Consider the following 133,055-nt stretch of genomic DNA (forward strand, 5'->3'; position numbering starts at 1 on the left):
TCTGTGTGTGGGCTTCCTATAGGCAACTACTGGTAGTTGGCCAATGTGAGAATCAGATGCTGGACTAGACGGGACACTGGCCCGATGCAGCAAAGTTCTTCTTATGTCCATTGGGGCTTATTTCAGAGTTGGCATATTTACAGATAGCATCATTAACTGCAGACTTTACCCCTTTCTTCAGCAAGGCAAGGGTCAAGTCCTGGGGGAAGTGAATTATCTCCTGACACAGCCTTAGAACCATATGGATCCTCAAGGTCTGTTTGACTCTCGCAGATGCTTGATATTTATTAGCTGTTCTGTAAATCTTCCAGCTTCTGTACACAATGCTTCTCCGTGGCCAGCTGCCAATTGCCAGCCGGAACATATCCTGCAAGCATCTGCCAAGGGTCTCTGAGTCTTTATGGGAGTAAGCACTCGTTTAAACACCATTAATAAGAACACATCTCTTTATCTATTCCTGTCAGGTGTTTCCCTGAGCAATGAGAACGTGTCTTGACTTGACACAAGTGTTTGAGGGAAGATCTCGATCCAGGGCTGAGTTGAAGGACGAGATGAGTTTCCCTGCCTCCTCATTCTGTGGCTGAATCTTACTTCACCAATTAAGACAATGTGGTTTAGTGGGTCCAGGCCAGGCTCAGAACTTCCCTTTTTAATGCTGTTTCTAAAGAACTGTATGCTGAAACCACATCGTACAATTTCCCAAATCAGAAATCTGTGTACAGAGTTGCTGAGCACACTCCCTCTCTCTTCTCTGCTTCGTTCACCCTCCCCAAACCCAACAGCGAAACGGAGGATAATAATACCACCCTGTCATACAGGGTTGTTGTAAGGATTGCGACAACTAGATAATGCACGTGAAATGCTTTGAACACTTGAAACCATTGTACAGTGGTAACTCGGGTTAAGTACTTAATTCGTTCCGGAGGTCCGTTCTTAACCTGAAACTGTCCTTAACCTGAAGCACCACTTTAGCTAATGGGGCTTCCTGCTGCCGCCCGTGCCGCCAGAGCCCGATTTGTGTTCTTATCCTGAAGCAAAGTTCTTAACCTGAAGCACTATTTATGGGTTAGCGGAGTGTGTAACCTGAAGCGTATGTAACCTGAAGCATATGTAACCCAAGGTACCACTGTACAAAGGCTGCATATTATAATGTCTGTCTGGTTCCATGCAAATTATATCAAAAATGTAAAAGGCATTTGACTTATATATCCATGCTAATTGTCTGGTGCCTGGGGAACAGCTCCTTGTTGTTATTGTCTTTACAAATCATAGCCAGGGGTGGGGAACCTTTTTTCCATTGAGGGCTGCATTCTCCCAGGAGTAATCTGTCAGGGACCAAATGCCAGCAGTGGGCAGGGCCAGTGGCAAAACTCAATGAGACCACTCCCACCCATATTTGCCACCTCATGTTCTCTCCCTCCGTGGCAGGCTGCTAGTGTAAGGACAAGTCACTCCTGATCCGAACTGGTTGGTTGCAGAGGGCTCCCCCTCATTCATCTTTCCATCACTTCATTTTAGTCTTTCCCTCTCACCCTCCCTCTGGGCTCCCCTACCTTCCAGGTGAAAATAGGCTCAGGGTACAGTCCCCCACCCCAGCCATGTAAAAGACTACCTTCTTCTTTCTTTGGAGATCACTTGTAGCCAAGTAAGATTGTCTTCCATAAACACAGTTTAAAAAGCAAATCCATAAGTGACTGTGGAGGCCAATTCTGGATCCACGCACCCTTCCACAGTGAGGGCATAAGTTTCCAGGTGGGAGTTGATCATGGTGGGGGTTTGTCAAGCGTGCCTTCCACTTAGCGCGTTTCTCCCTTTCATCCTGAGTTTGAGCACCTTCAAAGCCAAGGACACCTTTGGTAAAGGCTGTTCTCCAATTAGAGCACTCACAGGCAAGTGCTTCCCAGTTGTCGGTGTTTATACTACATTTTTTAAAGATTTGCCACGAGAGAGTCTTTGAATCTCCTTTGTTGACCACCAGCATTATGCTTACCATTTTTAAGTTCAGAATAGAGTACTTGCTTTGGAAGATGATAATCAGGCATTCAAACAACATGACTAATCCAACGAAGCTGATGTTGAAGAATCATTGCTTTGACACTGATCTTTGCTTCTTCCAGTACACTGGCATTAGTTCGCCTGTCTTCCCAAGTGATGTACAAAATGTTTCGGAGACACCGTTAATAGAATCTTTCAAGGAGTTGGAGATGGCGTTTATAAGTGGTCCATGTTTCAGAAGCATACAGTAAGGTTGGTAGTGCAATAGCTTTGTAAACAAGCATTTTGGTTTCCCTGTGAAAGTCCTCAAACACTCTGCACTTCAGTCAGGAGAAAGCTGCACTCGCAGAGCTCAGGCGATGCTGGATTTTGGCATCAATGTCTGACCTTGTGGAAAGATAACTGCCCAGGTAGGAGAGGTCACTGGCATTTTCCAATGTTGGATATGTGGCGCTGCAGAGGGGTTGTTTTGTGCTTGTTGGTGCAGCTTGTTGGGCTCCCCTGCCTTCTAGGTGAAACTAGGCTCAGGGTACAATCCCTCGCCCCCAGCCATGTAAAAGACTACCAACTCAATCTAGTGAGTAATTCTAAATACAGAGGACAGGATAAGAACACAGAACCCACCCAGTAACTACCAGAGGCTTGCCTTATTTATTTCAATGAAGGATGTTGCTCTGCCATTAAAACGACTAGGGTACAACATCTCCTCTATGTCACTGGAAAAGCGATGTAGGATTCCAAAGAGGGGTGTTTGATTCTATACATCTTCAGGGTTCCATGATTTGTAGACAGGAAAATTAATAAGGGAGGAACAGTAAAGATGCTACAGTTGCACTTGTTTCGAAATTAGATGTCTTCAATCTTCCACTCTAGTCTACACAATTAATTCATCCAATTAATCCACTCAGAGTCTTTCTGATAGTTAAATCAGAATAATATGCTCATTTCCTAAGAGCTGCCTGAGGTGCAGAAATTTGCACACATTATAAGCTTTAGTGGCATATTAAGAATGGAAAGCTTCATGGATGGGTCTGCTTTAAAAATGTCTGAAAAGGAGTCATTAACAGATTCAGAATTATAGCAACAGCCTGAAAATATATCTGCATATATCTGAAAAGCCCCAGGCTTCTATTGTGGAATTTAAGCAAAAATGGGATTTCTTCTAATTATAATGATCATCTACTCTGAAATAATTCTTGCCTGGATCTAAATCCACCCCCCCACCCCCACCCAAGAGAGGTGTTATAAAAATATCCATTGTCTTCAGTGGTATTTTGACTGAGGATTTTCATTATCTTCAAATATTTCTGTATCAGCTTCGTGCACTCTGCAGCCCTTTGCTGTGTAGATAATAAAAATGCATGTGCATTTCTACCCATGAAGTTGTGGATTTTATGTATTTGTGTTTATTGCAAAATAATGCTCCGTTCGTGTGCTGTTAAATTTCTTTGATCTTACTGGAAGTCTTCAGATTTGCCAATGCACCAGGTAGACCACTAGAGGGAGGGAAAGTTGCTTGTTTTGAAATGCATAATTATTACAGTGAGATGCTTGGCAGAGTGATGGGGCGATAAAACTTTGGGTGCCGAATAATTACATAATACCTGAAATTCTTATTGGGTTTTTTGCCTTTAAAACTTTTTTTTAAAAAATGCAAGTCACCTCTGCAGGAAAGAGAAAATTGCACCACATGCCCTCTTGCCTAGGACTCCACAAGAACAAAATAGTTACTGCAGCATGTTTACATGCATAGCCATTTGAGGGCCAGGCACATGCAAGCTCTACCGTTGTTTTAGGAAGATGAATGTTTCAAGGCTGGCACACAAATGCACGGTTCCTATGAAATCAATGCCATCTTCCCTGGGAAGCTGGCGGAGGAAAACATGATTGCTGACTCTTAATACACTATTGAGTATGTGGTACAAGGAGTGGATGACAGGAGGACAAAATGTAAACAATGGGCAGTAAAATCCTTAGAGTGGAGGCATTTTTTTTTTTAAAAAAAGGCTATCCGCGATAGCTAATAACAGCATGAGGCTCTGCAAGAAATGAAGAATGCTGTGGCATCCCTGGTGCTCCACATAAAGAGAGTTTTAAAGAGTGACAGAATGGATCAGCTGATGGGTTGATCAGCAGTTTCCTCCCCCCCCCCCCAAGTGCTCAGGATCAGGGATCAAAGGAAAGGATAGTTCTGGAGATGGGCTGATCTAGAGCTGTGACGAGATGACATTGCCTTCAAAGCTTTCCCTGAATAAGAGCATCTTGCTGATATTTCATGAGCCACAGATCAATCTTGGAGAGGGAGGAAATGGGGGTGGGGTGGGGGGAGATGGCAGTTTCGCAGCTTGGAGCAAATTGAGCAGCACACCCTCAAGCTGCTTGCTCAGAATGCTGCTTTCTGTGATCCATGACAACTCTGGGAAGGCCTCGATGATGGCTGCTAGTTTGGGAAATCAATTTTGGCACAGCTTTCTTTGTCAAGTTTAAAAATGGAATTCAGCGCACAGACCGTTCCTTGTGCTCATTCCCACCAGCACCGTACCTCAGAAAGAAACATCAAAATGAGCCAAGGGGGAGGGAACTGTCTAAATCAACCCAACATAAAAGTTCTGATTTACATTTCCTGGGTATTACATTAGAGCTAGCCTTGAGGGAAGTTCCCACCTACCCAAGCCCCTTTCATATACAGTGGTACCTCGGGTTAAGTACTTAATTCGTTCCGGAGGTCCCTTCTTAACCTGAAACTGTTCTTAACCTGAAGCACCACTTTAGCTAATGGGGCCTCCTGCTGCCACCAGAGCACGATTTCTGTTCTCATCCTGAAGCAAAGTTCTTAACCCGAGGTACTATTTCTGGGTTAGCGGAGTCTGTTACCTGAAGCGTATGTAACCTGAAGTGTATGTAACCCGAGGTACCACTGTAATACCAAGGAAGTCGTTGACACTTTGAACGGATCTCATGCAGTTAAGGGCTTCATGAGGGCTAACAAATTGAAGCTTAATCCCAGCAAGTCAGAGGCACTCCTGGTTAGGCAAGAAATGGACTCTGAAATTGCCATTGAGCTCTGTTTTGGATGGGTTAGTACTCCTCAGGTTGACAGCCTGGGTGCTCCTTCGCTTGGCTTTTACCTGGGTTGGTGTTCTTAAAACTTGGGTCCCATGTGTTACCAGACTACAACTCCCATCATCCCTGACCATTGGTTAAGCTGGTGGTGGATGATGGGAGTTGTAGTCCAACAAAACATCTGAGGGCCCACGGTTGAAGAACAGTGACCTGAATGACTACCTGAATGTGGCCCAACCTTTGAAAAGATTGCAGAAGTTTCAGCTAGTCCAGGATGTGGCTGCAAAGATGTTGCTGTGCACATGCCCATGGGATCACGTTGCAGGAATCCTGCAACTACTGCATCTTTCCATATCCCCGACCCTTTCACTAAGATCCAAAGGAAAAGCCATTCTCTGGATTCGATCTAGGACAGAAGCGCATTTGAGCGGGATTTGGAGCAGCGGTCGCTCCCAGCCCTGCCTTGAGATGCAGAGCTACTGCCTCGTCCCCAAAGGGAAGGAGAGGCAGCCCAATTATGGAACGCCTTGTCCCTAGCTGGCCCTCACCCTGATTAAAGTCCATTTTATTCCTATGTGGCAGATACTGTTTTCATTGGTGGTTTGAACTGCTGTTCCCGCCTCCTGGGCTGGTTATTTTTAAATATTGTTTTTATAACGTTTCCATTGCAAATGTTGTAAACAGCCCCCAGTGGCGCTTTTGCATCAGAAGGGAGGGAAATGAAGAGATATTCTTAAGAACATAAGCAGAGGCCGGCCAAAGGCCCGTCTAGACCAGCATCTGTGCGGGAAGGTATTGGGGGCTGAGCAGTAGAACTCTCTGCACTTGCAAATCCCAGCATTTGACAGCAGAGACAGAACTTAGCAATGATGGCTAGTAATTACTGATAGCCTTATCTTCCATGAATGTGTCTAATCCTCTTTTAAAGCCATACACTTAAAACTAGCATTGAAGAGAGTGCCTCACCTTCATCCAACTTTGAGCTCTGCCTCTCACCCAATTTAAACTGTGAACTTGCTCTGAATTGTTCATCTGCCCCCTGCCATCAGCCAGAGTTAGATGCCCAAATATCTAGAGAGCTTCTTCTGCCATAAATTTTTGACTATCAGAAAGGAATTCCTGAGGTTTAGTCAGAATCTCCTTTCTTGTAACTTGGATACATTGGTTTGAGTCCTACTCTCCAGAGCAGCAGAAAACAAGCTTGCTCCATCTTCCATGTGAAAGCCCTTGAGATATTTGAAGACGGCTATCATATCTCCTCTCTGTTTCCGCTTTTCCAGGCTAACCATACCCAGCTCCTTCAACAGGCTGTTTCCAGACCCCTTGATCATCTTGGCTGTCCTCCTCTGCACACATTCCAGCTTGTCAACATCCTTCTTAAATTGTGGTGCCCAGAACTGGACACAGTATTCCAGGTGTCGTCTGACTAAGAAGACTAGAGTGGTACTATTACTTCCCTTGATCTGGACACTATACTTCTGTTGATGCAGCCTAAAAGAACATTATACTTCTGTTGATGCAGCCTAGAACAACATTAGCTTTTTTTTTGCTGCTGCATCACACTGTTGACTCATGTTAAGCTTGTGGTATACTAAGACCCCTAGATCTTTTTCACATGTACTACTGGCAAGCCAGGCATCCCCCTTCTTACATTTCTGCAGCTGGTTCTTCCTGCCTAAGTGTTGAACACTTTAGAAGCCATGACCTTGCCCAGGCTTTTCTAGACTTTTTACAGCTTTTGTGCCACTCACATCCTGGTGTTTCCTTCCGTCCCTGGACTAGGTGCGCCACTGGCCTGATTTGGATCATGGGTCCGAGCCCCACGTTGGGGAAAACAACTTCCTTGCCTCACAGTGGGTTGAGCTAGATGGCATTTTACCCCAGTCACCCATACCTGCAGCACTTGCTGATATTGCTAAGTTTGCAGGTTCGATCCCTGTGTGTTCGTGCATATTTCCAACTTGCAGGGGGGCTGGACTTGATGACGCCTGGGGGGTCCCTTCCAACTCCTGCTGCTGGCATTTTACTAGAGTTGCCCAGACCTGTGGCGCTTGCTGATAATGCCCAGGTTGCAGGCTCGATCCCCATGGGCAGGTGTGCATATTCCTGCCTTGCGGGGTGTGTGTGTGTGTGTGCTGGACTCGATGACACCCGGGGGTTCCACTTCCAATTCCTGCTGCTGTTGATGTTTTACCAGAACTGTGGCACTTGCTGTTAATGCCCAGGTTGCAGATAACAATAATAAAAACAACAACAACAACAATAATAATACCTTTATTGTCAATGTACAACCTGTGTAAAAGTAGAGGTAAAGGGACCCCTGACCATTAGGTCCAGTCGTGGCCGACTCTGGGGTTGCAGCGCTCATCTCGCATTACTAGTCGAGGGAGCTGGCGTACAGCTTCCAGGTCATGTGGCCAGCATGACTAAGCCGCTTCTGGCGAACCAGAGCAGCGCACGGAAACGCCGTTTACCTTCCCGCTGGAGCGGTACCTATTTATCTACTTGCACTTTGACGCGCTTTCGAACTGCTAGGTTGGCAGGAGCAGGGACCGAGCAACGGGAGCTCACCCCTTTGTGGGGATTCAAACCGCCGACCTGATCGGCAAGTCCTAGGCTCTGTGGTTTAACCCACAGCACCACCCGTGTACAACCTGTGTACAATGAAATTAACTGAGGCTACCCCCCCCAAAAAAAAAACACTCAATCTCCTTGAACTCATTGCACAGGTGCAATCCGTGTGTGTGTGTGTGTGTGCATATTCCTGCCTTGTAGGTGGTTGGGCTAGAGGACCCCCGGAGGTCCCTTCCAACTCCTGCTGTTGGCATTTTACCTCGGTTGCCCAGACCTGTGGCAATTGCTGATAGTGCCAAGGTTGCAGGTTCGATCGCCGTGTGCGCGTGCGTGTGCATATTCCTACCTTGCAGGGGGGCTGAGCTGTACTCGACGACCCTGGGGGGTGGGGTCCCCCTTCCAAGCCTACGATTCTATCATTTCCCCCCTCCCTCCGCTTTAACCCGGGCCTGACCCACCCCTTACCCCCTTCTCTCGCGCGCCTCCGAGAGCCGCTGGGTCCTCCCCAGGGTCCGGGCCAGGCGGGTGATCGCGCAACGCGTTCGGCGGTGTTTGTCCGCCGGCGGCACCCTTACACCATCGGCGCCCGGCGGTGCAGGGCGGTGCTGCGGGAGTCGAAAGCGGCGCGCGGGGCGGCTGAAGGGCGGGGCGAGGCGGAGGGCGGCCTTTGGCAGCGCGCGGGGAGCCGCCGGGCGGAGCGGGCCGCGTCCGGGAGAGCGACGAGGAGTAGGCAGGCCGGCGGCGGCGGGGAGGAGGGGGGGGTCTCGGCGCCATGGCGTCGGTGAAGGTGGCTGTTCGAGTCCGGCCCATAAACCGCAGGTGAGGCAGCCAAAGCTGAGCGTGAGGAGCTTGTGCCCTCCGCCCCCTCCCCTCACGCACTCCGCCCCCCCGCTTTCGCTTTCTTTCCACGTTCTCCCCTCGTGGGTCTTCCCTCCCCCGCCCGGCCGCGACTGCCACGCGCACGCGCAGAACTTGTTCCCTCACCTGCCAGCTCCCGGGTGGGTGTGTGTCGTGGCGCAATGATGGGCTGGGGGCGACAAAACAACAAAAAAAAGAGTAATTGGTATAACGAGATTGAGAAGAGAGAACAGTTTTCCTCTTTCTTAGAATTGGAGAGTTGGGGGTCATCTAGTCCGACCCCTCTGCCAAGGCGGGGGTCATTTGCCCAATGTGCGACTCGAACCCACGACTTTGAGACTGGGAATCTCCTTGCTGTAGCGACAGACCGAGCTATGCCTTTTTTATTCGTTCCTTCTACGGAAGAGGTTCTGGCAGAGTGGCACCCACAAGGAAAACAAAGCAAGACAAGGGCACCTGCTTGAAATGCCCGTTTTCTGCGTAATAAAAGGACAAACTGCCTCCCTGCTGGATGAGATGCCGGTGTAAACCATCCTGGGATAGCTCAGTCTCAGGGCTGGGGATTCAAGCTGCACGTTGGGCAACAGCTTCCTGCCTTGCAGCGGGTTGGGCTAGATGACCCTTGGTGTCTCTTTGAACTCTGTTGTTCAAACCCTGTAAACTTTGCTGGCAGCCTCATTGCTAGGGTAGCAGAACAGTGGCATGTGCTGTCACGCCTGTTGGGGAGCCAGGTGCGAAGGAGGCTCCTGTGACTGTGGCATTTTGGGGAGTTGCTCTGACCCCCCCCCCCCCCCAGCTGCCAGAGTCTCTTCCCTGGAACTAACAAATAAAGGGCACAGGAGAATCTGTTCTCTCTCTCTCCCTCCCTTTTAAATCTGGTCGCTCTAACTTATTAGATCTGGGAAAGTATAATGTATTTTTATTTATCTACTTATTTATTCATCACCTTTATAGCCTGCCTCTCCTCAAAGGTGTTCAAGGTGGCGTACATAACGTCTCCCCATTCTATTCCCACAACAACCCTGTGAGGTAGGTTAGGCTGAGAGGCAGTGACTGGCCCAAGGTTGCCCAGTGAGTTTCATGGTTGAGTGGGGATTTGAACCCTGATCTCCCAGGGCCTTATCCAGGACTCTTAACCAGTACACCACACTTAGAATTCTGTTCATACAAGGCACTGACAAACATATTTCTGGTGTCCAAAGGGGTTAAAAACAAGAGTGTTCTATCTATTGAGGAGGTGTACACACTACATGCTTAAATGTGTATATATGTTCACACACACACCCTTTAAATAAAGCATGCCAGCTGTAAAACTCTGCCAAAGTAATTTTATGATGCTTTGTGCTGAGCTTGTGCTTTTGTATAAACTGGTGATGATTGATCGTTTTGTCCCTGGCGGCTTCTTGCAAACTCACTAAAGGTTCATGTCAGTTCTTTGGAAGGGCAGATGTCAGCCAGACATGTAGGAAGGTGGGTTTTATCACACCTCTATAGCTCTATATGTTATCTATTTGTTTCAAAGTTGTTAGGAATGTCATCTTAGCGTGGGAAGGTGCCACAACTCAGCATCTCCCTACATAGTTGTAGTTGTTCTGGGGTGAGTTTGCAAGTGACCAGTGTAGGGAATATGTTGAGCACCTACTTGTGAACAGGAGAAAATGCATTGGGGTTTCCCCCTCACATGTGTGGTTACTGAAATAATACATGAAGCTGAGGTGGAGCTAAAAGCAATTGACCCTGTTCATCATTCTGCATACATATGCCCTACACACATTGCAGGGGGTTAGACTGGATGACCCCTGGGCTCCTTTCCAATTCTAAAATTGTATGATTCTTTGTGAGTAGAACTATGTTGTTTTCCCTGTCTGACAGGATTTAGAGAAGGTAATTTAAGGGGATACAATTTCAATGAATGAAACTAGTGTGGTGAAATTTAATTTGAAAGAAGTAAGCAGTATAATGAGATTTCAGATTGAGTGTCTAAGATTGAAAAGATATCGGACAGGTAATACTTCTTCTTGGCACTAGAAAACATTCTGTCCTTAACAGTTCTGCGTGTTTAATCTGTTGGAACTCAATAACCTTATTCAAGAAGTGTGGGATCTTGTGGTTGTGGTACACATACAGTGGTGCCTCGCAAGACGAAAATAATCCGTTCTGCGATTCTCTTCGTCTAGCGGTTTTTTCGTCTTGTGAAGCAACCCTATTAGCGGCTTAGTGGATTAGCGCTATTAGCGGTTTAGCGGCTTAGCGGCTATTAAAGGCTTAGCGGCTAAAAGGCTATTAGCGGCTTAGAAAAGGGGGGGGGGAGCGAAAAAAATCGCAAGACTCGCAAGACGTTTTCGTCTTGCGAAGCAAGCCCATAGGGAAAATCGTCTTGCGAAGCAACTCAAAAACGGAAAACCTTTCGTCTAGCGGGTTTTTCGTCTTGCGAGGCATTCGTCTTGCGGGGCACCACTGTACATGCTCAACACACACAGAAGTGGTTGCATACAGTTTATAGGGATCATAACAGAGTACTTTTTAAATAATCTATAAATGTGGTACATGCATCTTTTGCTTTGAAACAAAGTAAATAAAGCTCACAGCATTTATCTTTATGTATCCTTCTTGAAAATGTGTTTTAAGTTCTTGAAAATACCCAAACAAGGATTTTCTGTAGCTGCTGATTGCAGTTTTTGGAGCATAACAGAACTCTGTTCTTGTAGCACTACTGAACAAAACACTGGCCACTGTTGGCTTATTTTATTTAAGATATTTATATACCACATGATTAATTTGCATTTCTAAGTGGTGTACATAAAAAACAATCCACAGAAAATGGGACAATAAAACAAACACTACCTTAAAATGCCTGCTGGAACAACAACAACAAAATAATGGTCATGGGCCTGAAGTTCAGCAAGGAGCTGTCTAATCTCAGCTGGGAGGGAGATCCACGGACTTTGACCCATTAGACTGAATGTACAGTTTCCAGAAGTTATGAGCCCCAAAGATCTCAGTGTTTGGGCCATGATATAAGGCAGGGGTGTCAAACTCAAATTCATCGGGGGCGGCATCAGCAGTTTGGTCACCCTCAAAGGGCTGGTTGTAACAAGTGGAGGTTTCCTGAATGCATGTAAAGTGGAGGTTTCCTGTGTAGAACGGCCGGCGCCGCTAGAGGGCAGATGTTCTCTGGCTTGTAGGCTGCCGCGCATGCGCTGAAGAGGCGGCTTTCTTGTGTAAAAAAAAAAAAAGCGAGAATAAAAGGTGAAGGCTGGCGGCCAGCGGTGGCTACACGGGCCACATGACGAGGTCTATCGGGCCGGATTCGGCCCGCGGGCCTTGTGTTTGACACCCGTGATATAAGGGATCAGGCAGTCCTTAAGATGTCCTTGACCCATGTTGTTAAGGGCCCTGTCAGTTAACACAAGAGCCTTGAACATGGCCCATGTTGTTGAAGCAGAATAGACTATGTTGTTGAACAGACAGTTGTTGAAGCAGCTCATGACTGGACAAGAAATGCCCTATCAGCCACTTTTAGATGATATTGTTTTGTTTTTGTATCCCATTCTTCCCTAGAGCGGCTAACAACATTTAAATTGTTATCCTTGGGTATAAGTGTTACCTAAGTTGCATTCCTACTCTCTGAACTCAACGCTGCTGCTTTGCGACAGAACATGATACATCTAAAAGCATGTGCTCTGAACTCAAAACAGCCTTGGGCATTTGCTGCTTTTTTCAAAGAGGGGATGTCACACAGTTTAGGGGTTCTCTGGTGCCACAACGTTGATTTATTTTCTGGGGTCTGAAAGTGCTTGCCTTTCTTGTATGTTAACTTTACTTGAGACTCAGCAACTCTGACAATCTCAGAAATATTTTCTATTACTATTGATTTCAGATTGATTAACAAAAAACAAAACCTTGGTTGATGTGTTTTTTTCTGCCCAATTTAATTGAAAAGGGGATTTTGCCAGTTTGGAGATCTTTTATTTAAAAAGTTGTTATTGGTAGCAACGGTGTTGAAGGTGAAGTATTGGTAATTTGGAGTGGAGTTGTAATTTTGGTAATACTTCTCTGAAGTTACCAGACTTTCAGGACTCGTGATTTCATGCTCTTGCCTGCTATAAACTGAAAACTGGAATGGGAGCAATTTGGTTACTATAAGTGTTAAGAGAGACTTCAGAAAATTTTGGTGATGAATACTGCATTTCTGCACAAACCAGAGTGCAGAGCTGGGTTTTCCTACCTAAGGATACTTAGCATTTATTACCATGGTCGGTAGAGATATTGAAAACATATGCCCATCTTGTAAACACATTTACATTTTCTAAGGCTGGTAGGATTAAATATTTGCTCTTCTATGGAGGTGCAGGTCAATTCTGTGTCCAGCCCCATCTGATACTCAGGCTGAGACCCTACCTGCCCGCGGATTGTCTTGCCAGAGTGGTGCATGCTCTAGTTATCTCCCGCTTGGACTACTGCAATCCGCTCTATGTGGGGCTACCTTTGAAGGTGACCCGGAAACTACAACTAATTCAGAATGTGGCAGCTAGACTGGTGACTAGGAGCGGCCACTGAGACCACATAATACCAGTCTTGAAAGACCTACATTGGCTTCCAGTACGTTTCCCGGCACAATTCAAAGTAGTGGTGCTGACCTTTAAAGCCCTAAACGGCCTCGGTCTAGTATACCTGAAGGAGCATCTCCACCCCCATCATTCCGCCCAGACACTGAGGTCAAGCTCTGAGGGCCTTCTGGCGGTTCTCTCGCTGCAAGAAGCCAAGTTACAGGGAACCAGGCAGGAGGCCTTCTCGGTAGTGGCACCCGTCCTGTGGAACGCCCTCCCACCAGATGTCAAAGAGACTTTTATAAGACATCTGAAGGCTGCCCTGTTTAGGGAAGATTTTAATATTTGATGCACTATTGCATTTTAATATTTTGTTGGAAGCTGCCTGGAGTGGCTGGAGAAACCCAGCCAGATGGGCAGGGTATAAATAACAAATTCTTCCTCCTCCTCCTCCTCCTCTTCTTCTTCTTCTTCTTCTTCTTCTTCTTCTTCTTCTGCAATAGACAGGCTACTGTCTTTTACACAAGCACCATATTCCATGGTAGTGCTTCTGAGACGTGTTCTATTTTGAGTGACTGTTGAACCCATCTGATCTCTTTTCAGCTTCAATGAAACTTGGTCCCAAGAGGACAGATTACAAAGTAGCACCAGTAGTTAATGGACCATTGTAAGATATCAGGCTGAAAATTGGAAATAAGGGCAACTGGGTGAACTAGCTAGACAGGTGCAGCGTTGAGCTCTGTTTCTGCTGCTCCTCCCTTTCGCAAGAATATGAGCAAAATTACAAACAGTTGCTAGGTTAAGCTGCTTATTCAAAGCTGAAGCTTCGTTTTGGTTAACTGCTGAATAGTCAAAACTGTCTGACTTGTGTGCAAGAAATAAAGCTTTTGTTCAGAGTTCACTGTGGTGCAGCTGGCTTTATTAGGCTTCATTGCTAGATAATATGTTGCTTTTATGATCATTCTTAAACAGAGGCGCATGGATTGTTTGGGCCATAATCACTTATCTTCACTTTCCATTCAAATTTCTTAACCACCAGTGCACAGTCAAATGACCCTCCCTTCAGCATCTCATTGAGCAGTTCAGCAGTAACAGCTTTGTGTCATAGAATCATGGAACAATAGGATTGGAAGGGACCGCGAGAATAATCTAGTCCAACCCCGTGCAATGTAGGAATCTTTCACCCGACGTGGGGCTCAAACCTATGACCCTGAGATTAAGTGTCTCATGCTCTACCGACTGAGCTATCCCTTCACCATCATAGAATTGTAAAGTTGGAAGGCACCCCAAGGGTCATCTAGTCCAACTCCCTGCATTGCAAGAAACTCAACTAAAGTGTCCGTGATGGATGGCCATCTAACCTCTGCTTAAATACCTCCAAGAAAGGAGAGTCTCCACCACCTATCGTGGGAGTCTGCTCCACTGTCAAACAGCTCTTACTGTCAGAAAGTTCTTCCCTATGTTTCGTGGAATCTCCTTTCTTGTAACTTGAATCCATTGGTTCGAGTCCTACCCTCCAGAACAGGAGAAAACAAGCTTGCACCATCTTCCATGTGACAGCCCTTGAGATATTTGACGATGGCTATCATATCTCCTCTAAGTTGCCTCTTTCCCAAGCTAAACATACCCGGCTCCCTCAACCATGTCCTCGTGGATTACTTGTTCAAACTTGCTCCGTAATTGTTGTTTCGTCTTCACTTGTATATCTTCTTTACATTTTGCATTATTATATCTGTCTGCTTTTTGTTAGTTTGTGTTTTATATATTGTGGCACGGACTCTACTGTACCTTTAATCCCCACCCCTTGATTTTTTTAATAATGGGAATTGGAAACCTTCTATCTGTTCCTGACCTATAGAACTGCTTTGAGGGTTTCTTGTGGTGTAGTGGTTAAGAGCGGTAGTCTCGTAATCTGGGGAACCGGGTTTGCATCTCCGCTCCTCCACATGCAGCTGCTGGGTGACCTTGGGCCAGTTACACTTCTTTGAAGTCTCTCAGCCCCACTCACCTCACAGAGTGTTTGTTGTAGGGGAGGAAGGGAAAGGAGATTGTTAGCCGCTTTGAGACTCCTGAAGGGGAGTGAAAGACGGGATATCAAATCCAAACTACTCCTCCTCCTCCTCCTCCTCTTCTTCTTCTTCTTTGTTTCCCCACCTCACCACCAATCAAGCTGCGCATAAATTTTATGAAATAAAATAAATTTTATAGCAACACTATAATGAGAAGGCAAGCCTTAATAGCTTTATTAACCGTGCAGTCTTAGCAGAGGAAACTCTTTTCCCTTTACTAAATTAGCCAGAATTGTTTTGCCTTCATTTTGTTGCCTTTGCAGCCTTAGAATGAAAATGATCAATCTTAACTTCACTTACCCAGGAGAAAAAGCCCCATTGAATTCAACAGGACTTCCTTCTGAGGAGACATGGTTAAGACAGTGCTGCAAGATATTACCTTATTATATGAGCTGCCAGGAAATATCCCTGAGGAATTCGCATGTCATTGCTGGTTATAAGCCAAGAAGTTGTTTTCCTTTATGGAGCTCGGTGCAACCCATGAAATTTTAGTAGGAAGGCAGTTATGGCTAGACGAGCAAGGTGTTAGATTTTACTTGTGTATGCTCTGATAAGGAGGAGGGACTGAGGCAAAGATGGGTGCTTAGGAAAGCCACTTCAAAATTGCTGATGAACTTCATCATAGGTTGGTGGCAGGTGCGCTGCTCTGGTTTCGCCAGAAGCGGCTTAGTCATGCTGGCCACGTGACCTGGAAAGCTGTCTGCGGACAAATGCCGGCTCCCTCGGCCTGTAAAGCGAGATGAGCGCCACAACCCGAGTCGTTCTTGTCTGCACTAAATTGTCAGGGGTCCCTTTACCTTTACTTTTATGCTTTCTAGTTATTGTGCTTTCTGCCTGAAAGGCAGAGACAAGACAACCCTTCCCTTGTAAGATATGCCTTCCTTGCCTAATTCAGCAACTAGGGGAAACATTAGAGTTGGATATAAAGCGAAAAAGTGACCCCCCCCCCCATGGTGCTATGGCAAGAAACTGTTCACAAAACTCCACAATGAGAAATGAAACTAGAGTTTATGGTAAAATGTATGCATTAAGGAAAATAGTAGTTTGCTGACAACAGCTATCAGATTCTCCCTATAATTGTTTCTTAATCTACTGTAATATGTTAATTTCACAGGGAGAAGGATTTGGATGCTAAATTTATTATTTCAATGGAGAAAAATAAAACAACCATTACAAATATGAAGGTGAGTGTTTTAAGCAATCATAGTAACATTTTTTTTTCTTGCTTTACTTGCTCTTTTTTTTTTTTTTTATTCTCCTCCTGGCAAACTCTGGGTTTTGTCATGATGGCTTCAGAACTTGTGATTAGTGGACCTGGATGAGTAAGTCTCCTTGCCACAAAGTGCTGGTGTAAAATTATCATTGGAAATTATTGGTTTAGAAAACTGCACAAAAGATTTTGCTGGTGCCCTAAATTGACTGGGACCTGATTTATCATATTGGATTTACTTAGTAAACGATTAAAGAAATATACCAGTTTAGTTGTACTTGCTGTAAAACAGAGCTATCCAGACTCCCAGTCCACTGTGATGAATGGGGACTGGGTGGGGTGGTGATGTAACCTTCATTAAGTCCTGCCCAGGTCTGCTGCCTTCCACCTAGTGGGGAGCTCTGCTGGCAGAGAACGCTTGATGTTTCTGCCCAAATGGCGGGTAAAAGCTACTTCTGACCCCCCCCATGGGAGGGTCCTTTGTACTTTGCCCCCCCCCCTCCTCTGTCTGGTGCAAGTGGCAAGGTTACAGCTGCAACATTCTATTAAGCTCTGATGCTTCCAGCCAGCGGTTAAGAACGCAGCATTAACCTCGTTTTTCTTGTCCAGTAGACAAAAGTATTTTAACGGAAACAACTAGGGTTGGAAATTCAAGAAAGTGTACAAAATGTGGTTCAAATATTCAAACAAATTAAAAGCTTTGCTTGAAAATTATTCCTACTGGAATATTTGTAAATATTTTTAAGATATAGTAACTTTTTAAAAATTTAAGGAAGAAAACAAATGCATTGAAAATAAGCTATGCATTTGTGCTTATTATAAATGCATAAATACAACCTAGGGATTGCATCTATCAAACTGTTGGTTACAGTGTCAAAACTATCCAACTGGGAGAGTGTTGCGTCCTTTCGTTGTGATACAAATTTTATGAAACAATGCATTTTCAGCCTGTGCCACTTTTGGAGAAGATACCTTTAGGTTGCAATATGCAGAACCTCTCCTAGGAAATGTTTTATATACACTTTCTGATTTGCTCTTATAACCTTAAACTGAAGATACTGTGTTGCAACAATAATGATAACCATGTTAAAAAATAAGCATTCTGCCTAGTAGGATATCATTCTAAACTATGTCATTCAGTTGCCAATTTCTAACATATGCTCAATAAGTGCTTATTTTATGCTTAAATCAATTTTGTTGACAAAAGCAGCTGGGACAACTGTCAGATGGGCGGCATATAAATAATAAAATTATTATTATTCTATATTGGCAGTAATAATATTGCGCTCTCAGAAGAAATGTTGGAAACTTACATAGTTATTATCTTAGGGAGCAATATGGTAATAGGCTGGCTTATTCTTATTCTTAGATACCAGAGGGAGGAACTGGAGACCTTGGAAGAGAACGGACTAAAACATTCACATATGACTTCTCCTACTTCTCAGCTGATGCAAAGAGTCCAAACTATGCATCTCAGGAAATGGTAGGCAGACAGAAACCTGTAATTCTCTTTCAGAATGAAAATATAATGTCAAAGTGCATTTTTAAAATTTATATTTAAAGTGCTTTAACCTGCCAAAAAGGCTCCCAGAATGACTCACAAATAGATTAGTGACAAAGAACTGCACATTTGGATTCCCATAGATGTTAGGGAGAGGATTTTAAACAATTTAGCTGCTAAAAACCTTTATACAGTAGATTTACCATGAAAGCTATGATATAAATTAGCATAGTAGTTTGCCATTCTCTTGCAGTTCAAGGGAGCCTGTAAAAGCAGGGCACGCAAAGAACTACACAACAAGTTTTGTAATCCTAAAGAAGTTTTGGGCTTTTGTGTCTCAAACAGCAGCACTCCAAATCATAGAATTGTAGAGTTGGAAGGGACCCTGAGGGGAATTGCAAAAACAGTTTGTGATTCCATGTGGCATGGTCAAAAAACCAGAAATGGGTCCCAGCAAAGAGATTAACCGAATCTCTGATGGAAGACCAACTATGGCTGCTGGGCTGCTTCCAGTTTGTTGAGTGATAAATTGTGAAGGTTGGATTTGGCACAGCTTTCCTGCAATATTTTTGTGTATTTATATTGGTTCAAGGGGAAAAAATACTTTTGATATATCATACTAGTTTGTTTTCTAGTAAAATGAAGTTGTAGTAAGTGGCCTTTGGAAAGAAATCCCAAGCTAATGTTCTGCAGTATCATATGTATCTTAAGGTACACCTGTGTAGACTGTTTGAGAACCCACAGAATTACTATTTTTTCATAAACACTTGAACTGATCATCTTTCACAAGCACTTCAGTAAGTGAGCAGTTTCTATAGTATGTTGTGATACTCTACTGAGGAGAACAAACTAAAACTTCTGCTTTTAATTATACTATGAAACATTGCTAGTCTCCCTCTGTTTTTATTTCCCCAGGTATTTAAGAACCTTGGCAGCGATGTCCTCAAATCTGCTTTTGAAGGTTATAATGCTTGTATTTTTGCATATGGACAGACTGGATCTGGGAAGTCATATACTATGATGGGAAATGCTGTACGTAAAGCTTCTCAGAATTCTACTTTACTTTGTAGAAATGCATGCCTTTTAAAAGTGTGCTGCTTTTCTTCTATGTATATAAGATGAGCAACATATATTCTAAATAGTTACAAGGAACCGCCATAATTTTCTAGCAGTTTTGGATTGAATAAAATAATTTAAAGGAATTTTGATGTTTAGCAAGGCCTAATTTGGTTGTGCACAGATATTGACAAGAGAATGTACAAGCCAGTTGCATTATATTTAGTTTTAGCTGGGCATGCTTAATGCAGATGTGAACATCGTGGCTCCCCCAAATTGTATACTTGGGAAGCAAAAGATGCATGCTTTCTGGCACAAAGTTTAATCTCAAACAGCATGATATAAACCTGATAAACTAATTCGTATTTGCTGATTCATGTTATTTATTTATTTTTCAATCTGCCTGAGATACACTCTCTAAACTGGGCCAGAAAGTAGTCTCCCACAAATGGAAGGAGCCCTTCCATAAACAGAAGGGGAAAGTGTACTTTTTGCCAATGTTCCCTTGCTGCACACTGCTTTGCCTTTTGTTTCAGCAACTCTGCGGAGCCCATTTTCAGGGCTCATAGGACTACAGGGATGTGTAGAGGGGAGCAGAGAACGCCCAGTTCCATGACTGGAGCTCAATTCTTATGGCTTTGAATAGTCTGTCAGTGTTTTTTTCAGATTGTGACGGCTACATTAAACAGAGTGCAGTATGACAATGGCTCTCATTGTTGCAGGGGGATCTCGGTTTAATACCTCGGATTTGTGAAGGATTATTCAACCGAATAAATGAAAAAACAAGATGGAATGAAGCCTCTTTTCGGACAGAGGTCAGGTATGCTTGTGTAGCAGTTGCATGGCTGTATACAACCAAAATTGTCTTGATTGTCTTTGCCTTCCTTTTTCTTATCCATGTCTCAGCTCATTGGGTGGTTAGTTTATTGCAGAAGTTCATAGGCCATGCTCGGGAGGAAGAGAGAACTAAACAGTTACAAAGCAAAGATTTCATATAGGACTTCAGTCTGGATTACATTACCTTTTACCCATATAGCTATTTCAATGGCCTGCTTATTATTTCTATTCCATTTAAGATCCTGCAAAGACTGTGGGTGTTACACCTAATTTCAGTGACACCAAATGTGGAAGCTGGAGGGGGAGAATTTTTTAATCCTACCCAACCTTCCCGAAGTGTTGACTAATCCTTCCTCAAATGTGCTATAAACATACTCTAGTTCTTTATCCCTTGCAATCCTGCTGCCACCCCAACATCTTATCCCCATTCACACAGAGTTAAAAAAAGCAAATATTTATATCTATCAACCTTTATTTACAGAAAATAATAAATCAGTAATAGATCAGATGAATGTCATACCGCGATCATATATTTATTTATTTATTTATATTAATTTAATACATTTCTAGACAGTCCTTTATCACAGGGAGGTTTACAACCTAAAAACAACAACAACACAACATAGTAACAAACAAAAGGCCATAGATTGTTTAATTAGCCAAAGAGGAATAGATGTGGGAAAAATGCTTCAGCAGTGTTTAACATTAAATGTGTACTGTTTCTAATGTCATCCCAGTTAGCTCTCCTAAAGGACAAGAAGTTTTTTCTCCCTGGTCAGGAACTTAGCTGGGCCAGTGCAAGGATGAACAGAGTCTCCCAGCTGTCACTCACAATCAGCTTTCAGCTTCTGGAAACATATGCTTTCTTTGGCTGGCTTGCTTCAGCTTCCCCTGAAATCCTCTTTCTGGTCAGGGACTTGAATATCAGGACACAGCCAAGAAGATGTCACACTGTTGCATCCTCACAAGTCTTCTTGCTTCCTGAGGCCAACTTTGGCTTCTGCTGTCACTCTGGCCAGAAGCTGTCTGGGAGTTTTCTCTGCACTGTCTGTCTTTAGTGATTCACCTCTTCTTCTGCTTACTGCTAGACCACATTGCTCCTGGACAATGCTGTGACTGACCTTTTATACAGTTTCAGTCAGGACCCCTCTAGCCAATAACTTTGAATTATTTCAATATCTGCCATCCCACTGGCCTATACCTAAGAGCCAATGAGACCCAATGGAATTCATAGCTGTCAACCGTCCCTTATTTGGTGGGAAACTCCTTTATCCCAGCGCTGTGTCCCACTGCTGTCCCTTATTGATGATGTCCCTTAAATTTCCCGGGTTTCAAAGGAGGCAGCTCCTCTTCCTCCCTCCCTGCCGGCCAGGGAGGAGGGAGGCTCCAACTGTGTTGCTTGGCTGCGTTGCTCACCCAATAAGGAGTCTAAGAACTACTGGGGGGTGGAGCTTGCATGCCTTGTGCCGATCAAATTGGCCACATTGCCTGGGGACTCGCCTTTGCTCAGCGCTTCCCAGCGGAGAGGTGACTGTGGTTTTCCTTGCTGCATCCCCTTTGCTGGGTTGCTGCACTGTGGGAACCACTGCTTGAGGCTTCGTTTGGCTGCTGGCTGGGCTTTCTGTCTTTGGTTCGGAGGGGCTCAGAAGTTGAACATACCTGTGCCCTATAAATCCCTTATTTTGGCTTCTGATCCCTTATTTTTGAGGCTGCTGTTCCCTTATTTTCAAATCTGTAAGTTGACAGCTATGGTGATTATCCTTTAAAATGGTATTCTACTGTGAATCATGATTAGTTTTGGCCATAGGTTGGCCACTGTGAGAACAGGATGCTAGACTTGATGGGCCTTGCTCTCTTTATGTTCTTAAATGCACATATGAAGGTTGTGCTTATGTGAGATTCATTTTAATGGATAGGCTTTTAAACTCGGACTCTCTTCTGATTAAAGTATATTTGTTTCAGTTACCTGGAAATATATAATGAACGGGTCAGAGATTTATTGAGGCGCAAGTCTACAAAAACAAATAACTTAAGAATTCGTGAGCATCCAAAAGAAGGTCCTTATGTTGAAGGTGGGAGAGCTGAATGCTTCTGTTTGTTAGACGTCCAGTTGTATTTTTAATTGTATAAATTTGTCTTTGTTGTAAATTGAAGGCCAGTGTAAACGAAGTTATAAAAGTCTACGAACCCTGTTTGGGTGTGCTAATTTGTGTGTAGCTTGTCACCAGTTACAATGAAAATTTTAAAGATTTCTGCTGGAGTGTGATGTCCTACTAATTGAGACTAATGATGGGTCTCACTTATAAATCAAAGGCACTTGTGATGGAAGAGTACTTATTAGAAGTTAATTGTCTTAATCCATCCCCTTCCAATTTATGCTATAGCTTCCTGAGAGTACACAATGTTTAGGAAGACTGCAAATTTCTCTTCAGGTTGACATTCTGTATGTTTAACGTGTCTAGCTGTATGTCTTCTGCTAAAATAAATACGGCCATTTCAAGCTTAAGGTAAAGGTACCCCTGCCCGTACGGGCCAGTCTTGACAGACTCTAGGGTTGTGCGCCCATCTCACTCAAGAGGCCGGGGGCCAGCGCTGTCCGGAGGAACTTCCGGGTCACGTGGCCAGCGTGACATCGCTGCTCTGGTGAGCCAGAGCCGCACACGGAACGCCATTTACCTTCCCGCTTGTAAGCGGTCCCTATTTATCTACTTGCACCCGGGGGTGCTTTCGAACTGCTAGGTTGGCAGGCGCTAGGACCGAACGACGGGAGCGCACTCCGCCGCGGGGATTCGAACCGCCGACCTTTCGATCGGCAAGCCCTAGGCGCTGAGGCTTTTACCCACAGCGCCACCCGCGTCCCACCATTTCAAGCTTGCCATACAGCTTCTGCACTATTTTGCAATAGAAAAAAGGGCATGATCAGTTTCCCCTTATACACTTTTCTTTAACTTCACAATCCTTAGCACTGTTTGTCAGTTGAATACATTTTAGTTATTCAAATAAGTTAAATCAATATATTTGCATATGACTAACCAATTGTCATTTTAGAAGGGAGGAAATGCTTTCTTTGAGTTAGATCATGGGTAGGTAAACTAAGGCCCGGGGGCCGGATCTGGCCCAATCACCTTCTAAATCTGGCCTGCAGATGGTCATCAGCGTGTTTTTACATGAGCAGAATGCATCCTTTTATTTAAAATGCATCTCTGGGTTATTTGTGGGGCATAGGAATTCATTCACTTCCCCCCCTTCAAAATATAGTCCGGCCCCCCACAAGGTCTGAGGGACAGTGGACCGGCCCCCTGCTGAAAATGTTTGGTGACCCCTGAGTTAGATCCACACCTGTCATGTGTAGAGTGCCATTCACGTGATGTTCCACTGGAGGAAAGCAGGTGGGAAGATGATTTTCAGATTTTTTTCTTTCCTGTACCCTGTCAAAAACTGCTCCTGTGGAAGAGGCAAAAATTCCCTCTCTCCCTTACTCCAGCAGGAACCATTGGATCAGAGTCCCTTCTGTGACATGAAGGGAGGCCTTCGGTTTGTCTGTATCCAAAACCTTACTTTCAGGTGGTTCATGAATCTATTGCAGCAAGTGCCAATTTAGAAGTACAGTGGTGCCTTGGTTATCGAGCATCTCGGAAGCAGAACGTTTTGGAACCCGAATGCCAAAAACCCGGAAGTAAATGCTTCCATTTTTGAATGCTCCTTGTAAGTCGGATGGCTTCTGCTGTGTGTTTTTAGTTTTTCTCCATTGAACCTTCAGCCAGCCCTTTGCGCCTCAGTTTTCAAACATTTCGGAAGTCAAACGGTCTTCTGGAACGGATTATGTTCGAGAACCGAGGCACCACTGTATTGCCACCTCATGGCCACCTGTGTGAGGCTTTCTCTTCTAAGATTGTCTCTACCACCAGCTGCATTTAGAAATAGTTATTTTAAAGATGCGGATAACTTTAAAAAGATGTTACCTCTTCAGTGGATTAAACACTATTAGTTGGTTAAAGGTTGCAGTCCTCATAACTGTTGGCTTGTGTTTGTGTTTTCCTCAGACTTGTCCAAACACTTAGTACAAAATTATGGTGACGTAGAAGAACTTATGGAAGCAGGAAACATAAACCGTACCACTGCTGCGACTGGAATGAACGATGTCAGCAGCCGATCCCATGCCATTTTCACCGTCAACTTCACTCAGGTACAAAAAGGAGCAGCTCACAATGAATTGTTGACATTTCTCAAATTTAGGTGCAACTCAAATTCAGCTTCAACTAAATTTGAAAAGGGACTTGAAATATGACCTTTCACTCCTTGTTGGATTAAATAGTGGAAATTTGTCATGCCCCACCTCTCAAAAAAAATATGGAAATGAGATACACATGCTTAATGCAGTATTTATAAAATGAGAAGTGCTTTGGCTGAAGCCTTTTTTAGATGTAACTCTGTTAGTCTCTAGGTTTATTTTTAAATTGTGTTTGTTTGTTTGTTTGTTTGTTTGTTTGTTTAATTGATTTATATACTGCCCTTCATCAAAAGATCTGAGGGCAGTTCACAAGACAGTTTTACTTATAATAAAAGATGTATATGTTCTGGTTATGACCACTTTGTGTTGGGGAGGGGACATGCTCTTTCTCACTTGATCCAGCACAAAAATTTTGACAGGAGAATGAGTTTTTGAAGCTCTGCTGTGATGGAGCATCTGAGAGGATCCCCCAGGTTTTTTAATTGTTGCTTTCAATTTGGCTTGCGGAGTTATACATTTGATTTAGGAGGTGGCGCTAAGGGAGGAGAAATTAATATCCCCTTCCCTTTTACTAATTCTCCACCCAACCTTCACAACTTAATTTTTTTAACTGTTATCTAGAAAAGTAGGGAGAACAAAATTGTGAATTATTTTCTCATCTTGACAGACTTGGAATGCAACTTTATTCATGGGAGTTCTCTGTGTAAACAACAATACTCCCCAGCCCCCAATGGCTGCAAATGGAAATATTTATGTTGAAAGTATTGAATTTCAAGTCATTTCACACCAGTTTCTCTGGCACTTAAGTGTCTTGGAAAAGGAAAAGGATTTCACGTGTGTAAATTACTTGTATGTATAGAAAAGAACTAGTATGCAAATGATATAGCATAGTTGTACCCTTAGTTTTTCTGTATTTCTGTTACAACTGAAAAACAGAAATAGAAACTGTTCCTCCTTTCTTCTTAGACTTCCATGTTATAGCCCAACATCTTGTTTTTCTGTAGGCAAAGTTTGATGATGAGATGCCATGTGAAACAGTTAGCAAAATACATTTGGTAGACCTTGCTGGAAGTGAGAGAGCAGATGCTACTGGAGCTACAGGTGTCAGATTAAAAGAAGGAGGAAATATTAACAAATCCCTAGTTACTCTGGGAAATGTAATTTCTGCCTTAGGTAAGTCTCTGTTTATTTTAATTTATCGACTTAATTGAGTACCAAACTTGTTATCCAGCCCTCTCTAATGGTAATGTTGCCTCCTTGTTTTGCTCTTTTACAGCTGATTTATCTCAGGATGCCTCAAACCCCCTTACAAAGAAGAAGCAAGTATTTGTGCCTTACAGGGATTCTGTTTTGACATGGCTTTTGAAAGATAGCCTAGGAGGAAACTCTAAAACAATAATGATTGCAAGTGAGTGTGTGCTGAATTACCTTAATTCCCAGTGCTTTGCCTTTTTAAAAAGGTTATCTATACATCCAATTGATTGGCATTACAAGTGACTCATTAAGCAATATTGCTGTTTGCTATTTTTAATGGGGCTGTCTTCACAACAAAGCTTGAATAATATCCTGCCGGGAGAGTGGAGAGATGAAAGCAGACTCAGTACACAGTGCCGGGCTCCTGCAGAATAATTGAATGCACTGCTTCCTCCCGGTTAGGCATCTGAGAGCACATACTCAAGGGATGTAACACTCAGCTCTTCCGCTGTGCAGATCTTGGGAAGATAAATGGTGAGATCCTGCTACCTCTATCCATCTCAAGGGAGGTGCAGTTGAAACCCATACCAGTTGTTGGACTACTTAAGAGGGGGGTTTCCCAAGCCCCCCTCTTAAGGCTTCGAGGAGGTTCCCCAAAAAGGTTAATGTGCATGCCCTACACTCAACCTTGAAGCCTGTTGCAAAAAGGGCGCTGGAGGAAGAGCATCACATGTGCTTTGGGCACTTCCACTAGTCATGAGGCCTCGCTCTCAATTCATAGGCAAGAGACAGGTCTGGGCCATCAACTTTGTGCAGTGTCTGCCTCTGGGAGTCACAAGTGAACTTGTTTCACTGTTGGAAACAAGGCAGAGAACAAACTGCCTTTGTCTTTAATAGAAATCCTCAGGCACTTTTTTTTTTAGTCTTTTAAGATGCTGCAAGACTCTTGCCATCAATTTGAGTTGAACTGATTTTATAATGAATTGATTTTAGAATGCTGTATTAGTTTACTGTTGTTAGCCGCTCTGAGCCCGGCTTTGGCTGGGGAGGGTGGGATATAAATAAAAAATTATTATTATTATTATTTGCTTGTTTAGATCAGGGGTCACCAACCTAAGGCCAGAGGGCCGGATGCGGCCCAATCGCCTTCTCAATCCGGCCCGCGGACGGTCCAGGAATCAGCGTGTTTTTACATGAGTAGAATGTCTCCTTTTATTTAAAATGCATCTCTGGGTTATTTGTGGGGCATAGGAATTCGTTCATTCCCCCCCCCCCAAATATAGTCTGGCCTACCACATGGTCTGATGGACAGTGGACCGGCCTACAGCTGAAAAACGTTGCTGACCCCTGGTTTAGATAATGTCCAAATTATGTGTATCATATTTTGCGGGACACCTTCCTTTGTCCTTAAAGAAAATTGAAATGGTGGGATATTTAATGCTACATAATGAAACTGTTCGAATCCCCGCGGCGGGGTGCGCTCCCGTTGCTCGGTCCCAGCGCCTGCCAACCTAGCAGTTCGAAAGCACCCCCGGGTGCAAGTAGATAAATAGGGACCGCTTACTAGCGGGAAGGTAACCGGCGTTTCCGTGTGCTGTGCTGGCTCGCCAGATGCAGCTTGTCACGCTGGCCACGTGACCCGGAAGTGTCTCCGGACAGCGCTGGCCCCCGGCCTCTTGAGTGAGATGGGCGCACAACCCTAGAGTCTGTCAAGACTAGCCCGTACGGGCAGGGGTACCTTTACCTTTACCTTAATGAAACTGTGAACCAAATTAATGCAGTATTTCCCCCCTAAAATGGCATCCTACTCACAACAGTGCAGCATACAGTTTGTTTTTTCTCCACCCACACAGGGTTTCTAAGATTTCTAAATTATATATGTACGTATAACCTAATTTTGGATTTACTTTCCGTAGCCATTTCACCTGCTGATGTCAATTACGGAGAAACCTTAAGCACCCTTCGCTATGCAAACCGAGCTAAAAACATAATCAACAAGCCTACCATTAACGAGGATCCAAATGTCAAGCTAATTCGTGAGCTTCGAGCTGAAATAGCCCGGCTGAAAACTCTGCTTGTCCAGGGGAATCAGGTTAGCTTTGCACTTGAGACATGAGTAGTTTCTTTGAGTGACACCGGGGCTGTCTTAAGCATATGCGGCGCGGGGTGTAAAAATCCACCCGGCGCACCGCCACCCCCCGGACAGAGCTGCTGCAGCCGGAGCTCAGTCGGATGCTGGGTGTTGGCGACAGGGAGGGGGTTACAAATCAAATAAAATGGCCAGGGACTTGGCCGAGCCAATTTCTTTGTCGCCTGCGTTGTCCTTCCTGCTCACATGCTCCGGGGACTCAGAGTGCCCGCTCGCTTTGGTCCCACAGCACCTTAAGACTTTGACGACGACTCCGCCGTCAGACGCTGGGCAGGAGGGCAGGGGGTTGGGGTGGAGAGCCGGCCGCAGCAGAAGAGCCCACCATGGTGCTTCGACCAATGGGCAGGCTCTTACCTGGACTCAACTCTCGGGCCCCGGACTCTTGGCCTAGCGCCCATAAGAGCTCGGCGCCCGGGTGCCCCGCACCCCTAGAGCCTATGTGTAAGACAGCCCTGAGTGACACCATCTGTTTCTGTATCTCAAGGATTGTTAAATACACACATGCACACACACACACACACACACAGAGAGAGAGAGAGAGAGAGAGAGAGAGAGAGAGAGAGAGAGAGAGAGAAGATAATTGGGGAGTAGGAAGAGAAGCTGGAATGCCAGGTTAGAGTGAAGAAAACAGGACAAAGCACTGTTTGGGTGCATGAAGTGAAGTCAAGGGACTGAGTGATGTAGGAGAAGCAGCACAAAGAAAATGAGTCCCCAACAGACCTGTTCTACCTGCCTTTTGCTTTGGACAGGAGCCAGAGAGTGCTTAGGAGGAGGGTGTAGAATTTGTATGGACTTTAAAGGAAGTCCGTCATTTGTGGATATTTTCAAGCTTCTTGTGTGCAAGTTTCCTGAAAGACCTAGAAACTCCCTTGACTTATATAGAAACATCTGTCTTCTGTGAGGCGCAATGCGAGAGCTGGAGAACAATCTGCAGCCAGTAACCAATGATCCTGTTTTTCAAATAAAAACAAATTGTTTTAATGATTCTTTTGAGAATCATTACTCCTAGATGACTTCCACTTAAGGCATGCTAAGACCTATTGATATATGGCTAAGGACAGTGGCCTAAAATTGCAATATACGACTGCAGTCCTATTCATGCCCCTGAGAGTAAGACTCATTGAACCCAACAAGACTGAATTCTTAAATAGAAATCAATAGTATTGCATTGTAGGCTTTCTTTTGGTTTTATATCTTTAATGTGTATTTTGTCTGCTTCACCTAGATTGCGCTTTTGGATTCCCCAACAGCCCTAAGTATGGAAGAAAAGCTTCAACAGAATGAAGCCAGAGTAAGTTTTAGTTCAAACACTTCATCTGTGTCTGAATTCTTGGCAGATTTGCTGGTTTTAAGTTATGCGTTCTGTTTTAAGATGCTTGATGTGCTGTACTTCAGTAAACATGGTTCGGGCAGCTTGTAGAATATATAAAACAATTAAAAATCCATAAATAAAATAGAATAAAAACAGGAGAGGAAAATACTTTGAATTCAAACTGCTATGTACTCATATTTGTCCCATCCAGAAATGCCTTTCTGGGGGAAAACACAAAGAAAGAAACAAAACGAACTGCTGAGCTAAAGTCACACATGTTTCCATGTACAGTAATGTAGTTTTGCTCTAATTCTTAATGTACACTCCCTTACGTTTTCTGCTTGTACTACATTTTGCTAAGTGTGTAAGTCTTTCAAAGGAATAGTTGTGAACTCAGAGAACTTAGGACACATTTCCCTCTACTTTCATTCTACCTCTACTATGGTAGTGGGGTGCCTGGTGCCTAAAGGAGTAGTTTAAATTTTAGCACCAATAGTTGCCCTTATATTGGCGCATGGCTTGCTCCCAAATCACTGCTCACAGGATTACCATCCAGCAGTAGGCCTACCAAATCTTGCTTCAGATTGACTTCCAAAGCCCTTAAACTGGGCTACTTAAAATTTGTACACAAAAATTTGGAGTCAAAGTAACCTAAATCCTGAATTGAATTCAGGGGCTTGTACAAATTATGAAAACACTTCGCGTAAGTAGATATTTGCTTCTACTATTTGTGAGGAGAGGCAAGAAGCTAAATAAGACACTGGAGCCAAATCCTTTGACCACTGGAAATGTTCTGGCTTCTGAGACTTTGCTCTCCCCTTTTTTTAAAATAAACGAAAGCTTGGATTCACAGGAAACTGAATTACAGTACAGCCAATAACTCATTTTAAGTTGCCCGTGTTCTTATGAAATCATGGGGAATACACACAGCCTTGTTCTATAGGCTCTTAAGGCTCCATGATTGCTGCTTTTTCCAGTAGGATGGGTAGAAGGGAAATAATTCAATATATTCACAAATGGGATGTTTAGCTTTTATAAAACGCATATATACTGCTTCTGCTTTTTTGATACATCATCTGAACAGACAAACTATGGTTAACATTAACAATGGTTAGTTTAAAGTATGCTCATTTCGAACTATAATGTCTAAAGTTGACTTTGGTTTAAATCAGTACATTTCCGAGCACAATTCAAAGTGTTGGTGCAGACCTTTAAAGCCCTAAACGGCCTCGGTCCTGTATACCTGAAGGAGCGTCTCCACCCCCATCATCCAGCCTGAGATCCAGCGCCGAGGGCTTTCTGGCGGTTCCCTCATTACGAGAAGTGAGGTTACAGGGAACCAGACAGAGGGCTTTCTCGGTAGTGGCGCCCACCCTATGGAACGCCCTCCCTTCAGATGTGAAGGAAATAAGCAGCTATCCTATCTTTAAAAGACATCTGAAGGCAGCCCTGTTTAGGGAAGTTTTTAATATTTAATTCTGTATTGTTTTTAACACTCAATTAAGAGCCGCCCAGAGTGGCTGGGGAAACTCAGCCAGATGGGCGGGGTATAAATAATAAATTATTATTATTATTATTATTATTATTATTATTATTATTATTATTATTAATCAGTATTTCCCAAACTTGAGTCTCCGGCTGTTTTTTTGGACTACAACTCCCATCATCCCTAGCTAGCAAGATCAGTGGTCAGGGATGATGGGGATTGTAGTCCGAAAACAGGGGGAGACCCAAGTCTGGGGGACACTGGTTTACATCAATCACAGTTAATGTTAACCACAATTCCATTTTCGGACGGTAGCCAAAAAGGGAAGTAAAACTTTCCAAATTGCTCTTAATTACAAGCCTGAGAGGAGCATAGATTTCTTCATGTCTCATTATCTAGGGTTGTTGAGCCCACAAGCTGGATTCATTCCATCAAGCCAGTTCAGGGGGCCGGCCAGCCCTAACCCCATTGCAGCACAGCTCAGAGGAGAGGTTTGCACCTTTCCACATGGCCCAGCATATGGTGATTTGAATCTCCATCACAGCACTGAACCGAGAACCCTCTTCTTTCAGCGCTGTGTGCGCATGGAGTGTGATGTGCATTTGTGGATGTCTGTCTTAGACCATGTGGCCCTCATACTTGTGGCATTTGGAGAGACAGAAGTTAGCCACTCTTGCACGAAACCAGAGTTTAAAATGACTTTTGAAAACATCGCATGAAATGTGAACGAGACAAAATGGGTTGAAAACTTAGGTTTCATGTACTCATACTCAGTTCAAAGCTGCGATCGGCTTTCGTTCCCTCCTGAATGTATCCTCATTCGCTGTATCATGCTTGCCTCTGCGTAAGGTGTGAAATGGCATTCATGGGGCAAAGACAATTCTTAAGAAATCCTGAATAAAAATCTCAACTGAGTAAAGTGGCCAATATGTCGGCTCCTGCTTCTCAGATCTATCCATTATCATTTCCCTTGGAAGCCTAACCTCTCCAAAATGTTCCTCATAGTTGCAGTCAAACTCTGATGTCCAATACTGGCAAATGTCAAAAGTTAGAGCAATTAAATAAATATCATTTCATTAACTTGTCTTTTTTTCAAAGAGGGGTGAGAAAGAAGTCAAACATATGTCTGCCTGCCTCCCTGGGAAAAATAAGATTATGTTTGCTACTAACTGTTGTGAACATAGTTCAAAATGAAAAACTTCACAATGGATGCAAAATGGAATATATTATTCATTATCTTGCAGGAATCAATCCTTACCCTGTTCAGAAATATATTTCTATGCAGGAAGTATATCGAGTGCTTTTTTATTATCTTTTGTTAACCTCATTAGTATGTTGCATGATTGATTCATGATAATTAATGCAAGCATAATGACTGGAATTTCTCCCTGTACTCTATGATAGTCTATAATTTAATGCAATAATTAATTGGTTGTATGGATTAAACTCTCTATTCCCCATGTTTCAGTAGAAAAATGAAAGCCTTTTTTCTTTTAATTGAATATACTTTTTCTTGAATATTGTAGCCTAAAAATAGAACAGAATCAGAACCACGTGTGTATGTGTTTTGCTTTTTAATGCAGGAGAACTGGGATGCAGGCATAAATGAATAAAAGTGAGCTTCTAGTTGGCTATGCTGATTTCCCTGGAGAACAGACAGGAAAAAATGTGAAAATTAAAACTTTGGTTTTTATTTGTGAATAATACTTTGGTTTATCTTGTAGGTGCAAGAGCTTACTAAAGAGTGGACCAACAAGTGGAATGAAACCCAAAATATTCTAAAAGTAAGGGTCATCTAAATGCTTCTTGATTTTCTAAATCTAAATGTTTTAAGAATGGGCTCCTGTATTTTGTGTTTATTGAATTTACTTACACTTTGTAGTGCGTAGTCTTATACAGGGTATAGTGCAACATCATGAAAGTAAAAAAGTAGATTCCATAATTCTTACTAAAAATTCTCCCTTATGAAAGAGCTTATGTTAAAAGCTTAAGAGAGAACTTGTGAGGAAGAATCTAAAGCAAACATGCAAGTTTTCAGGATATCAAATTAATAAAATCTTTAATAGTCAAGACTTTCATGCAATCTGGTTTATTCATATTTTCTGCTCAACACTTAAATAACCCAGTAATGCTTACTTATGGAAATTATTGTTTTTCAGGTAAGGAGTCTTGACTTTTCAAATGTGGCAAAAGGTTTAAATGGTGGCGCTGTGGGTTAAACCACAGAGCCTAGGACTTGCCGATCAGAAGGTCGGCGGTTCGAATCCCCATGACAGGGTGAGCTCCCGTTGCTCAGTCCCTGCTCCTGCCAACCTAGCAGTTTGAAAGCACATCAAAGTGCAAGTAGATAAATAGGTACCACTCCGGCAGGAAGGTAAACAGCGTTTCCGGGCGCTGCTCTGGTTCGCCAGAAGCGGCTTAGTCATGCTGGCCACATGACCCGGAAGCTGTCTGCAGACAAACGCCGGCTCCCTCAGCCTATAGAGCGAGATGAGCGCCGCAACCCCAGAGTCGGTCATGACTGGACCTAATGGTCAGGGTTCCCTTTACCTTTACTTTTAAAAGCTTTGAATAGGTATAGACAGATTCAAGGGATTCATTAATCTTGTCTTTGTGTGAATAACCATTCATTTAAATATGATTTACTGAACTGTAGTCCCTTTTCATATCTGGGACATACTGAACCTGCTTCCTCACTCACAGCCATTCCAACATAGTGATATTTTATAGAAACTTAAGCAGCTCACTGTTCGTATGTGTGGCGTTAACGGACTTGTCAATGACCCAAGGATATCATGCTTCAGAATAAAGTACGCAGTCTGGAATTCAGTGTTGAACTGAAAACTGCCTGGCAGATGGTGCGACAGAATGAACTGATTTGTGTAATTTCTGCCCAGATATTGAATTGGGAATTAGAATATTCACATACTTCAGAATTTTGTGAGGGTTTTTGTTTTTTTACAATATAAGGGTTTTTAAACAATGCCATCGTCTCTTACTAAAAGTAATTTCTCACTCTCGTGGTGCTGTCCCCCCCCCCCCAAGCCTTGCTTCTCTCATTTGATTTCTTTCCCTCTCCACCCAAGTTTGATGTGCCAGTCATGTGTAACTAGCTTATGTTTCATATTTTAGCTTGGATCTGTACAACATGGTTGCTTTAGGGGAAATGGAAACATCAACTAATTTATCTGCTCTACTTCACTATTGCATGCTAAAATTCTGTGTCCTGGGAAGAAGCAAACTTTAAGTGTACACCGTAAAATAGACTGCTTCTGCAGCATAAAACAGCTGGAAGAGCTGGCTTTCCAGAGCTTATATTGGCTCCCCCTGTACTTTCAATTGCAACTCAGCATTCTCTCGCTCTCCTTTTGCTCTCCTTTATATATACCTATATACCTATCTTTATATATACTTTATATACCTATCTTTATCTATATCTATTATATACCAACAAAGGTCCGTATAGTTAAAGCCATGGTTTCCCCAGTAGTGATGTATGGAAGTGAGAGCTGGACCATAAAGAAGGCTGATCGCCGAAGAATTGATGCTTTTGAATTATGGTGCTGGAGGAGACTCTTGAGAGTCCCATGGACTGCAAGAAGATCAAACTGATCCATTCTTAAGGAAATCAGCCCTGAATGCTCACAGGAAGGACAGATCGTGAAGCTGAGGCTCCAATACTTTGGCCACCTCATGAGAAGAGAAGACTCCCTGGAAAAGACCCTGATGTTGGGAAAGATTGAGGGCACAAGGAGAAGGGGACGACAGAGGACGAGATGGTTGGACAGTGTTCTCGAAGCTACAAACATGAGTCTGACCAAACTGTGGGAGGCAGTGGAAGACAGGAGTGCCTGGCGTGCTCTGGTCCATGGGGTCAAAGAGTCGGACACGACTAAACGACTAAACAACAACAACAACAACATATACCTATCTTGAAAAACTCAACCTGAGGTCTGTTTTGTACATTACAGATTGAGGGAAGTAGACAAATCTTGACATGACAAGGCACATCCTTAACCTGTTTATTTCTAATGTGACCTCCCAGCTAACATGAAATGGGAGATTTCCAAGAAAAGGAAAGCAATACCAAGAAGACGACGACGACGAAGAAGAAGAAGAAGAAGAAGAAGAAGAAGAAGAAGAAGATATTTATACTCCGCCCATCTGGCTGGGTTTCCCCAGCCACTCTGGGCAGCTCCCAACAGAAAATTAAAAGCACAATAAAATGTCAAACATTAAAAACTTCCCTAAACAGGGCTGCCTACAGATGTCTTCTAAAAGTCAGATAGTTGTTTATTTCCTTGACATCTGATGGGAGGGCGTTCCACAGGCTGGGCGCCGCTACTGAGAAGGCCCTTTGCCAGGTAAAAAAACCGACCCTCGCTGGTTCACATTTCCAGAATTAACAGTGAAGGACTGTATTGTCTTTTATTACTTTCTAATATCTATTAACAACCATTGGGCCAGTTGAGATATCACAGTGAACCATGATTTATTGTGATAGGGAGACACAATGAACCGTGGGCTTACAAACTCCTCCCTTCTCCACCATGGCTATAAGGTGATTGGAAGCTTTGGCTTCCGTTTTCAATTCTGCTGCAGTTTAGTGTGTCGTCGTGGTTAGAATGTCAGGCTAGGACTTTGGAGACCAGAGTTCAAATCCCGGCTCAGCCTTGAAGTTCACTGGATGACGTTTGGCTAGTCAGCATCCCCCAGCCTAACCTACCGGTACTTCATAGGATTGTTGTGAGAATAAAATGGAGAGTGGGGAGAACCATGTGTGCCACCTTGATTCCTGGAGGAAAGGTGAGATAGAAACATAGTAGTATAGTGTTGTGTTCAAATCCTAAACTATAGCTAAATCTTAATTATGTGCCCTGATGTGTGGGCTACAAAACACTATGAATAAGCAATGAACCATGCAAGGGGTAGGTCCATAGTTTCAGGGTTTCCAGCAATCAGAGTAGTGAGGGGTACTTGGGTGTGGGTTTCAGGACCACGGCTAGCAATTCTGTAGCTGAGCCAAGACATCCAAGTTGTTTCAGCAGTGTCCAGGAGCAGTCTTTATAGCCTGGGCTAGGTATTCATCAACTAGAGGCCCCAACCCCTGAACAAGTGCCTTCAAGGGCAAGTGCCTTCCTCTGCAGTCACTGCCTGCTTTTAGGCCCTGGGGCTTCAGGCTTTAGGGATATATCCTCAGGGTTCTCCTGTTCCTCTGAGGAGTTGGAGGGCCAGCCGTCTCAGTCTGGTGGCACAGCGATATCCTTGGGGTTCAGGAAAGGATATGTGAGCTCCAGTGACCTTAGTTCACTGGATGGGCTGGGAAGTGAGTCCATATTTTACTTGGGCTGCTGCAACTGGACTCTGCCTCATAAGACTCCTGATTGTGGGGCATGACAATAGTTTTTGCTTTAAAAAGAAGCCAGATTCATAAGCCATGGTTTGAAGTTGGATTACTTTAAGATATAGCTAATGGTTTACCATGAACACTTCTACCTGGGTTATTTTAGTTGTCCTTCATAGGAAACAAAGCATGATGTTGGGTTTAGCTACAGTTGGGTTTTGGCTGCAGATCATGCTTTGTTGGGAGTGAAACAAAACTATTACCTCTGGTTCAGACATAACACTAGACAAGGCATTGTGGTTTATTCTCTGCACAAGCAAGGAGGAGCAATGCAAGAGTGATTGGCTTATTTCATTTTCATTTCATTATGCATAGTAGGCCATGGTTTATGGCTTACCTTGAAATACAGACACGGTCAGGTCAGGATGGGTATTTTTTACGTTATGGAAGGAAGCTTAATTTATATTAAGGAGTTAAAATATGCTCCCGTGCCCTCATTTTCTGTTGTATTATATGCATGGGAATAGGGTTCATGTATGATTGGGGATTTTGAATAATTCTGGAGGACAAAATCATTTCCCACTTTACCAGCTAGAGAGAAGCCATTATAAAATAATGGAGCGATGGTGTTCTCACAAATATTTTATTTGGCAGAATTGCAGATCTCTATTACTCTATTATAGGGACACGGGTGGTGCTGTGGTCTAAACCCACAGAGCCTAGGACTTGCCGATCAGAAGGTCAGCAGTTCAAATCCCCGCAACAGGGTGAGCTCCCGTTGCTCGGTCCCTGCTCCTGCCAACCTAGCAGTTTGAAAGCACGTCAAGTGCAAGTAGATCAATAGGTACCGCTCCGGCGGGAAGGTAAACAGTGTTTCTGTGTGCTGCTCTGGTTTGCCAGAAGCGGCTTAGTCATGCTGGCCACATGACCCAGAAGCTGTACGCTATCCCTCGGCCAGTAAAGCGAGATGAGCGCCGCAACCCCAGAGTCGTCCGCGACTGGACCTAACAGTCAGGGGTCCCTTTACCTTTTATTACAGTCTGAACCTGACAGTTTAGTATAGGATCTGCTTTTGTGAGTTCTCTACGTACATACTCAAATGCCTCCCCCCCCCATGTGTATTTCTGTCTATAATCAAATTCCTTATCTGTGAAATCCAAGTAAGGTGTTGACTATCTTGGCCCAATCTGCTGTGTACCGCCTTTCCAGCTTTGTCAATGCAAAATCTAATCACCATGAAGGAAAATGTAGGAAAATTGTTCTTGTGTTCTTGGGTATGCAGGTGTGTTAGTCTCACTTCTCTTTAATGAAAGGATTGCTGCTTGGGGAATGAAGAGGGTGGTTTCTTTATTTTTCATGTTTTTGAGATCTCTGTAACTTGATCTAAAGCTCTGCCTTAGCAGTTGAATGGATTCAGCAGGCCACATTTGTCCCACGATGGTTGTAACTGTCTTGTGTTATTGACAGAAGGCTATGCTATAGTAACATTGCATATTAAAAATGGGAGAGCAGGCGTCAATTCATATGCTTGTTTATCAGATGGGTCATATAGTGTGAAATCTGTGTGAAACTTCCTGTAACCAATAAGACGTTTTTAAAAATTCAGGGTGAGCATTGAGTTGCTCAGAATGCTTCCTTGGCTGCCTTTAATAAGCTGATGCTCTGAATTATGGTTGTTGATCGCACAAAAACCTGAAGAGCTGACTGGACACCAGGGGGCGCTGGGAGCAGGGCTTGTGTTTGTATCCTTTCTCTGTCCCCAGTTTAACCCTTTGCATGTTGAACACACCACACCAATAAAACTTGAGCAATTCATTCTACCATATACCTGATCTTACAGGAAGAAGCAAATTCATTGCAAGCACTTCAAACTGAATCAGTGTTAATCAGAGGAGACGAGATGGTGTTTTTGTATATTAGTTAACCAAATGTAGCTTATTTATTCCACATGTCTACACGTGTGTGCAAAATATAAGCAAAAAATAGCAGGAAAATGCTTGGAGTCATTTAAGAAAAAATGTTTAGGATCAAATGGTGTTTCTTTTATTAAAATAACTTGATTCATTCATAAGCTTCCTTGGGAGCTTCTCCTGCTGAAAAATGTGATATAGACGCTTTGAATAAATAAATTATTTTTCAGTTCCAAGGAGCACGCCTTGTCTTCACTTCTCTTAGCTTTAATTCTTTGTGGTCAGCATGACTTTTTCTGTACAAAATTTGAATTGTGCTACCCAAGTACAATTCTCCTTAAACAATGCCTCTGGCTATCACTACCTAGTTACACAGAGCTCCCGGAATTTGATCATAATTGTTTTCAGTATTCAATCCCCACTGCCCCACATAATCTCTTTTCTCACTTTCTTAGTCATCTTCCCCAATTCTCCACCCCACCCCAAGACACACTTTATCTAATTTCCTCTTCTGATCCTTGCTCTTCTTTGCTGATTTACTATGCTTAGTCATCTGTGTCATGGTTCCCAGCCCTCCTGTCTTCACCTTAAGAAGTTCTGCATGCTTGCTTGTCCTCCCACCAGCATGCTACGGCTCTTTGTCCCTCAACAATAGTAGCAATATAACTATGACAACAATGCCAACAAGCTGGAATATAAAGCGGGGATTTAAAGCTTTAAAGCCTTCCTCCCCTCCTTCTCCAAACTTTTGTCCTGCTGCTCCCCAGTCGAAATCCATCCTTCCCACAAATATGTTCTGTGCTTACATAGGGCTTTATTGTCATTAGGTCAACTGTTTAATGCCCGGCCGAGGCTTCTGGCATTCTTCTCTGCCAAACTTTCAGATCTCTGAAAGGGCGGCTGCCTCTCAAAACGAATAAGCACAATTGTATCTTTTTTTTCCTTCTGCCGAAACCCGAGGGCAAATTCAAACGACCCTTCTGGCTTGTTGGTCACCATACCCATTGAACTGGCTGAAGTTTCGTTAAAGCGGCTTATGCTTCGCCTCCGTCCCAAAATGCCAGTTGCCAACATCCTTTCAGTCTTTTGCAAAGGTGGGTTGGTTAAGGATATGGTGCCCCATGCTCTGAGCTTGTGGCTAAGCTTAATAGATGACTTTTTCAGTACCAATTCTGTTACCCCATAAACACAACAGCCTGGCAGAATTGCTCTGCAAATTGATCCCGGTGGTTATTTTATTTTATCATTGATTCCCCCTTTGTAGCTTACTTTAGTGTTTAGAATGTTTCTGGAAAAATCCCATAGCTTCTAAAAAGTCACCAAGATTTAAAATTGCATTATTCAGCTGTGAAGAAAATATTTTGTCCTGACTGTTCAAAACTTACCTACGCTTTGTTTTCCTCACCACTAGATGTCACAGCAGATGCAGGAATATGCTTCCTCTGCATGAAGGGCTCTTTGGATATATCAAAGGGAAATGGTTTGGAATAATCTGGCTTCATGTTCTATCTAGATAGCAGTTTGAAGAATTGCAAAACATTGTTATAGGTGTAGGTTGTAACAAGATAATGTAATTCTGACTGAAGAACTTGTGAACGACTGTTCTTTGCTGCGATGTGCAATCATTTGCACAAACAGATAAAATATTAATTAGTTTTCCTTGTGACTTATTCCAAATACCATTGGTAGGTTTTGCAACAGCAGTGCTCATAACAGAAGGCCCATTTCTCCTTCTGAACTGCTTTATATGTTTTGGTAGGAAATTTCCCATGGGCAGAAATGAGACCTTCCCTCCCAATGCAAATAGCTGCTTTTGAAGAGCAATTTTTGCCCTGGGATAGAAAGGGTTCAGCTCCTCCTCTGCTATGACCTCAGTAATTATCAGCCCCCTCCCGAACTCATTTTCCTAAAGTGGATGTTAAATGCAAAGTCATATCTATCGTCACATCAAGATTTTTAAGATGAAAATTTGTCCACTGAACTCTGTTGGTATATTTTTCAGTTTTTGTTACTCTGTTCTAGCCTGTTTAGAGTTATTTCTTTGTACTGAAGTGTAATTTGATAAGTGCACTTTTACTGTTTTAATGTGTTTTAGCTCCTGTTCTGGTTACATGGGAGTTACGTGAAATTACTCTTCCAGTTGAGCCTATTACCTGCTTCCTCAGGGTGTCTCTACCCCCGCAGAGAAGGTAGTACATTTCTGAGGAATGCAGTTTGGTTACATAAAACATAATCCTCATTTGCAAGGGGGGAAAGAATTATGCCCAGGATCCTAAGCTCTCACGAGTTGGGTTGCAAGAGAGGGAGGTGAAAATTTCTTCCCCCCACCTGCAGCCATGGGAGCCTTTATGGATCTGAATCCGTAAACGAACAGAAGGGCAATTTAAGGTTCAAGCCTATATGCTTTGGTATAGAATATTTCTGTGAGCAATTCAGAAGCAAGTGCAGAATAATACAGTGGTACCTTGGTTTACAACCATAATCCGTTCCAGAGGTCCGGTTGTAAATGAAAACAGGTTGTAACCCAAGGCGTGCTTTTGCCAATGGGGCCTCCAAAAAAGGGTGGGGTTGTAATCCCCCCAAAATGGTTTGTAATCCAAAAAAAAGGGACACGCACTTCCGGGTTTGACGTGGTTGTAATCCAGAACGGTTGTAATCAAAAACGGTTGCAAACCAAGGTACCACTGTACGCCCAGGTGGGAACGTGAGTGGATCTAAACACATGGGAAAAACCCCACTAGAAATAATTCAGAAATTAGATCATTTTAACAAAAGACAAAAATCCCAATGAGAAATCCCATTTTAAACAATTCTGGCTCTCGGGCGTCAACTAGCGTTGCATGTTTCAAATGCACTCAGTGTGCGGTTTCTTTACTAATGTAGCTGAGTCCTGTAACTCTGTGTGAATGCAGCTTTGTGTGACCTTTGGCTGCCATGAACTAGTCAAGGGACTGGGGATCTTGCTGTCCTCTGCATATTCATTGGAATTATATGAGCAACATAGGTTCTGCATGCAGTTTTCAGAAGATCACTCTTCAGTCATACCAGTTTCAATGCCATGTTGGAAGGGTGGGTTTTATATTGCTCGCATGTCACTCAACATTGTCTTTTTGAGCAAGAAAGATAACAAAACAGCCAGAATCTCATAACTGCCCCCCACCCAGCTTAAGCCCACCTGCATTTTCTAGTCTTCCCTTCCCACTCCTATGTGAATGGATGCCGGTGGTGCTGTGGTCTGAACCACTGAGCCTCTTGGGCTTGCCAATCAGAAGGAGATCAGCAGTTCGAATGTGAGCAACGGGGTGAGCTCCCATAAGCTCTGTCCCAGCTTCTGCCAACCTAGCAGTTCCAAAGCACACCAGTGCAAGTAGATAAATAGGCATCACTGCGGCAGGAAGGTAAATGGCGCTTCTGTGCGCTCTGGTTTCCGTCATGGTGTTTTGTTGCGCCAGAAGCAGTTTAGTCATGCTGGTCGCATGACCTGGAAAGCTGTCTGTGGACAAACGCCAGCCACCTTAGCACCTCATAGTCACCTTTGACTGGACTTAACCGTCCAGGGGTCCTTTACCTTTACCTATGTGAACATGAAAAGCATCTTCTGTGACTTAGACAGGTGTGCTGTTTATCAAGTTCATGTGCTTTTTTGTTGTTGTTTAATCATTTAGTAGTATCCGACTCTTCGTGACCCCATGAACCAGAGCACGCCAGGCACTCCTGTCTTCCACTGCCTCCCGCAGCTTGGTCAAACTCATGTTCGTAGCTTTGAGAACACTGTCCAGCCATCTCGTCCTCTGTCATCCCCTTCTCCTTGTGCCCCCAGTCTTTATCCCCCTGAAAATCAAACCCTCTTTGAAAGACTATCAGTCAGTTTTAAAGATTCTTTAGTCCTTTTCAACAATCTGCCTTTTAACCAATGTATTGATGACGGATATTTCCTTAAATTCTGTCACCACCAAAATCCAAAAGGTGTATTGGGTATTGAAGTAACAATCTTTTAGAGAAAGATTTGCCTGTGCAAATGTTTTATTCTCTCTCTCTTTTTGCAGAGACTTGATTTTTTAGCAATGCGGACATTAATTATGCTAGTTTTTGTGATTGTGGCAATAACATTTTCTTTTTATGTGTTAACAGACGTCAATATTTGTATAGCTACGTTAGCAAACAGTTCTTGGGAGAGGCGAGTAATAAATAATGGAAAAAGTAAACTGAATTCATAAGATCTATAATAGGCCTGTAATTCCCTCTCCTCCACCACCCTAAAAGAATTCTGTCATTAATTGCACATCATTATAACTTAACTGTGCCAGTAGCTGCTCATTTGGACAGAGTTGCATGCTACATCTGCCTTTTTTTAATTGACATTTATTTTGGAGGCCTATTGATGTCTGTGTGGGCTGTTTTGGCACCACCTGTATTTTCACAGTAAGCTGCTCTCTACAGTGCTGTGTTTGTGTAATGTGGTCATCTTCTCTCTCTTCCCTCTGCTCGCTTTTTCAAAACTCACTGTGTTCTTTAATGCTCTCTCTCCCCGTACCTCTGATTGATGGGGATAGTATGACCTAACATAAGGAAAGAGAGAGAGATCTTACTAGGAAATTTCAGCTTAGCACTGTGTGTGTGTTGTGTATGCTTTTTGTGTGCGCTTTTTAACACAGGTTCTTTTAAATCACTATATTTCTTATGAATAGTCTTTGATAATTTAAAAACAGATGGCTGCCAGTAGTCAGTGGAGCAGACTTCACTTATCTGGAAGAAGCGACAATCTAGTTTCTAGAAGTTCCTTTGGAATGCCTGCCACACAATTAGACTCTAGGAGTCTTTTTTATATACAGTGGAACCTTGGTTCTCAAACTTAATACATTCCGGAAGTCCATTCGACTCCCAAAACTGTTCGAAAACCAAGGCGTGGCTTCTGACTGGCTGCAGGACCTTCCTGCACTCAAGCGGAAGCCACATCAGACGTTCAGCTTCTGAAAAATGTCCAAAAACCGGAACCCTTACATCCAGGCTTTCGGCATTCAAGAGCCAATTTGTTCATCAACTAAGCCGTTCGAGAACCAAGGTACCACTGTACATTTTTTTACTATTTGGGTAGAGGAATAAGTGAATGTCAAAAAACAAAGACAGCTTGATTCTGTTCCTAGAGGGATTTCTGGATACTGGGAGAGATTCAGCAAGCATCTATTTGCATAAGGAGATTTTTTAAAATCTCTCCTCCCACTGTAGCTCCCCTCATCCCAGTAAAATAAAATAAAGCTTAAGAAGATTGGTCGCCACATTGGAGCAGATTTTAGGGTGTGTGTGGAGAGTTGGAGGGAAGGGAGAAGGGAAACCAGTGTTGCACCCACAGATTTCCATTGTATGAGTAGGCGGACATTGTTGAATGTCACCCATGGCTTGTAACTTTAACTATATGCTGCACTGAGGTTTATAAAGTCAGTTACAGAGTTTGTACAGCATTACAGTGCACCCAAAAAACTTTTAAACAATTTTTTTAAAAACCGGCACTGCATTAGCAAGGCCCACGGAATAAGTTTCTCCTTCCTTAATGGGCATCTTATCACTTCAGTATGAATATCAAATATGTCAGAATAACTTTCTCACAACAGGTTTTGGCATTACTTTTCTTGTCACTCATACCCAGATGCTATTTAATTTTTCTCAAAAAAATCAGTATTTTGACTTAACGGAGCCTGATGGAAGGCATTGAGAATCAAGCCAATTCTCACTTATTAGACAAGCTTTCAGTAATCATCTATATAGACTTAAGAGTCTCCTGAGCAGAATGCTGTCCATGGAATGTGATGTTCATGTCTGTAATTCTCATTCTGTACCACCTGTAAAAGCAAGAAGGCTTTTATAATTGGGTTTGGATTTTTGATATCCTAGTTTTACATGATCGGGAATACTGGCTGAGTTGCAGCAGTCCTGGCTCCTGGAATGGCAAATTGGGGCAGTCTTAAATGGACAGTCAGGACAAGACCACTTTGACTGGGGCAATTGCCGGCGAATCATCACAATGCCCAAATGTGCAACATGAAAGCAAAGGCCACAACACACATACTTTTTAGGTATGCCCTTAACACAGGCATCCCCAAACGTTTTGGGACTACAACTCCCATCATCCCTAGCTAACAGAACCAGTGGTCAGGGATGATGGTATTATAGTCCCAAAACATCTGGAGAGCTGAGTTTGGGGATGCTGGCTTAACGTATCTTAAGTATATATACTCAGAAATTTAAAGTAAGATGCAAAGGATAATATCTATACGATGCAAACATCAAGGAGCCATGATGAGATGTGGTTCCTTGTTGAGTATATAGTGAAGGGCGAGATGCGGGTGGCGCTGCGGCCTAAATAACCAAGCCTCTTCGGCTTGCTGATCAGAAGGTTGGCTGTTCAAATCCACATGGCGGAGTGAGCTTCCGTTGCTCTGTCCCAGCTCCTGCCAACCTAAGCAGTTCAAAAGCATGCCAGTGCAAGTAGATAAATAGGTACCACTGTGGCGGGAAGGTAAACGGCATTTCCATGTGCTCTGGTTTCTGTCACAGTGTTCTGTGGCACCAGAAGTTGTTTGTCATGCTGGCCACATAACCCGGAAAGCTGTCGGTGGACAAAACCAGCTCCCTTGGCCTGAATGCGAGATGAGCGCCGCAACTCCATAGTCGCTTTTGACTGGATTTAACTGTCCAGGGGTCCTTTACCTTCATATAGTGAAGGAAACCTGAATTTGCAGCTGTGCAATTTTTGAAATGGCCTTCAGTTCCAGTGGCGGCCCACATATCTGTGGAATCCTAAGTGGGATTGGTGAGGAGCAGAGCAGCACCCAGAATCTTGCCACCTTTTCCTTTGTGGAAAACAGAGGCTCCTCTCCTTTCACTGCACCAGCTCCATGGTGATACAGCTGAGGGGGCTGATGGTCAAGCCCTCGGGGGATTCACATAGTTTGGGATTCAACAGATTCAAAGTAGGCCCAGTCGGGGGGCTTTCTGCCCACTGCCACCGCAGTTCCTTTCTCCCTGCCCAAGAATCACTACTTGCCATCCTAACCTCCTCCAGCCACCAACTTAGGTACAATAGAATTGTGCTTTAAGTGTGTTTGAAATTGAAGCCTAGAGGAGAACTGATTTCAGTGTCTCTTTAGGTTGAGTTTTCTATGGAGCTGCCAGTTTTTGAATTAAAAAATGAGTCCTCTGCGTAGAGTGGGAGGTGAGACCATGGCAAAGCCTTGGTGCGTCTTTGAGTGCAATCAAGAGCAGGGGGAAATCTTAGACTTAAATATTTATTACCTGTCAGAATGCAAATAAACGTTCCATCATTGTGGTTCTAATTAGCTCCTGGTTCTGCAAATGCTTTGAACATAAGAATGAGACTACTTAGTGAATTTATACCCTTCTGGAACACAGGAAGATGGGGTTTTGTTCTTTCATTATGTGCTATGTGCAGCTTCCCATTGTAAGGTACAGTGGTACCTACGGTTAAGAACTTAATTCATTCTGGAGGTCTGTTCTTAACCTGAAACTGTTCTTAACCTGAAGCACCACTTTAGCTAATGGGGCCTCCTGCTGCCGCCGCGCCGCCGCTGCACGATTTCTGTTCTCATCCTGAAGCAAAGTTCTTAATCCGAGGTTCTATTTCTGGGTTAGCGGAGTCTGTAAACTAAAGCGTATGTAACCTGAAGCGTATGTAACCCGAGGTACCACTGTAAAAGGTAATTGTGAATACAGTGGTGCCCATCATGCTCAGCTTGGAGGTTATTTTGAAACTTATTTGTATTGCATCAGTAACAGAGCACATAAAATTGGGTGGCTTAAGAAACAGTTATGGAGTTCATAGCAGGATTTGTGTGCTTGTAGAAGTACGAAAGATATCAAAATCCATAGCTATCTGACCAGCCAATTACCTATGACATTTGAGAGAGCAAGAGCACCAATTAGTTTATGGTATGGGCACACAAAATCAAACTGATAGGTTTTTAAAGGCCATTTCATCTGTCTTCGTGAAAACACTTGATCTTTTTACTTGAAACCAGCACGAGTACACCTTTTGAGTTTGCTGTGTTCTGACCTTTCGATGGCTGTTTTGTATTAGGTTTCCGAAGAGGATGGACCATATAGCTCAGTGGTAGAGCATTTCTGTTGCATGCACAGGGTTCATGCTTCAAGCCCCAGCATCTCCAGTTTGGGCTTTGAGAGACTACAGTGGATGCTTGGGTTGCGAACGTGATCCGTGCAAGATGCACATTCGCAACCTGCAGCGTTCACAACCCATAGCTGTGCGTCTGTGCACGTGCGGGTTGCAATTCAGCACTTCTGCGCATGTGCAAAGCGTGATTTATTGCTTTTGTGCAATAACCCGGTACTTCCGGGTTTTGGCAGTACGTAACCCGAAAAAATGCAACCTGAAGCATCTGTAACCCAAGGTATGACTGTACTGTCTGAAACCCTGCAAAGCTATTGCTTGTCCGTGTAAATGGCACTAAGCTAGATGTGCCAGTGGACCGACTTGGTATAAGGCAGCTTTCGACATATCTAACTCACAACTTAAGTGTGGGGCCATTGAGATCAGCTCTGATGAAAATTGAACCTTTATTTCTTGGAGAATGTTCGGTGGTAATGGCTTCATCAGTTACCTCAACAGGTAGTATAATTTCTGATCCCTGGGCAGTGAATTGTATTGAGGGGTGGCTTCATCCATGGAAGATGGAGCAAGCTTGTGGGGGGGGGGTTTCCCCCAGTTTCACAGGGGAGGATCCAAAATAACAGATCTAAATGGCAAGGAAGCAGATTCTGACTCAACAGGAACAACTTTCTGACAGGAGGAACCCTTTGGCAGTGGAATGGACTTACGCGAGAAGTGGCGGACTCTCCTTCCTTGGAAGTTTTAAAGTAGAGGTTGGATGGCCATTTGTCATGAATGGCTTCAGGGGAGATTCCTGCACTGCAAGGGGTTGGACTAGATGACCCCTGGGGTCCATTCCAATTCTATGACTGGTGGCGCTGTGGGTTAAACCACAGAGCCTAGGACTTGCCGATCAGAAGATCGGCGGTTTGAATCCCTGCGACGGGGTGAGCTCTCGTTGCTCTGTCCCTGCTCCTGCCAACCTAGCAGTTCAAAAGCACGTCAAAGTGCAAGTAGATAAATAGGTACCGCTCCGGCAGGAAGGTAAACGGCGTTTCCGTGCGCTGCTCTGGTTTGCCAGAAGTGGCTTAGTCATGCTGGCCACATGACCCAGAAGCTGTACACCGGCTCCCTCGGCCAATAAAGCGAGATGAGCGCCACAAGCCCAGAGTCGGCCACGACTGGACCTAATGGTCAGGGGTCCCTTTACCTTTACCTTTAATGTCAGTGGAAGGAACTTCAGCTCATATGAGGACCTGATCTTTACCACTGGTTTTTTTACCTGATGTAAACATGTGTTGTTTGCGGAACCAACTCTCAGTACTGCTCAAATGAGAGGTCAAAGATGTTGCTTTTCCAGCTTCTTTCATTGGGCTGAAATGTAGGTGCTCTGTGCATATCAGAACTTCAAGCATTAAGGCATTTATTTTGACATGGAGACAATTCAGTGAAATAGCTTTTGTTTTGAAGGCTGTTTGGTGACTCCCATTTCTTTTTCTTTCCCAGCTATCAGATACTGTTTTTGTCATATAGCCAGTGCACGCAAACATGTTCATGCATAATGAAGATATACACAGAAATATAAATACTCCTAGCCATGTTTTAGTGTATCCTACATTCAGTATATATTGAGAGTGGGGCTATGTACCCTTTCATGGGAGTAAGTTCCACTGAATTCAATGGGACTTCCTTCTGAATTGATGTGAATAGGCTTGTTCTATCCAACCCACTTGAAATCAGTTGAATTTAGCTATGTACTTGACAGTAGTCCCAACATTTCTCTTCCATGCCTGATTTAACATTGCAATGCCTATCATAATGAAGATATCAATATCTCACAGTATGTCAGCACGTTTTCCTGAGGCTGTTATATAGGACAGAAGACTAATTTAGTTCTGCTGTGTTCAATTATACTTCTCTCATTTTTATTTTGTGTTAATGTTATAAATTTTATCTACTTGTTTTGCTTGGAACCAATAGAATCTTCTGTTACATTACAAGAGAACTGAATAATGACTGGTAATGATAGTAAGCATACTTAAATCATTTGCAAATAACATTTATATGTGCTCAGCTGGTTTCTCTTTGTAACCTGATCACTTCTTAATCAATTGGTATTAGCTGCAAATTACCAGGTAGCCATAAACCAAACAAGCTAAATTATTGACAACAGTAGTGTTTTATAGCTTAAAAGAAACTGCTTTTGCAGCATGGATTGCAATTGCTTTCGGCTAAATCAGATTAGCATGACAATCTAGCCTGTTTTAACTTCTTAACAACTAAACAAATCAGGTATGAATCCTGCAGGAGACATTGATTTCCAGTTCTCTTTTTTCCAACTCAAGCAGATTAGTACTATTAAAAATCTGCCTCTATGAATTTTGGCTGGTTCGTCCATTTTGGCATTTTCTCCAGTTACTGCATTCATGGGAGGTTATGTTAGTTGGCTGTTCTTCATCAGCAGAAGGTTGCATGTTTTTTTTTTTTTGGGGGGGGGTTGGTCTTAAAATGAAAAAAAAAACCCACCTATTTTCTGTGTAATTATTTCACTGGCACTATCACATGGGTTTTGCACAACTTTGTTGGCCTTTTTTGAGTCACCATTGAATAATGCAAATTGCAGCAGTGCCTTGGTCACATCTAGACTGGGCTGTTGTAAGGTATTATTTACGGGAGTGCCCTGAAAGAGCATTCAGATGCTTTTTAAAAGCCTTTTACTTTTTTTGTTTTCATCTACTGTAGCAGAATGCTATTGCCAGAGTTGTATCTGGGGCCCATTATATGGCATAAAAACTGGGCTGTTTGATTGGTTAGCCTCTTTTAAAAGTAGCACCTACCACTTTAAAGGAGGCGATTTACTGAATCTCTCCTCTCTTGGCAGGAGGAGGACATGCAAATCCCTTCTCTTAAAGTAGGAATTGATTGATTGATTGATTGATTGATTGATTGATTGATTCTGTTTCTATGCCACTTTTTATTCAAATGAATCCCAAAGCAGCTTACAAACAAAAGATAAAAATAACATAATGGAACAGCATAAATTGTATAGAATACTTAACAAATCATCAGTAAAACAATCACAAATCACAAATAAAACAATTGCCATCTATGTAAAACTATTAACAAAACAACTAAAAAATAAGCCAAACATCACAGTTACACCAAAAATCATATTACAACCGTACCTTGGTTTTCAAACAGCTTAGTTCTCAAACGTTTTGGCTCCCGGATGCTGCAAACCCAGAAGTGACTTTTCTGGTTTGCGAACTATTTTTGGAAGCCGAATGTCCGACAGGACTTCCGTAGCTTCTGATTGGCTGCAGGAGCTTCCTGCAGCTAATCAGGAGCTGCGCTTTGGTTTCCGAACGTTTTGGAAGTCGAACGGACTTCCGGAACGGATTCCGTTTGACTTCCAAGGTACGACTGTATAGGATTCACAAAGTACTACAGCATTCGTATCTATAAATCAATATTAACAACTTTAACAAAATAGCAACAAGACAAACAAAGTCCTGTTGAATGTTCTTCCTTCCGCCGTGACTCAGAAACTTTCATTCTGTTCCGTGCATCAAAATACACCTGCGCATAATGCTCCTGGCAGCAACTCCCTTATGAAGGATCCTTGCAATGGAGGTGGTCAGAACAAAGACTCAGCTCAAATTGAGACTCAAAAGGGGATAATCTACAGTTTAGTGTGCAGTGCAGTCTCGGGGCCTCTCTCGGAAGAAACATTTGCGAAGAAAGTGAGATGGTTTGGTGTAAGAACTGCAGCAAGTTCTCGGGGGCTTTTTGCAACCTTTTTGGCAAGAACCGTGTTCCCATTCTGAAATGGGAACTTGTGTACTGAAAATTGAACCTGGCGCAGGACTACTGCACATTTGCTTACATTAATCTTCCAGCCAAGGAAATAATGCCCTACAGTTCTCAGGGCAGGTTTTGAATCTCAAATTAGTGTTTGTGTAATGAGTACTCAGTCCCAAGAAGTCTTAAGTTGTTGGAGGTTTAACAGTAGCAATGACCGCTGAAGGTTTTTTTTGCCATTTGGTTTATATAAAAGAAGGTTATTCTGCTAGTTTCCTGCTTTTTAATCTGCTGCAGTTTCCAAAGGCTTTTGTGGGTATTTTATAACAGAGAAGTGGTATAAAATAAATACTTAATACTTAATAATACTTAATACTTAATAAATACTTAATAATAAATAATACTTAATAATGCACCAGGATCATAGGATAGATCATTCTTTTTGTCCTTAAACAGGTAAGTGTCAAAAGCTGTAATACATTTTTTATTCATCTGTTTGCTTATTTAAAAATAACTGGGCTGTTTCTTTTCCAATAAAGAAACAGTCACATTCAATAGTAAGATCTTGTGTTGTGTAGCCTATCATCTTTCCCTTTTTTCCCCTGTCATGGTGATTTCACTCACTTTTTTCTCTTTAACTATTATGACGGTAGAATTCACATACAGAAATAAATCCAGTAAGTAGCTTTTTCCTGTTTATTTTTGCAGGAGCAAACTTTGGCACTGAGGAAAGAAGGAATTGGTGTTGTGCTAGATTCTGAGCTGCCTCACCTAATAGGCATTGATGATGATCTTCTCAGTACTGGCATCATCTTGTATCACCTGAAGGTAACTCAATATTTATTTGCCTTCCCGTTCCTAAATGGGCAATTTTAATGATAGTGTTAATTTGTTGCCTAAATAAGCTAAGCATCCATTACATCCCTGCAATAATGTGACATCAGCTGTTAGGTACTCTAATTTGTTTAGTATAAAAGTATCAGTCAGTACTGCCTGTATCTGTCCCAAGAGTCAATGACAGATGAATGGCACCCTAGTGGAGCATATTGGTTCATTCATTTTGTTGTGGCCGTGAATTGATGCTGCTTGGAAACTTTCAGGATGCTCTTTCTTGCCTGTTAAGGAGGAACAGTAATGAAAACAATATTTCCTTGATAAAAGCTCTTTAATTCATTAGCGGTTTTAGCTATTGTTGTTCTACTTATGCGGAATCATTTTATTTTTGCTCCATAGTAAATAAGTTTTACTCTTCTCTATAGGAGGGACAAACACACGTTGGCAGAGAAGATGCTGCATCAGAACAGGATATTGGTAAATGAAATACGAGGGGGCGGGGAGAACCCTGTCTGAGTTATCTTCCTAAATCATGGGGGGGGGGGGGATATTCCTCACGCTGCAGATATATCTGAAGAAGTGTGCATGCACACAAAAGCTCATACCAATAACTAATTTAGTTGGTCTCTAAGGTCCTGGGACCGCGGGTGGCGCTGTGGGTTAAACCACAGTTCCTAGGACTTGCTGATCAAAAGGTCGGCGGTTCGAATCCCCACAAGATGGGGTGAGCTCCCGTCGTTCGGTCCCAGCTCCTGCCCACCTAGCAGTTTGAAAGCACCCCTAAGTGCAAGTAGATAAATAGGGACCGCTTTCTAGTGGGAAGGTAAACGGCGTTTCCGTGTGCGGCGCTGGTGCTGGCTCGCCAGATGCAGCTTCGTCACGCTGGCCACGTGACCTGGAAGTGTCCTCAGACAGCGCCGGCTCCCGGCCTCTTGAGCGAGATGAGCGTGCAACCCTAGAGTCTGACAAGACTGGCCCTGACGGGCAGGGGTACCTTTACCTTTACTAAGGTGCTACTGGAAGGAATTTTTAAATTTTATTTTATTTTATTTTATTTATTTTGTTTCGACTACGGCAGACCAACCTACCTGCAGATACATAGTTCTCTTCACATATAGTTCTCTTAACAGTAAATGAAGCGGGCCTCAGTTTCCACTAAATAATGAATTAGTTTTATGTGTGAAGTGTTCTGTTTAAGGTACCAGAAAATACATGTAATATTTCTACAACTTGAATCTACTTTTATACAGCGATTTCATAGTGAGACCACTTAACTTTATTTGCTCCCTTTACATTATTTTTTATAGGTTGCACTAGATGCTCCTGCAGCAGAAACTAAGAATGTGTTTTTTTATCTAATTTCTCCCTTCTCCCAGCAGCCCCCAGAGCTCCCCATGTCTGTTCTGGAGGTTTGGGGGACTGTCTAGAGCAGTGTTCCCCACCCTTGGGCCTCCAGCTGTTTTTGGACTACAACTCCCATCATCCCTGACTAGCAAGACCAGTGGTCAAGGATGATGGGAATTGTAGTCCAAAAACAGCTGGAGGCCCAAGGTTGGGCAACACTGGCTCTAGAGCATTGTGGGAGATAATACAGAGGCTGCACAGGCAAGGGGATTGGCAAAACAACTTTTTGCCTACAGGAGCATCCAGTTAACAGTGTGAGAGTCTCTGCTGCATCAGGGTCCTGCCTCTTAAGAAAAAGGAGCCCTTTTGGTTGCAGCAGGAAATTCCTGGATACAACATATCTCTCTCTTTCTCTTTTGTTTGTAAACACACACACACAATGCAAAAAGATGCTTAAAAATCAGGAATCTCTTTTTCCAGCGAATAGGACGAGATTTTGAAATTGTGTATCATAAGTACCTGGGCTTATCTTCTTGTTTACTAATAGAAGAAAAATGTTTGCATTTCATAGTCCTTCATGGCCTCGATTTGGAAAGTGAGCACTGCATCTTTGAACATTTCAATGGAACAGTTAATTTAATACCACTGAGTGGAGCACAATGTTCTGTAAATGGAATTCAGATCACAGAGGCCATACAACTCAACCAAGGTATCTATACATTTCTTCTTTGCAATGAAAATCCATTGTATTTTGAGATCCCTGCTGTTCTTTTTCTATATATCAATTTCTGTTAAATATCAAACTTCTGTTTTCGTTGTGCAAATGATACAGTGATTAGAAGTACAACATACAGTATGTTTATTTAGCGTGTGTGCTCCATATGCACCATGGCATAACTAGATGCCTTCGTCTGCCCTAACTGCAATAAAACATGTCTCTCACGTATTGGTCTCTACAACCATAGCCAGAGCTCTAACTCTTTAACGTTTGACTTCACTCCCCAAAGTGCACTCCTCCATTGCCTCCAAGTCAGAGGATGCCAACAATCTCTATTTAGACACCCACCAAAACCCAACCCCACCCCCACATCCATACGTTCTAGATACTTTAGGGATCGTCAGACTGGCTTGTAATCTCCATGCAGTTCAGGTGTGGCCACTGGGCCATTCCAGAAAAAGAGGGAAATGATTGGTGGCCTGGATTGAGTTTGGGGGTGACTGTTTAATTGGACTCAGTGTTCGCACTAAAGCTGTGACTGCAATGATGCTCAGCTGTTCAATTTCATTTTCCACTACTCCCTTGAAAGAAGGGGATTACACTTCATTTTTCGCTGCCGTTCTCTCAGTACAACAGCTTCATGTAGTTGTTGAGTATTATTAAGATGAAGGGAAGAGATGGGAGCTTGCTAGACTGCTGTATTTTTGAGTGTCGCGAACAATGCCCAGGCAGTTGCTCTGGGGATTGCAAGACCTTTCATCAGTTTCTCCACTCAACTGGTTTTAAGGTGGATATACCCAAGTGACCTACAGTGCTTGAGTATTGACACCTAACAGAACGCCTTATTATTTTAAACATTTCCCCCCTTGTGTTTCTTCCCAAAGTTATTGAAGCACACTCATGAGCCTTTCTATCCTGCTCACTGTGTTTCTTTACGAGTGCTGCTAACCAGTATATCAAACTCCACTTTTGGATATACGAAATTGGGAAGGCCAAAAAAAATCTCCCCAGGCTCTTTCATATCTTCATAGGCTTACCTTTGAGAACCTGTGTTTTGGAAGAAAACTTTAGAATCTGGATTAACCAAGACAACCAACTTAAATGTAGATAGACGGCAGCAACATGTACACCAAATCACAGTTCGCAAGCTGGAAAGTCTTCATGCTAGCTTTCATTATGCATGTTTTAGCACTGTATCTTAAATAGTGTTTCATCTTACAGTCTGGAGTCACAGCACCTTTAAATACCTGCTTCAGATATTTCTGATTAGCTCCTTTTGCACTTAACAATCTACTTTCCTTTTAAAATTACCATGCATCGAAAATGTGTTAAACTCTTTGGGAGAGTTGTGGGGACTATACCGGCTTGCCTTGTAATTAGCTACCGCACCTTTGTCAAAATTAATTGAGATGGCATTAATGTGTCTTTTAAATTTAGCATAGCCAAATGCAAGAAAAGTGGAACTGGTTTTCAGTCAGTAAAATGTAGCCAAAACTAGGGGGGACCAGGAATAAATCCAAATGCTGCCCCTTAAAAAAATAAAATTAAGCTCCTAGAGTTTAATAAACCTGGGATTACCTTGTTCTCCATCCTGAAAGCAGTTATCTTGCATGGTGTTACATGTGAGATCTTGTAGAGTAAAAACCAAAGGGCATGTAGTAGCAAGTTGTCTTTTTGGGAACAGTATTCCGTATTATGTGTATGGAGGGTCACATATTTTTTCAGAAAAAGTAGCATTTGATGATGAATGTGAAGAAGGCTCATTGGCAGAGAAAAGCAAAAATGCATAAAAGTGATATCAGGTGCTTCTTTTGATTTTTATATTTCTACATGAATTTCAATAAGGACAAATGTAAGGTTCTGCCCTTAGACAGAAAGAACCAGATGCACAAATATAAGATGGGGGACACCTGGCTTACTGCAGTCCATATGAAAAGGATCTTGGGGTCTTAGTGGACCACAAGTTTAACATGAGTCAACAGTGTGATGCAGCAGCAAAAAAAGCTAATGCTATTCTAGGCTGCATCAACAGAAGTATAGTGTCCAGGTCAAGGGAAGTAATAGTAACACTGGATTCCGTCTTGGTCAGACCACACCTGCAATACTGTGTCCAGTTCTGGGCGCCACAATTTAAGTAGGATATTGACAAGCTGGAATGTGTGCAGAGGAGGGCAACCAAGATGATCAAGGGTCTAAAAACGAAGCCTGATGAAGAGCAATTGAAGGAGCTGGGTATGTTTAGTCTGGAAAAGAGGATTCAGAGAGGAGATATAATAGCCATCTTCAAATATCTCAAGGGCTGTCACATGGAGGAGGGAGCAAGCTTGTTTTCTTCTGCTCTTTAGGGTAGGAATCGAACCAGTGGATTCAAGTTACAAGAAAGGAGATTCTGACTAAACATCAAGAAGAACTTTCTGAAAGTAAGACCTGTTTGACAGTGGAACAGTCTCCCTCGGGAGATTGTGGACTCTCCTTTCTTGGAGATTTTTAAGCAGAGGTTGGCTGGCCCTCTGTCATGGATGAGATTCCTGCATTGCAGGGGGTTGGACTAGATGACCCTTGGAGTCCCTTCCGGTGCTACAATTCTATGATTCATCTTAGAGTTAGGACTTAAAATAATGAGGAATGGTTGTCATTCCATATTAGATGTAGTGTTACCTCGGGTTAAGTACTTAATTCATTCCGGAGGTCCGTTCTTAACCTGAAACTGTTCTTAACCTGAAGCACCACTTTAGCTAATGGGGGCCTCATGCTGCCGCCGTGCCGCCAGAGCACGATTTCTGTTCTCATCCTGAAGCAAAGTTCTTAACCCGAAGTAATATTTCTGGGTTAGCTGAGTCTGTCACCTGAAGCGTATGTAACCTGAAGCGTATGTAAACCGAGGTACCACTGTACTAATTTTACTAGAAAACATTGTGTAAGAACTTAGTGTACAGTCATACTTCTTGTTACATTCGGTTCAGGTTACATCTTTTCAGGTTGCGTCCCGCGGCGACCCGAAAATACTGGAAAGGATTACATCTGGGTTTTGCCACTCGTCCATGCGCAAAATGACATCATGCGCATGCGCAGAAGCAGTGAATCGCGACCTGCGCAGACGCGGGTTGCGTTCCTTTCAGGTTGCGTATGGGGCTCCAGAACAGATCCCGTTCGCAACCCGAGGTACCGCTGTACTTGGCATTGAGTAAACTACCATCTGAAGAAATGGATAGTTAATAACATGTTAAATACAGTATTCTGCTTTAGCCACCCAAAGCCTAGCTGAATAAGAGCATCTCATCCCATTCCCATTAAAAAATACTGTCTCACGCTTTATGAATCTGCAGAGGAAGCAAAACACAGCCACCAAGAATGCTTATTTGTGAGCCCATAAACATATACATGACATAGTTCCACCCCGGTGAACTTGCAGTCTAGATTTTCAACTATAAACTAATTAACATTAGTTAAAGGAAATGTCATCCAATGCAGGCAGAAGACATTTAATTTACTGGCGTGATATAGGCATGCTGATTTCTCTTCACTCTTCCTTCCTGCATAACCCCTTTTTAATCTTAAAGATGGTGAGCATGATATGTGCACTGAAATTGGCATCATTTAAAATTAACCCTAAAAAGCCATTTGAAATCAAGCGAAGAAATCCCGGTTGAGCTTCGGAAATGCTGGGTGGTTCAGATGTAACACCAGAATTTGGATTGGTGATACGCAAACAAGCTTCAACTATCTCTCCTTCTCTGTTTGATTCTTGGATTTCCTCTCCTAATTCTCTTTGCTTGCCAGCACATCCGAACCGTCCCAATTTGTCCAAAGAGGAGGATTGCAAGCTACAGTTTGAACTGGACTTGTAACCCTGGTTAGCAAGTGAAATATGGCTTGCACAAATCATTGTTTCCCTGGTTCAGATAGAGATGCAAACTTTGCGTGGAATTCAGTGTTCTGCTGTTACAAGTGTCACCATCTGCGTGGACATTGCAGTTTTGTTTTTTGGGCATTGATATACCACTCAAATCAACCACATCCTCTGAGTGCTTTACAAGCTCTGAATAGTTAAGCAGACTCGGAAATGTTGTCCAGTCAGCACCAGGACCATCTCTTTTCTCAAGATGTTAATTCTTTTTTTAGAAATCTACTTTCTTCTGTGTATCAGCAAATGTTGCGACCACATTCTATTCCTGCAAAGTCATAAGGGCTTCAGTTGCACAGTCAGTCTGCCGCCTGAGACTCCCTATATGCTTGGGGAAGCATGTGTGTGAATCTTTATAGGGCTGGAATATAAATGTGCCATTTAGAGCTGCTTTTTTGCCATTATTTCAAAACAGCTGAGCGAGTGTGCTTAAATCACTCTCTGAGCTTCTCAAAGGAAAATAGTAAATTTAACTTTCAGGGTGGCGCAAAGGATGAGAAACGCTTTGTGAAGTAACAAGCATATGAAAGAGTTAAGAGAGAAAACTGTTTTACAGTGTTAGCTGGCAGAATTGTAACCAGCTGGGACCCTTGACTATAGTTTCATAAAAATATCCCAATTGAAAGGAAGGCCAGCCTGGTTCATAGCATAAATTACGGTGATAGTATTGAAATAGCTTTGCTGCATAAAGTTTTATGAACAGTAAATCTTCTTTAAGATTAGACTGCGATAAAGTGCAGTAGGCAATGTTACCATAATTTTGAATTGAAAGAAAACACTGGATTCTGCCTTTCCAAGAGGCGGTTTGGCATAGTTTGCAAAGTATACTTGTCATGCAATCTCTATTACATTTTAATTTCCATAGTGAATTGGGCATATTATTAAAAAAAAGGGTCCTTGGATGGAAATATGCGAAGAAAATTGCTCTGAGCCATGTTGCATTGAGATTATGTTTGTTTTTTTGGCGTTTGCTTTCATCCATAAGCTGTAGTGTTGTTGTTTTTAAAATGCAATTCTGCTCTAGTTAGTGGAAATTGCTGGAAATGTTGAAGTGGCCGAAATATAAATGGATTGGTAGAATTAACCAAAGATGCTGCACTCAGTGTGTTTAACTGGCAATGAGGATTCAAGATTGAGTATTTTTGACATAGTGCAGGAAGTCTTCCAAACCAGCTCGCAAACGGTATTTGCCTCTTCATCTTTAAAAACACAAATCATGCCTCCTTTTTATCACCTCCTTTTGCCCTACTGAATTATTTAAATAGTTTTTCCAGAGCACATGGTATTTCATTATATTTGCAGAATGTGATCTAGTTTGTAGCTGGAACCTCTAGAGCACTCTTTTATCTCTCCAAGTCAAGGAAACTGTTTGAGCTGTTCCAAGAATAATTAAGGCATAACATGGAAAGATGACTCAATAGCATCTGCTTTTGTTTGGAGCAAACAGATCAAACTGAAGGGTAATGGTTGGGGCTGCACTTTTGACACCAGAGAGAGTGAAATCAAAGAAGCTGAAATCCCATGTTTCTGTTTTCTTGTAATCCCTGGGATGGTCCTAATTCTGCTCATTTTTAGAATGTCTCCCCATCTGTGTTTTCAAACTGAGAAGCCGACCGTGCTGATTTGATTGGCTCTGGAAGTAGTTGTTCAGAAACAAGCTGGTGCACTTTGTTTTGTGCCTTAGGAAAACCTCAGAACTTAGAACTGATGGTGCTGTGAGTCTCTAATCTGGAGCCAGGAAATTCATAAGGGACCCCAACAGTGTTGTTGACTACATCTTTCAGCAACTGTGACCATTGGTCATGCTGGCTGCAGCTGATGATAGCTGGAGTCCAGCTACACCAAAAAGGCTGTAGGTTCCCCATTCTGGCAATCATTAATAATAATAATAATAATAATAATAATAATAATACCTTTATTGTCAATGTACAACCTGTGTACAATGAAATTAACCGAGGTCTCCTCCTCCCCACAAACACTCAGTCTCATTGCACTCTGTGTGCTTGTCGCACAACACACCAACCCCGAAAGTCAGTTGCACTATATTATTTTCCATTCAGCAGCCTAACAGCCCACGGATAGAAACTGTTTTTTAGCCTGTTGGTACGACTGACTATACTTGTTCTTTCGCAAAACCCTGAGAAAATGGAGTCTTTGTTGGGCCTTCCTAACCACCTGAGTTATATTGTTTTTCCAAGTGAGGTCTTCACTAAGGTAAACTCCCAGGAATTTAAAGGAAGAGACTCTCTCCACACAACCCCCCCCCCCCAATATACAACGGGGTTAGTTCCCCTCTCTTCCTCCGAAAGTCCAACACCATCTCCTTTGTCTTGCTAATATTTGTTGTTGTTTAGTCGTGTCTGACTCTTCGTGACCCCATGGACCAGAGCACGCCAGGCACTTCTGTCTTCCACTGCCTCCCACAGTTTGGTCAAGCTCATGCTGGTAGCTTCGAGAACACTATCCAACCATCTGCTAATATTTAGGTGCAAGTTATTCTCTAAGCACCATGTAGATACTTTTTGAACTTCCCCCCTGTGCACTGATTCATCTCCACCATGCTACCTTTTGCCGTTGGCTGCTGGGTCAAGTCTGTCTGGGTACGAAAAGCAGCATGGAGCCAGCTGAGATGGGTCCAAGTTGTCTTGTTACACACTGCTTTCTGAACCTTGCGTGTGGGGCTTACATAGGCCTGCATGCCATTCTTCACACTCACATTTCGGTCTTGGCTAAATACAGTGGAACCTTGGTTCTCAAACCGTTTAGTTGACAAACAAATTGGCTCCTGAATGCTGAAAACCCAGAAGTAAGTGTTCCAGTTTTCGAATATTTTCGGGAGCTGAACATCCAATGTGGCTGTTGGCTATTGTTTCTGGGGCTCCTGTGCTAATTGGGAGCCGCTCCTTGGTTTTCGAACGTTTTGGGAGTCAAATTGAGTTATGAAACAGATTAAGTTCGAGAACCAAGTTTCCACTGTACTATGATTATTTGTGCTTAGTGTCTCCCCACACCTAATATTGTTCTCATCCGAAGGGTTGAGCCAGGACAAGCCTGTCCTGTTACCCTGCTTCTTTTGTTCCTTGTTCTTTATCACTTGAATGCCACATGGATGGAGGAGTAGGGCAGTTTTCTGCTCCTCGCTGTTGCTTTGGATTACATATGTGTTTGCCCATTATGGAATATGACGTCACTCTGCATTTTAATTACCAAGGTTCTCTAGAAATCCTGTCATTTAAAATTATGTTCCTAATTTAATGTGGATGTGAGAGGGGGCGTTCTCAGTGCTTTTTTTCCAGGGGGTACTCAAGGGTATGCAGTACCAGCACCTCTTTTTTTTGTTGTTAAAAGGTGCGGCACTTACTGTAACAACTTCATGGCGAGTACCGGCACCTATTTTTACAGGGGAGGAAGCACTGGGTATGCTCATATCTGAGGGAAATATTTCATGTCGTTATCCTCATCTAGACAGTTTAATTCCAAGTGGATTGCTATGACAATATATCTTTATGACTTTTAGAGGCAAGTTAACTGCATAAGGCTGCACTCTGAGCCCCACATAACTGGGAGTAAGTCCTGTGGAATCCATAGTTTCCATAGGTTCCATGATTAGGATCCCAGCCTAGCACTAAACAGCCTCGGTCCAGTATACCTGAAGGAGCGTCTCCACTCCCATCGTTCCACCCGGACACTGAGGTCCAGCTCCAAGGACCTTCTGGCAGTTCCCTTGTTGCGAAAAGCCAAGTTACAGGGAACCAGGCAGAGGGCCTTCTCAGTAGTGGCACCCGCCCTGTGGAACGCCCTCCCACCAGATGTCAAAGAGAAAAACAACTACCAGACTTTTAGAAGACATCTGAAGGCAGCACTGTTTAAGGAAGCTTTTAATGTTTGACGCACTATTGTATTTTAATATTTTGTTGGAAGCCACCCAGAGTGACTGGGGAAACCCAGCCAGAAGGGCAGGGTATAAATAGTATATTATTATTATTATTATTATTATTATTATTATTATTATTATTATTATTATTATTGCACTGCAATCCAGCTTCTCTTATGCCCAACTGGGGTGGGGGAAAGTATTATATGAGGTGGAGGTGCCCCTCTGCCAAGCCTTGCCAACCTCCACTCCCTGCTTACTCCAGATGAAAAAAGATCTTGGGGTAATTTGAGAAGAGTTTTTTCTTCTTCTGAAACTTGTTTTGATGGACATTGCATACCTGACATTTTAAAAAGGGTGCCGTGAAGATAATTCTCTTTGAAGGATTTTCTGTTTATGAATTACTATTTTTTAGAAAAAATGTTTACAGAAACAGAACATTTAAAACTGAAATGCACATGCATTTTCACCTACTTTTCTCTTTTAAAAATATGTATGAAAGTGTGTGTGTTTCATTTTATTGGAAATAATGGCAAACTTTCAGGAAAAGGGTAAGAATGTATATGACTGTGGTAACTGAAGCACTTTTTTATTCCGCTTTGATCCCTTCAAAAGGCCTTGAGGGCACGTATAAGAATAGTATTGAGAGATAATGTTTGCTGCCAATAAGTTGCTTTGACGTGTTCATAAATGGGTAGGCAAGACCCTTCTGTTCTTTATTAAATTCATTTTAAAGCAGTAGTGAAGGAGAACATAAGCTTAAGTATATTAAATTTGAAACACTGGCAGTTCTCTGCACCTAATTTTTTTGGCTCTGTTTTGCTTTTTACTTGATGGAGCAAACTAATTGGCCTAGTTTACATGTCCTGGTAAGCAAAACTGTGGCTTACAGAGATTGCTCAAATGTGCTGCCTTCGTATGCCATCTGAACACAGACTTGTTTGAAATGTTTAATGTTAGATGCGAATACGGTCTCTCTCTCTCTCTCTCTCTCTCTCTGTGTGTGTGTGTGTGTGTGTGTGTATTCAGAATCTGTACTCCCTCAAAAAAGCTACCTTAATGTGTTATATAGTCAATTGAATTATGTTTCTTTCTTGCCAGGTGCTGTAATATTACTTGGGAGAACAAATATGTTTCGTTTCAATCATCCGAAGGAAGCAGCCAAATTGAGAGAGAAAAGAAAGGTGAGTTGGGCTATTTCTTCCTATGTACCTTATTGATGCCTTTTTTGCATTAGATAGGCACGTTGCCCTAATTTGTATTACGAGATTAATGCATATTTTGTCTGGGGAAATGTGAACAGTCTTAAGGAAAATGTACCATGCTTTGATATTAGTAGTAAGTAATTATTTGATCTTCTGCTGTCTTATTAGAGTGGACTGCTTTCTTCCTTCAGTTTGTCCATGTCAGATCTTTCGAAATCTTGTGAAAACCTCTCAGCAGTTATGCTGTATAATCCAGGGTGAGTATGTTCCAAATATCAATTCCTTGTGATATCAAGTCCATGTGTGTGTTTGTGTGCGTGTGCGTAATGTCAGCCTTTGAAAAGAGCACTTTTCCTAACTAAGCTGCTGCATGTGGATGCTCGGTGTTTATCAAGCTACTTGTTAAGTAATGTTGCTTGGCATATTTGGTCCTCATTATGTAGAAGTAGACACATATCTAAACATAACTATTCACATTCTTCTCTATTGAGTCAACCTGTGTCCCTCTTTTTGAATTACAGTGGTTTTCAAGCATCTTGGAAGCCAAATGTTTCAGTTTTCAAATGCCGAAAACCCAGAAGTAATTGCTTCCGTTTTCGAACACACCTTGGAAGTCAATCGGCTTCTGCTGCGTATTTTCCAATTTTTCCAATTGAACTTGCAGCCAGCCCTTTGCGCATCGGTTTTCAAACGTTTTGGAAGTCAAACGGTCTCCCAGAACGGATTACGTTGGAGAACCGAGGTACCACTGTATTTGTGGTACCACTGTATTATGGTGCCACTGGTACCACTGTATTATGGTGGTCATAACGCAGCTGAGGAAAAGTCCAATTTTGCTTTCTGTCCTCTCTCCTCTCTTATTCCTTGTCTTCTATAAATCTCTGTGCTCATTATATTCTTGCCTTCTTTGGGACTTCTTAAAACGCAGCTTTTCATAATGGAAACAGTTGAAGTTCCCACAACAGTTTTGCGGTGCTGAACACATATTTGCAGCATATGCCATCAAAGCTGCTTTTGGGTATTGGAAGGAAGCGTCTACTAAAATAATAACGCACCAGATATGTTAAATATGATCATGCATTTGGCATTAACATGTAGCTTGGTTCACAGAAGAATGCTTCTAAGAAACTGACAAAGCAGGTGGGGCAAACAGTAGCTTGTCCCTCAGGGCTTGTCCCCAGCAATTAGCATTAAGACTACTTCTCTCTTTTGCTGTAATGGCTGATAAAGGTAAAAGGTAAAGGGACCCCTGACCCATTAGGTCCAGTCGTGGCTGACTCTGGGGTTGCGGTGCTCATCTCGCTTTATTGGCCGAGGGAGCCGGCGTACAGCTTCCCTGTCACGTGGCCAGCATGACTAAGCCGCTTCTGGCGAACCAGAGCAGCGCACAGAAACGCCATTTACTTTCCCGCCGGAGCAGTACCTATTTATCTACTTGCACTTGGACGTGCTTTCAAACTGCTAGGTTGGCAGGAGGTAATGGCTGATAGCCATTGATAAACCTGGCTTCCATGAATTTGTCTAATATCCCTTTAAACAATTACAATATAGGATTTGCTATATTGGGGGTGGGGGTTGTCCAAGCTCTTCTTTAAAGCACACCAGTTTGGAGCCTTGAAACTTTTCCTATCTGATTTTCACTGTATAGTGGTACCTTGGTTCTCAAATTTAATCCGTTCTGGAAGCCTGTTCCAAAACCAAAGCGTTCCAAAACCATGGCGCTCTTTCCCGTAGAAGGCAATGCAAAACGGATTAATCCGTTCCAGACTTTTAAAAAAAACTCCTAAAACAGCAATTTAACATGATTTTTACTATCTAACAAGAACGTTGATGTATAAAATGAAATCAATAATCAATGTACTTTACTATAAAATAAATAAGACAGTATTGTAGATGATAAAAATTTAAATTAATTTTTTTTCTTACCTACACTGATGATAGTCATTGTTGGGATGGGGGGCTTTTACCCATTTCTGCAGTCACACAATCCATCAATCAGTAGCTGAACTGGGTTGCACACAGTCACAAAAACAAATTAACTAGAAAAAAACTCAAAAACAAAAATACAAATAAAGAGCAAAAACAAAAGCACCAAACTTAATCCGTTCCGGAAGTCCATCTGAGTTCCGAAATGTTCGAAAACCAAGGCGCAGCTTTCTGATTGGCGCAGGTGCCCCAGAAACAATAGCTGACAGCTGCATCGGACGTTTGGCTTCCGAAAAACATTCGAAAACCGAAACACTTACTTCCAGGTTTTCAGCGTTTGGGAACCAAAGCATTTGAGTACCAAGGCACCACTGTAGTCATTTTATTCTTCTGCTTGTGAGCCTGTATGCAACATTGGTTTTGACATGCACTGACTTCGGAGCGACACAAGCCTAAAGTGAAAACCCAGTGTAAGCCAAGTATTTAGGGCAAAACTGACCGGATATATTAGCTCTCTACTTTGGTTAGCCCTGCAGAGAATATAGAGTATCTCAAAACAGCAAACAGCCACGCTTGAGACAAGAGAGGGCATTCTCCCTTTTAAATTACTGATGGCTGATTTCATAGAAATGCCATACATGTTAGCTTCAACACTGCAACTGTGGTTCCATGAATACTATACAGGGAGTGATTTTTAAATGTCTGAAAAGGCCCAAAGTATCTTGGAGTAATACTGTAGCTGTTTAAGTGTGGACAACGGGCCATATTAAAGGTTTGAGAGATACCCCCCCTCCAAAAAAAGAATAGTAAGTGATTCCAGGAGGTGATAGACAGCAGAAATATTTGTGATAGCGTAAGTTTATGTTACAGACTATTTTTTGCTGTTTTCTCTTTAATCTTATACCTATACATTCTTTTCTTTACTGATGACTTTATTTCTCTCTACCTCCTCTGGCAGCCTTTTCCCTATTAAAGGACCAATCTGTCTAAGGTAGAGACACTAAATTTCATTATATTGATTGCTATACCTGCATGTCCCTAACGTGTGGAAGCCGTGCTAATCGTTCAACTGTCTTACTTAATGTGGCTGTGTTTTGGTTATAAATTATATGCAATATAAAACTCACAAGTTATTGAGTATGTTAAATTATACAGTATATCAAATTATATAAAGTGTCAGTTCTAACCATTCGTCATAATTTCTATTTTAAAATTTAATGTTGCTTTTCCTTTTCCTTTGAAAAAAAAACCACAGATTAGAATTTGAGAGACAGCAACGAGAAGAACTCGAAAAATTAGAAAGTAAAAGGTAACTGATATGGACATTTGACTGTAAAGATGCATGTTGATAATTGGTAGAAAGAAGAGGAATTATATTATTTCTTTTACTGGAATATTTTATTCACACATTAAATCTTAGGGAAATGGGGAAGAAAATTTCATTTGTTAGCTTTCAGGCTTTGCAGAGTTTTCCATTAGACAAGTCTTAACATGGAAGGACAAACAAGGAAGTCCATAAAATTACCTTAGTTTTTTTGTACTGTACATATTATCAATCAAATATGAATTTTTAAAGTATGTGTTTATGCCGTAAACTTCATTGTACTTCTTCACATTCTATGCACACCTCTTTATAGTGTTAATAATGATTTTTAATGAATAACTTGTTTTAAAAACCACATAGAAGAGTCTCAGAAAATTAGAATATTAAATGAAATCAGCAAAACAAGGAATGCAAATAGAGCAATATTGGACCTCTGGACTTAATGAAGCACAGTGGACCAACACCAGCTGATGACATGGCTCCCCAAATCTCTTTTCTGATGAGAGCAGCTTTTGCATCTCATTTGGAAACCAAGGATCCAGAGTCTGGAGGACGAATGGGGAGGCACACAGTGCCAGATGCTTGAAGACCAGTGTTAAGTTTCCACAGTCTGTGTTGATTTGGGGAGCCATGTCATCAGCTGGTGTTGGTCCACTGTGCTTCATTAAGTCCAGGGTCAACGCAGCCGTCTACCAGGAGATTTTGGAGCACTTCATGCTTCCTTCCGCAGATGAGCTTTATGGGGATGCTGACTTCATTTTCCAGCAGGACTTTGGCACCTGCCCACACTGCCAAAAGTACCAAAACCTGGTTCAATGCCCATGGGATTACTGTGCTTGATTGGCCAGCAAACTCGCCTGACCTGAACCCCATAGAGAATCTATGGGGCATTGCCAAGAGAAAGATGAGAGACAAGAGACCAAGCAATGCAGAAGAGCTGAAGGCTGCTATTGAAGCATCCTGGTCTCCCATAACACCTCAGCAGTGCTACAGGCTGATAGCATCCATGCCACGCCGCATTGAGGCAGTAATTGATGCAAAAGGAGCCCAAACCAAGTACTGAGTGCATATGCATGCTTCTACTTCTCAGAGGTCCAATGTCGCTCTATTTGCAACCCTTGTTTTGCTGATTTCATTTAATATTCTAATTTTCTGAGATTCTTAATTTGGGGTTTTCATCAGCTGTATGTCATGATCATCGCAATTAGAACAAATAAAGGCTTGACATATCTTGCTTTGCATGTCATGAGTCTATCTCATATATTAGTTTCACCTTTGAAGTTGAATGACTGAAATAAATGAACTTTTCCACGATATTCTAATTTTCCGAGTTTCACCTGTACATGTCCTAGATACAAAATATTTGAAAAAATACAATCCTCCTCCTCCTCTCTCTCTCTCTCTCTCTCTCTCTTAAAAAAACTTTTAGAAAGCTGATAGAAGAAATGGAGGAAAAGCAAAAGTCTAACAAAGCTGAACTAGAAAGAATGCAGCAAGAAGTGGAGTCTCAACGTAAGGAAACGGAAATAGTTCAGCTGCAAATCCGAAAGCAAGAGGAGAATCTTAAAAGGAAAAGCTTTCATATAGAAAGCAGGATGAAAGACTTGCTGGCAGAAAAGGAGAAATTTGAAGAAGAGAGATTACGTGAGCAGCAAGAAATAGAGCTTCAAAAAAAGAAACAAGAAGAAGAATTTTTTGCTCGAGTTAAAGAAGAACTTCAGCGATTACAAGAGCTCAATCAGAATGAAAAAGCGGAGAAAATGCAGATTTTCCGAGAACTGGAAAAGCTTAAAAAGGAAAAAGAGGAGCAGTATATCAAGTTAGAATTGGAAAAAAGGAGGTTGGAAGAGGAAGAAAGGGATCAAGTATTACTGGTGGCAAACTTAGAAGAGCAGCTCAGAGACAAACAAGCCATGATACATCTGGTCAAACTAGGAGATGCGCAAAGGGCTGAAGAAGAGAAGAAGAATCTTGAAGACATCAGAGAGTCCCTCTTGCGAGTCAAAGAGGCCAGATCTGAAGGAGATGAAAACAGCGAAGAGTTAGAAAAGGCACAGTACAACTACATGGATTTCAAGAGGAGGCAGCTAGAACAGCTAACTAGTTTAGAGAGAGACTTGGTTCAGCAAAGGGATCATCTAGAAAAAGACGTAGCTGAGGAACATGAAAATCTGAATCGTTTGAAGTGTGCACACGCACAACATTTAAACCTTGAGAAAAATGATGAAATGGATGCTGCCTTGACAGTTGAAGAATGTAGCAAAATAAAATCATGTGAATACAGGCTGCAGCTTAAAGAACGGCAGCTTGTGCATCTGACAAATAACCATTTGCCAGCTTTGCTGGAAGAAAAGCAGAGAGCCTCTGAAGTTCTTGATAGAGGCCTGCAGAACTTAGACAATACTCTTTATGAAGTTGAAAAAGAAATGGAAGAAAAAGAAGACCAGCTAGCGCAGTACAGGGCAACTGCCAGCCAGCTGCAGCAGCTTCAAGAGACATTTGAATTCACTGCCAATGTAGCTCGTCAAGAAGAGAAAGTTCGGAAGAAGGAGAAAGAAATTCTAGAATCAAAGCAAAAGCAGCAGCGAGAGGCACTGGAGCAAGCGGTGGCTAAGTTGGAAAGGCGACACTCTGCTTTGCAACGTCATTCAACCATAGAAATTGAGGAGCAAAAACAGAAGCTTGCAACTCTGAACAGCAGTTGCAGCGAGCAGGCAGGCCTGCAAGCTACTCTAGAGGCAGAACAAAAAGCCTTGGAAGAAGACAGAGAACAGTAAGAACCAATTTTATCATTAATAAACACGTACTTGCAGCTTTTCAACGCCACCCAGTTTTAATACACCCAAAAGTACTAGCCACCCAAATTTATGGAAGCTGAAGGGTCCTTGTTGTGAAGGTTTTTTTCCTTTTAGCTGTAGGCGCTTCCTTTGTGCTTTCCTAGTGGTTTTCAGAGAAGCAATTACAGTGGAACCTCGGGTTACATACGCTTCAGGTTACGCTTCAGGTTACAGACTCCGCTAACCCAGAAATAGTACCTCAGGTTAAGAACTTTGCTTCAGGATGAGAACAGAAATCGTGCTCTGGCGGTGCGGCGACAGCAGGAGGCCCCGTTAGCTAAAGTGGTGCTTCAGGTTAAGAACAGTTTCAGGTTAAGAACGGACCTCCGGAACGAATTAAGTACTTAACCCGAGGTACCACTGTACAGTGGAACCTCAGTTGTCAAACGTAATCAGTACCAGAAGACCATTAGACTTCCGAAACGTTCGACAACCGAGGCACAATTGCCAGTCAGCAAATTCCTTTTAAAAAATGGAGAAACATGCCTTGGAAGCCATTCGACTTCTGAGGCGCATTCAAAAACGTAAGCATTCAATTCCGAGTTGTTGGCATTTGGGTTCTGAATTGTTCAGCTTCTGAAGCGTTCAACAACCGAGGTTCCACTGTATTGTCACAGCAACAGCAGGAAAGGGTTAAACTCACTCCCCATTTCCTAGGATTCTGCTAAGTACCACCCCAGCAGATGTTATTTGCATTTTTTCCAGAATGTTGAAGGCAAAGACCCATTAAATGCCGTGTCTAGTTTGGCCATTAAACTTGCCTCTTTGGGGGCAGATGGATGGCCGGTCTCTGAGGGGAGAAGCTGAAAACTTCTTTAAACTTCTATTGTGCCAGTGTTCTACCTTCCAGATTTTTCTGTATAGTTCCAGTTGCACGTTAAGAATTATAACCATTACACTAACAGCAGAAAAATAACAAACCCACAGACAAGCCTAACTTCAGTGCAGCAGGAGTGATAGCCTCCAAACTAATGGCAGCTGTAGATTGCTTCTTGTAGTAAGAACTTTTTTTAGTTTGTGGGGGAGATGTTAAATTCCTATTCCAGTGAATCACTGTGGGATGAAGATACAACTTTATATTTTGGTTTCGGCTCTTTTAGAGAAACCATAGGTCTAAACAAATAATCTTGCTCATTTAACATTGCAGCAGTTCCGCAGAAAGGAATGAATGATGTTTTCTTTTTCCCTCTAGTAGAAAATTTGAATTTGAATCAGCTGTGCATGTCTACATGTAGCAAGCAGCTAACTTTTGGGGTGGGTGGAGGGGAATTGTTAAAGTTCTTAAATACTTTCCAGTGCAAGTATTAGATTCAAATTTTCATAGAATCGTAGAATTCTATTCTATTCTAGGGGAGTTGGAAAGTACCCGAGTCATTTAGTACAACCCTTCAAAATGATATTTTGAGTGATCTTTAAGGCGTATCGACTGTCAGGATATGCAAGGCTGCTTACATTTGAAAGCACAGAAAGCAAATTAATTGTCTACCTAGTTGTTGTTTTTAGCATACTAGTTTTCTACTCCAGGTTTAAAAGAGGCACCCACCAATCATGGACTTTCTACTCTGTTGAACTAAGTTTGCCTTCTTCTAAAATACTTGAACATTTAAAAACATGTTTGTGTTCATTTGTTTAAATCTAATGGCATCTTTTGACTTCAGCCAGTTCCTCTGGAGACTCAATTGCTGAAATTGTTGTTGATGCTCTGAAATGAGGCAGGGTTACTCAAGTGTTGCTAATGGCCTAAGACTCATGAATCAATCTAACTTTAATGAGCTGACTAAGATATTTGCTGTGAAAATTACTAGTGTTCATTTGTTTAACTAATATATTTAAATCCTAATGAAGTTCCTTGTTGACAAATGACTACTTAGGCACATATATTGACAAAAAGAATGTTGCAGTCTAAGGAAATGCCCCTTATGGAATAACATCCTGATTTAATTTCTTCTCAAACCATATTGGCTCCATTTTTGTGTCTACCATATTAGACACAAGTATGATTGGAGGCAGTAAGCACTGTTGAAATTGGGTCCACATATGAGCAGTCTATTAGTACTCCCAGTACGTTTCCAAGCACAATTCATAGTGTGGGTGCTGACCTTTAAAGCCCTAAACGGCCTCAGTCCTGTATACCTGAAGGAGCATCTCCACCCCCATCGTTCAGCCCGGACACTGAGATCCAGCGCCGAGGGCCTTCTGGCGGTTCCCTCATTGCGAGAAGTAAGGTTACAGGGAACCAGACAGAGGGCCTTCTCGGTAGTGGCGCCCGCCCTGTGGATGTGGCGGATGTGGCGCCCGCCCTTCAGATGTGAAGGAAAGCTATCCTATCTTTAAAAGACATCTGAAGGCAGCCCTGTTCAGGGAAGTTTTTAATATTTAACGCTGTATTGTTTTTAATACTTGATTGGGAGCCGCCCAGGGTGGCTGGGGAAGCTCAGCCAGATGGGTGGGGTATAAATAATAAATTATTATTATTATTATTATTATTATTATTATTATTATTATTAGGGAGACCCCCTTACAATCCAGCTTAGTATAAGTATTCCACCCTTTCACCCACCTCCTTATTGATTGTGCCAGGGACAAGAAATAACACCCCTGTTTTTCCATAGGCTATTAGTTTCTTACCCCCAGGATAAGAATGACCTACCAGCTGAAAATTGCCTAAATTTATTTTGTCTCTATAGGCTGAAACTGAGGGGTGCGGGGTGCAGCTTTTCTTAAGGACGTTTACTGCAGCAAAGCTTTAAGAAACCCTACATCTTAAATGCATCTTAAATAATACGTGTTGAAATTTTGCCGACAGCTTGGACTTCCAAATACAGCAGTTAAAGCAGAAGATATATGAAGGCGATGGGGTTGAAAAAGGGTCCCTAGGAGCTGGAGAAGAGAGATTGTCCCATAGCAGTTCCCCTTCTAGTGTTACAAAATCGCAATCCCACTTTATTCCATTGGTAGATGACAGGTATGTATTCCTGGTTTCACCCCAACCCAACTTCTACATCTTAAAAAAAAATAAAAATCTATAATGCAATTTTCTTCAGTATTTTTAGATGGATGTCTTTTAATAGCACTGCTAAAAGAATGCTCTCATTGTAATCAGAGTATAATGGCACAGTTTTTTTGCTTTGAGGCGTTTGAAATGTTTTCCAAATAGGACTCTGAACTTTGTTTGATTTTACCTGAGGTAAGCTCATGAGTTTGGTCTCTTAAAAACAGAGCCCAGGGGCTTGCAGCGTTTTATGATTGTAGTTCCACAGCGGCTGGGAAATCTGTTTAATGCCATGTAATCAAGAGAATATAAAATATTACCCAATAGCATACAGAGAGCCAAATCTCCCCACCCCCGCAAGCACCCTTGAGGTAGGTTTTTTTTTAAAAAAACACATTATCATTGTGTGCACCGTTTTGCTCTTCCTTCTGTTGCTTTTAACCAAGACCGTGCTCTCTCTAGCAACTCCTACGATAATGCTTTCTCTTATTATAAATAAGCAAATTTCACAGTGGGAACTAGAATTACATGCTGAAAGCTGTGGAAGCAATCCTGTTGTTACTGAAGGCAACAGCAAAGCTTTCATAGATTTTTAATGGATAATTACAGCCTATGGCTGCCACTGGATGTTTTAACTTAATGGGGGAATTGGCTGTCACTAATTCTTGTCTTTACTGCAATTAGTGAGTGCAGAAAACTTAAGAGCAAGGCAAGCAATTCCTCCTGCAGTTGAAGTGACTGTACTAATGTACTACTTATTTATTGTGTAGCCTGTCCCTTCCAAAGTCTCGGGACAGGTAACAATATATTAAGACCATAAATCTGTTCATTATTAACACTTCCATCATCCTGCCCTATCTCTAACCATCAAAAGACACTTAATCTTTTTGTTCAAGGTTACCTAGGGGACAGAGCCTTAATGGTCCTTTACATGGTTGAGTAATTCTTCTCTCTGTTATTTGCAATTTTAAAAATATCTAGAATAAATGCCTTTATTGAAGAAGAAGTTCAAAGACGCCTTCAAAACATACACTATACATGTGGAGAAAATAATAATAGCCTCCTGCAGTCTGCAGAACTTTCAAAGGTGAGAAAATATAATTGGTCTGTCCCTAAGCATGAGTTTATGATCACACCGGGGAGGGGGAATGTCTCCACAAAGTTGTATTCCCCTCATATTCGCCAGTGCGTTGATAACTGCCAACTCAGAAAAGAGAGAGAAACCACACACTTTTGGCTTTTGCTTCCCTTTTTCTCGCACAATGGTTCAAGCAGCAGTAAAATGGAGTTTGAATTGCTTCTCTGAAGTGCATTTGTTTTGTACATGCAATCAGACCCACTTATTCCCCTCGATTTAATCCCTGACAACATGGTTATTGCAGCTGGTGCTAAATAATTTGTAAATGATAAATGATAAAACAAAATGTTGCAGCATTCCCCTTGTGTACATGTTTTTCCTGAACCTGTCGCTGGGAAGTGGAAGAGAGCAACGAGAAAATACAAAATAGCCTTCTACAGGAGGCTTGGAAAGGTATAGGTGTTGTTTTCTTTAAAAAAATAAATTGAGTTTTTCAGATTTTAAAAATTTACAAACAATTATCAGCCAACCAACATAGAAAAAGAATTCCGAAAAATCTCCTGAACTTCCTTCCTCCCCTTTGTGGGTTCATATATTAACCTTTTCCTCCTGCATCTTGCCTATTAATCCAAATCTGTTGTTGTTTAGTCGTTTAGTCATGTCTGACTCTTCGTGACCCCATGGACCAGAGCACACCAGGCACTCCTGTCTTCCACTGCCTCCTGCAGTTTGGTCAAACTCATGTTGGTAGCTTCAAGAGCACTGTCCAACCATCTCGTCCTCTGTCGTCCCCTTCTCCTTGTGCCCTCCATCTTTCCCAACATCAGGATCTTTTCCAGGGAGTCTTCTCATGAGGTGGCCAAAGTATTGGAGCCTCAGCTTCAGGATCTGTCCTTCCAGTGAGCACTCAGGGCTGATTTCCTTAAGAATGGATACGTTTGATCTTCTTGCAGTCCATGGGACTCCAGCACCATAATTCAAAAGCATCAATTCTTCAGCAATCAGACTTATTTATGGTCCTCCAAATCTATTAAATCTCTTTTATATCCAAAATTTAACATTAAACTACAAGTTTTATTCTAATCCTCCTGATAATTTTAATTGTTTACAATGGTTTTTACGGTAAATTATATATTTCCCCCATTCCTTATTAAAATTTTGGTCTTCCTGATTCTTCTGGTCATTTTTACCAATTCAGCATAGTCCATCAACTTTATCTGCCATTCTTCTATGGTAGGGACTCTTCTTTTTTCCATCTCTGGGCTAGTAAGGTGTGTTTTGTCAGCCTGCACTGAGTGTACCCCATCATAGATGGGGTGCTGATGCCAAGGGATTGTGTTCTCTTGCTACAGTTACAGTGTGGGAGTGAGCTTTAGGGGGATAGGCAGACTACCATGGGCTCACTTTGGTACATTTTCCATTTGCCAAATCTGAGTATTTGGACTAAATAGGCTGGCATTGCTGAGCTGGGCCATTTGTTGTCTTGATTACTTTTGTGCCGCTCTTCTGAACATTTGAACTTTGCCTGATTTCCAGGATAACGAGAAGTTTTATAACGACACTGCTCAACGCAAGTTGAAGTATGAGGTAAGTTATAGCTTGTCATCTTGAAGAAGTGCTCATCTTAAATTATGGCATGCTCTGTAATTAAATTTCTTTAACATTTTGCAGCATAATTATAATTCTGTATTCCTGCAAGATTAATAGCCAATGGAATAAGGCTTAAAATTAAAGCTTCTGCTCTGGTAAAACTTTGGTTGGTCATAGTTTGTTATTATTATATATATATTTTTGACACTGCAACAGTTTAAGCGATCTATAATTTAGAAACAATATTTATATATTTAGGTGTAAGTAATTGGTTGAATACCCTGATATCCTGCAACTTAGATTCAATCAGTCAGTCAATCACCTGCTCTGAATTCCAACCTATGTCAATGGTATGAGAGGGCACGGTCTTCTAGTCAGTTGTGCATGGCCCATATAGTCTGGAAAAATTAAAGTTCACTTTTCCAAATGATCAGTCATAATGCAGAAATACTGCATGCAAATTGTTGCAGGTGCCCAACTTTAGTTTTCACAGTAAGTTTCTTTGCTTCTGGTAATATGCTTTCCTTCCTGTTTTCTGAGCAAAAAGACATGCTTAAATAACAGCTTTTTATCAAAGCTGGTTAGGCGATTTTTATCAAAACATTTGCTTCTTTTGGGGGACTGATAATATAAATTTCAGTTTTATTTTTCAAATCGGTAGCTCTGCCATTAGGGATGTGGATCGATTCTTCAATATTTACCTCAGTGAAATGGATACTGTTCGAAATGCAAGATTATGCTAAAGGGAAATTATGGGTTGGAATGACAACTGATCCCACTGATTTAACATAGTGTCAATGCTGTTTAATCCAGAGTTGAACAAAACAATAAAATCCTCATCTGAAAATTTACATGAGAATACATTTTCGGTTAAACACAAGAAGTGCCTTTTTGTGTTTGTTTTTTTGACATTTTAAACAGAAAATGCCCCTTTATGGCTTTCTCGCTCTACCTACTAATGACAGCCAATGTTATACAAGTGAAGATACAAGAATAGCAGACATCAGTAAGCAGGACGAAAGCATAGATGCATTCAATCCTCATTGGAGAAGAGTCCCGGAGTTCTGCATGACTCAAAAAACTACAAATAAAAAAAGACAGTTAGGACAAGAATACATCCGCTGGCTGTGCAGTAATGAATGTGACTCGAATCAACCCAAAGTCATAAATAGCAAGAGAACTTGCTCCAAATATTCTGCAGATTTTCATCTTCAGGCTCATGACAGATATGGAATGATTCATTCATCAGAAAGCAAATCTGCATGCTCTCATTTCGACAGCACAGGCTTAGCTGCTACTATTTGGGGACCCAGTAGTTTGGGAGCAGAATCTGATCTTGTTGTTGACTGCCGTATTCCTCCCTCAGAACTTTTAGCCTCTGCCAAACATCAGTCCGGAGCTTGCATTTCTCTCTCTCTCAGAGAACACAGTAACCAGATCCCCCAAATTTGTGCCCAGATTCCAAACCAGCAGTTAGATGAGAGAGCTACGAATGCCAGCCAGATACGTCTCCCAGAGTCCCATGTGGGAACAAAGCAGCGTTATGGGCTGGGACATCTCTTCAGCAAATTCTCCAGTATTTACAGTGATACCAACTATCAAGCGTTTAAGAGTAGCTGGTTTTCTAAGCAGATCAAAGGTCTGGCCAGTCTGTGTGACAAAAATGAGACATGTACACAAATGGTGTCATTTGTGAAAGACTTTCCATTTATTAAAAAAATACAGTTAAATCTTCTTTTAGGTGTGAACAAGAATAGTTTCAATGATGCAAGTATCATTCCAGGAAGTCCTGTGCCAAAAGATGAAGATATGAAGTTCTTACACTCTGGCATTTCAATTGATATGTGTACAGCAGATCATTCTGAGAGATATACTTACTTTCCCAGAAGGGAAAAACTGGAAACTAGCCTTGTGCTTAAGCAAAATTTTGTGTGCTTTTCAGATGGGCTTCTGAAATTGCAGCTGTGCTCTCAGGATGAACTGTTGCAATATGTGACCTATATCTTGCCAGAAATTTGTGCCAAACCTGATGAGTTAAAAGGAATCTACTGGATTGCTGTAGGAAACCGTAACAGATCTGGACCAGAGCCTGCATGCTTGCTTTTACTTAGTTCCGTCCTGTATGCCATTACTACATCAGCCAATCCACTGGAGAGCAGTCCAGACTCTCTGGAAATTTTTCATGTTTTCCCAATTACTACATTAAGAGAAATCCAAATTGGCTATGCTGGACAGAGCATCAGACTTTTGTGTTCTAATGAAGAAAATATAATGAAAATATTTACCTTTAACAAATATTTCACACAAAGAATATGCCACGACATACTTAGCATTGTAATATCATCATCTGAGTCTGCTTACTTAAATCACCCACTCCTGAAAGGAGATCTGTTGCACCTTTCGCTTGACTGGGCTTCAGCAATCTCCGATTTGGTTTTTGAAAATGGTTTGCGTCTCTCATGCAGCTTTGAGGCCAATTTAGCTGATCTGGTGTACCTGCTCCATGGAAACATGGGAATCAACAAGCCCCCTTTAGGAGAAATTCAGATACTGCTCTATACAACAGTAAAACTAGAGGGCAAAATCCGATCACTAGTCCTTACAAATACTCATGTAGGTCTTGTAGAGGAAGATAGTATCTTCTGCCCAGTTCCTAGCCCTTTACATTCCCTAGTTGACCAATTGCAATTTGACAAAATTCAGCTGCATTGTTTGAGTGAGCTCAAGTGTATAGTTGTCCTGGAGAAAGAAAATCTAATTGAAATTGAGCTTGTATTTTCTCGTGCAGGTAAGGTTGGCTGTGATTCATTCCGCAGTTTGGCTTGCATTTCTCAGAGAGAAGCATTTACCCAACTGAGAACTGCTTCACCCTTTTGTCATGCCCAACCTAGCACTCCACCATATATCTGGAAATTGACTTTCAGTTCAAATGAAGATGCCATTAAGCTAATGCTGCATTTGACAGGACAGTAAATCTGGGTGCTTTTTAGATGTTATGTCCAAAAGAATGCAAATCAAATGTGTGTTTTCATGTAAATAATCTCTCAGATGAGACACATACTTAAGTCTTAGCAAGCAGGGCTGGGTTATGGAAATAGTCATGCAAAAATTTCAGCTCAGAGTTGCTTTACACTACATCCAAGATGTATCTGAAATTTAAACCACAGAGCCTAGGACTTGCCAATCAGAAAGTCGGCGATTCGAATCCCCACAACGGGGTGAGCTCCCGTTGCTCGGTCCTTGCTCCGGCCAACCTAGCAATTCAAAAGCACGTCAAAGTGCAAGTAGATAAATAGGTACCGCTCCAGCGGGAAGGTAAACGGCGTTTCCGTGTGCTGCTCTGGTTCGCCAGAAGTGGCTTAGTCATGCTGGCCACATGACCCAGAAGCTGTACACCGGCTCCCTCGGCCTATAAAGCGAGATGAGCGCGCAACCCCAGAGTCGGTCACGACTGGACCTAATGATCAGGGGTCCCTTTACCTTATTGGTGTTAAGCATCAGTTTTAAATATTCTTTATGGTAGGAGAGGAAGGCACTAATATCCTCATGCCCTGTTTCGGACAAAAAATATAGGAACTGAGTTTTGGGTATTTCATGTTCATGCACTTGTATCTTCAATTCGGAACACTCATATTTGGGAAGGCATGACTTTACATTGGAGATACAATGACAAACATCCGTAGATGTGGCAACTGATCTCTGTATGAACAGGGAAGATTTAATACAACACTAGCAGTCAGAAGTCATGTAAAGATTTGCTTCTCTGCCTTAATCCAAAAATGATTTAATGGAAAGCAACAGCTTGTCTGCGGGTTTAATGCTGATGCAATGATTTCTCCCTTTTGCTCCTCTTGAATAAAACTTTTGCTGCCTTCACCTTCATTGGTACATGATCTGATTGCTAGGGTGTTTTTATTTCTTGTTTCTGTGGACTGCCTTGAAACTGTCAATACATAGCTCACTTATGAGTGTGTAAATGCTGGGATAGTGTGTATATACTGAGACACAAAAATAAAATGAAAAACCACCCAATTCAGATTTCAAACATTACAATCCCCATGTGGAGATGAGTTGCCTTGACACGGAAAGTAATACGTGAAACTACCATAAGAAACAATTATGATATCTGTCCTGAAACCAGCATTTATTTAAGTATCAAAGAGAAAAGTGTTATGAAATTAATCTTCATGCTATGTCCTCAAATGACACCTTTATGCTCATTACTGCTAAATCTTTCAATAGACAGAGTCATAATATCAATAATAGCCTTAAGGAAAAGTAGGTACTGAGCTGGGTTTTCTTCTTTTAAATGGCAAGTTACCATTCTAACACAGCACAAAATTCTTGAGGGAAAACTTCATTTTGTAACTTTTTGTTGTTGCATAAATATGTGGAACTATGACAAATGTGGATACCCACATACTTTCTTTCTTGTTTTTTTTAAAACAACTACTAGGGACGTGGGTGGCGCTGTGGGTTAAACCACAGAGCCTAGGACTTGCCAATCAGAAGGTCGGCGGTTCGAATCCCCGCGACAGGGTGAGCTCCCGTTGCTCGGTCCCTGCTCCTGCCAACCTAGCAGTTCAAAAGCACGTCAGAGTGCAAGTAGATAAATAGGTACCGCTCCGGCAGAAAGGTAAACGGCGTTTCCGTGCACTGCTCTGGTTTGCCAGAAGCGGCTTTGTCATGCTGACCACATGACCCGGAAGCTGTATGCTGGCTCCCGTGGCCAATAAAGCGAGATGAGCGCTGCAATCCCAGAGTCGGCCACGACTGGACCTAATGGTCAGCGGTCCCTTTACCTTTACTACTACTGCTGCTACTACTACTACTACTTCAGTTTGTAATGGAAGTGAGACTGTTCAGTGTCTTACTGGTTTATTTTCCCTTTTATATGCTATTTTCATCCAAATTAGCATACTGCTTTATAAAAGATTGCAGGTGACATCTACAAGGCATCATGCAGTAAAGAATTTGGATTAAACTTGGATTAAAGGGCATGCTTAAATACATTGTTGGAGAGGGCCCCCTCCCCCAATTTCCCCATGCCACAATTCGCTCCCATTCAGCAAGATCCCCGGTCCTTCAGTTTTGGAGTTCTTAGAGCCAGTTCCACAGGCAGGAGGGAATAGAAGAGTCAACTTGCATCAGCCCTGTTATGTGCATTTTACTCTGAAACCAGCATCACATCTACAGGTATATGGCCCAGGAGAGAAATAAAACGAATAGAGGCCAAGGATAGCTAATTTTGGATAGAGTTATCCTAGACATCTTTGTTTAAGGAAGTCCCACCAATTCCTTGCAGTTTTGACCCAGATAAGTGTGCATATTATTGCAGCCTTACCGTGTAGAATGATAATGTACTTCCTGCCCTTCCTCTGAGGTTTGGCTTAACCCCCAACTTCCAAGTTTAGGTGTGTGGTTATCAAGAAAACAGCCTTTTTTGTGTTGGCACCCTGTTGGTGGACACATTCACATGGTGCAATTTTCTTTCTCTTAGGTACCAATTAAGTCATATATTTTTTTATTTTGTCAAGTATTTGATGTTTTACATTATCTTCCTCTTTTTGCGTTGCTTCTGTTTTTAATTTTAATGTAGGTTTTTATTTTATGTTGGCTAGTTTTTAATTTATGCTTCTGATCTCTCTAATCTTCCTTGTAAACTTTCTGAAGTTCCAAGGCTGTATTTTTAAAATGTGTGCATATGCAGCTTAATTAAATAGTATTCAAAATATGCCCAAGAGGTGGTTTGGCTTCCTCCTTCAGCATCATCCTGTCATATCAGCTCCAAAACTGAGGGAGGAGGGAGGCAATATCCCTCCCTCTTACATACATGTTCTGTGAACCGCCCTGAGATGGTGGTATTTAAATTCAAATAATAATAATGTGGGAATGCTTTGTTCTTATGCATGCTACAGTGAGGGGGGAAAGTATTTGATCCCCTGCTAAATTTGCCCATTTGCCCTCTGATGAAGAAATGACCAGTCCACAATTTTAATGGTAGGTTTATTGTAGCTGCGAGAGACAGAATAACAACAGGAAAACCCCCAGAAACCCAGAAGACAAAAGCAAGAGATTGATGTGCATTAGAATGAGTGAAATAAGTATTTGATCCCCTGTCAACTAGCCAGATGTCAGGCTACCTGGTATCTTCACCGTATGTAACGAGCTGAGATTAGAAGCACCTGCTATAAGGGAGAGGTTTTACCTGTAATCCCAGCTCGTTACAGTATCTGTGCAAAAGACACCTGTCGACAGAAGCAATAATCCAGCAGATTCCAAAGTAGCCACCATGACCAAGACCAAGGGATCAAATACAGTGGTACCTCGGGTTAAGTACTTAATTCGTTCCGGAGGTCCATTCTTAACTTGAAACTGTTCTTAACCTGAAGCATCACTTTAGCTAATGGGGCCTCCTGCTGCCGCTGTGCCACCGGAGCACGATTTCTGTTCTCATCCTGAAGCAAAGTTCTTAACCTGAAGCACTATTTCTGGGTTAGCAGAGTCTGTAACATGAAGCATATGTAACCTGAAGCATATGTAAACCGAGGTACCACTGTACTTTCCCCCCTCACTCTATGTATTTATGTGTATGGAACCCGCCCATAAAAGGATATTTATTTCCTGAGCTTTTTCCTCCCAAAATGAGGGTGTTTCTGTTCCTCAATGATAAAAACGTCAATTGCTACAGTGATCCATCAAGACACTTGACAATTTTCAAGTAGTCTGTGGGCAGGCAACGATTGGCAACCACTTCCATAGTCTTTGTGCTACCTTCTTCCCTTGCATGCAGAGAACGGGCAAAAATGGTTTGTCCTTGCCTGCAAGCCAGGGCCACAAGCCAGGTATGCAAGCAAGCACAAACCATCGTTGTTTGGTTGTTTGGATGGATTTGCAAACTATGAGCCGACACAGACTGGGAATAAAGACTTCTAATCTCTGCATATGAGGGGAGGTAGGAGCTCATAAGTTGGGGGCTATGCATGGCTCTAGCAGGGCTCATCATGTTTGATTTAGCTGGAGAAGAGTTGCCTGAATAAGTGATAAAATCCATACAAAAAAAATTCCTTCCAGTAGCACCTTAAAGACCAACTAAGTTAGTTCTTGGTATGAGCTTTCGTGTGCATGCACACTTCTTCAGATACATAAAATCCATGATAAAATCCATGTTTTCCACTCGTCCCAGAGTCTAGCTGGCTGATAGTTCTGCCCTCTCTGGTACAATCCTGCCTTCTATGAGGCCGTTCATAGACTGGCTCACACACATAGTTTGTTTTAAGGTGTGATTTAATGTGACTTCCCACCTTCGCCATAGTCTGCACTATTTCTCTGACCCTCTCACGGCACAGGTCTCTGCTGTTTTTTATCCCTCCCAGAACACCATTAAAGAGCGTGTGGTGCATCTCCCTCCAGTGTTACTCTATATAGGTTTCCTCCCGCTGCTTGTTATTTATCACTGTTTCCTTAAAAACAAACAACCTTGTCGATATAATCTTGCACGGCTGCCATACGTTCTGAGTCCATGCAGCTTTGATTTATTTTTAGAGACCCATCCTCAAGACACTACTTCTACAGAACTATCTAACCAATTCTTTTGTTGTTTGCTACGTTAACATTTCTGTGTGCTGTTATTTTGTCAAGCTTTGCTAAGCCTATGCTTGTAAGATTTTAAGGACTCCTCAAGAGTGAGGTCCGTTCTATACAGAGATGTTCTATAGGTGGTGTCAAGTAAAACCACCGAATTTGTTGTCCGTTTGATCGCTTACATTGTCTAGGGCAGCTACCCAAGTGCTATCTGGAGATAGTGAGAACTTTCAAAACCCACATGGTTTTATGATGAGAAGCACTAAAATTTGCAGGGTCAGTAAGCATAGGCCTTGATTTCATTGCTTAAACTACATCAGTTAAAGCTATTGATGCCTGTATGATTTTTTAAAGTAGTTTTTTATAATAATAGGAAGTCTTTTTTCGTAATCTTGTACAGGCTGCTACTTTCACCATATGCTGAAATATTTTAATAAATATGTTAGTGAAATCATAGAAAAACCAACTGAATGATCAGTTTTAAGGAATAGCAAGTTGCCAGCTTTCTTTAAGCTTTCCTTGATGCAGCAAAGGTTACTTTCTTTCTGATCAGAAAGGCTTGTGACTACGGATTGCACTCTGAGTTTTCCTTCTGTAAATGGAGAGGATCCACTTTGTGGAAGAGGCTGCAATCCAGCGGAGGCTCCTACTGGAGGGCAAGGAAAGTAATTTTCACCAATTCCTCCTTTCCTTTCATGACCCTGCAACATCTCCCATGTTGTTCCAGAGGTTCTCAGAACCTCTGAAGGAGATTTTCAGGAGAAAGAGGAATTGTCAGAACTTGTTTCCCCACCTCCTTCCAACAGACAGGCTTTTAAATGTGTTTCTTACGTGATCATAAATGCGGTTATAAAGTTTTATGATCTGTTTTTCATTGTGCTTAAGGTTGCAAAAAGAGTAAGCAACACTTGCAGAGATTATTTCCATTTTCCTCTCTGCCCCTGAAAGAACATTCGCAAGAGGATTACCACTTGCTTCTCATAAACCCTCCATTTAATAACAATAACAATCTTACTTTATTTTACTTTTCTGTCAGAAAACGTATTTCTGGCCTTACAGACTATTCTTCATGAAGTGATGCACGTTTTAATTTGTTCTTCCTGTTTGATATTCATTTGATAGCGAATGATCTGCCGCTCTGTTAAAACAAACCCAGATGACCTAAAGAATCCAGTTAAAATTAGTATTCCACGCTATGTCCTTTGTGGACAAGGAATGGATGAGCACTGTGAATATGAAATAAAGGTAAGAAGTTTAACTTCTTTTTAAAATGAAAGGTGTGTGTGTTAGAGTGGGAGGAGAGAGAACTACAGGGATTCACGAAGAATCTAAGCTGGATGCATTTATTATAGGAAGCTTAAAACCACGGGCACTCTCTATGGATTTTACTATTATAAAATCAGCTCTGCGTTCTGTTGTCAGTTTGCCCACTGAGCCAATAGTGCGGATGTGGCTCTCGTGCAAATCCTGTATCAATGAGTGCATTTATTCCCCATGTACAAGATGAGCCAGTCCCGATAATAATAGTTTGATGGGAGAAAATTGTCCATTGCAGGGAGCCATAGTATCTGTGTTCCTATATATGCTTCATTCATCTTAATTTTGCTATTTTCCTTTTCACCGCTTCATAACAGATATCAGTCCTCGATGAGACGTGGACAGTATTCAGGCGGTACAGTCGGTTTAGGGAAATGCATCAAACATTAAAATTAAAATACCCAGAGGTAAGTTTCTAATTAAATTATATCCACATTTGTATTCATCTTGCCTTTTCTGTTCCAGGAACGCACAATTTATTGCATTTCCACTACAAATGATCCTTTCAAGATCTGCTACCATGATTCAGTCTTTTACTTACATGTTGTTCCTTTTCCTTCTTTTGTCAGAGAAAGCGCTGGAAGGATTTTTGTGCTATCATTTACAAGGCTGTGTGTGTGTGTGTGTGTGTTTCACTATGAAGCCTACCAAAATTAACAGAAGGATTTTGTTGTTTCTTATAATATCACTGAAACAAAAGTTCAAAATAGATATTTGGGGTGTTGGTTCCTTCTGAAATTTTTGAGTTTAGAGGAATTCATGAACATACTGAATCTTTCTCTGCATTACCTTTTTACCGTTTCTCTTGTATTTTCCCAGCATTCTGTTGTAGTAGTTTTTAATTGTGAAAAATTCTATGTAATTTTCTGGAAACATGCATTTAATATATAAATACGATGATTTGCAGCATAAGGATTTGGAAACATCCTCGGTTAACAAGGAAAAAAAGTGCAGAAGAAAACCCAAGCAGTGGATCATAAAGTGCCTGTAATCCTCTTTATTCCACAGCTTCTGTTGGTTTCCTAGTAGCTGAGGAAAAACTTGAGGAGATCAGTGCAGGTCATACGATATGATAGTAGCTTTCCCCAGTCAGTGTGAGAATCTTAAAGGGGAAAGGATGGCTGCCTCCAGATGATCATTGTAGAGCTCAAGAGTGAAAAAGGGCACAATGATGCAGTTATGTCCTCTTTTTCAGGACAGGTGTTTTATCCATTAAGAACAATAGTTGCTTGGAGGTAATCTTTCTTTGGACATTTTATTCATAACTCTAGTGAAGTGAACTTCAGAGTATTAGAGGATTACTGCATGATGCTGTATTCAACTGTCTGCCTCTTCTTGTATTGGTTTATAAATCAGTTGTGCACATTCACCACGGAAATTCACAAATGTCTTCTGCTCTGGATAATCTAAAGTTACAACAGAAAGCACCTTCTCTCTTCACTACAAAATGACACCCCCCTCGCCTGCCAACAGTCTTTTAATACTGTAATTGATTGAGGTGTCTTTTTGAGTATTTGTTGTTAAATTAGTTAAGAGAAGCAGATCTTAAAGGGAAATGTGCTAATTTAACAGTACAGTGGTACCTCAGTTGTCAAATGTAATCCATTCCGGAAGACTGTTCGACTTCCAAAATGTTCAAAAACCGAGGCGTAAAGGGCAGTCGGCAAAGTCAATGGAAATAAAAGAAAAACACACAGCGAAAGCTGTTCAACTTCTGAGGCGTGTTTGAAAATGGAAGCAATTACTTCCAGGATTTCGGCATTCGAAAACCGAAACGTTCGGCTTCTGAGATGCTTAAAAACCAAAGTGCCACTGTACTTAAATTCAGTTTCTATATATGCTTCGTTGTAGAAGCTCCCGTGTTTCTGTTGTTGTGTTCCTGGGCACTGACAATTTTCTGAATCCCTGGTTTATGGTATAGAAGTACCTAGTAGTTTAAAAAGGCATACAATAAGCTTGCAACGTATGAGCTTTTAACTTCTGTGCATTCAGCTGTACACACTTGGCAAAAAAAGAACAAAGAAATGGAAAAGTGGGAAAGGCGTCCAGGAAAAAATACTTTGGCAATCCCACCTGTCACTGAACCCAGTGTGCTTTGACTATATGAATTCTGGCTTTAGGCACGTTCCCCAGTTCGTAGCCCCAACGTAAGTTGCAGGCTTATTGTATTTGCATATATTTGTAAATGAATATAATGCAGTTTAGATGTCTCTGTGAAATGGTATGCTTCTGTATGTGCCCTTACTTTTTGGTCCAACCCCATGATTACAGAGGTTTTGAGTGAGCTTTAAAATAGCACTCTTGCTATTTAAGTAAAAGAATGGTTAAAGTTCCATAAATTCAAATATCTAATGTCAAAAGGGGCGGGGGCAGAATCCCAAATCCAGTGCGCTCATTATTTTAGCAGGGCTCTTTTTCACAATCTTCTAACTCCAGATTTATATTTATTGTACATAGAGAAATGCATGCTTGCTTAATTTATGCAATGTCCTGTAGAGGTGAACTTTATAGCTCATTAGCTGTTCAGTTCTGGGCTACTGCCTCTGTATTCTTAATCTAAAGATGCATTTCATGTTTCCGCCACCACTTTTCCAAAAGAATTGTATTGAAATATTGGTTTATCATGGGAGGTAAAGTTCCAACAGTTTATTAAAAGAGAAATGCTGTCATCTTACAGTTTTGAAATTTTGCAGCATATTATTTTGTCGAGTCAGATAAACAAGTTGTTGTTGATGACCACGTGAATGCATCCAGTCAAAATGTTGGACGCGCTCACTTCGAGACTAATATGTTGGTGGTGTCAAACACTAAACATTGGGTATTAATTATGCATTTGGTATTAAATCATGCCTAAATGTCTGCTGGCATTTAGAGACTCATTATTTCCTGACCTTGTAGCATGTTAGATTAAAATGGCGCTTCACAACACGGTCCTAATGCTATAAAGAAGCAATGTGCATGTTGACTGCATAGAATCAACACTTGAGGAAAAGTGGACTGCAAATAGAAATGGATAAAATGGAGGAGGGAAGGAAATTAAGCTTTTTGTTAACCCTAAGAATACACACTGAGTCATTCTGTTGTGGTTTGTTATTTATATTTCCATACAGTAGCAAAGAGCTTATAAATATAATTTGGTTAATGAATTCCACCAATTAATAGCTGAGTACGCTCGGTTATTTTATTCTATTTATTTACAGGGCTGTACATAGTGTATATTTACCAAGCCTTCTTCTCTTCCTTAAGAAACCCTCACTGGATCTAGAAAATCGAAGCCATTATTGATTGGTCACCAGCTCCCTCCTTCTGGGGCAAGGACCTTGAATGAGTGGTCACAGACCAGAAATCCAGGCTGAAACAAATTTTCTAGATCCATTTCAAGCTGGGTTCAGGTCCAGCTTGGGTATGGAAACTGCCTCAGTTGCCCAGTGGGAAGTTCTCTGTCAGGAGAGAAACTGGAGAAGCATGTCCCTTTTAGCCCTGATCTCTCAGTGGCTTTCAATACCACAACTGTGGCATTTTTCTGGAGAGACAGGTGGGTGGCAGGGTCAGCCCAGCCATTGGGTAGGGTGAGGCCGCCGTCTCGGGGCAGAGAAGCGGTACCAATTTCCAGCAAGATCTCGTCAAGATAATGCGAGATCTTGCAGAGCATGAGAGAGCTTGCCTGAAATCAGCACCAATACCCGTGCAGCGAGGCAGGAAGTCACTTTCCATTTCTCCTCAAGTGGCAAAACAGGATGCCGAAACAAACAGAAAAGCCTCACTTTCGCTATTCCTGCACATACCTCTCAGCAGTCTGTCACAGTCTTACTCTCCTGTAAGTGCCGTGAATCTGGACCCATAACCTGTTGTTGGGATACTGCCAGGGAGACAAAGTCCATCATGGCCCCCAAGCCGGCTGCCGGACGATCCATCGATCTCCCGTAGACACGCAGTATCAGCAATTAGCGACACGAGCTCCAGAAATAGTCCCACATTCTGGAACTGATGCACACTCTTATCAGCAGATAATGCACAGCAAAAGATGCACGCAGGAGAGCATATTTACAAGTTTATTCAGCGTTGGTCAGAACAAAGAAAAAACATGACCGCCTGCTTCAGCGTTCAGGCACGAAGAGAGAGAAAACGAAAGCAAAGACACAACAGAAACCTCCTGTGCAACAGGAAATACGCAGGCTGTGACACAAACATCCTGCTCCCTTTTTAGGTGGAACGGAAATATCCTAACAGGGGGCCCCTGGGGGGTGGCATCCCTCAGTCGTGTTTCCAGGTCTACGTGGATATTGTTTTCATGAGGTGGTGCTTGGGGACTGATGTTTGGCCCCATGGAGCCTTCAGTTCAATTTTATCTCTCATACTGCTTAGCATCTATGTCAGGGAAGTGACTAATAAATTTAAATAGTAACAATAATAACAATAAAATTCCAGCTGGTACAGATTTATTTCTTGCCTTTGCTGCTTGTCTCTCAGTTCCTGATGTTGAAGATCTTCTTGACAATATTTCCCTGGTTTTGGGGTGTATTGCCGATGTTGGTGATTTGAGCTCTAAAAAGAGCAAAGATATACTCAGTGCAGAAGACCTTAGGCTTATCTGAAATTGGCTTGTTATATTTTTGGTTAATCACCTCTTTGTGCAATTTGTATAAACACAGTATAGATTTTCTAAACTTGAATACCATTAAAAATGCTTTGGAGTAAAGCAGAAATTGCACTCCCCTCCCTTTTCCCTTTCTGAAGATCTGCTACTACTCGCACCAGATTTAACTTAAAGGGAGGTTGTTTGTTTGTCTGCAGGTATATTTCTATGTGACAGCTGTTCTTTTAGACCCTGGGGCCTGCTATTAATTCTGAGAAGTCAGAAACACATCCATCTCATCAACACTAAGAATTATTGCTCTCCTTTGATGAGTTTTCATTATTAGCATTTCTCAGAGGCAATGGTGGCTGAAATTTACAGCACTGTTTGGTCTCATAAGACAAGAAGGTTTCATAAATGCTGCCAGATGTTACCCAGCTGAGCTTCTGTGCAGTGAGAAAATCGTCTTTAGAGGGGACTGTAAAATCATCTTTGGAGGGGCCTGCTAATGTGGTTATGGAGATTTTTGTTTCACATAGAAGCCAGAGTGTGAGACCCTGTCAATTTCAGGACTGTGACTGGAATACATAATGATCACACAAGTCAGAACCTAGTCAATACATTCTTATCAATTTAGTGGGGGAAGCCGACTAAAAAGCAAAGGATTGTGCAAGCATAGCCTTACAATAGTTTATGCCTCTAAGACATACAACTCTTTATATGTTCTCCTTTGATAAAATCATAAAATACCGTAAAGTTGGAAGGGAACACGAGGATCATTTAGTCCAACCCCCCTAAATATTTTGCCCAATGTGGGGCTCAAACCCACAACTGAGATTAAGAGTCTCATGCTTTACAAACTGAGCCACAAGCAAATGTTTTAAGGTATGAAGAGTGCCAGTATTGGCCCCTGCTTAAATTGTTTTGCTTTTAAAACACTCCTTGGGGCATTAAAGAAAAGAAATGGTACTTCAGCTGCGTTCAAGGTGTTAGATCACAAAAGAGCTATTCCAGGCTCTACAAAGATACTTTATTTATTTATTTATTTCTGCATTTGTTTGCATCTTTATTGGTATTTAAAAACCAATAGCGTAAAATAATTGTAGCATTTCCATTGTAAATGGAAAATATAACCTGCACTGTTGCATGTAAATACTCAACTGTCCTCTTTAGTTGGCATCCCTGAAAACTGTTTGTGTAGTGCAGTTGATTAGTGCAATTTGAACTAAATGGAGTTCAGCGTAAATTAGGTTAAGTGTAAAAATTTGGGAAGGTTTCAGTCCGTCCCCCCCCAAAAAACATTTCTCTATTATTTTGCTCAGATAAATAGTACAATCCAGATAAAGTTAAGCATTCCCTTGCTGCAGGGATGGGAGGAATTTGACCCAGATTAGAGCATGGCAGGAGGGAGGTATAACTCCTAAACTCCAGAGAAGCTATTTGCTGATCTGCTGTTCCAGTTCTGATTGGAGCACCAGCGACAGCTTTTGCAAAAAATGAAAAAATGAAAGTATTATTTGTTTGTTTGTTCGTTGAATTTATATACCGCCCTATACCCGAAGGTCTCAGGGCGGTTCACAGAACAAAATCAGAATATAAAACCATAGTATATATAATCAAAATAAAAACAACAACCTCAAAAAACCACCACATTTTAAAAGGGCACAGGATGTCAGTCAAATTGAGAGAAGAGGCACATAAACAAATAATAATATTGCACTTGAAGTAAAAAAACCCCAAAAGAAAACTCAACAGGAAGTTGAGCAGTAGCCTGTTGTACACATGCTTTTAAAAAAGTGTATTTGTAATGTACTGTGTTCTCTGGCCCTCAGTGAACAGCTGGAAGTCACGTTTAAAAAACAAAACAAAACAGATGATCGTCATCATAGATACATTAGATATACATTCAGATTGTAGTAGTTAATTCATTACTATTCTGGATGAGTATTCGGAAAGAGAAATTTATCGTTATCTAGGAAAGATTCTAAAAAAAATTGGCCACATATAGAAAAGCTATGTTCAGTTCTAGAGAACAGAGGAACCAGATGTTGGGAAGAGTCAAAGTAGTACACAGTACATAGCTGAGCTATAGAATCTTGTTGCCACAAGATGTGTTGATGGCCACCAACTTGGACAACTTTTAAAAGATTAAAAGGAAAGGCCGCCAATGGCTACAAGTCATGGTGGCCAGATTACCTCCAACATTGAAAGCAGTGTACCTAAATACCTTTTGCTGGAGTTCATGAGTAGGAGAGGGCATTTGTGCCCATGTTCTGCTCCTGGACTTCCCTACAGGTATCTGGTTGGCAACTGTGAGAACAAGATGCTGGACTATAAAGGCTGTGGGTTAGATCCAGGAAAGCTTTACAGATCCCTGGCTTGCACTCTTTGGATCCGGGGGATTCTTTCATAAACCTGAATATAGAAGAGAGCGCAAAATATGGTTTGAAGCTCAACATCAAAAAAACGAAGATCATGGCCACTGGTCCCATCACCTCCTGGCAAATAGAAGGGGAAGAGATGGAGGCAGTGAGAGATTTTACTTTCTTTGGCTCCATGATCACTGCAGATGGTGACAGCAGTCACAAAATTAAAAGATGCCTGCTTCTTGAGAGAAAAGCAATGACAAACCTAGACAGCATCTTAAAAAGCAGAGACATCACCTTGCCAACAAAGGTCTGTATAGTTAAAGCCATGGTTTTCCCAGTAGTGATGTATGGAAGTGAGAGCTGGACCATAAAGAAGGCTGATCACCGAAGAATTGATGCTTTTGGATTATGGTGCTGGAGGAGACTCTTGAGAGTCCCATGGACTGCAAGAAGAGCAAACCTATCCATTCTGAAGGAAATCAGCCCTGAGTGCTCACTGGAAGGACAGATCCTGAAGCTGAGACTCCAATACTTTGGCCACCTCATGAGAAGAGAAGACTCCCTGGAAAAGACCCTGACGTTGGGAAAGATGGAGGGCAAAAGGAGAAGGGGATGACAGAGGACAAGATGGTTGGACAGTGTTCTCGAAGCTACCAGCATGAGTTTGACCAAACTGCGGGAGGCAGTGGAAGACAGGAGTGCCTGGCGTGCTCTGGTCCATGGGGTCACGAAGAGTCGGACACGACTAAATGACTAAACAACAACAACAATATATATGTATTAGCATAGCATATCTTGAAATTCAGTGGATATAGCTGAGCATATCCTGAAGCAAAGTAAAAAGAGTGGGTGGCACTGTGGTCTAAACCACTGAGCCTCTTGGGCTTGCTGATCGGAAGGTCAGTGGTTCGAATCCGCACGGTAGGCTGAGCTCCCGTTGCTCTGTCCCAGCTCCTGCCAACCTTGCAGTTCGAAAGCACACCAGTGCAAGTAGATACTGTATTTTTCAGTGCATAAGGCAATACTTTTTGCTATTAAAAAATAGGCAAAAATTGGGTGTTGTCTTATACACAGACAGTGAATGCAGAGGGGGGACATGCGATTAATGGCAGCAGCAAGCAGGAGATTGTCAGCGGCGATTGGGTGGGTGATTGGTGGCTGCAGCAAGGCCTGTTGGCGATTGGCTGTGGCTGTGGCAATTGGGCAGGCGATTAGCAGCTGCGGCAAGTGGGCAGGTGGGCTGTTGGTGGCAGCGAGAGGGCAGACAATTGGCGGCTGCAGCAAGGTGTGCAGTCGAAAGTGGCGGGCAGGCGGATGAGCGATTGACGGAAGTGACCTCCCCCACCCCCTCCAAAAAAGCTAAACAATTTAATTTCTTAATTTTGGGTTTAAAAAAATAGGGGTCGTCTTATACATTTCACAGAAGAATACAGTAAATAGGTACCGCTGCGGCGGGCAGGTAAACGGCGTTTCCGTGCCCTCTGTTTTCCATCATGATGTTCCGTTGCGCCAGAAGCGATTTAGTCATGCTGGTCACATGACCTGGAAAGCTGTCTGTGGACAAACGCCGGCTCCCTTGGCCTGAAAGCGAGATGAGTGCTGCAACCCCATAGTCGCCTTTGACTGGACTTAACTGTCCAGGGGTCCTTTACCTTTACCTTTACCTTATCATGAAGCAAAGTAAAAAGAGCTGGGGCAGTGAACACATAAGGATAAAACTGGTATGACTTGAGGGAATAAACTTGGTTCTATGGTAAATTTATTTCTGTAAATAGCCTGTGGCTTTACTAGTCCTGATTTTTTTTGTAAGCAATTTAAAATCCAGTTAAGGCTCCATAGTGTTTATAGCACTATAAAAGGTTTGCATGAACTTCTAAATTGCACTCCACTCACTTTTTATTAGAATTCTGCGTATGAACACTACCCTAGACTACTTATAATGAACACAATGGTGAAGTCGTTTATCAAATGATGTTACTTATCATCCATGATACTACCAGTGTTTACTGCTATATCCAGCTAGGCCCCCAAAAAATTGCTTTTGGGAATGAAAGATGTCCCTAATCTGGATAAAATTTTTCTGCAGAATTTAATTTGTTTCCTTAATAACATCGGGCAGACCGATGTTAAAATAATAATGCAATAAACCATGGTGTCTAGATCTCCTCTAAAAGTCTATATGGAAGTGGGTCGGATTCTGCTCATTTTTTTCTAGCTATGGAAATCAAGCCATGCTGTCATTTTTAGTTTAATTAATGTCTACTTAGCCTATGATGAAAATATTGTACCATAATTTATAGACCAGGTATTAAGCATGATGCCATCAGGAAATGGAATTTAACAGATATAATATAAAAAAGAGAGCACCCCTACTTTTTGGGGTTGGCAAGGAGAAAGAGATCGGTTTCCATTCGGTAGGTCATAGCCAGTCATGCACTTACTTCCGTAAATTGCACGTGTGACAATAGGAAGCCCTGCATCCCATCATTGTGACCTGCCAAGACAGTACAAGCAGTTCAGGGACCTAGGCCATAAGATTTGGTGTTCTTCAAACAGAACCAAGGACAGCAAACAGACGAAAGAAACCCTTTATTTGATTGAACTGTTGTGTTTCAGAAATATGACCTGACCTGAAATAGGTGATACTCTTCTCCCTTGTAAAAAGTTTGAAAAAGGTTTTACTTTGCCTTAATTGGCTTTTTTAATCAAATGTTTGTTCAAATTATATTTCCCCTTCTGACCTGTTTTAGAGCTGCTTGCTGTAAGAAGCTATAAGCTATAAGTAAGGCAGTTTTCCCTTTCTTACCATGCCTCTTGAAAGCTCTGTAGAAATGTAGGCAAAAGCTGTTTTATCCTCAAATAAGTTACTGGAGAAATCTTCCAATGCAAGAAAGATAAGAGTTGTCAAATTTCCAAATATATAGTGCTACTTCCAACTTAAGAACTTTTTTTTTTGGCCAGTTCCTTTACTCGAGGAGTTTCAGGACTTCTCTAGAAGATGAGGCTTGAGTTACTTGTTTAAACTTCAAAAACTTTAAACTAGGACACTTTCCCCCCTTTTCATTATAAGCTCAAAAGTAAGTGAAGCAGCCCCTGACTATCTACAGAAAGAGACCACTTCTGATTTTTCTCGAATCAGACATAGAAAACCAGGACAAAGGATCAGAAGTCAGACATAGCCCTTGAAAAACTGAGAAAATCTAGGCCTGAAAATGTTAAATACCTTAATGCTTAAAGTGACATTATTTTAATATTTCTCTCTGTAGATTTGAAAAGCTAATGCACAAAAATCAAGTCATAATGAAACATTAAAAATTATTTCTGCTCGTACTCTGCTTCTCTTTTCTTTAAAAGTTCCCCCTCTCACACCCACAATCTGTACTGGGGCCACTAAAACAGATTTTCCTATACTTTGAAAATGAAAAAAAACTGGCACTGCTTTTTTATTATTTCATTTATTTATAGTTGCATTTATATCCCACCTTTCTTCCATCATCATACCTGAGGGGGATAGATAGATAGATAGATGATAGATAGATAGATAGATAGATAGATAGATAGATAGATAGATGATAGATAGATAGATGATAGACAGATGATAGATAGGTGTGTGTGTGTGTGTGTGTGTGTGTGTGTGTGTGTGTGTCTTATAATACATGTGTTCTGTGTGATGAGCTGGAGACATCAGCTGCTCCACATTGTGCCCCTGCCTCCTGAATACAATCTGTGGTACGTCTATCTATGCTGACTGCACTTCCGGTTCAAGGTGCTGACTTTTAAAGCCCTTCAAAGCATAGAATCAACACATCGTAGAAACCACCTCTGCCTATTTTGGCTGCTATCATAATTACATTCCTCAAATGGGGCCCTGCTTCATCTTTCATCAGTGCAAGGAGAAGCAAAGCCTTTATCATAATTGCCAAAGGCTGTGAACAGTCTTCCTGCGGAGTTCTAAAACCGAACTTGGTAGCTGCCTCTGGAGAAAGGCTGCAAGGAACACCTATTTCAGCTAACTGCTGTGGCTCAGTGGGTGGCACGAACAAAGCCTGACTTAGTAAAAACTGCTTTGGGGTGGGGTTTTTTTTGTTGCATTCCCCCTGCTATCTTAAATACCGTTTTGCTTGCTTGCTTGCTTGCTTGCTTGCTTGCTTGGAAGCTGTTTTGAGGCTATGTCAAAGTGGCTTAGAATTCTAGGCAGTTCTAAAAAATTGTCTCCAAAGAATGGAAGAGGGATTGTTAGGCATATCGTGTCGGATTCAACTAACTGGTCCCGCTAGCAGAAGCCCATGCAAGGGTTTACACAAGCGCAACATGACTTCTCCCCCCATGACCCTCATTGGCTCGGGTATGTGTGGTAGACCCCCCAAAACAGCACACAGGGGGAGGGGAAGCGAGGTCGCTCCATTGGGCTTAGGCTGATGAAACGTTTGTAACGTTGAATTCCTTCTCCTCATTGCTTTTTGCATTTTAAGGCCTTACTGCTGAATTCATTTACTTAAGGGTAAGTCCCACTGAACCAGGTATGTCTGACATAATATTGCACTACAAATGTTTTACAAAAGAACTGAAGAGCTCTTGTGTATACTAGATTATAACCTATGGTTTAGGTTATAACCATAGGTTATAATCTAGTACAGTGGTACCTCGGGTTACATACGCTTCAGGTTACATACGCTTCAGGTTACAGACTCCGCTAACCCAGAAATAGTGTTTCAGGTTAAGAACTTTGCTTCAGGATAAGAACAGAAATTGGGCTCCGGTGGCGCAGCAGCAGCAGGAGTCCCCATTAGCTAAAGTGCTGCTTCAGGTTAAGAACAGTTTCAGGTTAAGAACGGACCTCCGGAACGAATTAAGTACTTAGCCCGAGGTACCACTGTATACGCATGACCTCTTCAGTTCTTTTGTAAAACATTTGTAGTACAATAATATGCCAGACATACCTGGTTCAGTGGGACTTACACTTAAGTAACCTTAAGGCACAAGACTCTGTGATAGTTTGGCTGACATAGGATTGTCCTGCCCACAATTATATTAAAAATGAGTTTGAGAATGCTGTTGCCATTAATGTTGTACAAGCAAGCTACCCATATACATCCTTTCCCCTCTGTATACTATTTCATAGTTGCTAAGAACATTTCTCGGTTGATTCATTCTCTGTTGCGTCTTGCAGCTGGCTATGTTAGAATTTCCTCCCAAGAAGCTCTTTGGAAACAAAGATGAACGAGTCATCGCAGAGCGTCGGAATCACTTAGAGGTAATAGAATTTTATTTTTATTTTTTTTAAAACTACTTCCTTTAGATATATTTACACGGTTCTGTCTGCTTGACCAATAGGAACCATTTCCATGTGGTAGAAATTAAATAGCCCATTGGTAAATGGGCAATTGCGGCTGCTTCATTTGGCATGGAAGATGGCAACAGTATATCATAAAGTAATGTGGCACATAGATCAGGAATATTCTTATGGTCTTGTAAAGAAGCATCGTAGGAGTTGAAGGAAATATGTTCATTAGAGGGCTAAGGGGTTGGGATTGAGATGAGTATTTAGAACAGAGGGAAGATTTTATAGATCTTTTTGATTCTGAATTATTAACTTGCTGTTTTGGCTCACATCAAAAGTAAAGGGAGCTATATAGACCCATAAGAACGCCCCACCAAAATATGTATAAGGGAAGTAGTTTTATTAGACCACCAAAATATCACAAAACAGTATGCAAAATTTCAAGTTCTCCAGAATTCTCATTATAAAAGTGTGACCAGATGCAGATTCTGTGGCCTCAATACCAGCATTACACACACACAACACAGAGAATATTACTATATGTACTTCCCTTTAATGCATTGACTATTCATGCATGGGACAGGCACTAACTATTAACTACTGTATCTCAGAGTAAAGAAAACAAAATTCTCATAGAATCTTAGAGTTGGAAGAGTCCTGAGGGTCATCTAGTCCAACCCACAGCAATGGAGGAATCTCAGCTAAAGCATCCATGACAGATGACCATCCAACCTCTGTTTAAAAACCTCCAAGAAAGGAGAGTCCACCACCTCTCATGGGAGTCTGTTCCGCTGTCAAACAGGTCTTAGTGTCAGAAAGTTTTTTCCGAATGTTTAGTCGGAATCTCCTTTCTTGTAACTTGAAGCCATTGGTTCAAGTTCTACCTTCCAGAGCAGGAGAAAACAAGCTTTCTCCCTCTTCCATGTGACAGCCTTTGAGATATTTGAAGATGGCTATCATATCTCCTCTCAGTCTCCTCTTTTCCAGGCTAAAAATGCCCAGCTCCTCAATCAGGCTTAATTTCCAGACCCTTGATCATCTTGGTTGCCCTCCTCTGCACACATTCTAGCTTGTCAACATCCTTCATAAATTGTGGTGCCCAGCATTGGACACAGTATTCCAGGAGTGGTCTGACCAAGGCAGAATACAGTGGTACTATTACTTCCCTTGATCTGAACCCTATACTTCTGTTGATGCAACCTAGAATAGCGTACTGTACAGTCCTCTCTCAGCAGTATAAATGTCTAACCATGGTAGAGGTGCATAGCTGTCAAGCGTCCCTTATATGGCGGGACAGTCCCTTATCCCAGCGCCATGTCCCACTGCTGTCCCTTATTGATGATGTCCCTTAAATTTCCCGGGTTTCAAAGGAAGCAGCTCCTCTCCCTCCCTGCCGGCCGGGGAGGAGGGAGGCTCCAACTGTGTTGCTTGGCTGCATTGCTCACCCAATAAGGAGTCTAAGAACAACTAGGGGGGTGGAGCTTGCATGCCTTGTGCCGATCAAATCAGCCACGTTGCCTGGGGACTCGCCTTTGCTCGGCGCTTCCCAGCGGAGAGGTGATGGTGGTTTTCCTTGCTGCATCCCCTTTGCCAGGTTGCTGCACTATGGGAACCACAGCTTGAGGCTTCGTTTGGCTGCTGGCTGGGCTTTCTGCCTTTGGCTTGGAGGGGCTCAGAAGTCAAATATACCTGTGTTGGGAAAATCCCTTATTTTGACTGCTAATCCCTTATTTTTGAGGCTGCTGGTCCCTTATTTTCAAATCTGTAAGTTGACAGCTATGTAGAGGTGCAGGACCACATGGGCTTGCCACATGGGCTTGCCAACGTTATCGCATTCAGCAAGAAGATCTAAAGGAGGGTTGCATATGACCCACCAAAATCTCAGGGGGAGGGGACGACGACAACATGTGGACCCCCAGCAAATAGGCAATATATTTAGTTCCCCATCTCCCGCACATTCCCCCTGCCCTTTTACATTTCCCCCCAGCTGTTGCATATCAGCATTGGGCTTCCCCAAGTTTTCAGCAATTCGTTCTGAACTGGAGCTCCTAAGAACACCCCAAAACACATCCTTTTAAAGTGTGTTTTGCTGCTTCCAAGTGCACTATTAATAGTACCAGTCTGAAGGTGCCTGCTATGCCACAGCCAGAAGATCAACGCTCACATCGATTGCTGCCAAAGGCATCCCAGCAGGAAAACAGCACAGCAATCAGCATAATTAGGTCAGCATTCAAACAAAAAGTAGCTCTCATTGTGGACTACTTCTGAAGGCATCTCAGTGCTAGAGAGCCAGCTTAACAGCAGTCAGCAAAACACCATCCGGTTAGGAGGCACTGGTGGAAATAAAATAGAAGTGAAGCAAATTAAACTTCGGGGGGATGGGGGGGGAGCATAACTGGAAGCCAACCAAATGAACTGTGTTTACATCAAACAGCCTGGCTGGTCCCTTCATTTCACATAGAAAGTCAGTTTATTCCATAAGCAGACGATCACATTCGTCTGAGGTCAGTAGGCCAAGACAAGATTTTCTTTATGGAACTGGCTGGCAGCAGCTGAGATGCCGTCTCTGCTTGTCACCTCGAGGGATAGTGCAAAAGGCCATTAGCACCAGGTGGCTGGCTGTAAAATTTGAGTGCTGCTCCTTGATCAGGAAGCAAGGTTTGCTGGGCTTTGAAAATTGTCAACTGTAGATATCCACATGCAGCTGGGAAGCAGAGAATGACATCCCTGTCAGTAAATGTTTATTGCTTTGATGAAGGATGCTTCTCACCTAGTCAGTAGCCTAGTAGTATTGTTTGCATTCTCCTGGTAGTTTGCAAGCATCTGACTTCAGCAAATTTAATGCATATGTAGGAACAAGTTTCTGTGCAGGAGAATCCATGGTGGGATGTGAACCTCACTGAATGGTGGTTTGGTAGTTGTTATTGGAGGAAATGTGTGGATTCAGAAATAGCCCATGGTAAAACAGAGTCCCGTTAACTGGTACAGTTCTTTCATTTTTCGCTTTCTGTGAAAAGCTTTCTCTCACATCAGACTAGACTGCACAGAGCATTGAAAGGTATTTTTCCCCATATGGGAGTTAAAAGTATTTCAACGGGAAATTAAAATGAAATATAAACAATAAGATTTCTCAAAGATGAAGAAATTTTTTTTTGGTCAGAAAATAGTTAAGCAGTAATGTGTTCTGTCGCTGCTACTGTTCACAGTAGTTAGATAAGACTTTGTAGGAAAAGTTTCTAAAAGAACTCACTGAGCTAGCAAAACGATATCTGTGGTTTATCAGTCCAAATTGCAGATAGGGACTCACAGCACTCCTCTTCACAAAAAACTTCCCTGAATATAGACGTTAGGGAGAACAGTTCTTGCCTATCCTTTCCCCTGACACCCTAGTTTTCTGTATGCATGGATTTATTTATTTGGTGAGGTGGAGCATTCAGTCATGTCTGCCCCCACCTGCACTCTGAAGTGAAGGCACCTAGGCATGAGTTTGCCAGCTCAGTGAGAACTAAGCCTAAATCTCTGGCTTATTTTGTCAACTTTTAATTTAGTGGTCTATGAGGGCCTGTTGCATGGTAAAACTCTAAATTAATTGTTCAGCAGTTTAAGTACTGCAATTTAACTTTAAAGCCACCCTTGCTTAATTAAATCTGTCTTGACTGACACAGCCAAGAATTTTGTTGATTAAAGTTAATGAATAGAAGTTAATGTTGTTTATCCATTCATGCCATTTGATAACTATAAATAGGGGAAAGCTGTCATTATTTGACTGTTTTTAAAACCATGGCTGTGCGGGTGTGTGTATTTAAAGAAGGGAAAGTAAAGCATGACAAAATTTAGTATTAAAATTACTCCCCTTGAAAAGTAGCAACTTAGCCGCCGTTGGACACCTGCACCAGGTTTTTAAGATGCAGTCTTTTGGACATCACAAAATGAGCACTGAACAACTCTGCGCTTGGGATATGGCTGTGAATGTGTGTTGTTGTTGTTTAGTCATTTAGTCATGTCTGACTCTTCGTGACCCCATGGACCAGAGCATGCCAGGCACGTCTGTCTTCCACTGACTCCCACAGTTTGGTCAAAATCATGCTGGTAGCTTCAAGAACACTGTCCAACCATCTCGTCCTCTGTCGTCCCCTTCTCCTTGTGCCCTCAATCTTTCCCAACATCAGGGTCTTTTCCAGGGAGTCTTCTCTTCTCATGAGGTGGCCAAAGTATTGGAGCCTAAGCTTCACAATCTGTCCTTCCAGTGAGCACTCAGGGCTGATTTCCTTAAGAATGGAGAGGTTTGAACTTCTTGCAGTCCATGGGACTCTCAAGAGTCTCCTCCAGCACCATAATTCAAAAGCATCAATTCTTCGGCGATCAGCCTTCTTTATGGTCCAGCTTTCACTTCCATACATCACTACTGGGAAAACCATAGTTTTTACTATACGGACGTTTGTTGGCAAGGTGATGTCTCTACTTTTTAAGATGCTATCTAGGTTTGTCATTGCTTTTCTCCCAAGAAGCTGGCGTCTTTTAATTTCATGGCTGCTGTCACCATCTGCAGTGATCATGGAGCCCAAGAAAGTAAAATCTCTCACTGCCTCCATTTCTTCCCCTTCTATTTGCCAGGAGGTGATGGGACCAGTGGCCATTATCTTCAGTTTTATTGATGTTGAGCTTCAGACCATATTTTGTGCTCTCCTCTTTCACCCTCAATAAAAGGTTCTTTAATTCCTCCTCACTTTAGCTACTGTTTATAAAAGTCACACCAAATGGCTACAGCATTATGAGACAAATGGAACATGTAAATCCACATTATAACATCTTATTACATCATATATGGTACTACATATGTTTGGTTCTGCAGGATATTTCACAGCTTGTTGATAAAGATACCTTTGTTCAGCATGTGATTGTTACTGTAACCCGTCTCCAACATTTTTGTGACCCATGCAATGCTGACTTATTGCTTCATTGCACATCTAGCAGTAGTTGACTTCTGCCTGTACTGCTGATAGCCACTGCTTATCCTGCATCTGTTTGTATGGCCACCGTCACACCACAAAGTGCGGTACTGTACTGATGCAGCACACTTTGTGCCCAGTAGTTCATAAGCATAGCTTTCCGTTACTGCTGTCTCCTGTTCTCAGAAAATTAACATGCTCAGTTTAAATTAACATGCTTGTGAGTCAATTTATTGGTTGACATCACAAATTTGCTACCTTCAAAGGAAATTGCCTAGGAAATATTCTTCTTCTCCCCAAGTCTGGCTCCAGAGTGTGGAGTTCAATGTGTTCCAGAACCACAACAAAGGGCACGCTGTCAGTATTGGCTATTCCAAGCAACTCATATATTAGGGAACTTTTTTGAAACTGGCATGGTATGATTTTGAAACTGGCATGGTATGCTAGAAATCTCAACTTGGCCGTCTGGCCCAGAGCCTTTGCTTTCTTAATGGCTCATTACTTTTCCTTTGTTTTCTTAATGGCTTATCTCCTAGGCGATTGATTACCTCTTGAGGAAACTAGCCTGTCTTTAGCTTTTAGCTTTTAACATTTGCTGGGTCCGGGGATTAAGTGCCTAGCACCCACAAACTCATAACATAAACTCATAACAATAAACTTCTTTTGTCTTAATGACTTTCCACTTTCCTGTTTCCTTTTGCCCAGTTGTATTTAGTGCTAATTAACACAGCCATTTCTTGTCATTAGGTGCTTTTCAGATAAGTTATGTCTTTTTGGAATTGCATGTGCAGCTTAATGCCTGCAAAAGGGATTCAGCATATGGCCATTTATTCTTACAACACTTGCCTAAAAAACACAAGATTTGTCGGGTTTCTATACAGATACTTATGAGGTTAAAAGAAAAAGGGTGTTCCAGGTATTGTGCCTCAGTTCCGTGTTAGGTGTAAAAATAAAGCCTACAAAAATCCTGACCTTTGAAACACTAGACTTCCTGAATCTCTATCCTGGCTTTCATTTGCTGCTTACACGTCAAGATAAAGGAATAAACAAATGCCACGAATGTTGCAGTACATCAAACCGAGTTGCTTAAGGCTCTGAAGGGCATATGCTACTAGTTTTATCAGATTGAAGAGTCGAGTTATTATATAAACAGCGTCACATTGATGCCTAGCAGTAGACAGTTGTAAAAGAAGATCGTGTAATGGAGCTTGCTTGCAGAAACGAATGGAATTTCATCCTCAGGATTCAGTTCGGTGACATGCCATCATAACAAAGCACACCACAGAATGATTTTTATATGGGGAGGAGGGGAAGTAAGGCAATATTGTTTTCTACCCAGTCTCCTTCATACTTTTTGGATTATGGCCACTTCTGTAACCCAAAGATTATCAACTTGTCATTATCAGTTTGTCATTTAATAATCTGAATCATTGGGGTTTCTTCAAGCCTATTGGTCAGCCCTTTTGTATTAATCCCCGCGATGAGGTGAGCTCCCGTTGCTCAGTCCCTGCTCCTGCCAACCTAGCAGTTTGAAAGCACAACAGTGCAAGTAGATAAATAGGTACCGCTCCAGCGGGAAGGTAAATGGCGTTTCCGTGTGCTGCTCTGGTTTGCCAGAAGCAGCTTAGTCTTGCTGGCCACATAACCCGGAAGCTGTACACCGGCTCTCTCGGCCAATTAAAACGAGATGAGCGCTGCAACCCAAGAGTCGGTCACGACTGGACCTAATGGTCAGGGGTCTCTTTACCTTTACCTTAGCACTTGGATGGTTGGTTGTAGGGGTTGGCCATTCACTTTGGGCTGATCCCAGAGCTTCAGAGCTTTGTAGGTATCATATCAGCTGCCCAAACCCCAATATGTGCCTTCAAAGATGTCGCTGCTGCCTTCAGAAATCCAGTGGGGGTCAGCGCTGATTAGTAGGGATATGGTGCAGTTTTTATTCCTCCTGCCTTGGACGCTTGCCCCCTGTGTGCCTTTTAAGACACCAAGTAAGGAGACACCCAAAACTTCAGAAAACCAGGTGCAAAGAGAAGACTTGCCTGAAGCAGAACAATGCAAAGCAGCACCCCACCCTGAAGAACTGAACAGCACGTGGCATTTGCAGGAACAAACTTGCCATGGCTCTTCCTTAAATACAATCATTTAGGCAAGATGTTAATCACTGTAGTTGCTCATATGCCTTACCCTATTTTATTTATCTTCAGATAAAATGTGGGGGGAAATCCAGTCAAATCAAGGAGAAGGGGAACTCTTCTGAAAACAGTACTAAGGGAAACATTTATGTTTTTCTGGTGGGATTTTATGCAACTGTGCTCAGTTAGGAAGAGCTGTCAAAACTGCTAGTTAGATGTCAGTTGACAAAAAATTATTAAGAAAATTGTTTGTGTTTCCAGTTCCAGAGCTTTGCAAGAATTGCTTTAAGGCAGCACCTTATTATCTTGGCTTCTCCAGTTTTAGGCCAGTTTTAGGCCTGTGTTGTTACTGCTCCTCTTTTTTTTCTTTCGTTTTTGCTTCTTTGACTCAGCCAGTTTGACGTTTTAAAAGATTACTAAATTGCTCCATTTTTTCATTTTGGTCATATATTAACTTTTTTGAAACTGGCACGGTATGATTTATATGCTAGAAATCTCAACTTGGCCGCAGATGGTTTTCATTTTAGAAGAAAAGGAGGACGAAGTGACTAATATTGTGTGTTTCTGGGGGGGAAATACATTGTTTTCCAGTTTAACCTTATTTAATTTCCTTTGCTGTCAGATCAGAGCAAATTTTTCAAATGTCCTCGCCAGTCTGCGCCGAGGCTGTGGTACCTGTATAGCTTTCAAACTGTGATTTTCACATTCAGAGCTCGAGTGTATCAATAAAGCGACCACTCAGGCAAGGACGCAAGATGCACTTTGGTCTTGTCCCTTTTCAGAGCAACCTTATCAATCATCCCTCAGTTTTTGATTTCACCAAAGGAAGTTGAGGGTGATGCATGTCAAGCAGTTGGGTTAGCCGTTTGCCAGGACCACTCCAGCAAATGACATCCTGTCACTGCTGACCCAGAGATGCGTCGGAAATTCAATTCCTTTGTTGTTGTCTGCAAATGGATTTTGACAAGACTTCTTTTAACTAGTGCTCAAGAGGAAAGATGGATTTCCTTCACTAGCCAGGCATATTCTGAACTTTTCAAACAGGGCCTTAACACATCCCTAAAAAAAAAAACAGATTCACAAAACTACAAAACCCCTGTAAATTCTAGGTTCCCCCAGCAGTTTAAATAGTGTTGCTGCTGTTTTCATTTGTGGCAAAGAACATAAGCTTTATTGCTTATGTGTGCTGTAAGGAATATTAAATCCTAGGGATTCTGAATGAATTTAATGTTATATATTATATATGGGTGTAGTAGGAAGCATTATTGTAGATAATTATTGCAGCTTGAACTTTACTTGCTTGGACATTTAGTCAGTTTCGTAAGGCTCAACATAATGTGAGGTGCACTGGGAAACTCACTAAAGCAGAGATCGGTGCAAGAAACACCTGCAGATTATAATGCTACATTTTACCTGGGTGTGAAAAAGCAAGCTCTCAGCTATGCTGTTACAGACAATGGCTTCTCTCCAGTTCAGAACAACCGTTGGTAGAAATGCAGACTTTAAAGTACTGGTAGAAATAATACAGTCGTACCTTGGATCCCAAACGCCTTGCAAGTCGAACATTTTGGCTCCCGAATGCTGCAAACCCGGATGTGAGTATTCTGGTTTGCAAATGTTCTTTGGAACCCGAACATCCGACGGGGCTTCCGTGGCTTCCAATTGGCTGCAGGAGCTTCCTGCAGCCAATCAGATGCTGCGCTTTGGTTTCCGAACATTTTGGAAGTTGAATGGACTTCCGGAACGGATTCTGTTCAACTTCCAAGGTACGACTGTAATTAGTATTCTGATTCTTCTTATTGGCGGGCATGCATACTATACCTAGATTTAAATCTAGAGCTTTTCAATGTATTGCTCATGTTGTAAATACTTCGAAACATTGGTTCTTAACCAGCTAGAGATATAGGACAAAGAGTTCTCCGTTTTTTCCACACGTTCATTTTCATATGCTTCATATGTTCACATGCATGTTGTGTTTGTAAAATCTATCCAAACCCTCAATTTCCCCACCTCCTTTCATTATTCTTTGATCCTTTCTGTGAACTGGAGGCAGAAAATGAATCCAACCTCAGAGAGCTGGTTTTGTCAGTTGCAAACCCAACTTTCCTTTTCTTCAGAGTACTTTGTACCACGTAAGGTTTAAAACAGTGCAGGTATTGGAAATCACGATTTAAAAAAAGAAAACTTTTAGTTAAACTGTGCTGTTGACTTCAAAGATTTGCAATAGATTGTGAGAACAGTGCAAGTGAGCTACATTCCCTGTTAATATGTCACAACCAGAAGAGCAATTACGGCTCCTCTTTGAATTGCCCAAAGCCATTAATTTTTTTTTATAATTTTGATAACTTTAAATTAACCCAGGATTTATGCTACATACCCTGAAAACCCGAGCCCCTACGATGTGAGATGGTGCAGAAAATGTTAGAATGACATCTCTCTGCTGAAATATTGCCTATCACATGAACACCAGGCTAGAGTTAAAGAGTACAGGTCTATTAAAATAGCTTCCAATAAGGTTTTTAAATGGCTACAATATCACTCTTGCCTTAATTAACGCTTGAGCAAAGTTGCTCAGCCCAGTCAATAAAGAAGCAGGTCTGAGTTTTCGCAGGCTTACTCGTGCTTCTTTTCTCTTCCTCTCAGGGGTGTTTGAATTGGAAGTTTAAAGCTTTGAACTAAGCATAGCTCACACCGTATGGATCTGGTTTGGCTGTCTAAAGGGCATAATTATGTGGGACAAACCAAAAGGGCAGTGCTGCTGTCACCTTTTCAAATGTTGGGTCAGACGCTCTGTGCAGCAGCAGCAGCAGCTTTGAGCCTCAAATAAAAGTTTGAAACAAGTCCACGTTCGGCACTACAACCTCTTTGTAGATTGTCAACCGTCTTTGTAAGTGGATACAACGCTTTAAAAAGAAAAGTTGCCAGAAAACAAAAGAGGCAGCGCGGAAAAACTAGCAAAGCTGACGTTGCATGTCAGAGGAATTGAAGAACATCCAGCTATAGACATCCCTAATTCATTTATTGATTAACCTGATAAATCCATCCTCATTCCAAGGCGATATGGATCTTTTAAAAGAATTGTAGAGTTGGAAGAGACCACGGGGGTCCCCTGTATTGGGAAAATTTTAATATCTAATGTTTTACAATTTTTGATGTTGTAAGCCGCCCAGAGTGGCTGGGGAAACTCAGCCAGATGGGCGGGGTATAATAATACAGTGGTACCTCGAGGAGACTCTTGAGAGTCCCATGGACTGCAAGAAGATCAAACCTCTCCATTCTTAAGGAAATCAGCCCTGGGTGCTCACTGGAAGGACCTATTGTGAAGCTGAGGCTCCAATACTTTGGCCACCTCATGAGAAGAGAAGACTCCCTGGAAAAGACCCTGATGTTGGAAAAGATGGAGGGCACAAGGAGAAGGGGACGACAGAGGACGAGATGGGTGGATAGTGTTCTCAAAGCTACCAGCATGAGTTTGACCAAACTGCGGGAGGCAGTGGAAGACAGGAGTGCCTGACGTGCTCTGGTCCATGGGGTCACAAAGAGTCGGACACGACTAAATGACTAAACAACAACAATCTCGGGTTACAAACACCTCGGGTTACAAACACTTTGGGTTACAGACTCCGCTAACCCAGAAATAGTACCTCGGGTAAAAAACTTTACCTCAGGATGAGAACAGAAATCATGCAGCGGCTGCACGGCAGCAGCAGGAGGTCCCATTAGCTAAAGTGGTACCTCAGGTTAAGAACAGGTTCAGGTTAAGAACAGACCTCCAGAACAAATTAAGTTCATAACCCGAGGTATCATCATCATCATCATAGTTGTTGTCCAACCCCTTTCCCCCAAAATGGTGTTTGAACCCATGACTCTCAGATTAACCGTCTCATGCTCAACCAGCTATGCCATCCCTTCAGAACATAGGGTCCCCCCCCAAAAAAAAAAATAGGTAGTAGTATATATCCAAAGAAAATTGAGACAAAACACCGGTCTATAATATTTAAAACGTTGGTGTTGTAAATACATCTTCTGAGTAAGACATTGGTGCATTCTCCTAAGTTGTTTATAATGCTTCTTTCGAGGAGGGTGGGATAAAAATCCTTTAACTAAATAATAAATAAATCAAACTGTTATTGCAGTTTAGCCACTTTAACTCTCTACCCAGGTCTACCCATTTTTGAAATGCCCGCTGCTCAGCTGCTGCATCCAACATTTGTGTTTTCGTTGTCTTATAGAGGGAATGAGCATGAAACAGAGGAGACCTTGCTCTGCGAACTAGTCATAACTCAGGCTGACACATCTGTTCACTGATTTAAATGACTGTTTTGTCTGTTGACATTCATTTTACAGGGATTTTGTTGTGCATCTCAAAGCAAAACGTTGGTATGGTGGTTAGTACAGTCAGTAAAAAAAAAAAGACCAATAAAATAGCTTTTCGCTTTGCTTAACATTTTGAAGTATTTGCGTAATAAACCTCTGAGAACTTTAGCAGTATTTAGACACGTCAGTCATGTTTACATGGAAAAACTTCAGCTGAAGATGAAATTTCTACTTTATTGGGGAAAGCTGCTCAAAATAAATTTGATGCTCCATGTAACTCTCTGAACTGTGCATTTTTCAAAGGATACTTTAGTAAATAGATTATTTTCTCCCCTGAGTCCACAATTACAGTGTGCAGTGTCACTGGGATACAGCAAGGCTGTCATTATCCAGTCTGTTACCGAGCAAGCCTGATCCTTTTTACTGTACATAATATTTCCATCACCACTGCTTACATTTCACCTCTTCATTTACTCTCCATCATACGTTTTATGTGCATTTGGGCATTTCACATGCTTTCGTTTTCACTCAGATATTACATTGTTTTCACCAGGAGTTTGAGATACGTTTTGCATAAATTCTCCTCATGCCATGACAGTTGGTCACTTGCAATTCTTAAGGTATTATTTATAGTGAATTTTACACACTATTCGGGACTCCACAAAAAGTATCAGGGAGCAAATGCACAAATGATAGGCACATCTGTACTTTCTGGTATATCCTCTATAATCTGCCCATAGTAAAATGCCCACGTATCTGGAGCCTCTGTATCTTTCTGTAGGGCAGATTTTCAAATTCCCTCTTCAAATGTTAGAGTTACTGGATTCCTACAGTGCTCAAAGCTACCCATATCAAGGGGCCAATGATGAGAGATGAAAAATGTCCGAACTTCTCCTAAATTTAGCTATAATAAAGAGAGAACAGGTCTTGATATTGCAAAAGCTGAACTCATGGAATTGCTGGTCATTTACTGATATTTCCCAAGCACTTGTAACCCAAGCTTGAAGCATTGGAAGAGAAATGCAGGACATTATCATAGGGCCAGACTAGATGTGGTGTTTTGGGGGGGGGTTAGTGGGATCACCATAAAGATACTAGAACATTTTGAAGTGTATAAAATCCACGGGATATTGTAAAGTTGGAAGATAGGTAACTGATGGATAGTAGACATAAAAATTCTACCAATAAAAAAAAACCCTGAATGCAACTTTTACATCAATTTCTTTTAAGAAACAGTGTTCAAAATTTGCACCTTTTGCACCTGGCAATCAGCCACAAGACAAAATGAAGATGCCTGGGTGCCAGGATAGTGCCTGATATCTCCACCATCTTTGTATCTTGACTGTTTTCACACACTAACAACACATCCATTAGAATTCTATCCATGTTGTTTTATCTTCACAATCAGAACAAAATTCAAGAACTGAAAAGTCATATTGAAAAATAGTGACTTTCAAGCCATCCGGCCCTAAAATGGCAACTAGGTGTTCTGTTTCGTTGACTGTAATTGTTTAATGAGCCATTTATATCTGAGTTTCTAACACTGTTAAGAAGTACTGCAAACCTTCGTGTACTTCACATTGTTAGATATTTTGCATCTTTATATACCTCACAAAACTCAAACATTGTGACTTTTCAATACTGTATTCATTTTTACTGTATTCTTTATCTTCTGAGGTAAATGTTGTTTTAAAGTTGACAAAGCTATATTTACCTCAGAAGATAAACAATACTGTATTCTTTATCTTCTGAGGTAAATGTTGTTTTAAAGTTGACAAAGCTATATTTACCTCAGAAGATAAACAATGCAGTAAAGATGAATACAGATGGAGCTATTAAAATAAAACATGAAAAATCTCATTTTATGGCTCAGAATGTTGTTTTGACAAAGTGGCAAACACTTCTTTCATGTACATTTTTTGGTGAAGATAGCAAAAAAAAAAGAGTTAATCAAAGGATTTCTAAGGAAAAAGGCAGGTTGGGCATCCATTCCAAATATTAAACCATATTACACCCAATGTACTTGATAAAATTCATCTATATAGTGGACAATAAGTATTTACTAAGATTCTATTTAGTGATTTATATGGTTAACCAAGCAGAAGAGGAGGCCTAAGCAAGAATCGAACAGTGCGTTTTCAAAGGGCAGTAGAGATTGCCAAGACAATGATCTTTCACAAATGGAGGGCCCAAAGGAGACCAGCTAGAGATAACAGGTCTCGCAACTTCTTGAGTCATGCAGACAATGAGAAAGCAGCTTATTTTGAAAGAGAGACTCTTAACAAGTCTGAACATATCTGGCACAACTTCCTCCACCTCTTGTCAAAGGTGTGTGATTACCCAAGACAACTGTCAGAGACACTCTGAAAATATATATTCCCCTATTCCCCCTCTGTTTTTGTTAATTTAGTTAGTCTTATGTGATTTGAGCATCTAGAGGTTGAGATTCTGGGACACTGGAAATATATTTGAAGGGGTTCCAGTTTTATGGGGAAGAGAAAAATGTTGGGAAAGGAAAATATTTCACTAATTCTGGGCCACATGTTTTGGAGTATGAGTTATTGTATTGTTATATTTAAAATAATAAACAATGAGCAGAACACATTGATAAAGGATTGAAGAGAAGACCCATTTATATCGGTGGATAGGAGTCCATTGATTTCAGTGGTCTGTTAGTTGGACATATAACATGCAATAATACATTTGTTAGTAGAAAATTGGGATATGTTTAGAAGGAAGATAGATTTTTAATTGATGTTTAAGATTTTAGTCAAGATAAATAGTTTTAAAGGTTTTGTATTTCAGTTGGTATGATTCTTAATTTTCTAGTGATTTATAAAGGCTTCTTCTCTTGTAATGCTTCTCTAAGTGCAGTATTCACTGCATAACAGTTGTGATTCTGTGTTTTTCTCTTCCTCCACAGGAATACCTCAGAAATTTCTTTGCTGTGATGCTCAACTCTCCATCATCACCACTGCATGTAAACAAAGAGGGTCTGGCCCTTTCAAAACATGCTATCTGTGAGTTTTCTTCGTTCTTCAAAAAAGGTGTTTTTGACTACAGCAGCCATGGCACAAGTTAACCATTGGGAGCCTCACTTCCCAGCCGAAGAATACACTTTATCTTGTCTTCCTTGCTGCTCCATGAACTCAGCAACAAAATTGGGTTGCCATTCCTGGAAAATTTCCACCCAAACGATTGACTGTTGAAAACAGCATTTTTAATGGTTCTTCTGCCTAGTTCTGGGTTCTACTTTAGAAGTTTTCTACTTTACATTGGTCTGAGAAACAATGCAAGTTTCACACACGGTTGAGACCACTTGACGGCCAAAGGTCTTTGCACATGTTCTCTGCAATACAGAGAGATACAGCCTTCCATTACTGTTTCCAAGTTATTTTGATTATGTTTTCAGCAGGCAGACAAGCTTATTTATATCTTAAGCAGGTTTCCTGTTCCGCTTAAAAAAAATACTGGCATGATGCCTTGTTTATCTCAAGAACTGCACTTTATCTATTTGATCATAGCATTTTCTTCCGCATATTACCTTAAATTTGAATGTTTACAAAATATAATCTACCGAGAACTGGACATCATTATAATCCGAAGACTTGAGATTTTGAGTGAATCATTTGCCATTAATTCAAAAGAAAAGGAAGCAACAGCTTTTTTTGGAGGGGGGAATGAGGTCAGCTTCTTTTCACATTTTCTAATTATATGGATTGTTACTGTATATTATGTATCATATTGTGCTCACGGCTAGGCATAAAAGAAATGCAGCATGGAATCTTACTTTTTAAACTTATTTCCCCCCATAAAGGTATAACGCTATCATTGACTGATCCTTAGTTGCAAGAATAAGAATTTAGACTATTTCAATGCGCTTTAAGATTTACTCAGGGCTTATTTAGAATTGCACATGTATAGAGGCAGCAATATCCATTTTGTAGAAGTACAAATTGAAAAAAAATATTATGACCTACAATGGAGGCATGTACATACTCTGTATATAATAAAGATTTTAAAAAGCAAAACCACCGACTGTAACTATCTTCAAGGTACTGCTAAACTCATTTGTGAGCGCTCTCTTTCTCTCTGTATCTTCAAGTACAATAAAGATTCTCCATTTCATCAAAACTGAGCCTTAAAGATTTCTTAGTATTAGGCAGAAGAAGTTAATCTTGATTTTATTGTTGCAAAAGGCAGGGATTCTGTGTGTAGGATTTTCATAGACTTTTATTCCATAGCTGTATTAATGCTAATAATAGGAGTTCTGTTCAGAAGGAAATTGGGCTGTCTAAGTCAGTTTCCAGGGTAACTTCTCCCATTAGGATGGAGCTACAAAAAAAGTCAGAGTATTCTAGATTCATTTGTGAATCTAAAAGTGTGTGTAAGAGTACTGGATTGCTAGATTTCTCTTTCAAACAACCCTCTATTCACTATCCAGAATACCTCTTCTAGGCTGAACTCTACAGTCACAATGATGACGGCTGAGAATACCATATTCATCACCTCCCTAGCCTAGACTTTTGATTAGACTTTGATGCAAGCCTGTTTTCATTCCCTCCTCTCTTTTACAAGGTTGTTATTGTACTTCACCAGATCTTAACCTATTACAGTATTTGTAAGAATGGATTCCAAATATCCTTGAATTTGTCCACGGCAAGTCTGGCGTTTATATGCAAGTTGTTCATATATTGTGAGTTTGTACGAGTCTTCAATCCAACTGTAGAAGGGAGACACATTTTTATTTTTCCGATTCATCAGTATCAGTCTTTTTCCTGTGGTTAGGGCATGGAGAGTCCACTTGTATTGTCCTTTTGTAAGGTTTCATGTGCTGGGCAGGTAATTCAAGTGGATATTTTGCTCTGTAAATGTAAAGTTGTTCCATACAGATCTGTTGATGGTTTCAGTTGCCTTCTACCAAAAATCTTTCGATATAGGACAATGAAAAAACATGTTTTAGAGAAGCATTATCCCTGTTGCATATCCAACAGTTAAACACCTTAGAAGAAGAAGAGTTTGGATTTGATATCCCGCCTTTCACTCCCTTTAAGGAGTCTCAAAGCAGCTAACATTCTCCTTTCCCTTCCTCCCCTACAACAAACACTCTGTGAGGTGAGTGGTGCTGAGAGACTTCAAAGAAGTGTAACTGGCCCAAGGTCACCCAGCAGCTGCATGTGGAGGAGCGGAGACGCGAACCCGGTTCCCCAGATTACGAGACTACCGCTCTTAACCACTACACCACACTGGCTCTTAGTTAGTTAGTTAGTTAGTTAGTTAGTTAGTTAGTTAGTTAGTTAAAAAAGGTAAAGGGACCCCTGACCATTAGGTCCAGTCGTGGCCAACTCTGGGGTTGCGGCACTCATCTCACTTTATTGAGATGGGAGCCGGCGTACAGCTTCTGGGTCATGTGGCCAGCAGGACTAAGCCGCTTCTTGGCGAACCAGAGCAGCGCACGGAAACGCCGTTTACCTTCCTGCCGGAGTGGTACCTATTTATCTACTTGCACTTTGATGTACTTTCAAACTGCTAGGTTGGCAGGAGCAGGGACCGAGCAACAGGAGCTCACCCCGTCGCTGGAATTCGAACCACTGACCTTCTGATCGGCAAGTCCTAGGCTCTGTGGTTTAACCCACAGCGCCCACCCCTTTAAAAACAAACAGAATGGGGTCTGTTTTCATTTATCTGTGCTCGCTCTGTGTCTTTCTTTGTCTGTCTGCCCTCCTCTTCTCTACTGTTTCAACAACATCAAATTTCCCACATATTAGATGATCAGCCAACCACACCAGGCAAAGATCGGTTCCTGGGAAGCCCCATTCTCACCCCCTCATTCCAAGGCCAATTGGATCATATGCCAGGTGTCTATTGAAGACAATGCCTGCTGCATCTTTGAATCTCTTAATTCATTTGCTACTCCAAAAGGGGCTCTTGTGTGGAAAAACATGATGTCCATTAACAGATTCCTTTTCTAATACTCCTTATGTGATTCCTCAGGCCCACCAAGCACCTGAAACTGCCCTTGCAATGTCTCTCCTGTACATATATCTATGTACAGTGGTACCTCGGGTTACATATGCTTCAGGTTACAGACTCCACTAACCCAGAAATAGTGCTTCAGGATAAGAACAGAAATCTTGCTACGGCGGCAGCAGGAGGCCCCATTAGCTAAAGTGGTGCTTCAGGTTAAGAACAGGTTCAGGTTAAGAACAGACCTCCGGAACAAATTAAATACTTAACCCGAGGTACCACTGTACAGTTTAATGGGCAGTACCCTTAGAACCGGGACGCGGGTGGCGCTGTGGGTAAAAGCCTCCGCGCCTAGGGCTTGCCGATCGAAAGGTCGGTGGTTCGAATCCCCGCGGCGGGGTGCGCTCCCGTTGCTCGGTCCCAGCGCCTGCCAACCTAGCAGTTCGAAAGCACCCCCGGGTGAAAGTAGATAAATAGGGACCGCTTACTAGCGGGAAGGTAAACAGCGTTTCTGTGTGCTCCGCTGGCTCGCCAGATGCAGCTTTGTCACGCTGGCCACGTGACCCGGAAGTGTCTTCGGACAGCGCTGGCCCCCGGCCTCTTAAGTGAGATGGGCGCACAACCCTAGAGTCTGGCAAGACTGGCCCGTACGGGCAGGGGTACCTTTACCTTTACCCTTAGATCCATTACAGTTCACTGTAGATTAAACCAGAAAACGGGGGGGGGGGGGTTTACAACGGGGGGGGTATTCCCCACCCCCGACAGCCAAATTTACTCAGGGAAGGGAGAACAGTTGCAAGTTGCATATTATTTGCAAGTGGGACCGAAGCACACACATTATTATTGCACATCACACACACACAAAAAATCTTTAGGGTTTATATGCATACTAAATACACCCCACTTCCTTTGTATCACATGCACACTCTAATCCATTTTTAGCTTTTACTTCTCTGTCTGCTGATAAGGGAAGCCTCTTTCTCAGTGCAAGGAAGGGAAATGCAGCAATCTGGTTGTGCAGGAAGTGCCCGGGGTCTCCAGTTTTCAGGCAGCAGTGAGGAAATGCAGTGAATTAGCAATGCAGGAATAGATTTCCTTCTGTCATCACTTTATGCTGGACCAGATTTTTCAGAATCCAGCCCTGCTTCACTAAGCTTTGAAAAGTATCTGCTCTCTCTGAAGGATGGATCTGCATAATTTGCATTATTAGGACTGAATTCCTTAACGTCATCTTCCGTGTTGTGCATGCATGCACACACTGCTCCAAACCTTCCAGTGAGATTTTGGCTTTTTAAAAGAAAAAGAAAAAGGGCTACACCTATGCAGCTCCTGGAGAAATGTATTTGGCACCTATTTGCCTGTGGCTATGTTTGATCACACGAATGCCTGCTTCCCACGTACATACAGCCTCCAGCTGAATTAGGCTGACAAAAATAAACTGAGTTAGGCTATATATGAGTGGAGTTATTGTTCAGTGGTTGAATGTATATTTTAATCTTTGTTGGAAGCCGCCCAGAGTGGCTGGGGAAACCATCCAGATGGGCGGGGTACATATAATAAATTATTATTATTATTATTATTATTATTACTCTCTCTCTCTTCTTTGGCCATCACTGGTAGCCAAGTAAGATTGTCTTCCATAAACACAGTTTTAACATTGTGTCCGTAAGTGACTGTGGAGGCCAATTCTGGATCCACACGTCCTTCCACAGTGGGGACATAGGTTTCTGGGTTGGAGTTGGTCATGGTAAGGGTTTGCCAAGTGTGCCTGCCTCTTAGCACATTTCTCCCTTTCATCCTGAGTTTGAGCATCTTCAGAGTCCATGACACCTTTGGTAAAGGCTGTTCTCCAACTGGAGCGCTTACAAGCCAGTGTTTCCCAGTCGTCTGTGTTTATACTACATTTTTAAAGATTTGCCACAAGAACAATTTCAGGTTAAGTATGGACCTCCAGAACGAATTAAGTAGTTAACCTGAGGTACCACTGTAGTTGCTTTGGAATACGATAATCAGACATCCACACAACATGACAAGTCCAACGACGTTGATGTTGAAGAATCATTGCTTCGACACTGGTGATCTTTGCTTCTTCCAGTACACAGGCATTATTTTGCCTGTTTTCTCAAGTGATGTGTAAATTTTTCAGAGACACCATTGATGGAATTTTTTGAGGAGTTGGAGATGTCGTTTATAAGTGGTCCATGTTTCACAAGCATACAGTAAAGTTGGTAGTACAATAGCTTTATGAACAAACTTTGAAACTGTGTGTGTGTGTGTGTGTGTGTGTGTGTGTTTGTGTGTGATTTGGTGGTTGAACACATGCTTTGTGTATATAGTAAAATAGTGTGGCCTCCCACACTCCTTCCTCCCCATTCATGTAGTCATTTAGAGTAAGGACCTCACTTATAAAAGGAATGTGTTCTGTACTTCAATTTATGTCTCTCTCTGGACTTTGAATGTGCCTGAAAGGCTTCTCCAAAACTTGTCGTTCCTTTGCCGATTATCAGTATATGTGCACCTGATGATTTCAAGATCCAAACAACCTGAAGCTCAAGGCACAGACAACTAGATAAGAACACCGCAGGCCGAGAAATCAGCTGTGGTTGTCATTACGTATCCTCAGTGCCTGCAAATAATGAGATACCTAGGTTAGCGCTAGCAATGCAGGAGATGAGTCAGAGGAAACCACAGCGGGATTTGGCGGAAGTGCCTCAGTGCCGTCAACACACAATGACATCCTGCTCCAGACTTCATAATTTCACTTAGCACTTTCCTATGCACAATAGAAGGTAAGCCTCTACCTTCCCTTTGACAGTATAATGCAACGTATCTCTTGCCTCCAGCCTTAGCACTGTGGCACCACAGCACTAAGACTGGAGACAAGCCTGTATCAAAGAGCAGGAAGATTGTTGTTTAGTCGTTTAGTCGTGTCCGACTCTTCGTGACCCCATGGACCAGAGGATGCCAGGCACTCCTGTCTTCCACTGCCTCCCGCAGTTTGGTCAAACTCATGTTGGTAGCTTCAAGAACACTGTCCAACCATCTCGTCCTCTGTCGTCCCCTTCTCCTTGTGCCCTCCACCTTTCCCAACATCAGGGTCTTTTCCAGGGAGTCTTCGCTTCTCATGAGGTGGCCAAAGTATTGGAGCCTCAGCTTCATGATCTGTCCTTCCAGTGAGCACTCAGGGCTGATTTCCTTAAGAATGGAGAGGTTTGATCTTCTTGCAGTCCGTGGGACTCTCAAGAGTCTCCTCCAGCACCATAATTCAAAAGCATAAATTCTTTGGCGATCATCCTTCTTTATGGTCCAGCTTTCACTTCCATACATCACTACTGGGAAAACCATAGCTTTAACTATACGGACCTTTGTTGGCAAGGTGATATCTCTACTTTTTAAGATGCTGTCTAGGTTTGAGCGGGGAGATACTAGCCTCCAATGTTAGTGTTGTGGTGCTTAAGCACTAAGGTAGAAAAGAGATCCCAAACCTCTAATCATCAAACTAAGTGCTTAGATGAGAGAAAACAGTTTTTTTTGTGCCTCATGTCAGGTGGGTGTGCTTCGCTCAAATTGGGCTCATGGGCCAGATTCATAGACCTGATGGCCTGAAGTTGTTTGGAGATTTCCCACTGCTGCTTTAAGGGCAAAGATCCACAGTAAGAGAGCAACTGAATCAAAAGGGTTTTTTTTAAAAGCATTTAAAAAAAATAATTTCCCCCTCTTGTCATGATCCTGATCCAGAGAATGTCTCTGTGACTGAGCCAATAAGGTATTAAAAGCATGTCTTAGTTGTCCCTCGACTTTGAATCCACATTAATCTTGGAATGCAACTAGTTTAAGGCTAGAATACTGAAGGTTTGTTTGGGGGGGGTGAAAATGGGGGGGGGAGCAAATGATAGTGTGGGAAACGTTTTAAATTGCTAATGAAATACAAAGTAAGGATTTGTGGAGGAAGTTAGGCCTAAAATAATTGGGGATTATTGGACAGAGAACAATATATGCATATAATTTTATGCATAAAATAAAGCGATCGATAACGTAATTGGCTTAAATGTTACAGAGAAAATAAATGTTTGATTTTAAGGGTCCTGGTGAAAGTCACAGTTTGGGAAAGCAGATCAGGCACTACTTGGAAAGAGATTAACATAGCTTTAAGTATTTGTGAGGGATTATGTCTAAGTCCTATGTGGTTTCATTTAACCTTGCAAAATCTGTTAAAAATAATTCACCTAACCGTGAATGTCTTACCCCTTCTGTGTCCTAAAATTTCTCTTGCAGTCTGCATGATGCCCTTTAAATGTTCAGATGTAACCATCACATCCAATAACAGAAAACTCTTAATTTCCACATTAAAAATAATAATATCCAAGTAAGTCATGCTCAAACCTATGGACATCAATCACCTAAGTTAGTCATAACTATCTTGTTAGACTGCTTTCAGTGTGTGTGAGTTAGTTAGATAGAGCTTTCAGAAACATCACACTGGACTTTAAAAAAAAGAGTTTATCTCCCAAATAATCTTCTTTCAGTGTGGTACTCTATAGACAAATGCAGCAAGGCATGGCTTGCAAAACTGCTAAGAAATCAGACACCAATATCATTTGTTTCTGGTGATTATTGAAAACCTATTTCTTCGCTCAGGACTTTGGGTTAGTATGACTTGTTTCATTTTAGATAGTTGTTGCTGCTGCTTCTGTTGCATTTATTATTGCTGTAAACTGCCTTAATTATTGATAATAGGCAGTATATTGTTTTACTTTAAAATTATTTTAATTTAAAATAAAATATTTGAAAGTTGCACCAGATTTGACCGTCAGGTTTCTAGCTCAAGCAAGTTGTCCTAGGGATTCTTCTCGCATACTTAAAAGTAATGTAGGGGTTGGACACTCAGTTTATAGCTGCCTCCATGATTTTGGAGGCTTGGAAGCATCCATGAAGATCACAGAAACTGATGTTGCTTCTATATAGCCACAACTGCTTGAATCATACATTGAATGTTAATAATCACCCAATAAGATGCCCACGGTCTCCTTTTAGGCTCAGCACTTGCTGACTGCTTGTATATATGAAAAGCAACATAAAAGTGGTTTAAAATTATGGTTGTTGTTTCCTGGTCTTAGCAATTGTTTTCGCACCTTGGTATAGTAGAATTAAAAAGACGCGGGTGGCGCTGTGGGTTAAACCACAGAGCCTAGGGCTTGCCGATCAGAAGGTCGGCAGTTTGAATCCCCGCGACAGGGTGAGCTCCCGTTGCTCGGTCCCTGCTCCTGCCAACCTTGCAGTTCAAAAGCACGTCAAAGTGCAAGTAGATAAATAGGTACCGCTCCGGTGAGAAGGTAAACGGCGTTTCCGTGTGCTGCTCTGGTTCACCAGAAGTAGCTTAGTCATGCTGGCCACATGACGGCTGTACATGCTGTACGACGGCTCCCTTGGCCAATAAAGCGAGATGAGCACCGCAACCCCAGAGACGGCCACGACTGGAACTAATGGTCAGGGGTCCCTTTACCTATAGTAGAATTCTCTGTCTATTTTCCAGATGACTTCCTCCCCTTATCTACGTGTGTAACTGCACCATTTCAAAGTAACCCTTGGATCAAAATGCAAAGGATTTTTACCTCTATCAAACTAATGTTGCTGTAGCACCTAACCTCCTGATACAAAGGGGTTAACCCTATTCAACAATATATAATGCACTTAACTTTCCTCAGTACAGTTGCTGTTGGGCAACTGACAATAGCACATCCATGGACTGTCCAAGGCCTTTTAAATGCCTCTTTGTGGATTTTAATTTTTTTATTCCTCCTCCTTCTTCTTCTTCTTTGGCGATCACTCATAGCCGAGTAAGATTGTCTTCCATGAACACGGTTTTAAAAGTGAGTCTGTAAGTGACTGTGGAGGCCAATTCTGGATCCACACATCCTTCCACAGTGGGGACATAGTTTTCCGGGCAGGAGTTGATCATGGTGAGGGTTTGCCAAGCATGTCTGTCTCTTAGCACGTTTCTCCCTTTCGTCCTGAGTTTGAGGGTCTTCAAAGCCCATGACACCTTTGGTACATGCTGTTCTCCAATTGGAGCGCTTGCAAACCAGTGTTTCCTAGTTGTCAGTGTTTATACTACATTTTTTTAGATTTGCCTTGAGTCTTTAAACTTCTTTTGTTGACCACCAGCATTACACTTTCCATCTTTAAGTTCATAATAGAGTAGTTGCTTTGGAAGACAATAATCAGGCCTCTGGACAACACGACCAGTCCAACACAGTTGATACTGAAGAATCATTGCTTCAACGTTATTTTTTATTCCTTATTTTGGTTAAGCTTGAACAAAGGACTTTGATGCTTGTTCTTTTATCAGTTAAATCCCTAAATTTGACAATGTTGGACCAGAGCTGAAATTAATGGATTTTAGTAACATGTGTTTGAGGGCATAAGTCAGTCTTTCTAAATAAGATATAATTAAGGTTAAGATATAACTTCACTTTTAAGTGAAGGATTCTTGATCTGCCTGTCAACAGCCAGTCCTCCCACAGGCTCAAGATTCTGTGTGTGTCACCTCAAGCTCTTTGGAAGAAAAATGGACTATAAATAAAATCTCTTGGCTCAGGAGGAGTGCTGAGACATTTCCCCTCTCTGGATTTTGTCATAAAATGTTTTTTCGTATTATTGCCCCAATTCCCACCCCATAGCTACTGAGAAGAGACAGGGCTGAAAAATTCTCAGGACTAGCAACCACAGTGGGTTAAATCCCTGAACAACTGATGTCCCAGAGTAATAAAGCAGACGTACTCTCTATTCACGAACTGAATTTGTTTTTCATATTAAGGAATAGATACATTCATCCTAATAATTTGAAAACAACCAAATGCTGGGTTCACATAGGAGGGGGTGGCATAGTGACTCTGGGAAATGTGAACTGTGGCAGAAAAAGAAAATAAATATCCATCACAATCTTTTCAACAGAGGTAACTTTGAAAGTTTGTTGTAGGGGAAAAACAGTAAAGAGTCTTGTGGTACTGTTGGGGGAATTAAAAAGGGGTTCCTGAGACTGGAGATATCCCTCTCAGAAACTTCAAAAGACAAGGATGCATGTTCCAAGTGAAATAGCAATTTCTCATAAATAAGGAGTCAGCTGCAAAGAACCACATCCAAAGCAATGTTTCTTATACATTCCCAGATTACACACATGATTTCTATTTCGCAGTCAAAAGATTACAGCAATCTTAGCAGTTGCAACCCAGTGTCATCATCCTGAACCAATCAAAACTATTTAGGTCTCCAGATCATAATATCGTGTGATTATATATAATCATTTCTCAATTTTTAAAAAATAAAACTTTTGACTAATTTTCCTATTCATTAGATGTCTCCCAATATTCTCTTTCATCTATCTACAAAACAATTCAAGATGAATCACAACCACTATGCCTAGCTGATTTTCTTTTCATGAATGCAATGGTCACCATGAATTCTAACAAGTTTATTCTTTTCAGTGTTATGGAATGAAGATTCGCTACATACAGTAACTGAAAGCAACTAGTTCTGTAGTGTAAAATGCGGGCACAGGACGTTTCAGTTTAACTAAGCCATAGGCTCCAAAGAAAATGGAATCGTCAAAATGATAGTTATATGAAATCATTATTTTCTCCATCAGTACTTTAAAGACTAATCGATCTAATGTGGCTTAAGCTCTCAATGACTACAGTCCATTTTGTTGTTACAGGAACAGTGGAAGTGCATCCATGCAAATAGCATCTGTAAGAAACTAAGTGAGCTGGAAAAATGAAATTCTGCACATGAACAGAGGGTTTATCCCTGTTTATGCTGGGTCTCTTTTGGATCAACACTTGTTGTTGTTGTTTAGTCGTTTAGTCGTGTCCGACTCTTTGTTACTCCATGGACCAGAGCACGCCAGGCACTCCTGTCTTCCGCTGCCTCCCGCAGTTTGGTCAAACTCATGCTGGTAGCTTCGACAACACTGTTCGACCATCTCGTCCTCTGTCGTCCCCTTCTCCTTGTGCCCTCCAACTTTCCCAACATCAAGGTCTTTTCCAGGGAGTCTTCTCTTCTCATGAGGTGGCCAAAGTACTGGAGCCTCAGCTTCAGGATCTGTCCTTCCAGTGAGCACTCAGGGCTGATTTCCTTAAGAATGGATAGGTTTGATCTTCTTGCAGTCCATGGGACTCTCAAGAGTCTCCTCCAGCACCATAATTCAAAAGCATCAATTCTTCAGCGATCGGCCTTCTTTATGGTCCAGCTCTCACTTCCATACATCACTACTGGGAAAACCATAGCTTTTACTATACGGACCTTTGTTGGCAAGGTGATGTCTCTACTCAACATACTCAACACTATCTCCATTCAAACTTACCTCATTAGTCCAGACAAATGCACACACACGTACAGTCGTACCTTGGATCCTGAACGCCCTGGAACTCGGACGTTTTGGCTCCCAAATGCCGCAAACCCAGAAGTGATTGTTCTGGTTTGCGGACTATTTTTGGAAGCTGAATGTCCAATGGGGCTTCCGCAGCTTCTGATTGGCTGCACAAGCTTCCTGCAGCCAATCAGAAGCTGCAATTTGGTTTTCGACCATTTTGGAAGTTGAATGGATTCCATTCAACTTCTAAGGTATGAGTATATTTGCATTCTCAGTTAAAGCTCAAATTCACTTGTTTCTGCCTATACCAATAGGAAATCCCCGCTTGCCAATTTGTTTGTTCAAAAATGATCATTTTGTACAAATGGGGCATGCACCCAGAGAACAGCCAAGCAACACAGGCATCTTTAAAAAAAAAAAATGTGTCCACCCAGGAATTACATGATACGACACACCTGGCAACTCCCAATTCAATACAAGTCAGACTGTAGATGAATTTGAAAACAGAAACATGTTTTCCCTTAGTGTTAAAGCTTTCCCTTAAAGCCAGTGAGTCAATATAATTTTAAGGTGTGAGAGTGCGCTCTTCATTTTTATTTTTAACTCCTATGTTAGCGTTTACTAGGTTTGGGTAGTAGATCGTTGCAAATTTACAGAGACATTTGGCATCCAGGCCTGAAACATTTCACATATGTCAGGGGCTTCCTGGATTTATAGTCTATTGTGCGAGGAAAGTCAGAGCCAAACTTCTGACAAACCTCTTTGCATTTTACAGTTCTTTTCCTGCTGCGCTGTCATGCACACGCACATCAATTATGTGTTGAAAGTAAACAATAATGCAGCTTGTGTGAAGGAATGGAGGCAACAGTTCAAGGGATCAATGGGGCACTGATCATCTAGGATGAGATTCCAGTTTTGTCCCTTTTGTTTTGGTTGAGTATTTATGTTCCTGTAACCAGCGATGTGTGCAGATGTCACTTTTCTTTGGGGTGGGCGAGACAAAGGCACTCCTATAATCCCTTCCTGATTGGGAATATAGACTTTTTCTATCAAGTTGTGCCTCTGTTGTTGCGGAAAAAGAACTATTTTACAAGCATACAAGCCTCACATCCTGACCCCTGGCAAAACTGAATTTCCCCTGTCACAACACTATGTGTATAATTGTACTATTGAGTAATGCCTTTAACAGCAAAAATTAGGACCCACACCTATTTTTTTTTAAAAAAAATTGAGGCCATTTGTACACTTTCTTGGAGTGTTTTGGAGTTGCATTTTTCAAAACTTTTCAAATCCCTGAATTGGGGAACTCTCAATGTACAGAATTCACCTACGCATCAGTCTTCACATACTAAGTTTGGGTTCAAATTGCTAAAGTATACAATTCAAATTACCATTTATATAACTGGATTTGTCTTCACGTGGCAGCCATTTTCATGGTGATCATTCCTGCCTCCTACATAAAAATTGCAATACACAAGGTAAATTGTGATTCCAGCTGGCACCTTTTACCACAGATGTACATGGGAAGAATAAATGGCTCACACAATTCTCATCATAACTCATGTGTAGAAACATTAATAACAGTCTTAACATGAAAGCTACATCTCCCAACTGCCCTTTGTAACCTGGAGTAATTACAGTGCCCCATCAATTTTGCCACAAGTAGAGGGGCTACTTCGCCGGAGATATTTTTTAGCCCTCCCTCATACAATTTTCATGAATTTCTCTGCTCAGAATATAGCACTTTAAATTAAAGAATTAAAAATTTAACAGAGGATTGTTTCCCTGACAACAGAGAGCGCCATGTTTAATAGACACATACACGTATACCAGAAATATTGTAGTTCAGGAACAACCAACGTTGTGCTTTCTAGGTGTTATTAGACTCAAAATTCCCATCATTCCTGATCCTTGGCCATACTTGCTGAGTAGATGAGAGTTGTAATCTGAAAACATCCAAAGGCACCACATTGTCTACCCCTGAAATTGTTGGTGGTACAGTGGTGCCTCGCAAGACGAAAAGAATCCGTTCCGCAATTCTCTTCGTCTAGCGGTTTTTTCGTCTTGCGGAGCAAGCCCATTAGCGGCTAAGAGGATTAGCACTATTAGCGATTTAGCGGCTTAGCGGCTATCAAAGGATTAGCGGCTAAGCTGCTAAAAGGCTATTAGTGGCTTAGCGGCTTTGAAAAAGGGGGGGAAGCGGGGGGGGGGAAATGGCGAGACTCGCAAGACGTTTTCGTCTTGCGAAGCAAGCCCATAGGGAAATTCGTCTTGCGAAGTGCATCACAAACGGAAAACCCTTTCGTCTAGCGGGTTTTCCGTCTTGCGAGGCATTCGTCTTGTGGGGCACCACTGTACTAATTAGAGATGATATACCTCAAACTTAGATTAGATATGTGGAAATAGTTGGCATACACATCCATAAGCCTGATCTACAATTTGGCCTCTTCTCCCCCAAAAGGAAAATGAATAGAATCATGCAAACCGAGAAGTAGACCTATGAAAGAAACTGAGATGGTATATAAAACTTCCGTTTTTTGTTTTTTAAATCACCTGAGTTCCTTTTCTAGGTTTCATGCAAGGATTTGGGTGTAGTGATGCTCTGAAAGTTATTACTAGTTTTAGATTAGCTCAAATAATGTACATGCATCGGTGAGTTTAAGCAGAAAATGGAATGAGCTGCTTAAGATTAGGCTTCCTCAGATTTTTGATCTGTTTTAATTCTCTTTTCATTTCTCATGAAGCATGAAACAGGCCTTATGGAATAGGGCTGTTAAGAAATCGGACAAATAATTAAAAGAGCTGCAGAAAGTCACTGAAATTCCACCCCCACCCCCCTTATGGCATCAGTAGAGAGAAGCACCTCCCTTTATGTACAAAGTTTCATATACCCCTCTGGGTTGACTTGGAAACCTGAATCTGAGATTCTTTGCATCTTAGTGAGCAATGGACCCTAGAAACCAAAGTGTGAACTAGTGATAGGAAGTAGTTCAGTCCACTTCATATCTTAATGCAACTCTACCCAACTTGCACTTCCTGAAAACATTTGTGCGCACAGAGCACAACCAGCCTTCAAAATTCACTCTTCCCTGAATTTTACAGTGCATTCTCCTACCAAAAAAAGTACTAAAATGTGTATCAGGGTAAAGCTTGCATAAAAATACCTATTCGTGAGTTGTTGTTGTTTAATCGTTTAGTCGAGTCCGACTCTTCGTGACCCCATGGACCAGAGCACGCCAGGCACGCCTGTCTTCCACTGCCTCCCGCAGTTTGGTCAGACTCATGCTGGTAGCTTCGAGAACACTGTCCAACCATCTTGTCCTCTGTCGTCCCCTTCTCCTTGTGCCCTCCATCTTTCCCAACATCAGGGTCTTTTCCAGGGAGTCTTCTCTTCTCATGAGGTGGCCAAAGTATTGGAGCCTCAGCTTCAGGATCTGTCCTTCCAGTGAGCACTCAGGGCTGATTTCCTTAAGAATTGATAGGTTTGATCTTCTTGCAGTCCATTTGTGAGACTAATATACAAAAAAATGCATTGTAGAACCATGGATTCATAGAATTTGTAGAGTTGAGAGAGTCCGCGAGAATCATCTAGTCCAACCCTCTCCAATGCAGGAATCTCAGCTAGATCATATTTGACAGATGGCCATCTCACCTCTGCTTATATTAAAGGCAGGGCTGGCCTCAGGTGGTAGAATTCAAAGGACCAATAAGATCCTGTTGTAGATCTTTAAAAGGTAAAGGACCCCTGACAGTTAAGTCCAGTCGGAGACGACTCTGGGGTTGCGGCATTCATCTCACTTTACAGGCTGAGAGAGCTGACGTTTTGTCTGCTCTGCAGACAGTTTTTCCATGTCATGTGGCCAGCATGACTAAGCCGCTTCTGGCGCAACGGAACACCAAAACCAGAGCAGTGCACAGAAACGCTGTTTAACTTCCCACCGGAGTGGTACCTATTTGTCTACTTGCACTTTGGTGTGCTTTCAAACTGCTAGGTTGGCAGGAGCTGGGATTGAGCAACAGGAGCTCACCCCGTCGTGGGGATTCGAACCACTGACCTTCTGATCAGCAAGCCCAAGAGGCTCAGCGCCACCCACATCCCTTTGTAGATCTTTATTCTCTCCTTATTCTTGATGCAGCTCTTCACTCAACCTTTCTTATCTGGCGAGGGGAGGCATTTTGTAGTTCACCTCAGATGCCAAAATGTCTTGGGCTGTTCCTGATTAGGAGAAATTGTTTGCCGAATGTGTACATTAAGGAAAATTGCATGCAAAAATTTGTACGTTAGCAAAAATGCTGCCTACAAGGCTGATTAATTTTCACTAGGACTTTGAATTATTATTTTTTATAATAAAAAAGAATTGAGGGAATGTGAAAGAGACACACAGAGAGACCAAAATTGGCAAAGTTGTCCGTCTCTCCAGTGAGCTGCCTCCCTATTCATGGTAGGCAGGTTATGTGCAGACATCATGCTGCAGATCATTAAACTGTATTGATTTTTTCCCCTTCCTTCCTTTCTCAAAAACTCAGAGCGGATTACCAGATTTAAAAAAAACAAATCTACACACAAAATTCACTTCCCAAACAAGTACCAATGTTGCTATTACCAGTGTTTAACTACATATCAAAAACCCCAAAATATCTTAGCAACTGAAACCCTGAAAACGTTTCTTCCCAATCCACACCCAGAACAGTGTTTTGCTTTAAAAACCTAAGTACAGTGGTACCTCGGGTTACATACGCTTCAGGTTACATATGCTTCAGGTTACATACGCTTCAGGTTACACACTCCACTAACCTAGAAATAGTGCTTCAGGTTAAGAACTTTGCTTCAGGATAAGAACAGAAATCGGGCTTTGGCGGCGCGGCGGCAGCAGGAGGTCCCATTAGCTAAAGTGGTACTTCAGGTTAAGAACAATTTCAGGTTAAGTACGGACCTCCAGAATGAATTAAGTACTTAACCCGAGGTACCACTGTACTGAGAGTGCTTTTTTAAAATATATGCTTCTGAACTTTGCATCTACAAAACTGACATGCTCCTTCTGTGACAATAATACGGAAGATACCATTTTCCAAATGTGGATAGGCAATAACTCATGAGTTATTTGGGTGGTAAAATATATGTTCCTGGGCGAAGAAGGCCACAGAACTGTCAGTACTCTGCTGATGATAATTCCTGTAATGTTGCAAATGGAAGACAAGAAAAATCTGGAATTAAATTGTCTGTCTGTCTGGGAGTCAATTTGAGCCTTCCCAGAAATTGGGGATGGGAGGTGCATGTTCAGAGCAGAAGGGCAGGACAAACACCTGCAAATTCAGACAAGTGCCGAATATGGAGTTATGGGGCCGTGTCTTATTGACACAGCTTTGCCTTGCAGAAGGTGGAAGCAGCAGCACAGGGGAGAAGTTACATTCAAAGTTGTAGTTTTTCCAGTTGCACAAGATTCAGAGCTAGGTGAGATGTCATGGATAGAAAAAAAAAAGAAAGAAGTAAGAAAGCTGTCGTGCTAATATTTAACTATCCAACAGTAAAGAGAAATTGGATCAAAATAAAGCTCGGTTTCTTCACTGTTACCTAGAAGTGCACTACCATGAATGGACTAGGAGTTTACTATGGAGCTGACTGTGGCTTCTTATTGGTTCTTTTTGCTACAGTCAAAGAGGGTCTTCCTTTGCCTACAATAACCACAGAGAACCACAGAGAGGCTGACAAAAACTCCGTTGTTTTATGCTATCCTGAAATGTTCTTAGAACATTTCCAATTCAGTTAGAAACATACTGATTTTTCCCCTCAGAAAGACATGGTTGGGTGCCTTTCCACTGAGGAATCGTAACTACTCCCAAAGCAAAATCACAAATATAGCTCAGAAGCAAGGACAGAATGTAGCTGAAGTTTAAAGAAACGGGAAGAGAAGTCGGCTTTCCTTGCCATCCACAAGATTTTAAAATGTTCTAGATTCATTCCTCAAAGCTGAACAAACTGGGATTGCAATGTGAATCCTGAATTTCAAAGACATTTTTCAAAAAGGAAAAAAGAAAGAAAGACCCAAGCTTGGACTTAAGCTTCATTAGATGGCAAAAGGACACAGGTGGAAAATTTCTTTGGACATCCCTTGCCATCCCAATGAAGGGTCATGCCACAGGGCAAAACAAAGTCATTAAGGCATGTCTGCACCTTCAAAATTTATTCTAACAAGGCAATCTTGCCCTTGCTGAATGAGGCACAAACTTGGGCTTCTCAGGAAATATAAAATATATACCTACACACTTGGTTTAATTGCTTGTTTGCTGGGAAAGTGTTTGCCCACAAGGAATAATCAATCGACACAGCATAGGGCATTACTTGCATTAGTTATGGCAATTTCAGCTTTCAACCTGTGACTGACACATGCTGAAATCAGTGGTGACTTGGACAAAGAGGAGCCTTCCCTGATTTACCCCCAATGACACCCTCATTGCTCAGAGCAAAGTGAGTGGTCACATATAGTTTTGGAGCCTGTACGGAATTGCAGCTGAACCAAATTAATCAGTCACAATTGTGTGTGATAAAATACACCTTCAGCCCAGAACAATGTCTGGGGAACAGAGCAGTCCTTAATGACCCAGACTTCGTCCATCCCTCGTCTAGATAACCGCTCCGCTTCAGGATTTATTTATTTATATATTTTGATCTGACAGAGAATGTTACGAGAATGAATGTTCAGAAATACCTTCCCGAAAAACTCCCATCCTCACAGAAATCTCACTGGCTACCAGGCGAAGAAGAGAACATGTTTCGTGCACCCATTTGCAGGAGAAATGTAAGATTCTGCTTGTATCAGCTTGGTTGTTTTTTTTAGTTAGGTAAAGGTAAAGGTACCCCTGCCCGTACAGGCCAGTCTTGACAGACTCTAGGGTTGTGCGCCCATCTCACTCAAGAGGCCAGGGGCCAGCGCTGTCCGGAGACACTTCCGGGTCACGTGGCCAGCGTGACATCGCTACTCTGGCGAGCCAGAGCTGCACACGGAAACGCCGTTTACCTTCCCGCCAGTAAGCGGTCCCTATTTATCTACTTGCACCCGGGGGTGCTTTCGAACTGCTAGGTTGGCAGGCGCTGGGACCGAGCAACGGGAGCGCACCCCGCCGTGGGGATTCGAACCGCCGACCTTTTGATCGGCAAGCCCTAGGCGCTGAGGCTTTTACCCACAGCGCCACCCGTGTCCCCCTTTTTTTTTAGTTACATGCGGCTATATTACACACGTAATAAAACAGGATTTGGGGTAATAAACATGACACATTATTTCCAGAATGTTTATAACAGACAGTAGTCGTGCTGGGTGTTATATTGGAGTGGATGAGTTGAATGATGTTTATATATAGCCGGCAGATGAAGAATTGGAAGTTCCTTGGTTGCTTAACTTTGTTTCTTTTTATTTCTTCTCTCTCTCTCTCTCTCTCTCTCTCTCTCTCTCTCTCTCCCCCACCCCTTCTTTCTTCTCCTCTGGATCTATGTTTTTATTTTACTTATATTAATGTTTTAGTCTGGACAAAAAATGTATCCGATAATAATCTTTGTATCGCTATAAAATCTAATAAAATTTATTTTAAAAACACAATGCTTATAACACTGTTACTGCCACAATGTTTCTGTTGCCAAGCTGTTTACTGTTCCATCAGTAACTGTGCACACAGTTGCACAATCATGAGAGGTTCTGTAACTGAGCCCAGGCCAAAAGAAGGAAAAGGTGCACATTCACAGCAAATTAATTAACCTAATTCCAGGCTGGGCTTCATACGATCTTCTCTGCTGCTATATCCTTGGAGCAGATCTTGCTTTCTATTGTGTTTACTTCAACGAGTAACTGCTGAACATGTTGCATTATATTGCAAATACGGGTGTAACTGAGAACTCTGTTCAGATTTTTCCCATTTCCTCTTGGCCTTTGTACAAATTAGTTTGCAAAAACCTGACCTTGTGTTCCAGAAGAAAATGGCATCCAGTTTTCCAGAGGTCTTGCTGCATACTGGATTCCATTCCTGTAAAAACTGTCCTTCCCCTTGTATATCCTTCATTCTTCTCTGTCTTCTTTTTCAATCCCTTTTCCTCTCCTCTCCCTTTTCTCTTGAAGCTGACTTATTTACAGGTTCTCTGTTATCTTCTTTACAGGTTCTCTCGTTCTCTCTCTCTCTCTCTGTGTGTGTGTGTGTGTGTGTGTGTGTGTGAAATATGAGAAACGAATGCAGAAAATTCCTTTGGTTGATTTTACTGTTTGTTTGGACAGCACTACGGGGAGGAGAATTTCAAGCGTAAATATTAAAAAGTCAGCAGGCGGCAGAATGTGATCACAGCAGAGCAATCGAACGGATTCGAGTACTCCATAACGTGGGAGGGGGAGAGATTTGTGATAGGGTTATGCTGAAGTTTTACCATCCATTATTCATCCAAGCCAACACCCCCATGGGATAATCAGCCGATGAGATCAAGAAGCCAGAGTTTTTCTTCTTATGGGCCGGGGAGCCAAGGGGGTCAGGCGCCAACTAGCACCTCGTATGTTACAGCCTGTTGCTGCTGCCAGCCTCCCGGCAAGTCAAATTGCCGTCTCCCTCTGGGGACGTCTTGGTTTACTGAAAGATATATTATGTGGGTGGACATTTTTGTTCATCCTTACAGGCAGCAGGGATCACTTAGCAGATTGGGAGTGACCCACTTCTTCCCCACTGCTAGCACAGTTATCTGGCCATCAAAACTACGCCCCTCTGCTAAGATCCACGGCCATATTGGTTTGGGACCATGAAGAGAAAAGATCTTAAGAATGAAGAGCCCTGCTGGATCACGCTAAAAGTACATCTTCTTCAATATCCTGATTTCACAGTAGCCAAACAGATGTCTACGCAAAGCCAGCAGTTGGCATTCAGTGGCTACTGCCTCAGAGAGATGAGGTTAACGTAGCTATCGTGACTAGTAGCCATTGATGGAAACTAAGAAGACAGGATCCATGTTCTGCTATGTTTTGCCATCTCCAGTAATTCTCCATTAAAGAACATCGATGTCCCTTTTGGGAATTATAGGGACAAAACTACCCAAACTGTATAGAAATTTATTCATGTATGCGACTACAGTGGCAAGAATGTTACTTGGCCAAAAACGGAAAGAAGAAATACCAGCAAAAGAAGAATGGAAATATAAACTTATGGAATATGCAGAAATGGTGAAACTTACTGGAAAAATAAGAAATCAAGATAACAAACTTTTTATAAAAGAATGGAAATGGTTTATGGAATATTTACAAACAAACTGTAAGAACATTGGCAGGATAATTGTAATAACCTGTTGTTTTATAAGAGTATATGTCAGAGACTGCTTCCCGGTCTCAGCTCACAGAAGACCAACGCTAGCCAGTAGAACTGTACAGAAGTCTTTATTGACATTTAGTTTCCATTTTCAAGCACTAGCGTGCGTCTCTACGTCTAGACCCTAGACCAGCGAAGCCTCGTCTGAGTCTCCGCCCCCTGTACACCAGCTTAAGACTCTAGCCTTGCTCCACCTTCTACGTTTCTCCTTCCTCCTCTGGGTCCTACTACCCCCCTGGGTGCCTTCCTTCCTGGATGCCTCGGAAGCGGACCCTTCGGACTCCTCCCCTTCTCTCCGGCGGGCTTTGGGACCCGGCTCTCTCTCCGGACTGCCCATTGCGCCCCCCTCTTGTACATTTGAACTTGGCGCGCGCGCGCTGCCCCTGACCTTCCTTTTGACCGTTACCTCGCTCTCTGATGCAGGCGTGGCTAACCCTGACTCCTGTCCTTCCGCTGACGGAAGGCTGCCTGCTGCCGACGTTTGGGACTCCTCCCCCTTACTGCTCTCCGGTGGGGAAGCTGGTCCCGATTTCCAGCTGCTGCTCTCTGAGTCCCCTCTGGCCCCTCCTTCCTGGGGTGTTCCCTCTGGCAACCCCCTGGCTCTGACCACTGGGGCCCCTTTCTGTGAATCCTCTGATTCACTGGAGAGACTTAGAGACCTCGGATGGCTACCCTCGCTGACTTCTCCCTCAGATTCCTCTCCCTCGGTCTCTACTTCCTCCCTTTCCTGTCCCTCTGCTCCTGAACCCCTGACATCCATCCCCCCCTCGAAGCCCCCCCTTCCCCCCTCCCCTCCTTCCGGTGCGGGTACTGGGTGCTCCGTCGTAGCGGGGGTGCTTGCAGGATACAGTTCGTCTCCCAAGTACTCGTCAACGTCGCTCTCCTCTGCTTCCATCTCTCTGTCTTCGTGCTCGAACCCCACGTTGTCCCCCAACACGTCCCTGTCCGTCTCGCCCCTCTCCCCCTCTTCGGGTGGTCCCATCCACGGACCCCTCAGCCACTTCCTGCGCCACTGCTCCTCTGGTTGATCGTCCCACCAATACGAGTGGTCTGAGGCAGACCCCGGTGGCGAACCCACCTGGGAGCTGGGGACTGGTGCCTGTTCCTCGTCCGAGTCGAACCCCAGGAATGTGCTGGCTGAAAGAGTGGGTGTGAAAAGCCAGTCGTCGAAATACTCTGCTGGCATGGGCCTGTGCGGGAAGAGGGCATGAAACTCCTCTTTGAGCAGCGGTTCCTCCAAGGCATAGTCCGGTACCCAGCTGTTGGCACTGGCCGGGGTACCCTCTCTGGCTAGGAAATATTCTACTCCCTCTTCCCCCCATCTGGAGTCCAAAATCTCTGTGACCTCATTGATGTGTCCCCTCCTAGGCGACCCCCTCACTCTGGGCCCTTCTCTGCGCTGGTCTGGTGCTGTGTCTGGCTCCTGAAACCTATGAGGTGCTTTGTAGGGCGTGAGCACCGATCTATGGAACACCGGATGCATTCTGGAACCCTCCGGAAGAGCCAACCGGAAGGCCACTGGATTGACCTGCGCCTGGACTTGGTAAGGTCCTAGCTGCTTATGTCCTAGCTTCTTCTTAGCTAATGATCTGGTCGGCACTGCTTGCGCTGCTAACCAGACCCAGTCTCCCACCTGTATGTCTTCCCCAACTCTTCTGTGTCTGTCGGCCTGCACCTTGTATGCGTGCTTTGCTAGTTCTAACTGCCTCCTGAGCTGTTCGTGGACCTCCTGCAACTCCGACGCTAAGGCTTCCGCTGCCTGTGGCTCCCCCTCCCCCACTCTCTCTAAACCCGGGAAGGTTCTGGGATGCCTCCCGTTGTTGGCGAAGAACGGCGTCACCCCCGTCGACACGTGCTTCGTATTGTTGTAAGCGAACTCGGCGAGCGGCAGGTAGTCCACCCATGTCGTGGGCTGCTGGTTGGCGTAGCATCTTAGGTACTGCTGCATGATGGCGTTGACCCTCTCCGCTTGTCCGTTGGTCTGTGGGTGCCTCGCCGACGCCAAATTGACTTTGACGTTCAGAATGCCCATCAGCTTCTGCCAGAAGTTCGAGATGAACTGTCGCCCCCGATCGGAGAGAATAGACCGTGGCAGACCGTGGACTTTAAACACGTGGTCTATGAACAGTTGGGCGGTCTGCTCTGCCGTGGCTACCTTCGCACACGGAATGAAGTGTGCCATCTTAGTAAACATGTCCACCACCACTAGCACTGCTGTCTTTCCCCTCGAGCTGGGCAGATCCGTGACAAAGTCCAGGGCCACCCTCTCCCACGGTTCAGACGGTGTCTGCAGCGGTTCCAGCAGTCCCGCCGGCGGTCTGTGAACTGACTTGGCCCTTTGGCAGGTGTCACATCTCGAGACGTAATCCGCTACTTCCCCCCGCATCTTGGGCCACCAAAAGTCTCTGGCTACGAGTTCGACAGTCTTTTCTTTGCCAAAGTGCCCGGCGGTGGGAGCATCGTGTAGCTGCTGCAGAACCCTTGCGCGGAGGTCGTCTCCCGGCACGTAGAGTGCTCCCTTGTGGAGGAGCAACCCATCGCGTATCTGGAACTCGTCGGCCCTCGCTGTGCCCCTGTGCACCTCCTCCATCTTGGCCCGTGCGAAGGGGTCTTCCCGCAGTGCGCGACGTACTGCGTCCAGGTCCACGGTTGCCGACGCGCATGCCCACGCTTCCGGTGCGAAAATGTGCTTGGCCGCCGACGGTGCCGCCTCCTCCAGGTATTGCGGCTTTCTGGACAATGCATCCGCCATCACGTTGTTGTCGCCTGGGATGTACTCTATCTTGAAGTCGAAGTCCGCGAAGAACTCTGCCCATCTAATGTGTCTCTGGTTGAGGAACCTAGCCGTGCGCCAGTACTCCAGATTCTTGTGGTCCGTGTGGACCTGCACTGTATGTCTGGCTCCGATGAGGAAGTGCCTCCATGCCTTGAATGCTGCATGTATGGCTAGCAACTCCCTGTCCCAGATAGTGTAATTCTGCTCCGACTTGCTGAGCTTTCTCGAGTAGAAAGCGCACGGCCTCCAGTCCCCCTGCTGGTCTTGTTGCAACAGGACAGCTCCCACGGCTCTGTCTGAGGCGTCTGTCTCCACCCTCATGGGTCTGCTGGGATTCACATGCAGCAGCTGCTCTTCGGACGCGAAGAGACGCTTGAGTTTCTGAAAGGACTGCTCCGCTTGCTCCGTCCAGATGAATTTCTTCTTCTTGGAGCTGAGCGTGTCGGTGATGGCCGCTGTCTGCATGGCAAATCCCTTGATGAACTTGCGGTAAAAGTTGGCAAAGCCGACAAACCGCTGGACTTCCTTCCGATTGCGTGGGCTTTTCCAGTCCAAAACTGCGCGAACCTTGGCGCTGTCCATGGCGAGCCCCTTGTCCGACAACTTGTAGCCCAGGAAATCCACCTCCGTCACGTCGAACTGGCACTTCTCTAGCTTGGCGTACAGCCTGTGCTCCTTCAGTCTCTGCAGAACCTCCCTGACATCCCTCTCGTGCGCCTCTCGCGATTCTGAAAAAATCAGGATGTCGTCCAGGAAGCATACGCACTTCTTGTAAAGGAGCCCCGCCAGCACGTGATGCATAAAGGCTTGGAAAGTGTGAGAGCCATTTTGTAATCCGAAGGGCATAACTCTGTATTCGTAGGTGCCCAGTGGCGTGAACATGGCCGTCTTCCACTCGTCGCCGTCGCGCATGCGAATCAGGTTGTACGCCCCACGTAGATCCAGCTTGGTGAAAACGCGTCCTTTCCGCACCGTCGCGAGCAGGTCGTCTATCTTGGGCATGGGGAAAGCTGAGGGCTTGGTTTTCGAATTTAAGATTCTGAAGTCCACCACCAGCCTCCGTTGGGGCGTGTCCCTCTTCTTCACAAAGAATACGGGACTGCCTCCCACCGCTTTCGACTCCCGGATGAACCCACGCTTCAAATTGTGATCTATGAACTCCCTGAGTTCTTGCAGTTCATCCTCAGACATGGAGTACAGT

General features: G+C 42.4%; 1 protein-coding gene across 11 annotated transcripts; it reads left to right on the forward strand.

Moving 5' to 3' along the window:
• Positions 1-8,293: 8,293 nt before the first annotated feature.
• On the forward strand, positions 8,294-109,547 carry KIF16B (kinesin family member 16B). Of its 11 annotated transcripts, none has more exons than XM_028722275.2 (27): positions 8,295-8,451; positions 16,224-16,293; positions 17,689-17,802; positions 18,736-18,852; positions 19,599-19,696; positions 21,676-21,785; positions 23,757-23,899; positions 24,949-25,117; positions 25,221-25,352; positions 27,055-27,230; positions 28,513-28,578; positions 31,810-31,869; positions 49,971-50,090; positions 50,522-50,573; positions 52,012-52,149; positions 61,038-61,120; positions 61,310-61,398; positions 64,026-64,058; positions 64,323-64,376; positions 65,821-67,164; positions 70,035-70,193; positions 71,202-71,307; positions 72,835-72,885; positions 81,595-81,717; positions 82,107-82,196; positions 93,905-93,988; positions 108,337-109,547. In XM_028722275.2, exons 1-27 carry the CDS (start codon positions 8,405-8,407, stop codon positions 108,493-108,495), a joined length of 3,987 nt encoding a protein of 1,328 aa, XP_028578108.2. In that variant the 5' UTR covers positions 8,295-8,404; the 3' UTR covers positions 108,496-109,547. The 11 variants fall into 11 exon arrangements, with proteins under 11 accessions (XP_028578103.2, XP_028578104.2, XP_028578108.2 ...); XM_077926437.1 differs by lacking the exon at positions 108,337-109,547 and adding an exon at positions 101,169-105,018; XM_028722278.2 differs by lacking the exon at positions 93,905-93,988.
• Positions 109,548-133,055: the final 23,508 nt, after the last annotated feature.

The sequence above is a fragment of the Podarcis muralis genome, chromosome 3 (genome assembly GCF_964188315.1).
Source record: "Podarcis muralis chromosome 3, rPodMur119.hap1.1, whole genome shotgun sequence".
Lineage (NCBI taxonomy): Eukaryota > Metazoa > Chordata > Lepidosauria > Squamata > Lacertidae > Podarcis > Podarcis muralis.

Bases quoted from the DNA above. Each gene is read 5' to 3' on its own strand.
- KIF16B (XM_028722270.2), top strand. From the start codon at position 8,405: ATGGCGTCGGTGAAGGTGGCTGTTCGAGTCCGGCCCATAAACCGCAG. The intron at 21,786-23,756 runs GTGGGAGAGCTG...TGTTTTCCTCAG, and splicing joins AGAAGGTCCTTATGTTGAAG to ACTTGTCCAAACACTTAGTA. The intron at 64,059-64,322 runs GTAGAGACACTA...AAAAAACCACAG, and splicing joins AAAGGACCAATCTGTCTAAG to ATTAGAATTTGAGAGACAGC.